The 144,179-nt window shown below is 40.5% G+C and overlaps 6 protein-coding genes across 13 annotated transcripts in view; 3 read left to right on the top strand and 3 right to left on the bottom strand.

The window, feature by feature from the left end:
• LOC133447015 (serine/threonine-protein phosphatase 2A 55 kDa regulatory subunit B gamma isoform) overlaps window positions 1-9,524 on the top strand; it is a 26,932-nt gene extending 17,408 nt beyond the window's left edge. For all 6 annotated transcript variants that reach the window (XM_061725390.1, XM_061725393.1, XM_061725389.1 and 3 more), the window contains 4 exons: window positions 325-489; window positions 1,722-1,891; window positions 6,121-6,212; window positions 7,618-9,524. In XM_061725390.1, coding sequence (XP_061581374.1) covers window positions 325-489; window positions 1,722-1,891; window positions 6,121-6,212; window positions 7,618-7,912 — 722 coding nt within the window. In that variant the 3' untranslated portion in view covers window positions 7,913-9,524. The remainder of the gene's footprint in view (window positions 1-324; window positions 490-1,721; window positions 1,892-6,120; window positions 6,213-7,617) is intronic.
• Window positions 9,525-10,031: 507 nt separating this feature from the next.
• Window positions 10,032-18,252, bottom strand: wfs1b (Wolfram syndrome 1b (wolframin)). Its single transcript, XM_061725388.1, has 10 exons — window positions 18,101-18,252; window positions 16,590-16,988; window positions 15,382-15,458; window positions 15,061-15,205; window positions 14,810-14,983; window positions 14,643-14,723; window positions 14,366-14,505; window positions 13,525-13,761; window positions 13,236-13,354; window positions 10,032-12,711 (listed from the first exon to the last, which is right to left on the bottom strand). Exons 2-10 carry the CDS (start codon window positions 16,984-16,986, stop codon window positions 11,163-11,165), a joined length of 2,919 nt encoding a protein of 972 aa, XP_061581372.1. The 5' UTR covers window positions 16,987-16,988; window positions 18,101-18,252; the 3' UTR covers window positions 10,032-11,162.
• A 9,335-nt stretch (window positions 18,253-27,587) lies between these two features.
• Window positions 27,588-52,119, top strand: jakmip1 (janus kinase and microtubule interacting protein 1). Its single transcript, XM_061725386.1, has 24 exons — window positions 27,588-27,919; window positions 34,885-35,182; window positions 36,768-37,100; window positions 37,562-37,723; window positions 39,461-39,673; window positions 40,260-40,373; window positions 40,582-40,728; window positions 40,978-41,148; window positions 41,538-41,597; window positions 42,693-42,821; window positions 43,015-43,143; window positions 43,227-43,310; window positions 44,215-44,277; window positions 44,851-44,949; window positions 47,618-47,719; window positions 47,810-47,863; window positions 47,956-48,021; window positions 48,142-48,210; window positions 48,417-48,494; window positions 49,337-49,546; window positions 50,479-50,544; window positions 50,722-50,798; window positions 50,901-51,457; window positions 51,947-52,119. The coding sequence occupies exons 2-22, from the start codon at window positions 35,027-35,029 to the stop codon at window positions 50,770-50,772; spliced, it is 2,556 nt and encodes an 851-aa protein (XP_061581370.1). The 5' UTR covers window positions 27,588-27,919; window positions 34,885-35,026; the 3' UTR covers window positions 50,773-50,798; window positions 50,901-51,457; window positions 51,947-52,119.
• Window positions 52,120-80,200: 28,081 nt separating this feature from the next.
• Window positions 80,201-122,015, top strand: LOC133447012 (Kv channel-interacting protein 1). Of its 3 annotated transcripts, none has more exons than XM_061725383.1 (8): window positions 80,201-80,448; window positions 116,127-116,251; window positions 119,206-119,275; window positions 119,358-119,428; window positions 119,538-119,645; window positions 119,750-119,854; window positions 120,066-120,128; window positions 120,537-122,015. In XM_061725383.1, exons 1-8 carry the CDS (start codon window positions 80,361-80,363, stop codon window positions 120,582-120,584), a joined length of 678 nt encoding a protein of 225 aa, XP_061581367.1. In that variant the 5' UTR covers window positions 80,201-80,360; the 3' UTR covers window positions 120,585-122,015. The 3 variants fall into 3 exon arrangements, with proteins under 3 accessions (XP_061581367.1, XP_061581368.1, XP_061581369.1); XM_061725384.1 differs by lacking the exon at window positions 80,201-80,448 and adding an exon at window positions 106,001-106,184; XM_061725385.1 differs by lacking the exon at window positions 80,201-80,448 and adding an exon at window positions 109,254-109,353.
• LOC133447010 (T-cell leukemia homeobox protein 3-like) lies at window positions 121,672-125,605 on the bottom strand. The gene is made up of 3 exons (XM_061725382.1): window positions 124,961-125,605; window positions 123,864-124,101; window positions 121,672-123,278 (listed from the first exon to the last, which is right to left on the bottom strand). The coding sequence occupies exons 1-3, from the start codon at window positions 125,382-125,384 to the stop codon at window positions 123,095-123,097; spliced, it is 846 nt and encodes a 281-aa protein (XP_061581366.1). The 5' UTR covers window positions 125,385-125,605; the 3' UTR covers window positions 121,672-123,094.
• On the bottom strand, window positions 125,535-141,529 carry hrh2a (histamine receptor H2a). The gene is made up of 5 exons (XM_061726033.1): window positions 140,930-141,529; window positions 140,625-140,887; window positions 140,539-140,579; window positions 140,284-140,438; window positions 125,535-125,759 (listed from the first exon to the last, which is right to left on the bottom strand). Exons 1-5 carry the CDS (start codon window positions 141,527-141,529, stop codon window positions 125,535-125,537), a joined length of 1,284 nt encoding a protein of 427 aa, XP_061582017.1.
• Between the last annotated feature and the right edge of the window lie 2,650 nt (window positions 141,530-144,179).

The following is a 144,179-nucleotide window of genomic DNA, read 5'->3' as shown; positions in this document are numbered from 1 at the left end:
TTATCTGAATATGGAATGACTTTTCTCACGCCAAAGCCCCTCAGATATATTTTTATTGGTTTGCTTTATCATGCTATAAATTATTTACACTGTGTTGCCTATGTTTATATTTGCATACACTATGTTTAGTCTTTCTGTGTGGTTTATAGGCTTGTGTGGGCTTTTACATCTAAACATATAGATGTTAAAACTGATGATATTTCTTATCTTTTCAGAGAGTTTCAATAAATTAATACATATGATAAAAATAGTATAGAAATAAACTTCTAGTCTTGTGAAACTGATTTTCTGCTACTTTTCCTGAGCAATGCCCCTTTCTATCAGACATTGTGGATATCAAACCAGCCAACATGGAGGATCTGACGGAGGTGATCACATCGGCCGAGTTTCACCCCCACCACTGTAACCTGTTTGTCTACAGCAGCAGCAAAGGCACCCTGCGCCTCTGTGACATGAGAGAAGCGGCGTTATGTGACAAGCACTCCAAACGTGAGTAAACCCGCTGAGACACAGGACACTGTATAAACCCACAGTCTTTAGTGGATAAAAATGTGGAAAGCATCATTTATTTTGATGCTTTCTGTTTTTTGAAGCATTTCTAAACATGTTATAATATTTTTTCCTATCTTCTGAACAAAATGTTACGTTGGTGAACTCTGACCTTTGGTGACAGCTCTCGGAGGGATTTGAAACATTCATTCATGTCCTTTCAGCACCAGTTGTAATCATTTTTTGTAATGTCCAGACCCTTTATTTACCATTTTTATTAAATTGAAATATCAGGTGCTCCGACATTAAGCTTTTCCACCTGAAAAATCATGAATAGTCTGATTCAGATATAAATGATTAGATCCACTGTTCCTTCTTGCCTATTTGTACCTTGTTTCATAGTGTGAGGATAACAAGAATGTGGAACATTATACCTGCTAAACCTGAGCGCATGTTAGTCCTCACTTTCAACCTCACGTGTTTTTAATTTGACCTGTTTATGCTCCATCACACTCGATCACTGGAATTAACTCGCCTTTCTGTGTGTGTAGTCTTGTATTTGGGAGCAGTATTTGTGCTGTGTATTCCATATAAACTTATTGAACTTAAACCTCATTAAGCTAATGTTGCTGGCTGAGTCATCTCAAATCTAAAATATAAGAGTTCCTCTCAGTGTAGGAGCATTACGTTCTCTATCTCTTTTGCATCTTTACTCTTTGTTGCATTCTTCTTCCTGCCCCGGGTTCTTTTTTTTCATCATTAATATAGAGCGGGGTTGGTTATTCAATAAATCTCTGTCACCTAAGCACCAAGAAATCAGTTCATGGTACATTTAGTCTCTAATCTAAGACCCATTGTATTCTTGCTTTTTTCTTTTCACCCTTCTTCTCATTTATTTCTTCCCCCCCATTCGATTTACAGCTCTATCCATGAGTCAGTAGTGCAATTTTCTAGCGTTAGTTGCGCTTAACAAGCAGCTAAAGCTTTCACTTGAGTTTTTCAATATCTGTTTTTATGTGCATTTTAATGAATCTCTGTGCATAAAGATAAAGGAGTTCTCTGGATTCTCTCCTTGTGTATCTTTTACAGTCATCACAGAGACATACTGGAGACATCCCTTTATCGCTGTTGTTGAAATAAAGACCATCCTCATGTGATTGCACCGTGTTTGCTCAGCATTTGCCTTAACGGCACTTGCCTACTTCTCGCTTCATCAATCTTCCCTTCTCTAGTGTTTGAAGAGCCGGAAGACCCCAGCGCTCGCTCCTTCTTCTCTGAGATTATCTCCTCCGTGTCAGACGTGAAGTTCAGTCACAGTGGTCGCTACCTGCTCACCAGAGACTACCTGACCGCTAAAGTGTGGGACCTCAACATGGAGAGCAAACCCCTGGAGACGTACCAGGTGAGCTCAGGCCGTACCTGACAAACACCAGGCACCGTTATGATGCTGTATGTAAAAAAAACACTAACAGTTAAAGGCAGGGTCCTTGATGTTGGAGAGCTAGCAAGATCTGAAAGTGGCACCTCCTCTAAGCCCTGCCCCCTCCTCCCCCTCCCGTCAGCGCTCCGTCCAAAGCTACGCCCCCACAAACTTAGGGGAACGCGCATTTGCAGGAGTCGAGTTTTCCAGGACATTTTGGACAGCACATTTTCAACAAATGTCTCATTCACCTGTAAGCGGGGCCGGTTTTAGGGGGGGGCAGGGGTGGGCTGTGCCCACCCAAACGTGCATCCTGCCCACCGGCGTCTCCATCCCGGCAAGAGTGGAGAGCAGAGAGCAGAGAGCGGGTGGCGGTGCGCTGCAGGCTCTAGAGCTACGGCGTAGGCTACGGTGTAGGCTACGGCGTAGCCGTGGCTCTAGAGCAGGGGTGCTCAATACGTCGATCGCGATCTACCAGTCGATCGCAAAGGTATTATTGGTAGATCGCGTGACATTAAAAAAATTGACGTCAACCTATCATCCATCCCGTCTTTTGATTGATATACAGGGCAGCCAATCAGATGACATTTGAATTTTGTCTGAGGTCATAGGTCGCTGCGCATGAGCAAACAACTGCGCTAAGTGCTAACTAACAACAAGCTTGTCAGCGAGTTACGGCCAGTTTTCAGCCTTTGGTTTTTTCTAGGGCTGAAACGATTCCTTGAATAATTCGAGTAATTCGATTACAAAAAAATGAGGAATTTTCTCTGCCTCGAGGAATCGTTTAATTTCTTTTTTTTTTTCGTTTAATTTCACCAGCTCAAATCCTCGTATTACGCCCGGACTACATTTAATGCGACACAACGCGCTGACGCTGCGCCATACATCCATGCGCTGCGCACGTTAAAGGGGGAAGAAAGAGGCGGGCGGATATGTTTGTTTTGTAACATGCCATGCTCAGGCAGTCTGCAATGGCCCAGACGGGAGACACATGTAGTTCAGTGCTTAACTTTTATTTTTAATCCACGCTATATTCTTCTGGTCCGTTCTCCTATGTTCCCCCTCTAAAGCCAAAATTAGAGGAGGTGCCACTTTCAAATCTTGCTAGCTCTCCAACATCAAGGACTATACCTTTAAATAGAGCCAGTTTGTTGTTAATATGGTGTTAATATTGGGTTTTCTACAAGTCTAGTCTGTATGCTGTGTTTGGTGTAATACAGATATGTTATTATTATAGCTTCACCACGTACTGCTCCCCAAATTGCAAAAGAACTGGAAATGATTTGGGTATTTCCAGAAGTAAGGAATTGTACAAAGGGCAGTTCTATGTTTACAGTGGACGCTGTTACGGTTTCATCCCGCAATGACTGAATGAAATGCCTTTTGAAAAACTGGCTGTATTGATAAATAAAAGGGAAACAGTTCCTATGCAAGCTCAACAGAGTATTTTCTGGAGTTGAAACAAGGCAGCAGGCTGGGCAGAGCTGCACAGAGCCTGCTGCGTCTGTGTCATTCTGACTGGAAATACACTTGTGGTGTCCATCCTGCTGCGTTGATAAAAGTCCCCCTTATGAAGGAGAATATGTAGAGTTGTAGAGAGAAATCATGGGCAGAACGTTGCCTTACAGAGTCACAGTACTCACTAATAGCTACATTCTTTCAAAATCTTTCAATGATTATTGAATTCATTACCAGCAAGAGAAAATACCTCTCATTTAAGTTGAATCAGTACAGACCCTCTCTATGCTCAAGTTTAAAATTTTGGACTAAAATAATGAGCATTATTGTAAACGGTGTCAAATATTGTAAATAGTAAAGTATATAAAGCGGTTTAGGGACAAGGTTTGACATACAGCTGCAAATGTGCACCTACAACATGAAGCACTAAGCTGAGAGAATGGCCTCTTCTTTGTCCCATTTGTGTCTCTGTGTCACTTTTGAGTGTGTTCATTCATTTATGGGTTGTTTACAAACCTTGTCTCACACTGTTTAGTATCATTGCCACAGGCGTGGTAGGTGAACATGTATGTTTATGAATGTGTAACATGTGAGGCAGCCAGGAGTGGGAGAAGACGCACCAGACCTATTTATAGGCTGCTGAGCCTCCACTCATAAAGTAAAGCGGGACGGAGGGATACCTTACACAGCGACTGGCACCTAGATCTGCAATGCAGCACAGAGATGGAGGAAGAGGGGGATAGAGGGAGAAGAGGGGTGTGGGGTTGAGAGGCTGGGAGTGGAGAAAGGAGGAGAGAAGAATAGGGAATAGATGATGGTGGCAGAGGCAGCTGCATGACGAGGAAAAAGGGAAAATAAAAGAGTTTCAGCTTATCTACATTAGTATAAGAAGCAGTAAGGACTAGAAGTAAGTCACCGTTTATTGTGCAACAGATTGGAGGTAATACTTAAACTTGCTGGCAACAATAACTATTTAAGCCAAAGAAATACAGTAAGGGTCTGTTGTTGTGCCTTCATTTACATTGGTATGAAAAAAAACACTTGAATAAAGTAGTTAGAACATCATGCAGTATGTACTACGGTATTATTACAATATTTCGGCCAGTCAATACCTTTAAAAATCTTTGTAAAACTTGACTATTTATTGTTTTTATATTAGAGAGAATTTCATTGTTAACTGATATCTTTTTTTTCTCAGCCTTCTAAAGTCGATAGTAGATAAACCTTTACAGTATGTTGAGTTAGAACCTTCAGTCTTTATTGTGACCCTCTATTTTCATGGATATTAAACCAGACTCTCAGGAAAGATGGAAAGATTAAGACCAGAGGACCAAGAACTGTCTAACTGTGCATTTATCAGAGCTATGACGTCTGACACAAAAAATTGTAAACATCCTAAGACATAAAAGACAAGAAATAACTGTTGTCAGCAAACTAGCTTGGACTGGAACGATACAGATGAACAGATCTTATGGTAGAAAGTCACCCTGGCACAATGAAGGACAATCCCTTTTGCACACATGTCGATCAGTGCAACCATTAATTACAATTCTTTACAAAAGCAACGTCGTTTATAAAGGGATTATGTGAGGCTTTCAGAAGTCCCCACCGCTCTGAGAGGAAAATGCAAAACTTGCAACTTTTTGTTGACCAGAATGGAAAATGTTGGCTGAACCTGAAAATCATACTGAAAGGTTTGAAGTGAGTAATTCATAAAGATATCACCAAGATATAACTTTATGAATTATGACTGAAAGAATGATTCATTATCAATGTTAATGTAATTCCGGCCTGGCCAGCAGCTAATGGAAACCAAGCTACTGGATCCATAGCAACCTTTATTTAATGCAGTCTTAGTCAATGCTCTGATTGTTTGTATCTTCTTAAAATGTGCACATGGCAAATGTCCTTTCTGACAGCATCAAATCCCATTTTAAGACAGGTTAATGCAGAGAAGCAGGTAAATCCACTTGGCTCATATACCAGTCTTACAGCTGGAAGCAGGTAGATGGATTGAATTGCAATAAAAGGGTGAAAAAGGATTTCAGGGCTAAGCTGCTCTCCTTATAAATTTACACTCTTATTCCTCCTGGAACATGGAATTCTGTGTCAGTTCTGAGGGGATGAAGCACTGTAAATCAGGGATCGGGATGACTGAAAAGAAGGACAGTATTTTTCTATTCCAGCTGACAGTGTCTTTTTTCACTCTGTCCAGAAAGACACATAAGGGAAAAACAAAAATGTCCTGGGGCTTGATATACAACCGTGAGTCGACCTCAGCTTGACCATTTATTGATTGAAAGGAGGCCGTTGACTGCTGACTTTATGCAGAAAGGGCGAGGTGGGGGTTCGATGCAGAGCACAATGGCAGTGGAAAGGTGTAGATTTCAAGCTCTTGCATCACTTAGCCGACACAGTGCTGACACAGACGGGTTGGATGGAAGGGCTAGGGAAAAAAGTTATTCAGTGAGTGTGCATGTGTTTGCATGTGTAGCTCTGTTATCACACTCTTGGAGGAGATGATAATACAGGGCTGGATGTTAATGGATTAAATGTAATGGAAGAATACTCAGACTAAAATGTGCTGCTTGCCCTGGTGTTGCTGTGGGCTTGTCTTTCTTAATAGTGTTACTATCGCGGAGGTTTGTGTTATAGCTTCCATTTTTAGTCATGCTATAGTAAACTGAAAGTCAACATCTGGGAGTGCAACTGTGTAGTAGATTCATTTTAAGTGTGTGTCTGTATTCTTTCAGGTTCATGATTACCTCCGCAGCAAGTTGTGTTCCCTGTATGAGAACGACTGCATCTTTGACAAGTTTGAGTGTGCCTGGAACGGCTCTGACAGGTACCTAATGTGATGTGTTTGTCTCTTTTTTGTATTTCTGAACCCAAAACTAAATGATGTAACTAAATGCTAAAGTGCTCAACAGCTTAAACCTCCTGATCCTTTATGAGAAAGGTAAAACATTTTTATATACGGTGCATTAAAGGGGTTTGCAGCGGGATTCCTTTCTTGATTCAAAATGATTCAATACATTTTTTCCCCCTCATAAATATATACGCAACTCTGATCTCTGGAGCGTGCAACCCGCATTCCAGCCAAGATGAAGTCAGACAAGTACCCTGATTGCTGCATTCAGGATCCCTTTGTAGAGCCGGGAGAACTTTACCAAAGGGAAGCCATTTGTGGAGCACTGAACCAATCAAGCCTTCATTATGGATTGTTTGTAAAACCGTCCTTCCATAAATTACTATGGGGATATCACCATCTGTGGGCTTGTGTTTCATCAACAAGAACTGGCAAAACAGGAAGCGCGACGGGTGCAGAAAAGTACACTGTGGAGCAGGTCTAGAAAGAAAACCTTATCTACTAGACAGATGCAGTGGAGGAAATGATAAGGAAATATAGAAGAAATTAATAACATAATATGTACAATATATTTTCAAAAAAGATTTACAATAAAAATAAAAGTAAAAATAATAGAAAATCATCAGTAAATGATAGTCACAGCTAACATAGTGAATTATAGACAGTATACACAGTATGAGATGATGCTGCTTATTTACATATTGATATGACAATATGCACAGTTTGTGCAGCTCAATGGTTGCTCGGGTGAGATGAAGGAGATAGTTTCAGTGACACACTGACTCAAACATCTCCAGATTCTGTTTTTCCCAACCTTATGAATGGGTCTATCGTCCCCGCTCACACCTCTGGGACTGATGCTGCTTCCCCAGTAAAGCCCAGCACAGGAGATGACACCCGAGATCACAGACAAAGATCTTCCGTATCTTACTACACACATTGAAGGATTGGCACGTCCTGAGAAAATGGAGTCAGCTCATCCCCTTCCTGTGTGCAGTGTCTGTGTTGGGCCTCCATCCCAGTTTCTTTTATAGGTGAACATCTAAATGCTAAAGTGCTCAACAACCTCGTAATCCTTTATGATGATGGCGTTGGTCATGAACCTTGATCTTCTGATGTCAACCAGTGTCCCCTTTGTCTTGGCGACATTTAGGACCAGATGATCTCTCTGGATTACTTTAAATAACGGCTCAATAGTTCTCTGTACCTTTCTCTGACTTGTACTGAAAAGGAAAACAAAAATGTTTAAATCTATGACTGTAATTTATCCAGAGTTTAACTTTATCAACTTATCCTGAACCACTTTTAAAAAAATTTGGAAGAAATGATGATAAATCTTTTTAAACTGTTGTGACCAAGTCCCCCCTCCTGTTCTGTCCAGCGTGATCATGACCGGAGCCTACAACAACTTCTTCCGCATGTTCGACCGCAACACCAAACGGGACGTGACCCTGGAGGCATCGAGGGAGAGCAGCAAACCCAGGGCTGTCCTGAAGCCGCGGAGGGTCTGTGCCGCCGGAGGCAAGCGCCGGAAGGATGACATCAGCGTGGACAGCCTGGACTTCACCAAGAAGATCCTCCACACAGCCTGGCACCCGAATGAGAACATCATTGCCATCGCCGCCACCAACAACCTGTACATCTTCCAGGACAAACTCAACTCTGAGATGCATTAATGAACAGATGTCAGCGGCGGATTCAACTGAGTTTACACACAAACACACAACTATGCTAGAATGTACATTATTATCATGCACACACACTCTCAACCACCCACGAAGTTGCCTAACACACACAACAGAATACATGCACACATCTACTCCTCCACCTCCTCCTCAGCCAACCAGAACTTAAAGGACATAGACAGGGCTAGAAAGGGAACCGTCTAATCACGCAGAGGATTATGGATTACATAACTGTGGATTTCTGAGTTGTTCACCTGTGGATTGTGTTTGACGGTTTGTCGATCGCTACAACTCGGCTTCTGAGGGGGATCAGCCCTCCCCAGACCAGAGACTTTTTTTTTTGTCTTGTCTTTTCTTTATCTCTACAGGCTCTTTTTCCTTTCTCCACCTCCTCTCCTCTCCTCTCGTCTATATTTGTGCACTCGAGCTAAGCCTATTCTTATCCCCTGCCCACTGTTTTGTGTAACAAAAACCTTTGTCTACCAGCAGCACTGATGAGAAATTGGGCATTTATATAACTTGGTGTTTTTTTGATTTCACATCAGATGCTGTTTTTTGTAACTTCTTGTTAAATGATGTCATTGATGGTGATAATGACGACGATGGCAACGTGAAATATGTGTGATGTGTAAGGATGAACTTGTGATCCTCCCCTTAACTCAAGTGCACCAGATGCCTCACTGATTCAGGAGGGTTGACCGACGCCTGGGGTGTCCTCGGTGAGCTTAAAATGTTCGCAGACCTGCAGGTAGAAGCAGAAGTTCATGGATTATCACAGCATGCGGTGCGTTTTAGGCGAGAAAGCTCTTCTCTGCTGAAACGGGCCCGTGCGTCTCCGTGTTTTCTGCTTCCGATCCTGGGCTGTGTTGTGTGCTGCTTCAACATACGATACGTTAAACTCAGATAATGGAGGAGGAAAAAAAACAGTTGATACTTTTAACAATCAAACAAAAACATGCTGCATGTCGAACGAATTTAGCCTAAGTATCAACAAAGTGACTTGGCTGCCTTTTTAACCCTCTAGAGCCTGCTGTACAAAGGCTTCAGGGGCCCCGGGGCTCCTCGCAGCACGAGTAACTGTAGATGGCCAGCCCCCCCCCCCCAAACTTTATTTTGTGTCCGTGGACACTGAAGCATGTTTACCCGTGTTCGGTTTATACACGCACATGTCCATTTTGAATGAAGCTGTCCACTTATCAGTTTCTACTCACTGAAACTGAGAACCAAGAAAAATGGGGAATGTTTCTGGTATTTGTTGTGCCCTACAAGTAAAAAGAAAAAAGAATAAACATTATTACAGGGCCTCAATTGTGTCTGCATATATCTGCTCTGTTTCTGACATGGTTTTTTTTTTTTAAATCAACTTGCAGACCAAATATTGTGTCTGTATTGATTGCCTCCAAAGCTACAGCAGAGAGATGGTTCTTTCCTCTCTTCAGCCTTCTTCACTGATTACCATTATGTTATTTAAAAAAATGCAGCTTTTTCCTTTATTTAGAACATCTGTGAGTTGTACATCACATCCTTATCAAACTAATGTTAAATCACATTTTTTCTTAATATATTTTGACATGATTGTTAAATGGACAGTTATAAATAATGTTAATATGCTTTTTTCTGAATAAATAATTCAACAAAATGGCATCCAATAGGATGCAGTTGTGACCCTTATTGGAAGTTGTCAGGTTAGAAACCAGGATTGTTACTCTGCGTCCTCTCTGATTCGTTAAGTAATCTCAGACGCCACCTAGTGTTCTTATGTGCACATTACACGTAAAGAGCATTATTACAACTTGAACAAATGCGTGATTGCAGGCATCAGGCTCCCCTTTTTGCGCAGTTTATCAGGTAATATTATTGGGAAATGTATCAGGTTTCCCAGAATTAGTTACCACGTACATGAACAGCCTTGCTCTTCACAAAGTATCCTGCCTTGTTCAGGGTCAAATCCCAGCTGTTCCTTCAGAGCTGCATGTTCTCCGTGTACCTGTGTGGAGCTCCTGTGGACCGTTAGGTTGAATTATCACTTTAAATTGTAATTTTGAGTTTATCTGTATGCATGGTTGTTCATTTGTCTCTGTTTGGCTTTAAAATTAACTCACACCATCATCCTCTCACACACTTAGTAATTAATATTAGTCTAGCATGTTTTCTGTCCAAGAACCAAGTTGTTGTTGTTTTTTCCAATTTTTTCAACTTTCTAACATCAGTCACACAATTGTACCATTTTCACAGCATTTTCTAACTAAATTATTTTCAGGGCAGTGACTCAGCATCCTCCGATGCCACCAGCTTTCAACTCAAACAGCTAAGTTCCATCATTTCATACTAGTTACATGCAGTTTGCATCAATTGTGTGTTTAAGATGAGTAAAATACAACTCACTTTTAATAAAAATAACAAAAAGCCAATGTTTTTTTCATATTCATAGGTCACAGTATAGAAAACAGTAGTGACATCCTAAAATTACACCACATCATCACTCAGGGACTTGAAATGGTCATTATTTTAAATCCCTGCACAGCAGAGATGGAGACAAAACTACAGGACACAAACAGCAGAGGAACTGGGAACAAAGACATAAGAAAACAGAGGACTGATATAAAGTCGTTCAGCTGTTTGAAACACATTTCAGTTGTAGTTGCAACTTTAAGGATAAAGTAGATTTAGGATATTCCTTCTCAAATTAAATATAACAGGTTTTTAAGGCACTTAAAACCAACCGCTTCAGCCATGAGTTTGAGGACAGATCCTATAAATTCAGCTCCACAGCAAAAACACTTGTTTTTAAAAAGGGAAGAGAATAAAAAAAAAAAGAGGGAGGTGGGGTAACTTTTGCAGCTAAATAGCAGCTGTTCACATGGGAAACAACTGAATCTTAATACTGATCATTTCTATCACAAAGTGTGTCATGTGATGGCAAATACATTGATTGCATTAACAGACTGGGTATGGGGAAAAGACATACAGCTTAAATTAATAATTAGGGCACATGTCTTTCTCAATGTAGTGTTAGTAAATCTCTGTTAATTTATGTTTCTACATTGTTTATCACATAACAGTATACATAATTTGGCTCAAAAGCTATAAAAACACATAAACACTTCAGATATCACAAATGCCTGAGGACCTGCTCGCTCACCTTCTGTCAGTATCTCAACAATATTGCAGTTAAAGATCATGTCGTACAATCATTAGCCTATCATCACTTAGAGGCATCTTTTCTTTGGCAGTGTTCTCTCTATTCGTCCTCTACCGTCACCGTTTCTGCTTCAGTCTCCGTCCCCGAGTGCTGCTCCAGCCGAGCGGTCAGGAAGGGATTAAAGAAGAAGTCGAAAGTGAACTGGAGGGCGTTCTGAGCCGTGCGCCTCCAGTCGTGTTCGATCTTGAACTGTTTGCGTCTGGGAACGCTGGCGTCGGCGCACGACAGGCAGTGAATGGCTTTCATTTCAAACACGGGCCACTTGGAGCCCAAGCGTCCCTCCAGGATGGTGCTGAACTCCACCAAGCTGCCGGTGTTTAAGTGTAAGAGCAGGGACTTGAACTCGTTACTCGCCCGCAGAACAATGTCCTTGGTGGTGTCCTCGTCCTCTATGATGGTACCGTTCTTGGCCTTCCTCTCCAGCGGCATGCCCAGCGTGACCTCAAACTTGTAGCGGTCAAAGCGTTTGACATGGCACTCGTGCTTGGCTAGTCTCTTAAGCTTACACAGTGGATCTTGCAGAGGAGGAGCAGGGGCCGGCTGTGGCTGGGACTCGGCCGTGGCGTTTTTCCCCTCGTCACATCGAGGATACGGTTCACCGTAAAGGCACCGCATCCAGTTCCCCAAAAATACAGGCAGCAAGTTGATCACCGACTGCGGCCCATTCTCGATGTCGGTCACGCGCACGTATTTAAAGCGGCCCGTCCAGGTGACACGGTGTCCTTCCAGATGAGAGCAGAGAATCTGAGTCTGGGCCATGTTGGACTCTTTCCAGGCCAGAGGGCCGCAGATGTTACTGTATTCAGGCCACGTCAAGGTGGAGTTGTACACCTTCATGCCCTCCGACCTGTAGACGTACATCCAACAGAAGAGCACCACCGCGCTGAGCCACACCAGGATGAGCTTGACGACGCTGCTCCGTGACAAAGATCGAAGCACCACGATGGGGTTGAGGCTGAACCGAGTCCAGAGTCTCAGCACCACCGGAACAAAGCAGACCGTCACTGTGACCAACATCTTAGTGAGCTCCAGGGTCAGGAACCACTTCAGCACCTGGATCATGAGCATAGCAGCCAGGCCCAGTGAGAGTACAGGTAGGGCGAACAGGAAGAGGATGTAGCCCACACCGGTCCGGATGAGTCCTATGACTGTGGAGTTATTTAGGAACACCAAGCAAAGCTCACACCAGGTGAAGCAAACCATGTAAGGCACCAGGCACAGGTAGATGCCCTTAAAGCCTCTCAGCTGCGCCATGCGGAAGAGGAGATAGAAGAGGTGTCCGTACAGCAGACACGGCATCCCCACATTCAACACCACTATATCTCCAAGGGGCACCGTGATAAATGTCATCCCGAGTACCCTGAGGAACCACATGGAGTCAGGCAGGAAGTGAGTGAGGGAGCACGCTCCAGAGAGGACCTCCGTCAGGAGGGCTTTACGAGCGAAGAGCTGGGCTGAGGCGTGGAGGCTGAGGAAGGCAGTGATGGTGAAGAAGAGAGCGATGGCCGTCAGCTCCGAGCAGGGGATCCAAGATTTATCAGCCACAGGGAACGACACGACCACAAAGACCACAGAAAGGAGGAAGTACCTGAGAAGAAGAAACAGAGTCCGATTATTCTGCTCCAGTGCATTCTTTCCCCCCCCTCCATTAATTACTAATAACTATACGTCATCTTTAATTCAGTAAGTGTCTTTTCTGGGCTTTACTGCTTCTTCTGAGAACAACATGGTACATTCCCACTTTTTTTTGATTATTTGAGTAAGTGCACATTGTTTTAAAAACTATTAAAACCAACGCAACAGCTAAAAAAAATGTCTTGAGCCATTACTGAAACATCTGTGTCATGCTTTAGTGTCATATCTAATTTTACGGTGCAGGGTCAGCCTCTTGACTCTCTTCCCTTCCCCTGCACGGTGTGTCTTTTTTTAGATCGGTGTACAGATTTGAGCGAATCCACTTCAGAAGTACCGGTACAGGAAATGCAAGACGAGTTGAAGAACAGATCTTCAGACCAAGATGTCCAGGGTTGGAATACAGTATGTCAGAGTTTTTGAGTTCCTAGTCACATTGGACACTTACAAACCACCAAGGTAAAACAGAAATAAACTTACAAATACGGTTCCAGGTGTGTCCATCCAAAGTTGGTCTCCGCCTGCTCCAGATCAAGACCAGGTTCAAAGTGGGCAAGTAGGTCTGTGAGTGCACGGAAATTTTCCCATGCCTTTGAATTCTGCAGAGAAAGTGTTTTTTTTTTCCTTTTATTCTTAAATTCCATCTACCCCCTGAGAAGGAACATCTATTGTACAGATATACAGATGCAAACCAACAAACGTTGGTTTGCACAGCCTGAATAGTGCCAAAAAACAACAGTAGAGCAACGTACAGTAACTCATCACCAACCTGAAACACACGCAGTGTGCAGATGACCATAGAGAAGAAGGAGAGGTAGAAAGCCAGCAGAGGGATGATGAAGATGAAGAAATCAATTGTGAGATTGGAGATGATAAAAAAGAAGATAAGCGCATTGACGTGGTGTGTGGGGATCAGGGCGCTGAGCCACTGCATCCCAGCTCGTGACGCCCAGTCGATGAGGTGTTCTTTAATCTCCAGCAGGGCGAACAGGGGGAACTTCAGCAGCTGGAGGGAAACACAGGAGACAACAGCGACTGAATGAGAACAGGAACCAGGTCCTGATGTGTGTGATACCATTTCTCAGGCAATGCTTCCTCTTCATTGTCCACACAAGAAAACCAGTCCTGATTTATCAAACTAAACTAACTAAAACCTGATAAATTCCTCCTTACAGTTAATATGTGTTTACTTGAAGGAGATCAATGGCTTTCTCTATAATCTTGTAAGGTTTTGACCTCCTCATGTAAATGGGTGTTGCAATTTGATACAATAAAAAAAAACTACATTCAGATTGATCACATTATTAGTCAATCCATAAGAAAATTAAAAAATAAATTAGAGATTATTTAAGAAAAGCCTGGATGACTATAAATATCAGAAGTGCAAAAAAATTTACAGATTGCAACAGCTGTGGAAATGCTGGTACAGGTGGGGGGAAAAAAGTAAAAACAAAAAAAATAAATAAATAAATAAAGATAGAACCTTATATGAATACAAATGGGAAACATTACAGAGGAGGTTTGGAGGTTTGTTCCACTTTTCCAGACATTAACTGAACATTTAGCAGGAAAAGAGAGCATGAGTCTAGAACAATAAAGAAATGTCCCACCTTCTGATTCAGAGGTAGTTCATCTGGATTCTTCACTGCGATCTCATCATCGTCGTCAGCCATAACTGGTGACGGTGCAATTCCTTGAGCGTACCTCTTCGTCATCTCAACAAAATCGTCAATACCCACATGGGAACTTCCTGCAAGGCAGGACAGAAAACAAACCTCCATCTCACTGCAGGTTTTGTTTTTGTAATTTTTGCTCCTTTGATGACCAGATCATGACACCCGATCACTCATGTTTGATATGAGTAGCCTCGTTGGAGGCTGCACATACCTTCACTGCTCACCATAGTCTCCAAGACTCGCCTTTGTTTCTTAGCAGAGCTGTTGAGAGGACCAGGGGAAACAGGTTTTCCTGCAGAAGGAAGACAGAAGATGTTTTGTTTTCTTTCTTTCTGACTGAGTACAATAAGGGCTGAAATAAAGGTGTCTCTCTTGTACCTGGCTCTGAGTGGACACGTTCCACATTCTCCAGCAACTCAGAAACAGCCACCGACTTCTTCTTCTCTGGGTTCAACTTTAAGTACATGAGCAGAGCCGCCTTCCTGACCCCCCTTTCAAATCGTGTCTCTGTGCACAACTTCTTCACCTCCTCGAAGTTCTCCAAAGTGATGCCTGAAGGACATGGAAAGACACGGTCCACAAGATTCCTAAATTCCAAGTAAAATTTTCACTGAAACAAGTTTTTCTACCTTTTCTGGATACTAAGCAGTGCTGCAGCAGTCTGACGGCGTCCTTGCGGCCCTGTTTAGCAGCTTGGACCAGCCATGTGACCGCTGTGCAGTTGTTCAGTTCCTCATCTTTTTCTTCTGCCAGTGCAAGGAAGTAACGGCCCATCTGGACACACACACAAATCTTAAACTTGCCACACAAGCATTGCTGTGACTCACTGACCTGTCCTTGCTTTTAATGCACAACTCTAGATAGTATTTTTCATGACTTTGCTGATTTGCTGCATCCATCATAAAGCCACAGCCTTCAACAGTATTTGCAATATGTTGGTTGCCACCGACCTTTGTTTGTGCTTTTGCATCCCCAGACTTTGCTTTTGCCTCCAAATCCTCCAAACTGCTCTCATCCTCTGGCTCCTCTGAAACAGTAAATAGCTAATTAAACACAGAGTAGTCGTTTTCACTGGTTTTAAGATAGTCTTAGTGAGGTTTGATAGAAAAGTGCTCTTCAAAATCCATGATAGGAATGATGATTGCAACAAAGGTTGCATTTCTGCTTAAAATTAGGAGACTATTATGCAAACATGTGTTTCTTTATTTGTTTTAAAACATTTTTTCAAAAAAAAAAAAAAAAAAAAAGACACCTGCCTTTAAATACCAGCACAGATAGTCCAGACAAACAAAAATAAGCAAATTGAAGCCAGCCAGTGTCGTAGTTGTCGCAGCCTGAATCAGACCCTTCCAGGGGCAGCATTAAAAGACGTTGGCCTTGATAAGACCAACGTCTTTTAATTATCCTTCTCTTTCAGCTAATGACTTCTGCTTCTCTCAAATCCCAGTCCGCTAGAAAACATCTGCTTCCTGTTGCATAAAAAAGTGAGAAGCGACATTTGTGGTACTTGGCACAAGTGAAGATGGATGGAAACTCTTCCAAGATGCAAAACTGTAATGGTAGGTAATAATGGCAAGTGATGTGGCTGTTTGTCTACGTCTCAGGGAGCCAAAGAAAATACTCCTGATATCAAGTGACATGCAGTAGACTCATGCTTTAACCCTCTGCCTGAGCCCTAAAATAACTGTTTGTTTAATGCAGCTGGGGCAGCTGCTGGTTTCTCTCATGTAACTCACAGACAGTGATTCAATTCCTCTCAACTTTATTGATACTTCTAGGTATATACTACAGGCAGTTCCTTTCAAAGAGAGCAAGTATGGCTCATATGAAATGCATTTGGTGTCAGATTTCAGACTTTCCAGGCAGTAATGCTCAATATGTATATGTCCTGATATCACTGCAAAGACATTTGACAGATTCGAGTGCATTGTTTCCAGCACAGCTAAGGGACATGAAGTCATCTCAAGCCTATATCCTAAATTCAGTCAGTTAAAGAAGAAAAATAAGTCAACAAAAACATGGAGGTTAGACAGGCTTTTCCCTGCAAGTCAGCGAAATGGGAGAGGCTGCTTTACATGTTGTGGTAAACGTCTACGGTTGTCATGGAGACGCCTCAATGTCGCATGGCTTTTCTCTTAATCTAAGTTTGGATTCTCACCTGGTTCAGGTGTGGTGGGAGTGGGAGGAGGTGGTTGAGACACTGTGGCAGCAGCTCCAGCAGCCGAGGATCCAGTTAGGAGGGTTCCCGTGGAGGCTGCATTGAGCTGAGATCTGCCCAACTGAGAGAAACTCCTCACAGGCTGACGGAACGGGGAGGATGACGGCGTGGATAGGGAGGAAGAGCGGGAAAGAACTCCTGGAGAAGTCCGGGGGGAGGCAGTGGAAGGAGAAGATGAGGGTGTGGTTGGAGGTGTTGGCATGTTGAGTTTAGGTTTATGAAAGTCTTGGGTTGACATGGTAGCAGACGAGGTAAAGGAAGAAGGGCCCGGCCTCATGGTGGTTGGTGAGTTTTGGAGTTTTGGGGCAGATGCCTCGCCATTGGGTGACGGTTCCATGGCTGAAAACACATCAAAAAAAACAAGTGAAGGTGTTTATCAGTGATTTGGACAAGAAAATTTGCATTAGATACACTATTTAAAAAAAATATGACAGTAATGTTGTTTGCACAGTATGGGTTGAGGGAGAAACATCAGAGTAACAGTTATCTAAGTCAACTATACTAAACTGGAGTGTGACACATTTTTAACAGGGCACTTTCACTTTTCTTTTGAACTGAAAATCAGAATTATAATCACAATCAGGTTTATTGGCCAAGTATGAACATGCCAGACAGGGAATTTGACCCCGGTAATTTCGCTCACTGTACAGTAAATAGACAAATGTTTCTCATTAACATATATACAATTTTTTTTAAAGTGAAAGGTACAGCAGTATGAGGACACAGTTATTGAAAGGTGTATTGTTACAGCATATTATTGTGTTGTTATTATCATTATTATTATTATTATTATTATTATTATTGAACAGTGGTTGATTCCTCTGAGACTGAGTGATGAGAGTTCATCAGAACAACAGCTTGGGGGAAGAAACTGTCTCTGTGTCTGGAGGTCTGGAGGTATAAATAACTTAAGTGCCAACATTTCCCACAGAACATTATGTTCGAATGGACAAATAATTTAAGTTGCCTTTTACTATATGTAGCAGACTCTAAAGAAAGGAATAAATCATGTGGCAACAGGCTTCTGAGATGAAAAACAGTAGTTAACTTTCATCTTAACTAACCAACTTTTCATCTTTCATCAGTCATTTTTTTTCTGAATCCCCCTTATCTCTACACTCAGTCCATGTTAAATATATCGTTTTGCTTATTCACGTGTAATGAGCATCAGCAGAGCCGTCATGTTGTCTTTATTCTATTTCTGACCCCACCATCATCTGAGCAGCAGCTGTAAACAGAAGGTGACATCTTTGGCTGGAAGTGTCCGATAACACTCACTTCCAGTGAGTGGGCTTCAGATTTAGCTAGTGGGGATTCTTCTTTCCCCTCCAAACTACGGCACAATGTAATATTTATGTGACTGACGTGTTTGTAAACACATGAATTATTAAAGATGGTAGCGTTAGCGGCGATTTCGTAACCAATGCTAACAATCATATCTATCTGCTCACCTTTCACACAAAACACCGGTTTAAAGTTCTGATCTTCTCCAAATGAAACGTGTTTCAGGTTTGTTGTTAATTAGTGTCCCAGGTCATTGTTCCAGGCTCGTTTAGAGAGATCAGCTTGTCCTCTGCAGTGGTCAAACTCCAAACACACAGGAACACCAGCCAGCTGCTCCAAGCCACGCCCACTCACTCCTGTGCGTATTCTGATTGGATAAGACTAATGACTCACTCTAAAAAGCGCAATATGATTGGCTAGAAAAGCAGGAAGTTCAAATAATTAGGTAGAGTCAAAAATAATCAAGCTTCGAGGATTCATGTGCTTCATTCAAAAAAATAATTTAACTGTGAGTAACTGTTTAAGATCATTTCATTCTATCAAGTTGAATATCGACATCTTGAAAAAAATCAATAAAACTGACGTCGAAGCTTCTGTCATCCTTTTGATTTTATATAATAATTTTCCATCTTTCTTCTTTTTGAGTGTAAAAACGTAATGTAAATGCTCCACCAGGAGATGGCAGTATATAACATGCTGTTTGTAACAAAAACAAAAAAAATATAGTTTTATATATTCAGTTTAAAAACCTAATCAAATTTTTTTCCAACTTCACAAAATCGTACATGAGTTATAACTGCGCATTCATCTTTTATAATGAATTACAATTATTTGGATAAATAGAGAACTATAAAGTAAATGTGTGGGTGAAACAAGGGCTGTATCCTGACATATTTGTGGGAATTTTCAAGTTTTGGCAAAGAGAAACAATTAAAATTATAAGGTGCTTACAAATAATAACAATCAGATTCAGTGTTTGTCCAATAATGTGTAATCACATGACCCAAACTCCACTGCCTGATTTCTGCAGAGAAGGACTACAGACAAGTATTGATTGTTAATGTTGAAAGAAAACAATAAATAAAAACTGGATATAAGATTTATGATTTAAATTCAATTTAGCATTTTATTCTGAGAATTCAAACCAGACCAGGATTTGAATTGAATCTTTTTGGTAACAGTTACAACAAAGTGCCATTATCCTGAAAGCATACAAGCAAAAAAACAAAACAAAACAACAACAAACAAACATTAAAGGACAGATAATGCTCAAAATAGGGACCCTGTAAAACAGGAAAGAGAACAGACTACTTAAGGACATTAAAGACAACAGGACTCGAAGCAAGGACAGAGATTAAAGTTCAAGTCTGGGAACGAGACTAGAAATCCCACTGAAAGGAAATGAGGGTCTTAATTGCCTAACTGCAGCAGCATTGACGTAGTTATGTAAATACCTCGCGATTAGTAGATTAACACAATCCAGTTTAGAGGATAAGTAGGACCCTTTTAATGGTTTGGGTTTTTCACATGTACACCTTCAACTGGGGGGAGGGAGCATATCTTTGGAGGTAGCACAGCTGTCTGCCAGTTGGAAGGTTTGATCCAAAGTCATTGGGCAAGATGCTGAACCCCACATTAACCCTGCATGAGTGTGTGTGTGACAGAGTAAAGAAAAAAATGTGAAAAGTGTTGTTTGAATGTGTTTCTGAATGCTTGTAGTGTAAGACCACTTTATAGGTCAACAAGCCTAGAAAAGCACTTCAGACATGCAGTCCGTATACCATAAAAGCAGTCCTTTCAGCTATAACAGGTTATATTCTGTTTCAATAGGCTTAGACACGTGAGCTCACAGATCCACATCAACTAATTTATGTAAAGCAGATCAACACAAATACTTGGTATAATGAGATTGTTATGAGTCCAAATCTTTAGATTATGCAAATCCTTTTGGAGGGTAGTCAGGCCCACACAGCTCCTGTGCGAGGTGGACACAGTCAAGGCTTGTGGCTTTTACCATGTGGTCATTACTAAAACTAAAAGAATCTGGTCTTGGTACTGTAGGCTGCTTGTTTTCCCTCTCCCTTCACCACTTAAAAAATAATGACTTAAAACTTAGACTCGGCATCTTTCTTTTTTTTTTTTTTTTTTTTTACAATTACTCTTCTCACTTAGTTGCATTGATTCTAATCTGCTCCATCAACTATATGTCAGAACACAATAAAAATTGTTCATCTGTCACGAGCTCCTCTTTGTTTCCTCTCTGTGTCTGTTCAACAGGTCTATATTTAAGATGCAGACCCCACCCACGGGCTTCCTCAGCAATTCTTTTGCCAAGAGGAGAGACCTGAGGAGGAGGACAGGAAAAATATCAGTAGCCATAGCAACTAAGGAGCTCATGTGAGAACCAACATCAACCGCAGTGAAGATGGACATTTTTCCTGTACAGATGCTGCTTACCTTTGAAGTGTCACTCTGTGCAACAATGAGCCACAAAATTGAAAGGACTGCAGCCTGCTCATGCTTGAGGGTTTTTTTTTTTTTTTTACATTACAAACCACAAGATTTTTTTATTTAACATCATTGATGTAAGAACAAAAGAACAGCCAACCGTTTCTGAAATACAGGTTTACACTGATGCCTAAAAGGAGCATTTCTCAAACAACATACAATAGGTAACATGTTATATGTGGCGAAAATGCACACTTTAAATAAATCAGGATTTTGTGTAAATCTATTAAAAAAATGTGAACCTTCTGAAAATTTCTACACTACTTACAAATTGAAAAAACTTGCCTCCTTCCTGTGGGTTATTTATGTCCTCATACACTGACAAATTGGTTTATTGATCTGTAGCTATGTTGTGGAACAGAAGAACAGAGGCAGAGAAAATAAAAAAATTAAAACAATTGAAGGGAAAACTATAGTTACAAACATGGACTCATTAAAGACTTCTGACAAATGTGTCAGAAGCTCAGTGTGTAAACTGTAAATTCATATTCTACGCTGTTTACATGTTCTCCAACTGAAAGTAATGCTCATACCAAACTGAACCGCTCCTAAATGTCATTGTTGACTCACTTCTTGTGCTGAGGCTACATAAATGTATAATTCTGGGTACAGGCATTAAACCACTGGACTGTATTTGTGGAGCATTCAAAAACCTATGTGTAATTGAGCATTTGTGTGAATTTTACAGCAACTTTGCCCCTAAAATACATCATTACTTGCCCAACTTTTATTAGGAGCACATTAACAAATGAAAGAAAATTGGAGACCAGTGAAGTCATGCGTTCATGTTATGAATGAATATTTTGGGCAAGGACATGGAACATCGGGCTCAGAGACTCAGTGGTGACTCATGCCCACCGGGAAGCGTAATTACCATCATATGAAAGTGTTACATCACCATGAGCACTTGGGTTTACATTGAGTAAAATAGGTCAGTTTGGTAGGTGGCTGCAGAAATGGCCCAAAAAGGTGAGTGCTGCCTCATTAAAAATATTTTAGCGTGAATGTGTGTCTGTGCGTTTCCATTATATCTTCTAAAGGTGGCAGGTTAGTATGATTTATTCTTAATTTGATTCTTTGGTTCCTTTGAATATTACAACCCTTTTCTGAAGGCTTTTAATGTGCTCACAGTCATGAATATGCTAAGCTTATTAGGATAGCTGGGAATCTGACATGATGATGTGAAGTTAGAACAGAAGACTATCTCCTCTACCACAATGTTCCCCATAAATGTGGAAAAAAAAAGATTAAAAAAAAAAGTTTCGTGTTTCATTTATACATTGCCTCAAAGCAACCCTTAAATTGCAACTAGTTCTCTTACCTTAAACACCTTCCTCTTTTATTTTAGGGAGATAAATCACAAAGTAAGTGTGACTTTAAAGGGAACAGTTTGGTGTATCCGGTTCCTGTTAAGTGGCCTGTTCTCTTAGAGAGTGCATGATAAAAAACCCAGATGGATAAAATTCCATGGTCCCCAAAACTGAGAGACTAAAATACCTCAGGCAAAACAATTAACTGGCAATCTGACACACATTTGGTCCTTGAGTCAATTATTCACCAAAAAAAGCAGAACCTACATTTCCCTCTCTTTATTGCTTTCTGCCTGTAACCACAAAGTGGCTTTTTTCACTTAATCACTCCATCTGTGTCTGCTGCTGACCTCAGCATGAACACAAGTGTAGGGACGCTTAAAACTCAAAAGTCAACCTCTTTTTTTGCCTTATGTCACTCTGAAATGTACACAATAATATAAATAATGCAGCTCTTAGAGACCTGGAAAATGCAACAAGGGAAACATGTACACCATCTGCCTTCAATTGCAGTCCTCGAGGGCTGGTGTCCTGCATGTTTTAGATGTCTCCCTGCTTCCCCACACCCTGATACAAATGACTATGTTGTTAGCAAACTTGTGCAGACTTTGATGGCATGCTGAGGATGACCATTAATTAAAATCAGGTGTGTTTGCGCTGGGAAACCTAAAACATGCCGGACACCGGCCCCTTGAGGACCTGAATGGATGGCCGCTGATGTACACCAGTGAAAATCATTCCTCACCATGCGTTTGCCTCTTATGACCCAGAGTGTGTTGCAGCAATGGACTGCATATGTTACAGCTACTGAGAGCTGCGAGCATGTGTTTGTTGGTGAATGGCAGGCTGGCGGAGTGAGGGGCAGAGACAGGCAGCTGTGCGTAAGTAATGCATCCTCTCAGAAACTAGGTCACACTCACACCACTTTCATATTGTCAGATTATTTCACATGCTTTTATACAACTCATTTTGTCTAACATCTAAAAAGGAAAAAGAAGAAAAGAATTCAGCTGCCTAGCTGATATGTTAAGCTTTTCAATACATAAAACAATGAAAACAGTAAAAAAAAAAAGTGGTGACGCTTTTGAGTTTGTATAATATTGATGACCATTTGAAATCTTCTTAAAACAAGAATTAGTTAATATTTCAATTGACACATCATAGTGCAGGTATACATTTCTTATATAAAATATTCTGGTAATGAGCATTTAAAAAATGTATGTCATCACCATGAAATGCAAAAATAGTGTAAATAGCATATCAGGTACAAAACAGTATAGGAGATACAGGAATGGTGCAATACACTGTATCTAACATTATAGATTTGTTCTTTAACAAATATGTCAAGAAATACAATAAATTAATGAAATGTTGGAGAACCATTGTTACTGAATTCCCAGCCAAGATGTCCATGTGACCCATTTGGATTAAAGGTTTACAGAGTGGGATTGTACTGGGCAAATGTCCTGTATCCCATATGGTTTCAATTGTAAACGGGAAGTCTATGAGGGCCAAGTATAGGGGGCCGGGGGCCTAGGGAATAGACTACAAATGGACTAAATGACTATAGGCTGAAATAGTTTTAATAACACAGGTTCCACACTGGAGGATTTGGCAGTTGGGCCCCACCTAAAAACCAGGTAGCTTCCACTCAGGTAGTCTATGGTCAGACACAATGATAATAAAATAACGTGTGTCCCATATTTACAGATCACCTCTAACACATAGGGGCCCATTATAAATGCTGTCTGGGGTCAATATTAGCCTGAAACATTAATTCAACTCAAGACATTTCTAGAGTACATCGTGCATAGTCTAATTTTTGTCCACCCACAATAATATTTCGTTTCCTCGCGTCTGTCTTTGCATTCCTTAAAGGGGACCTATTATGAAAAACATGTTTTTTCTTGCTTTAACATATATAAAGTGGTCTCCCCTCAGCCTGGCATCTCAGAGAAGGATGAAAGCAACCAAATTCTGCAGTGTCTGTACAGCCGCCCGGATGAGCCATCCAGTGTCATGTGACTTCTACGAGCCGTTCAGATTCGGCGCATTTTCGTTACGTAACCAAAATGCAAACCACGCCCACAGCTATAAAACCGTGTAACTGCATGCGAGCGTCTGAATATCGCATCGCACTGCGTGACATCGGACGCTCTCTGTCCATCTCCCTCCAGCCAGCTGCCACTTTATTGAGGTTTTTTGTAGTGAAATGAGGAGGTATCATAGAGATAACTTTTCATTTCAACCAACTGGATTAGCCCGGTTCCCATCCGTGACCGTTTCCTACAGCGCTTTCAACCGGCTTTCAACGCGAGCGACAGGAAGAAAATAGAAGCAGGGCGTCCGACAAATGTTCAGCTCAAAACGGCGCGCCGTGTCGTGCTGCGCAGCGCTGCGTCGCTGCGTCGCTGCGGCCAGTTAGGACAGTCCAATAGAAAATAAAGCAATGGAATTGATTCTGTCGTTGACGCTCGCTCGCATCGCATGCAATTATGACACGGTGAGGACACGGACACGGTGTAAAGGCTGATTTATGGTTCCGCGTTACACCAACACAGAGCCCACGGCGCATACCCTACGCCGTAGGCTACGCCGTACCCTACTGCGTAGACTCTGCTTCGATTTAACGCAGAACCATAATTCAGGCTTAACTCCGCCGGCCGGAGCTTCCGCCATTTTTTCATAGCGGTGTATCGCGTCATTCAAGCAGCCAATCAGCACAGTGCCTCATTATCATAGCCTCCCGCCCACTCAGAATCCCTCATAGAGAAGGAGGTTAGAAACGGTAAAGATAAAGACATGGCCCAGAGGCTGAATTTCTAATTTATATAGAAAAAACAATCAAAAGCTTGTTTTTAAGACATTCAAGGCCTGTTTAAAATAGACATTTAATGCCATAATAGGTCCCCTTTAACCACTTGAACAAACTTCTCCAGTATCGTTTGCTCACGGAAAATAGAGAGAAGCACATAAAAAACAATTTTTCTAGGATTCATTTATCTATCTTTTTTTTTTTAGTTGTCACACCCTCCCGTTTCAAAGTGACAAAATGACAAACTGTCATTTTCAGAACATGTGTCTCATCTGCTAAAGAAACGGAGGGCTTTGCTGGGGTTTTATTATAGAAACAAAACCTGTTTTATTGCCAAGAAAAACTGGTACAGGCAACTTTTTTAAGCACTCCGGACTACGGGGACATTATGCTGCCTCCTCAACACTTCATTGCCTTGACACAGTATATCACAGTGCTTTACATTTTATTACTAACTCAGCATTTAGGACACATCACTGTGTTCTCTATTCTCTGGTCTCCTGGCCCTCACTGGCCCCGAGGAGACAACACCATTGGATTATTTTTATTTACAAAGCCATCCTGAATAAACTCCCCTCATATCCGTCCAACTTGTCTCCAGCTCACAGTGTGTACAGCTCCCACTCTTCCACACGGAAGCTGTATAAAGTCCCCAGGATTCATACAGAACTTGGGAAAGCAGCTTTTGTCCTACGCTGCTCCCTGGTCCTGGAACCACATTCAGAACTCTCTTCAACTTTCTGGACTCATCTCCTTGGGTGAATTCAAGGTTCTTCTTAAACAGAAACTAACAGAAATGTGCACCTGCTATTTAAGGTATTGTAATGTTGTTTGCACTGTGTTGTTGTTGTTGGGCAGCACGGCGGCTTATTGGTTAGCACTGTTGCCTCACAGCAAGAAGGTCCCCGGTTCAACTCCCAGGCCCAACAGGGTCTTTCTGTGTGGAGTTTGCATGTTCTCCCCGTGCTTGCGTGGGTTTCCTCCGGTTACTCCAGCTTCCTCCCACAGTCCAAAAACATGCATGCTAGGTTAATTGATGATTCTAAATTGCCCGTAGGTGTGAGTGTGAGTGTGTCTGGTTGTTTGTCTGTATATGTGGCCCTGTGATGGACTGGTGACCTGTCCAGGGTGTAACCCCTGCCTCTCGCCTGAAAATAGCTGGGATAGGCTCCAGCAGACCCCCGTGATAAACCAGGTATAGAAAATGGATGGATGGATGGAGTCTCAGGCATGTGGACAATATTTAGTACCTCTTACTGGTTGTGAAAGATATGAGAAGGTAGATTGCAGTCAGGTCCTGCTGTTCATCAGCCTTTGGTGATCATCAATAGGTGTCAGCAATTTCCTCTTTCGGAGCGTTAAGGTGTGTGTTGCTGCAAACCAATCTGGAGAGGGCCATAAATGTATTTCTAATAATATGGAGGTAAATGTTGTACAATGAGAATGTTTATTCATGGGAGAAAACCATTCAAGGCCTTGGCCACGTTTGATATAGGATAAAAGGATAAAAGCGGGTATAGATTTTTATTTTTTTATTTTATTGGCTTTGTCTCGAACACAACAAAACCCAATCAAAGTAAAAGCATCAAAATATTAAAAAAAAGCAAAACAATTTAACATTCTCATTCAAAAAAATAAAAATAAAACACACAGCAAAACAATGTGTTCGAGAGGGAACAGGAGGAAGCGGAACGCTTATTTAGTCCTGTCCCTTCCTCACAATATCATATCATATATAACCTATAAAAATTAAAAGAAAAGAAAGAGAAGAAAAGAAAAGAAAAGAAAAGAAAGGAAAAAGACAAAATAACAAAAAATAAATAAATACAACACAAACAACCAATAAGCAATATCAGTAATTATAATCATAATTGAACCGGTCTCCTACAATATCCTAAATTCAAGAGTCCAATCTCCCAGTCACCTGTACAATGATCCACGAACAGCCTTGAATGCTGGCAGTTATATTTGTATCGTATATAATCCATCCACAATGAACAATAATCAAAGAAATACATATGTAAAGTAAATTACTTTCTTTAGAGGTCCCCATTGTTATACTTGTCAATAATTGCTTTCTTGTATGTGTTTTTAAACTGTATAGAGTTAGTGCTATGTTTGATTTCATCATCTAGAACATTCCACAAAGTTACCCCACAGACTGATATGCACATGGTTTTAAGAGTAGTGCGTACACATGGTTGTTTAAAATGTAATTTTCCTCTTAGACTATATTGTCCTTCTTTAGCTTGAAACATTTTTTGAATGTTTTCAGGCAGTGCATTATTTCTTGCTTTGAACATTATTATTGCTGTTCTAATTTTCACTAGGTCCACAAATTTCAAAGTCTGTAATTTAAGAAATAGAGGATTGGTGTGATCGAGATACCCAGCATGATTTATTATCCTTACTGCTCTTTTTTGCAATGTGCATATCCTTTGTAAGGTGCTCTTGTAAGTATTACCCCAGATTTCAACACAATATATCAGATATGGTAATATGAGTGCATATAATGGATGGATGTTGTTGTTGTTGTTAAATTGATTTTATTGTTGTTGCACCAGTTAAGCCTCTTGCAAAAGAGATTCAATCTAAAGGGATTTTCCTGGTAAAATAAAGGTTAATAAAAAAAAAAACAAATAAAAAAAAGACCGCATTACTGTTACAAGAATTCAGAAATAAATACCTGTGGCGTCTTTATACCTAAATGTCTGACATAAAGGTATAATGACAAAAACGAGACTAAGAACACAATATCTCTAGTTGTCTTTATGGGTCGGTTTCCCCACGCGTGGTGACGCACATCTACTCTCCCGCACCGGCTGCGTGTCCACGCTCCCGCCGGCGCGGTGTCATCCTTGAACACGCAGTCAGGTGTCGCGCTTCTATCACGCCGTAGCTGGCAACGCCCTCCCGGCTTTTTTTCTTCCTCTTTTTTTTTTTTATTCTCACGCTCACGTCGACACGGCCATAAAGCCTTTTATTTATTTATTTCACAACTGTGGGTGAAATGCATAGGAGCGGAAGACGTGTGTGTGTGTGTGGGCGTGAACAGGGGAGGAGAAGTAGTGGAGCTGCTGCTGTTGCTGCTTCAGCTGGAGGAGCATGTTAGAGCCGGGGACACTGCTGCTCCCGCCGGCGTGGGAACTCTGGGAAGACGTGTGACGGGACTGAAAGTGAAAATAATAATATTTTTTAAGAAAAAAGTTGTAGACATTCGTCTTGAAAAGCCCCTGAAGTGAATTAAACCCGCTCTCCTCCCCGGAGCGCAGCCTCCCTTCCTGGATGTGAAGCAGACACGGCCACCGCCTGGGAGACACTAGTGATAACCGGGCGAGGACCTCCTTTTTCAGGTGAGTTATACCTCTCTCTGTGTGTGTGTGCTTGGGCAACTTATGCAGACTTAATTTTCTTTTTTTTTTTTTTTACTGACACACGCTGTTAGCTATTTTGAAACACATCCGATGTCCGGGTTTCATCATCGGTGCGGTAATAATGGGCTTGATCATCGCTGCTACCCGAGCCTCTTGTGGACCCGCTGAATTATTTAAATCATGTGATTTCATGCTGAATCTCTGAGACATCTCTGGCCGACTCTGCCAGCCAGCTAGAGGCGAAGCATGAAGCCCGACGACAGCTTATTAACGAGGCTTCCTCCCTTTATCCTCCTGTCCGGTGCAAGACAGAGCGATGCTGGAATATTGCCTCGTTCCATTTACCTCGGAAATCGGAACTGGGAACTGGGAAGGGCAGCCTTCTTGGAATGGTAACTCGGGGGTGGTGAAGCTTCTCCCACTTTCCCAGTAGGAAATCCCACTTCGAGGGGCGTTCCAGTTGAAAATTCCGACTGGGAACTGGGAAATTCCGACTTCCGAGGACAAATGGAACGCAGCATATGAGCTGCTCCGTGTGAGTCGATACCGTATAGCCTGATTTATGGTTCTGCGTTAAATCGACGCAGAGTACGGTCCGCGTCGCCGCGTACCCTACGGCGTAGGCTCTGCGTCGTTGTAACGCAGCACCATAAATCAACCTTATGTCAGTGCCTTGCATCCAAACGTCAACTCTAAGATAGAGACTGTTGCTGGAGGATGCTGCAGCAGCAGCCTCACATGTCAACGCGGGGTGTGGTTGGCAAGCCGGACAAACAGGCTGCTCTCTCTCTCTAGCCCCCCCCCTACCATTTAATCAGCTATTTGACAACCCATTAGAGGGCTGGCCACATTGCATGAAGCCATTGCAGTATCCGCCGGCGTGTATTGCTTTAGCAGCCTCTCCGTGCACGATGTGTGTCCGTCTGTCCACTGTGTTTGTGCAGGGACACTGACATAACAGCTTTACTGTTGTATCAGGAGGATCCGGAGGCTTGTAAACCTGCCCCGGCGGACAGCCAACATGTGTTGCACACTTCAGTTTGATCAAAGGCTGGGCTGCATGCTGTGGTGATGATGGTGTGTGCTAACTGTTAACTGAGCCTAGGTCAGCCAGAGCTTTGATTAAAAAAACAAGAAGAAGTAACACACATGAGGGATCACAGTTTATTTATGATTATTTAATATTTCATGTCAGCTTGAAAACCTGTCTGCTCTGTGACCTATAATGCTGCAGGTTCTGCCCTGTTTTCTTCTCATCCTGCCTTTCTCCTGTCTGCATTGTCAAACATAATTTGCATGACTTATTCATTCATAATCCTACCTCCTCCTCCATATTCCTGCTATCCTCAGCTCCATGTTCTGAGGAACGGGCTGCATCAGAATAATCCAGTGAACTTTACCCCATATGACCATTTGGCCCCCTACTACACCTTTGTAATAACTGTTGCATGGCTATACTGCGTAGTTTATTATCAATGCACTGTCCTCTCTTTCTGAAAGGTTGTGGAGATTATTGCTCAGATGCACCCATGCATGCTAAAGCTACATGCACATAAACACACTCCAGCTTTGAATGGCAAAAATTACTATAACAATACAAAATAGGAGCCTGAACCATAAAACTAACTTTACATTGCAAGTGTGAAAGACTGAAATCTAGAGAGATACTTCTTGCTCATCTGTTTGGGTTGACTAGTTATTGGGGTCAGTTACTTGTAGTCACTCTGTTAGCATAGTAGTTTTTAGGTCACATGCTTCACTAGTGTTGCTCTTGGCTACATTAGCCAGCCTCAAAAAGCCATCCTTAGGGTGTCTTTAAGTCTCTAGACTGCTGATTGTGTTAAGGGTCTGCACTGTGGCCAGTTCTGTCCTGATACTCTGCTGATGTGAATGCAATAATAAGGCGTGTCTACATGGGAGCCTTAACATTACTACAAGTGTGCAATCAACAAGAGTATGGAAACATGCAGATATACACGTGTATTCCATTATTTACCTTTTAACCAGAGAAGTGAGGAATCTTTGAGCCATTTATTGGGCCCTGTGGTGTACTGATGAATAGTTAAAGTTTCTAAGATGGGTTTAAAGACACCAAATAATGTATTGCTGGAGATTTCTTTCTTAGAGTATACAGAGCACTGCTTGCAATCCCGGAAAGGTGATGCCAGACAACCTGTATGTTCCACGCAGAAAATACTAGCAGCCAATCCTAACTGCTTGTGGTTTACAGTTTAAGAGGTATTTGAGAGATTGCTGTGAGAAAGAGACAGAATGAGAAGCTTGATATATTCTGTTTATTGATTTAATGACACCAAACCAGATTGAGTTTGTCTTGGTATATTCCCCAAAGACAAGAAACTGCATCGGGAAAGAGTACCATTTTCTTTGGACTCTTCTGGTATTTTCGAAAAGCTGCTCTCTTTAAAAATACCAGAACTGACACAGGTCTCCAGTATTTATTTATTTTTGGACAGCTGCTTTGAAAACCTCCAAACTAATCATGCAAACTTACACTGTCACAAACATTTATAGGGACACTGAAGGAGGAGCAACTATCTTGTTTTATACTTAACAAAATGTATGTGCTTTTGAATCTGACCTTGCAAAGTTTTAGTTTTAGTTTAGTTTTAGTTTAGTTTAGTTTATTTCGGTCATGACATCACTAAAAAAAAGAATAAAAATGACAACAAGAAAACTAATACACTGTTCAAAGAAAACATTACCAAAAATCTCCAACATACAAATACCATCTAGACCGAAAAAGGTGTAGGCTGAAGCAAAGCTTATTATTTGCCTACCCTCAAAAAGATTAATCAAAGTAATGAAATGAAAGCAAGAAGTAAGAGAAAAGACTGACAGTAAAACAAATTGCCTCCATGAGGATAACAAAATTTCCTCAAGAAATAAAAAAAGATAAAAATAAAGGTGCATTCTACATGTTACCTTCATCCTTAAAAACTCTAATCAAATCACTAATTAAATAAATACCCAACTCAACATAGCAAGCATCACCACTCATTAATTTGATATAAAGAAATCATCCTTCTTTTCAATGTTTTTTTAAATAAGGTTAAGGTTCTACATAATTTCAAATCCCTATCTAATTTATTCCATACATCCACCGCTGCCACTGTAGTGCTTATGCATTTGTGTACCACTAGTCCACTGAAACATAAAGTGTAGTGAGGAGAGACTCGTCACTGACCTGCTAAATAGGCAGTGAGTTTATTAAAATGAGATGTGGGCAGAGAATGGAAGAGTGGAAGAGTTTGCAAGTAACCTTGTATTGAATTGTTGATTGCAGTTTGGGGAAAAAATTAGAGAGAGGAAACAAGCAGACAGTTTGATGAGACTGTTGGGACTGTGTTACAGTACTGTGCTGCAAACTTGCAGAAAAACAGAGTTATCTGTGTGATGGTCGGCAGACAGACTTGTTTTTTCTTGCAAGGACTAAAGGCTTTAAAGGATAAACAGTTTCCAGCTGTTGAAGCATGTTACTTTACTTGTTTTAAAAATATCAGAGATCTTTCTCTACATTACAAAATGTTACTGCTAAGAAATTAACTTTAAAACATCTAGTATTTGAACTCATGTCTTCAAAATTAAGGGTTGAACTCCCACATCTCAGTGCTGCTTTAACACGGAGCAAGTAGGGATTTCATTTGTGTCTGTCATAGCTTATTCATCCGGATTTTTGGATCATGATTTCATTTGAATTGGCCAGTTACAAGCTGAAGCTTTGATTATGTCTTACCTAAACTTTTCTTATTTGTATTTGTGTCCTACTTGTATTGATGTCAATCGATCATTTTATAGTGCTGACTCTTGAGTGATCTCAAGGTCAGAGTCTGTTTCTCAAGCAGTGGTTTTCATCATTCTGACACTCAGAAGCTGCAGAATTTCATCATTACTTCTTTCTTGGTGTTGCAATAAGCGTAGGATCCCAGTGCTATATTAAATGAATTTAACCAGTTCTTGAAGGGGCTTTTTAAAAAATCTTTAAAATCTTTTAAAAAAAATCTATGATTCCATTTATACAACCTGCAAACAAAGGACTTGATTGATTTCATGAGTCATAGTGATTGTTGTTCAGTTTGGAACGTGGGATTTTGTCAGCTATTTATGGGTGACAAGTGAAGATAAAACATGAACTGCACGTTTTGTCTGCTGTCAGGTTTACTTCCACTCTCCAGTACAATATAAGCATGACTGTACTTGAAGCACATGAGGTGGTTTGAAGTCGGTAACCTGTACTGACTTTTGTTGGTTCTTGAAGCATTAAAGGCGCTTGTTAGCTCCACAGTACCCCTATAAAAGTTTCCAGTCTCCCATATAACATTCCTGGTTTTCAATGAACTGCAAACCTTGAGATTTAGCACCTGGCTGCCATCTTGGAAACACGTGGCTCTGTGATAATATTGTTGGAACTGCTGATGTTATTTATTTATTTTTCTTATTTTCTCAAACCCATTTACACCACTGAGGGATTTGTGTAGCAGCACCAACAGTTTATTTCCAGAAAATCTGCATTTGTTTAGCTGGTGGAACCTCATACAAATAAAAATGATTGGCCAACATCCATCCGACCAGAAGAGCATAGTAGCATGGATGTTGTAAAGATAAGCATCCACTACTCCTTACACACAGATGAAAACATCTACAAAACCAGACGTCATGCCTTTCAGCCATTTCAGTCGGAGTACACCTGGTCTCTGGTAATGACAGACAAGCAAAAACATGCTAAAAATGGCATCATGGCTGAAAGTGTACACAAAATCATACAATTCACTTGCACATGCTTGCAAGTCAAGTCTGAGCTACTGTAAATGAAGACATGTTTGTTCATATTGTGAATGAGCGATGAGGGTTTCTGGTGCCTTTGTGAATATGTGCCAGCTGTGTCTGTCCCTGGTTGTTGAGTTTAAGGCTCAGAGAATGTGTGTTTGTGTCCGTCCTCTCAGTGTATGAATGATTTCTCTCTCTGCCTCTCTCTTCTGTCTCCGCAAATGAGCGATAGATTAGTAACATCTCCGGCAAGTGGGGGTGGAGAGACGAAGAGAGCTTTGGGAATGTAAGAGGAAAGAGGAGGAGATTGTTGGCGCTAGTAGAGATCTGCATTATTTTTTGACTTCAGTACTGCCTCTCTCATGATCTTGATTCTCCATCTTTTCCGTATTTTCACTGGTTCCCACACTGCACTGCACAAAGAGCTTCCTTGCTCACCAGTAAGAGTACATTTCTCAGCCAACCTCAGCATTGAGATGGGGCAAGTTCATAAAACGGTGTGTGCTTGTTTTTGAATTATTCAGATGTACATTATTGATACAATTCATTAACGGAGCATTTCGTTTCTACGGTTAGATTTTTCTTTCCCAGCGTCCTTTGCTTTGAGAAGATGAGTTTTTGCGAGCAAGGGTTGCCTTGGTAACACTTTCTGCCATCTGTATATGTTGTAAAAATGTGTGTGTAGAAAAAGATGCAAGTGTCTGTGGTCTGAAAGCTTTAGCTCTTTCATCGTTTCATCATTTATTTAACAGTTGGCAGGAAAAATGGAAGGTCACTGGGTTACGATATAGTCCTGGAAGAGATTACAAGAGTCCTCTTTCATGTGTGTTATTGCAGTAACACTTGTACAACAAAATGTGTAATAGGCGCTTCTGCCTTCAGCTGGTAAAAACAGCCAGAGATGTTTGCTAGTCATTGAATTAAATCATTCTCTAATTTCCTGTGTCTCTTGGTAACCAGTTTTAGTCAAAGCAAATAACAGCTAAATATTTAGATTTTTTTTCTTTCTAAAGACACCAAACATAATCTTGTTAGTCTCTCAGACTGAAGAGATATCATGATTCGCTTAGCCAGAAAAATAATACCAGTGGTTAATCTCTCAGTATGTGGTACTCTAAATGTTTAGAAAAGGATAAGGCGAGACAAATCAGGCAAAGACAAGGGGAATAAAAAACATTTAAAATGTCTTTTACTCAGATGTTTTGAGTCCATATTAGGGTATACTGAATTTTAATGCTATGTCATTGCTTTCAACACACCAAACATGAAAGAAGGTTTAATGAACTAGTTGATTCACTATCTCTCCAGGCGAAAGTCACTGATCTAACATTTTATGTTAGAGCTTTGTTTTTTCAATTTGAGTGATCAAACAGAATAGTCATGTTTCCTTGTGTTGTGGCACTGCCATTAAAGTACCCATTTTTAATTGAAATTTTGCTTTCAATGGTGAAAATCAACATCTATATGTTGTGGGAAATATATTCATTTTAAATCAAAAAAGCAGAACAAACAATACTGTGTATTTTACTAAACTGCATCAATTTGTAATATGTCTTCTGTGATGCTGCATGTACACACACATGCATTGTGCAAAACACAAGTGCATAAACAAAAAAGAGGCAATGGGAGGAAGTCTCAATGATGCAATGGATTTTAAAATAGTAAACATATTTCCCTGGGACTCCATCAGGCTGTCAGTGTTCAGGGAATTTCCACTAAAATTCTTAAGACGTGAAGAAGTAGATCATAAGTGTATTTTGAACAGGATTAAATTGCAGACGTTCTCTACAGAGGATTGTCAAAAGCTTTCAAACTGAAGGATTTATTGTCTACAGACGAAGATGCAGGGTTCACAGTTTCTACTGACAAGGGAACAAAACAATGGTGGCCAGACACATTTTCACGCTCTATGGACCTACTGAGTGCAGCACAGGGACTGGAATAGGATAATGATAAATGTCTCCTGTGTATATAAGGAGAATGGACTCAGAGCAGAGTGTAAATGTTCATCCTAAAATAGTCTCTTTTCACAGGCTGTGGTGCGTCATGTGGTTTAGGCCCAGAGTGTTTTACAGAGTAGTTTTGTGTAACCCAGTTTTCTAACACTGACTCACCCTGTTTCCATCTTTGTTTTCTGCTTGTCTGTCCCTCTCAAACAGAAAGTCTCAGCAACCTCTGGCAACGATGTAGACGTGATGGTGATGCAGAGCCTTGCAGGGAGGAGGAGCAGCAGCTGACTGTCTCCCCCAATTCACCACACCCTGCACTCTATGTCTGTCCTGATAGGGCAGCTGGAGTGCAATGTCATCAACCACACCCCTGTCGACCCAACCCTTTAAGAAGGGGAGGAAGCAGGAGAAATCCGAGGTGATGGCTGATACAGCACAGGCCACTAACGAAGAACTCCGAAGCAAAGTCATGGATGTTCAGATCGAGCTGCAGCAAGAACGTGGGAAGGTGAGAGGGAAGAAGAAGACGAAGAAGAGGTTGAAGGCTTCTGCCAGATACGATTATACCTGATTACAGGGACACGACCCATTAAATACAAAATACCATCACAACAGAGCACTTTTGTAGAAGTTTTACATCTGTTTTACATTTTCATCATTGCATAACACACCAATCAGACCAATCAGCATTTTTATTTATTCCTTTTCTATTAGGTGTAAGTACCCCTTTAGTTTTATTCACAGAAAATGTTGGATTCAGTTCATTTCTCCCTCGTCAGTCTGTGCACAGTTCCTTCCAGTGAGGAAAGCATCAAAAGGTTTTTGGAGTGCTTGTTAATTTATTTTCATTAAAAATAGGAAACTGGAAATACCTCATTTACATAAAGAAGTTGGTGCACCCTCCTTCTATCAGTAATTCTCGTTAACTTCACTGGAGTTTGTTTGTTCTTAATTAAATTCCTTTAACATAACTGCGAGCCAGGACAAGCTGTGGTGCAACATTCCCTGATTGGACCTTCACGCTAGATTGGCTAGAAACCATTCCACACAAAAAAGCGCGACAGCCGGCTGGGAGTTTTTCAACAGACGGATGGAAATGAATAAATATATGAATATATAAATATAAAATTGTCCCCAATCAAGAGCTTTTTCTTGGAGATCTCAGGCTTCTAGGCCAGTTTATATATTGACAAAACTGACATAACGCATCGATCAAGTATTGATACCCAGGTTATGATGTTTTAATATTCACATTCACCCAACCTCAAAAGATCCCTGGTAACAGACTGGCTTAAATCTATCTGCAGGATGCCCCACTAATAGTTGTAATAGGACTAATATCTACGCTAACAGATGTCCAATATCTATATTCACTTAAAGTCATAAAGTAACTTAGCCAAAATGTTTACCTGAAATCAGTAAAGGCTCTGAGAGAGCTGAACATGTGTGTGTACCAATGTTCTCCATCCAACTGGAATGTTTCTGACAAGAAGTTTACAAATGAAAGCTGCAAAGCTTGTAGGCTCATTCCTGGTAAGACTTCTGGCTGCCGAAAGGTCCTTTAACCCAGAACAGAGTGAAGTTTCTGCACACTTATGGAAAGTGTTTTCAACAAACATAAATAATGTGTTTTTACTGTGCAGTCATGGGACACTGCAAGGAGTGTTCTGTGGAAGGAAAATGAAGCAGGATGATTGTAATCGTACGCTCTTACGGACACACAATTTTGCTCTATTCTCATTCATCATTCGCAGTGACAGCAATGAAATGTAGTGCTTGATGGTGAAAACTACATTTAAAAAGGGATGAATTCTGCACGTCTATGAGAAACAGTTAATTTCCTCAGATTAAATTCAATTTTTTGTCTGATTGGAATATGATTTAAACACATCTGTGTGACATGTACTAAATCTGCTGCTTTCTGTGGGGAATAAACTGCCAGGACTTACAGTACAAGCGTTCAAAGAATAATTACTGCACAGCACATTATTCTGTCAAATGGATGGATGTACTTTTGATGTACTTTTGATGAGTACCGATGTACTAATACTTACTCACGAACAATGTTCTCTTCTTCCATGTTCTTTTCACAGGTCTGTAAGCTCCGTGAGCGCCTCCAGGAGCAGCGGCAGGCCCGAGAGCTTGAGCAACACAAACATGCCGTAGCGCTAACTGACCTGCGTGCTAAGCTCCATGAAGAAAAGCTGCGTGAGACAGCGACTGCCCGTGAGGCCCTGGCACGGCAGCATGAAGCCGAGTTGGCCAGGGCCATCAAGATCAAGGACACGGAGGTGCAGAGGCTCCAGGGTCTTGTAAATGCACTAAGAGACGGAGCAGCTGACAAACTCAAAAATGCTCTTCTTGGAGAAGCTCGAGAGGAGGCTAGGAAAGCTTTTGATGGAGAAAGACTGAAGTTACAACAGGAGGTACGTTGAACCTTCCATATGGCTGACAGAACGCCTATTTTGCATTTCTTTTTCATGTATTGTAACAGCTGTGAAATGTCATTTGTAATGGGTATCTTGTAAGATCAATAGATTGTGAAAACATTGTTGAGCACCAGATGTTTTCTGATAGAACTGTGGGTTGCTATTATTAAAACACTAGCGGAAAAAACCCAACCAAAAACCATATGTGAGTGTGCATGTGTGTGTCTAGATTCATATGGGACTGTATACAACTTTGTAAATTTGCTGCTGGAAAACAGGAAACAGGGTGGAAAAGCCTGTTGCCAAGCTATTGTTTCAGTGTAACCTCCCTAGACAAACAGAGCATTTACCATCAGGGCAGATTATTGACATGACCTGCTAATAAAATGATGAAACTCAGACTCTGCTCTTTTCCTGTAAATGAATATTGTCATGTTTGTGTGGGTTTGCTGTTTTAGATTCTAGAGCAGAAAACTGGCAGGAAGCAGGCTGAGGAGGCGCTGGCAACTGCCCTCCAAGCTGATAAAGCCAAAGCAGCTGACCTCCGATCAGCTTACCAACAGCACCAGGATGAGGTGCATCGCATTAAACGCGACTGTGAGAAAGACATTCGCCGTTTGGTAAGACCAGAAGACACTGGCTAGAAAACACCACAAAAACTGACATTATTACATGTGTCAAGTGTTAAGATAGTGATTAATAAATGGAAATAGTTTACAGCGTATTTAATAATGACTCCATGGTAAACCTTAGAAGTTGTGTACAGTTGTGTATCAGCTATACTGACTTTAAGAAGACTGCATGGGGATGGAGCTCATACTGTCTTTTATGTGGTGAGAAGCCCGGTACACTGGACAGACTATCAGTCTGTCACAAAGCTCGGAAATAGAGCCAGACAACCATTTATTCTCACACAACCATGCCCTGTTTAAATTCACCAGTTAAGCAAAGGTTCATGTCTTTGTGTCAGAGAAGACCCCAAACATATTCAGAGCATGCAAACTCCACCCTTAAAGGCCCAAACAGCTGAACACAATCTATTTAAACTGTATTTACTTTGGTGTGCCAGTTTGAAACTTAATATCAACACCCCTACACTAATATTTCTCAATGATGTGACATATTTCTGGTTAAAAGAAGCTATCATAGCATGTTTACTAACAATTTATTAACTATATAACTGGGAAATTGAAGTCACTTATCTAGCCCGAGAGTTCCTGAAAACAACTGTCATCACATTTAAGTCTGGTCAGTGCAAACACCCACAGACTAAACATATTCAATTCCAAAAGTTTACCGACTTTCTTAAAATAATAAAAAACTAATTTTGACTGTAGTTTTACATTGCTAAGAAGCTGCTTGAGAAAGAAAGTTCATTGTGCTCTGTTGTTCACATTACTATGAACTCTCATCACTGAAATCACAACATATGGACATGTTCTAAGAAATAAAGACTAATCTTACACTATAACTTAACCAATACATACAGACTCATGTGGGAGGTTAACTTGTCATACTCAGCAGCTGTTAATTTTACAGTTCACGTCTATCCTGACCACATTTGAATATCAGTCCTCGCACACAGACATCTGTTTTCCTCCAACGGTTTATCTCATTCCTGTTGTCTGGAGGTTAAAGGTTAATTGCTGTGGTGTCTGTTTATCTTCACTGTACAGTGCTTATCTGCAAAGAATAAAAACATGTCTACCTGTTTCAGTTAACTTTTAAACCTTTGTGTACATACAGCAAGGCCATAATAACAGGAACTATTGTTATTAAAGGAATGTTTGAGTGAGGAAACCTCAAGAATAGAGGGTAGTTGACAAATGAAGAGCAGATAGCACAGGAAATACCGGTGTTGCAGGACAAAAAACGGAGGGAAGTAAAAGTGGTAACAATGTCAGAGGGACTTTTGTGTATTCAGAGCAATAATATAGCCTCTAAAATGAATCACAGCTTCAGCACAATGTTTTAAATGTTAACTTCGAGCAGTCGCCTGTTCTGCCTTTGGCAACAATAACAAACCTCTTTTTAGACATGGAGTGCAAGGTCAACAGTGTGAAAAGTAATGTTGACAGAGAAATAATGTACTTGATGAACAGCTGTTATTCACATACACTGATGTTCAAAATGAGTAGAACAACCTGACTGTGAAAATACCTGTAATTAGTGATGTATTTGTTGGCAACGTGATCTCAGAAATATCTCCGCCCCATTTTATTATTCATAGGGAAAGATTAGTGGAAACTATCATTTATGTTGAACATGTTTTGTAATATTTAACTTGTGTTGAATGGAAAACAGCCGGTTCATTTAATTGACTCAGCTTACCCTTTTCCTGCCCGCTCCTCTTCCAGATGGATGAGTTGAAGGCAAAGGACCGGGTGGTGGGCGCTCTGGAGAGGGAGCTGGGGGCGCAGGCCGGCTACACCCAGAAGCTTCAGTTACAGAAGGAAGCTCTGGATGAGCAGCTGGGTCAGGTACGAGAGGCGGAGAGACACAACCATGGCAGCCCCAAACGAGAAGTGGTGCTTGGGATGGGAGAAAACCCGGACCTGCTCAACAACCAGGTACAACCACGTGCAAGCCTGAACAACGCACATCGCTTGGGTATAAATTAATGTTTCAATATTTATTTTGAAAGCAGGTCTTGTTTATGTTTTTATAGGATTCATTTTTTAAACACTTTATTTTGTCAGTTTTCGTAAAGAGAATGGAAACAGCAGAACTGTATTTATTTGAAGTTTAAGTATTATTATATAATACAGTGAATAAAAGAATATCTCTAGGTTGGATTGATAAAGTGGGATCCTCCAATTCTCTGAAATTTTGGAAAATCAGCAGTCACTATATTTACTTGTTTTTATTTTTTTTGCAGCTGTTATGGATACATCCCAGATGTTTAAGATTCATATTTTTTATAGATCAAGGGACGCTTAATCTGTACATTCCATTTCTATACCTTAAGACAAAGATTAACACCCTTCATTATTAAAACAAATGCTTACTGTTGTGCTCATAAACATTCATATTTGGAACTGCAAACTCATCTTTCATCCCATTTCTTCCTGTCCATGTCATTACCTGCCTGCCTGCATGAACTCCCTTTCTCAGTTTTTGTCTTCCTCCTCCTTCCCCCTTTCCCCTGCTCAACAGGAGGTGGAGGAGCGTGACATGAGGAGGTTCCAGCTGAAGATTGCAGAGCTCCATTCAGTCATTAGGAAATTGGAGGACAGAAATGCACTGCTGGCAGATGAAAGGAATGAACTAGTGAGGAAAACTCATGCTGCCATGCATATGTGTATTCATCACCGGCTCTCAACATGCATACTTTGTATAATTGTTAACTCTGTGAAATGTGTATTTAAACATCAAGCCATGGCATTGCCTCTTCTGCACAAACTGGAGATTGTGGGTCACCAAAGGTCAAGACTTAAGATTACAGTCTTTCCCCTCCCTGTTTCCTTCCTCTATTCAGCTGAAAAGGGTGCGCGAGGCAGAGAGCCAGATGAAGCCCATGTTTGAGAAAAATAAGCGTCTGTCTAAGAAAAATGATGACCTCCTGCAAACATTACAGCGCATGGAGGAAAAACTCAAGAACCTAAGTCGTGAGAATGCTGAAATGGTGAGATGAACCCTGCTTGCTCTCTGTCATGTGCAATTTGTCTTAGTGTTATGAACTAAATATAAAATCAAAGCTTAAATACTATTAGGCCATACTAAATATTTTATTTCTAGTTGGTATTTGAAAAAGGGTTTTGGTGTTTGTATTGTTTGAGTCTGTTCAAGGCTTCTATCATATAGGAAACAGGACCTCTACTGGCCATTTGAGGAAAAGCATTAAATACATATTTGTTTTTTGTCCTTTGCACAGAAGGAAAAGGCTTCCTCCTCTCGACCACCTTCTCAGCAGCAATCCACTCAGCCCCAGCTGAAGCGGCCCAGCTCCCTGACCGACCTTAGCCATGCCCACGAGGAGCAGGAGCTGGAGTTCCTTAAAATGCAGGTTGCTGAGCAACGTGGCATCATTGATGAGCTCATGCAGGTCCGGTTATTCACTCATTCTGATGGCACTTATTTTGGAGAAATTCTCCAGAAATATGGAGAAATGTATTGTTGGCCTTCTCAGTCTTTGGTTTAGAAAATAATTCACATTAAATGTCTGTTGTTCCTCTCACATACTATTTTTCTCTTAACCAGTTAACTCATCACAAGCTACTTTATTCCCAGTATGGAGGTTTATTGCCTATATTCATTTTACTACTCTAACATTTGAAGACTATTGACAAATAATAATTGATCAAATGTTGCTACAGTACATGAGCTATTACACACTGATGTCTGATCTGTCTAATTCTGTGCCCACTGAAACATGCAAACTTCTCAAATGTGGTCTTGCTCTGGGAAAATTGAAGACTGTATTCCTGTCTGTAGGAGCGTGATCGTTTGGTGCTGAGCAAGAAAACTAAAAGGAAACCCACCAAGATGCCAAAAGTAAGTATCTATGAATCAACAAATCAGCTGAGCCAGTAGTTGGCAACTAAGCAACTACCCTATCTGTGGTTGACAGAGACTTTAGTATTGCATTCAGTTGGCAGACTGTGTGTATTTGTCCCCTGAGCCCAATTAACTACAGCGGCAGCATCATGAGTATCCTCCCATTCCCAAGCTTGTTGAACACATATTTCGCTTCATTGTTGACTTATTGTCTGCATTTTTAAAAATCTGTGTTTCTTTTTATCTGAATAATTGCAGTAAACGGATAAAGATGTCTAATTAGGTGAACTGACGGTGCTGGAAAAAATAATTGCTGTGATGTGTGTACGCTAGAGTAGGCATGTTTGGGCTTATATATCATGGGACACTTTAGTGTCTGTGATGTTGCTAGGGGGAGGAGTTTGCAGTTTCATGACATATTTCCTCTCAGCTCTCCTCTTGGACTCAGTTTTTAGCTTGGACAGCAGGAACAGTTTGGCACAGTGACTTGACTTTTGGACCTGGACTTGGAAATTTGTCTGTCTTCTTGGGAATATAAAGCACATGCAGGATTCACGAGGAGGGAGATAAAACACATCTGACGGTCTTTTGCTTTTTCTTTTTTCTTCATAAGAGTAGTTTGATTCCCTACCAGAAGCTTTATTTTATGCGTTTCCAAACTGCAAATTTACAACTGTAGACCTCGATCTTTAGATTTGGGGACATTCCCTTTAAGTTAAATCTTGGTGGGTTTTTTTTTCCAAACATGAAGGAGTACATCCTCCTCATCCTCTATTTCTCCTCCTTCATCTGCCTGTGTGCTCTAGTCTGCCTATATTTCTCTGGTTGCCAGGAGATGACTTATAAACATGATGGTAAGGACTCTGGGGTTTGAACAAGATAATGATAAGAAAGGAGTAAACACATATGCAATGTCTTGATCTGGTTTGGATAAAATTAGATGGATGGATGTGAAAGTGTCTGGTTTTGACAGTTTTTTGAGAAAATGTTGATGGATAAACCACAACTGTAGTACATCACAGCGCTCTAGATTTACAGGGTAAATGTTTCTATGTGTGTAAATATTTCCTTCTGTTCTAATCCTCTCTGCAGAAGCATGTTGTGGAGACATATTTTGGATTTGATGAGGAGTCAATAGACTCTGAGACCTCTTCGCTGACCTCCTTTAACACTGACCTGACCGACCGCACACCTGCCACCCCTGAAGAAGATCTGGAAGAAGTAGGAAAGTCCTCTATCTACATTAAAAGAAACATTTATGTTCGACACTTATTACATCAGAAAAATTGCAGAATAAATTGCAAATTAAATGATGAAAAATTACATAGAAAGCTAATATTATTAGAAAGAGATGGCCTTATGATAAAGCATAAGTGAAGTGTGTTAGTGTAACTCTGTCCCTCTTGAATCACAGAGTGTTTCCCGTGAAGAGTCAGAGCTTCGTTTCCGTCAGCTGACCAGAGAGTATCAAGCTCTGCAGCGAGCCTACGCCCTCTTGCAGGAGCAGGCTGGGGGTTCTCTGGATGCTGAGAGGGAGGCCAGGGTTTGTATACACCTCATTTCCCCAAACCACATACTTTGAGCTATACAAATATACATAAAGTAATATAATGTTTCCTCCCACAGACACGTGAGCAGCTGCAAATGGAGCTGAGTAGCTCCCAGGCCAAGATTGGTGACCTGGAGAAGGTCCTGGCTGAGAGGGGGCAGGTAATAAAGACAGGGGAAGGGGAAAGGAGCTCACTGCTCCTGCTCTTGTTGGCCCTCCTGCATGTCTGTCTGGCTGTTCTGCTTCTGGGATGGCGCTATGCCGATCAAGTCTTCCGCAAAATCCTATGAGGTCACTTCATGCATGTGTGAACGCACAGCCCCGTGGCTGCATGCTTTGCTTCACCTTCTGTCCTGAGGTGGTTGGTGGTTTTTCTTTTCTTTTGTTATTTATCACAGGAAACATGTTGATTTTTGTCAGATCTGAATAGATGAAGAGTAAAGATGTCATTTTAGCTAATGAGATATTTAATGTAATTTTAAGTGGATTTGATAAGAGAAAATAAAAGCTTTGGCTGTCTTGGATAAACTAAGTAGAGGAAAACAGTAAGCGCCTAAATTATTTATATAATGAGATTTATATAATGAGTTACCCTGGGAAAACAAAGGAGAAAATCACACTGACTTCATATCAGCTGTCCGTCTTTAATTTGTTGGAACATGTTTGTTTCTTTGCATGTTGCATGTTCAACCATTGCTTGATCCTGCACTGTTATTCTGATTCTCTTTTCTCTGTGTTTCATATCAGATTGCCTTCTGGTCCTTTTGTTACTGTGAACTTGTGCATGAGTTCAACTCTTTTGCCTCTGTCAGTGTAATGGTCTTTATTTGCATGGATCAATAAACTTGCACTTATTGGCACTACTTTTTTCTGTGTTTTTTTTTTTTTTGTTTTTGTCTGTTATATTTGCATGTGACATTTAAAATTATTTGAGAGGTGTGATTTTGACTTGGCAAGCTGCTTTGTTGACAGCATTGCTTAGTACACCCTGTCACTGGGGATCCTTCCCCTCTGGCTGCTTCCATCATCACTTCTTGCTGATGTTGTGTTTGGTTGTTATGGCAGGATTCAAAGTGGGTGGAGGAGAAGCAATACTTGATCAGAACCAACCAGGAACTGCACGAGAAGGTAAATTGGATGGCCTTTATTCACTCACTCACGTATTCTGTGCCAGCTAGAGCTATTTTCTTCACTTGTGGTACACTTTTAATCATGATTCGACAGTTGTGCCTTTTTAGTTTGCTAATTTTGATAACCAGTTTTTCTCTCTTTTTGCTCAGTGTTTTTTTTTTTTTTTTTTTAAATCCAAACAATAATAAACTTTCAAACTTCACTGGCTGATATAGTAGCTAAAATTCTGCAAGTGTCTAAGCAAGAATATATATGCAGAAGTCTGTGATAATTTGCAATCGTTCATTCCAGTTTAAGGTGTGGCACTAATCGTGTCTATGGACAAAACTGTATTTAAATTGAGAATCCAATCTTAAGTTAAACCCTTTTTTAATATCTGACATACTATTTTGGTGCAGGCCATAATGCACTACCAGTAATTAAGCCTCTGTTAATGGACAGTGAAGTTAAGAAGCTCTTACACATCCATCTATTAATCTCTTCCTCTCTCAATAAACTTGGATGTGAAAGATCTTAACTTTTGGATACCATACCGATGAAGTAACATGTCTGGGGTGTTTGTGTGTGTAGATGTGTGCTTTCCAACAGGCGGAGTTGCGTCTGCAGGCCGAGGTTCAGGACGCTCGGGACCAGAATGAGCTGCTGGAATTTAGGGTGCTGGAGTTGGAAGTAAGGGACTGTACCAACACCAAACTGTCGCCAGGAAGCAACAACAACAACAGTCTCAGCTCCAGGCGCAAAACCTATATACAATGACGACCATTAAACAGACATGTGTTTTTCATATACACACATACAGTTCCTCCCTGTTCCTCAATATTTCCATCTGTTTGTGCTGGTCTTGCATGGCAGCTGTGTGCATATCCCTTCACTGAACTGGATAAAACATGTTTTTTTTTTTATAAACAAATGTGTGAAGATGAATATAATTTTTAAATAAACATATTTAAGTTCACCATCCATTTTTAAACTTTGTTCATTTTTGTCTGTCATTTTTTTGCATGCATCTCCCACGATTTGTTGTGTTTTTGATAGTATACAAAGGAAAATTGAAGAACATAATTATTAAAGTATTATAAGGCATGTAATTGAAGGAGTAGCATAATAGATTGAAGTAAATATAGTTACATCACCACATCAGTTGATACCCACTTTGTTTGTTTTTGTTGTTGTTTTTTTGTGTTCCAGTTGTATCTTTATGTAGGAAAATGGCAGCTCACATTCTTAGGTAGCATGAGTCCTTGCCTGTTTGTCCCTTTTGAAATATTTGGGTTCTCATCTCCCTCGTTTTGGCAGATCCTGACCACTATTTTCAGTTTCATGTAAGTACATCCTCACTCACTCCCATTTAATTTTGAGCACACATTTCCATTCACTGTCAATCATCTGAACTCTTACACTAGTCACCACCCCCATCCGTCCATCCATCTGCCAACTTTTGCTCATCCACGATTGATTCAAGTGGGCAACAGTCCAAACAAAGAGGCCCAGACCTCCCTCTTTACTCCCACCTCTTCTAGCTCCTCTGGGGGAATATCAAACCATTCCCAAGTAAACTAAGAGATATAATCCCACTGGTGTCTCCTGGGTTGGCCACAGGGCCTCCTGGTCAGACGTACCTGAAACACCTTGCTAGGCGTCCATGAGGCATCCCAAGCAGATGCTCAAACCAAACTCAACAAATCTCAGAACATAAATGGCTCAGTAAAGCTTTGCCTTTCCTCTCATCTTCCCCACAACAGACCAGTCTGCAGAACTGCAGATGCTGCTTTGGTCTGCATGTTGATCTACAGCACCATTCTTCCCTCACTCAGGTACAAACCTGAGATATTTAAATTCCTCCACTTGAAGGAGCATCTCATTCCAGACTCGTAGATGGCGTTCCACCCTTTTCTGAATAAGAGCTATGGTCTCAGATTCTCATCCCTTGCTGCTTCACACCAGATCGCTCCAGCGAGAGCTGAAGATCACAGCTTGATGATGCCAACAGGACTGCACCATCTACCAAAAGCAGTATTGCAATCCTGATGTCACCAAACTGGGCCCCCTTGTGCTCCTTGGCTGTGCCTAGAAAAAGTTATGATCAGAATTGGTGACAAAGTGCAGCCGTGATGAGTCAACTCTCACTGGGAAAGAACCTGACTTTCAACCGGCAAACCAAACTCTCACCCAGTACTCCATACTCCCAGGGCACCTTAACAAAACAAAAAAACAAAAAACCCATAGGGGCATAGTTAAATACCTTCTCCAAGTCCACAAAATACACGTGGACTGGTTGGGCAAATTGCCATGCCCCCTCTCTGACTAGCAAGGACATAGAGCTGGTCCATTGTTCCACAGCCTGGGAAGAGCCGTCCACTATCCAAAGACAGTGTAAAGAATACTTTAAATTGACCTCAACAGTGACCCACCCTCACTCACAGTGTCGGGGGAACACTGCTTTCGCTGCCTCAGCAGCCAGAATATTCCTGGGGCCGATAGAAAGTTGCTTTCTACAGCCTCACTGCTCCTCCCATACCTGGGATTTTGCCTCAGGGACTGCCAAGGCTGCAGCCCACTTGACCTGTGGGTATCTCTCGATAGGACCCCCCTCTAAATCCTGACAGCCTGTCTCACTCGAGTTTGAGAGAGACGACAGCCTTGTGGCTGCAGCTTTGGTTGGCTCCCTCAACAGTGAAGCGTGGAACATACTGTAGCCCGTTCAGACTCAGTGTCCTCCTCCTCCCCTGTACCAGCCAGATGCACCAAGCAAACCCTTACTATATGTTGGAGGTTACCTGTTCTGTTTGTACCATCTGATCCAACTTGCCAGTTGAGCTCTTTTCTTTACCAGAGTGGCCTGAACACATGGCTTTAAATCAAATGGCAAAATTATAAAAATGATCATCGAAATTTAACCAAGGATTTTCTGATCCTTACGTGTCCTTATGCACATACCAGGGTGTGCACAGAAGCACTGACGTTTCCCAGCAGAAAAACAGAGTTCCCGCTAGAAGGGTCTTCCAGCATGAACTCCAAGGATTTGGACTACAAGTCTGGGAACTGCCCATGCTTGCTGTATGTTGAGGTGAACCTGCTGTATCTGTCCATACCTCTCAACCTTACGCACAAGCTGAGGTTCCTTCCCCACCAGAGAGGTGACATTCCCATGATCCAGTTTCCGTAACTGGGGGTCAGCAGGCTGATGCCCATGTCCACAGCTGGTACCCATCCGACTCATATGGCCCCTCTTATAGGTGGCGGGCACAGGAAGGTCTCCACCTTTAGTGTTTCAGAGTGCATTACTGTAAGATTTATCTGGATATGTTCAGTATTAACATGATGTGTGTTCCTGTAGGAGAGGGAGCGCAGATCTCCTGCCTTCAGTCTCCACATGTCTACATTTGCTGAGAACAGTAGCTGTGCCCTGCAGAGCTACTGTCACCAGGAAGGTGTCAAGGTAAAAAGACCACAATAAAAATATGACTACTTACTTTAAGGAGCATTTACATAATACCAAGGTGATGTTCTGCTTTTCACATTCGTGCAGGATGTAATCATCCCAGAGCTGATGAAGAAACTGGACATTCTGGGTGATAATGGGGTGGGTTTGCTCACACTGTTGGATTAATATAGTTAATATATACGGTATTTAGTCAAACCATGTCTGATGACTGCACTTGATTCTTCCTGTAGAATCTCAGGAATGAGGAGCAGGTGGCAGTGATCCAGGCAGGGACAGTGATTTCACTCTGTGAAAAGGTAACCAAAAGGCCCTCTGGCACATTGCACAAAGACGTTCTTGTTACTACTATAACTAATTCATGAATATGAATTTGAGAAAGTTTGAATCAATCCTCTCATCTCTCTGTTCCTGCACAGTGGTTGAAGCAGATTGATAGTACCGAGGCTGCCCTCACGCAGAAAATGATTGACCTGGAAAATGACAAAGTGAGAAAAGAGTACAGAAGAACTTTCTTTGAGATTGTTCAGCTGTTACCACATTCAAAATAATTATCTGATAAATTATCCCAGCACCACAAATGAAGTGTGATTTTTGAGTTACGAACACAAAGAATCTTTTTTGGATTTTAGGCTTGCTATTTTGACTTTAAAACCTTTGTAATTTACTCCACTTTTATTGCATCTTTTTGTAGGAACTGTTCAGCAAGCAGAAGGGATTCCTTGAGGAGGAGTTGGATTACAGGAAGCAGGCCTTGGATCAGGCCTACATGGTATGAAGCTTGGAGCATTATTATAGAGTGTGGTTCTAACTGCAGTACTTTTCATATTAAAGATAGCTGAACTTGCATATGAGTTGAGGGCTGCGTGAGAGGCATAATGGCTCATGACAAATGATTTAAGGAATGCAGGGACACAACATTGTCATTCCAGCATGCCATACAAACCTTTCAGATGGCATTAATTATCATGAATGCACATGTTCCATCAGGGTAATCTTTTCTCACATTGTGTTGGGATACTGCATCTTTTACAATTCAAGTCAAAGTTATTGCCAGTGAGCTGAGCCACTGAGCTGGCAGGGATATTTGCCTGCGTGTTTATGACCAGATCCTCGGGAAGTTGAAGTTGAATTTCTTAAGAAAATGGATTTGATAAGATTTTAATTTCTATATGTATTAGCGTCAGAAAGTTATATCATAACTGAGAGCAGAATTTACAGTTAGGGTAATATCCATACAATTCTAACCAGTTTATTTGGTCAGTTTAGATGTTTGCCTGTGTTTTAAAGTTTCACTTGATATTGTCTTGGACAAATCTTGGCGTTTACATGGTATTTGCTCCATCACCATGACACGGTGAAGCATCCCGGTGTTGTCACTGATAAAACTGATAAAACGGCTGCCATGTAAAGTTCAAGCCTAACTAGTAGCCAATATTAAGTGAAACAGTGTTCACCATATTTGCCACGGTCACAGTAGTGTGTGTTTGTGTGCATTTGTGTATCTGTCTGTGTGCGTGCCTGTGCCTGCCTGTGTGTGTCTTTCTGCATGTGCATGTGCATGCCCGCGTGTGTGTCCTACCTGTGTGGGTGTAAATGTGGCTGGCTGTGCAGAGGATCGAGGAGCTGGAGGCCACGCTGTATAGCGCTCTGCAGCAGGAGCAGCCGGCATGCCAGGCGGTGGCCGAGTCGCTGACAGACAGGCAGAGGGAGGAGCTGAGGCTCGCTGTGGACAAGCTGCGGCGTCAGATTCTCCGGCAGAGCCGGCAGTTTGACACTCAGATCTTACAGGAGCGCATGGAGCTCCTACAGCAGGCCCAGCAGGTAAGGCTCAAGACAAACCCGTTCAGGTTGTTGAGTCCTGCCCGTCCTCAGTTTGACCCTTGGTAACTGCCCGACGCTTCTGACCCCCACCAGACATCTGGTGCTATGAAAAAGATGCAGTATCCCTTTGTGTGCTCCCTGTAACTCTGTTTGTAAGTGCAAATGTAGAGGAGGAGGGTGATGAGAAGGTGAGAAATGGCAGATGACATTTTGTGTGTGTGTGTGTGTGTGTGTGTGTGTGTGTGTGTGTGTGTGTGTGTGTGTGTGTGTGTGTGTGTGTGTGTGTGTGTGTGTGTGTGTGTGTGTGTGTGTGTGTGATTCACTTTTATCCGAGTACCCCTGCTCCTTCAGTATGTTTCCACACAAGCCGTACTCTTAGATGTATTACAACCATGCCTGTGCACTTGTTATTCATCGACTACATCAACAACCACAACTTCATGACTAACTTGTTAAACTCAGTAACATCTAACCTCAGAGCAATACAAACTCTTAATACATCATAAATCACAATACTAACTGTCAAATGATGTCCAAGCAAACTATTCACAGAGCTTCAACTACAGAGTAGCCCGTAAACCCACGATAAACATATGTGTATCTGAAATTATTTTAACATTTGACGAAAATACATTTGTAAACATAATTTCTGTCCCGTTGTGTAGAAGTAATGTGTAGTTTTTATAACTCAGTAAAGACAAAGCTTAGTCTTAAAGTCGCCAAGTCCCATCCTTTGTTAACAGTTAAGTTTGTTCTGTTGCCATGGTTGCATACTCCTCCAAATGGCTGTCATGGAGACAGAGGGCATAATGGGAGGACAGCAGATTAATGGAATACAGGACTAAAGTGGTTTTATAAACTGTTGATCAAACAAAAACTGCTCTGTTTTATAACATATTTTGACAACTCATCATTTGTGTTTTTTGTTGCAGAGAATTAGAGAGCTGGAGGACAGGATTGACTTGCAAAAGAGACAAATAAAGGAAATAGAAGAGAAGGTACAAACTCAAATTTTCTTTGATTCTTTCTTTCATGTCAGCATGAGCAAATGTATAAAGAATTTATAATTGTTTACATCTGCTGTGCTCATTTCTTGTGCTGTTGTACTAATTTAACAACTTATTTTCTTCTCTTTCCTTTGCCACCTGCCAATGAAACCCTTTGTATTCCTTTAGTTTTTGTTCCTCTTTTTGTTTTTCTCTTTAGCATTTATTCTTTGGCCTTAATGAAAAAGATTGCAGACCCAAATCAGGTAGAACTTGTTTTTGTTGTATTTAACACAATTACAGTGCTTATAATAACTTATTGATAACAAAATGAAGACAATAATATAGGAACCTTTTTGTTTTCTTAGGTGTTAAGGTGCTATGGAGACAAACGAGGATGAAACAAAACTTGTTTTTTTATGCATTTGTAGACAGTTCACAAAACCATATGGCCTTTTTTGATAATCACGCACTTTTGCAAATGACACTTACCTGGAATGCAAACATATTTGAAAATATAATAAATAACCCTATATACCTGAGATTAAAGTGAGATTTATTTATAATTACTATGTACTATAGTGGTCTTCGAACATGGAACGTAAAGCTACAATGTGAGAAGCAAACACAGATTTACTGAGGGAAAACTCTTAATCCGAAGATTTTACTAAAGAGGACAAAAGCTGCAGCCTCAGCTGAACGGAGGCCCAGTGGAAAAATCAAAAGCTGGAGGGAGAAGAGTGAAAGCAAAGGGCTGCACGAGGGGGTAAACAGGATGAGTGCCAACTGGATGTGGAGGATTCTGGCAAAGTCGAATGTCTGTGGTGTTTCTAAGGAAACCGCACTGCAATGAGTCCACAGGCCAGAGGCTGAACTTGTTGCACTGAGTGCACGAAACTACAATCAGTGGAAACTCAAAGGGCAGGTCAGTTTATAATTTTACCTTTTAGATTTAGTCATTTAACATTACAGCTTTCAAAATACAATAATCTGGTTTTCTGGAATGGAATTTGTTGTAAATCAAGACAAAATTTGGTTTTGTCCATAATTATGTATTAGTTAAACTGTCTTTTTGCCAGACTTAAAGTATAGGTTACATTTTTTTATGTTAACATTAACAGCATTGTTAAATGGAAATGAGTGAAGATTTATTTAAAAGCTGCCATGAAAACACTCTGGAAGGGATGCTTTATACAGAGTGGTTAAGGTTGGAGGAGGAGGATTAGGAGGTTGGGTAACCTGAGTGATACCTCTGTTCGACAACTTGCCTTCAAGCTGTTGACGTGGTGAATAATAGATGACTTCATTTTAAGTGTATTCTTTTTTTTCTGTATTTCTGTATCTGTTTGTTCAGTGTGACAGTACAGTCATTGGAAAATGTTTTCAGGTTTCCCTTTGCTCTTTTTTGTTTCAGTGGATACGGGCTGATCGGTGGAGAATGCCAACTCTTCAGCAGACACAACGGGTTACAAAAGCAGTTTGGTTACCATGGTAACAGACTCTACAGACACTGACCCGGGCCTGTGGGTTCTGTATAACAGAGTAAAGATCCTGGAGGAGAAAGCATAATCAGCCATCCAGTCCGACGGCCACCTGAGGAACCGGTGAGAGCATTAGTGAGGGGATCCAGTGACACACACATATACACACACCTGCTACTATATACTCACTTTTGGCCAAGGTGATATCAGGTATCACACACACACACACACACACACACACACACACACACACACACACACACACACACACACACACACACACACACACACACACACACACACACAACTGACTGCACTGTACACTTGCATGTGAGCACACTGTTTGCAGGAGAAACTACCATCCTCTTCAACTGAATTTCAAATCAGTGGAAGTACTTACATTTGCTGAGATCCAAATTTGTTGGAAGATATCAAGATGATCTGACGGGAGTTTGTTTTATTGCCCTCCTGCGCTAGGATCCGAGAGCTGGAGAGATCTGGACGAGGCCTGCTGGTACAGAGAGATCAGGAAGCCTCTGCCTCCCAGGTCCCCAGCATGCAGCATTCCCAGAGGCTGGACCAAAGACTCCACATGCTGAGGGATGAGGTCAGAACAATGGTGAGTGTCTCTAAAAACACCATGCCAAACAAAATCCCAGTTCTGAGAACATTGTTTCCGCTGTTTGAATTCACATAGGTCACAGATATAAACAAAATGTTTTTGTGGTATACAAGGAATGGAGACAGTAATGGAAAATTATTTTGTGAGCTTATTTCTTTCTCTAGTGAACTGTGTAACTTGATGAAAATTTTGTCTGTATAGCAAAGCATGAAAAACAAGAAACAAAATTCGGACTTTACCGACTAAATTGTTAATTTTGGTAATGATGTCACTGTATACAGATGGGAAAGCTGGACACTTTTACTGTGATGCAACATTGCTTTGGAAATGTGAAAAACCTATGCAGACCAACACAAAGTGACATGGTTGTGTTTTGTGAAAGACTGGTAGTCATATCAAACACAAAAGTATACACTCTTTAGTCAGGGCTTGATCCTTCCCTTTTCAGCATCTATAGACCCATCTCAAACTTGCCATTTATTTCTAAAATCTTAGAAAAGGTTGTTGTTAAGCAGCTTACAGTCACCTGAGATAGACATGGCATCCTTGATCATTTTCAGTCTGCTTTTTCCCTTAGAGTCATTAATGACATCCTGATACAAAGTGTTGCAGGACATTGTTCTGTCCTATTGTTATTGGTCCTTAGCTTTTCACGCCATCGATCCTCATGTCCTGCTCAACAGGTTGAAACACCGGGTTGTGGTATCAGGTTCCTGTTTTAAAATTGTCTCTTATCCATCTAGAAGATCATTTTCTGTGCCTGCTTCTAAATTTAAGTCATCTTCTTCATCACTTACCTTTGGTGTGCCACAAGCCTCTGTTAAGGGGCATTATTGTTTATTTTATATCTGTTCCCTTTGCAACATATTTTTGGCTCTTTTAAAGACATTTTTTATCTTTGCTATGCTGATGATATTGAGGCCTACATTTCTTTTTGATGACAGGATGTTTTTAACCCTTTAAACTCCTTTTTTCAGTGCCCATCTGCTTCTCTGCAGTAGGGACCCTGGAGTGGAACGGGTTAAGATACAGATCTTACTTAGGTGTTGGGATTCTGTCAGGAGTTGGATGAATGGCAATTTTCTTCAACTGAATTATGCAGAAACAGAAGTTCTTGTTTGTGACCTGGGCATGCTTTTCCCCAAGATAGCAGAGACTCTTGGCCCACTTGCTTCATTTATCAAGCCCTCAGTGAGGAACCTTGGTGTATCTCCTGACCCTGTTTTGAAATTGGATCCTAACCTGAAATCTCTTGTTTATTTTTTTTTTAGCATTTAAAAAATATTGCCAAGCTGAGTCCAATTGTGTCATGATCTGAGATGAAGATGATCATTCATGCCTTCATTTCACCATGTCTCGATTGTTGTAACTCTGTTTTTACATGTTTCAGTAAAATATAACTGAAACCTCTTCAGGTTGTCTAGAACGCTTCTACAAGGCTAGTAAAATCAAGTTTTCACTTGCCAATCCCTTACTGATCAAGCTGCGGTGACTCCCCATTCAGAGTGCATTTTAAAATTCTGGCATTAGCACATAGAACTTTAAATGATCAGGCACCAGTTTATATTAGAGACCTTTTGCAGCCTCACATCTCTAGCAGGTCCCTGAGATCACAAGACCAGGGTCTGCTTGTTATAGAGCAAACAAACGAGCTGAAAACTACAGATTGACAGAGTCTTTGGAGCCGTGGCTCCCTCCCTCTGGAACTCCCTTGCTCTCATTCTGAAATCTGTACACTCTGATCTCTTCTAAAAAGCAGCTATACATATATCTTTTTAAACTTGCTTTTGCCTAGCTGGTATTTTACATTTTGTTCTGTGTTATACTGTGAAGCACTTTGTGATTTTTAGCTTTAAAAGTTGCTGTATAAATACAATTTTACTCACTTACCTACTTTTGCATAATAAACGGATGGCAGTGCTTGGTTGTCAGGGGCAGTCAGAGCCAGGATTAACTTTTCATTGGTTGCAATTGGATATTGGTTAGGAAGGTCTTCTGTAGTGATGTGACTAATCAAACAGATTATTACAAAAGTATTATTATTTTTTCCATTTTTTTTTTATCAAACCGACCCCTGCAATGTTTATATCCGTCTTACATATCACGCCATGTTTTCTCATTTGTAGCAGAGGGAATACATCTTGAGTTGGATTTAAAGAATACAATACTAATATTACAATGAATGAATGAATGAATTGTTTTTTATTTATGTGTCATACACCTTTAAGGTGCCCAGCCTATAAGGGCTTACAAGACACAGATACCCAACGCCAGCAAACAAACATCAACTGCGTACAAACAAAAACACAAACACAAAATTATAATATCCACTTATCCACTTACTCAACCGGTAAGTTCTAAGTTTGGGTTTATGCCAGATGTCATTGGCCCATTTTTCTTTATACTCAGAGAATAACATACGCTTCACATACTGAATATTACACCGCTACCATTTATAAAAATATGTTGTAGATCAGTTTCACTAAAGATAGCATTTATTCCCTGACACCAAGGATAGTTATGTGCTTTGTCCCAATTAAAAACTTTTTTGGCTATTCTAGCCTCTGGCATAGAAGACAGATGATTCCAAAGTCTAAGCACTTCCCCCTTCTGCTTAATCAAACACGGCTCCCAACCCATATCACCTTGGAAAGCCAGCACAGGAGTAAATTTGTGCACACCTAAACAACATCGAATAGCCCGATTTTGAATAGCATTCACTCTGGACAACTCCTTACCCACCCATACCCCCGCTGCATACAAAAGAATTGGAGAAACACAGGCCTCATAAAGCTTTGAAAAGGTGGTATAACTAAGATGTTTACAATTCTTCATTTTACTTACAATTGTGATCTCTGAATTAAATGACTACCGTACTTTTACTTAGACAGATTTATATATCTATGCTCAGAAACTCATGTTTGAGATGATGACAGCAAGAACCAATATTAAAAAGAGATGTACATCAATTAAGGCTAGAGAAATTTGGAATAGTTGTAATAACAAACTAAAAATGTGTAGTTCTATCTTCAAGTTTCAGGAAATGTTTAAAGAAAATACTGTAAATAAATATAAAACACTATGAATATAGAGTATACTATCGGGAACATTCTAGAATGTGAAACGTCAATTTTGTGTTTTGTCTTACTTATTTTTGTCTTTTTATGTATTGTTTGTTTCAACGGCGTAATGCTGATGTCTTACATTTAAGCTGATCATAAGAAAAAAAGGGTAGGCACTATAAGCTATGGCTTCAGCCTACACCTTTTCGGCAAAGGAAATGTTTTTTTTTTTACCTTTTCATCTTATTTTGTAAAAAGTGTGCACAAGCCGAAATAAAGATAAAGATTCAGATTCAGGAAAGATGAAAAGATGGACCATCTGGCTTTTTTCATCATACAGTACAAAAGTCAGCATACATGATTTCATGGGGGAGGGACATTAATGCACAAGGCAATTTTACTAACCCATCAGTGAATTATTATTGTTACTATTATTACTGAACGATAGATTCAGGTTTTAAGCAACATATTCTACTATCCAGAGTCTGGGTGACAGGCTGAATGGACCAATGCTAAACCTTTTGAAACATAAACATCCTGCTGCCATGAAATTCAAAATCAACATAGCTTTGAGTAATAACATCGGAGTAAACTGCATCTCTTCTTCCTTCTTCTCAGACTCAGGAAAAAGAGCACAGGGAACAAGTATGGAGGGAGCGACTGCAACGCTACCAGAGGCAGTTGAAGGCCAAAGAGGATGAGATGGGTCGTCAGTCCCAGTATTTTGAGAACTTTAAAACCCAACTCCATCGCAAGCTCAGTTTGGCCTGGGACAGGGAGCACAGCCTGCAGAATCGCATTTACGCTTTGGAAAAGCAGCTGCTTGACATGACTGTGAGTGCTGCCACTGGCACGGTGGCGATCACAGCGGTCAGGATCACTGCTGGATACGGGAGACGTTTGGAACAACAAGACAGGCTGCCTTCCATGAGAGGAGAAGGTGAAGGAGAAGAGGAGAAAAAGGAAGAGAGACTGAAACAGTGGCAGTCGAGTAGGTCAACTGAGAGAGAAGAAAGTCAAGCGGGAGATGTGGGGAAAATAGAGGCCGGAGTAGAGGCAGTTCAAAACAAAGACACTAAAGACACCCGTAACGAGGCCAGGCTGCGAGGCTTCATTATCAGTCTGCAGGAGGATCTCAGGGTGCTGCTGGAGAGAGAGGAGGATGGGATGACTGAGCGCAGGGGACTGACAGAGCAGCTCCAGGAGGCCCAGGAGAAGAACCACTTCCTGGAGAGCAAAGTCGAGGAGGCGAAAGCAGAGATGCATCAGCTAAGACTGTCAGAAAGCTCCCTGATGGAAGAGGTTGAAGAACTGAGAGAAGAGAACCACACACTCCAGAAACTTGCCAGAAATGCATCCATCCAAACACCTCCTCAGTCGCGGACAAAACAAGAGTCCACGTGTTGGAGTCCTGGGACCAGCTTGCCTACCTGTACGTTTGCCTTTTGCCGTGTGCCCTCCAACACCACTGCCATGGAAGAAGCATCAGCCGGGAGCGCGGTGGAGGTGTGTAAGATCAACTAACTTTATTATGAGCATAAAAAAACACTTAATCTGACAGTCTCACAGGTCAACATTTCTCTTGAGAGAGAGGCTTGACAAATAAAAAAAAACGACAAAAAAAAGACCCCACAAAGGTGCTCACCGACATCTATTAAAAGGTCTAAATGAGAACTTTAAATTAGTAATTCTAGGTTAGTTTTCTTCTTTCTGCATTATTTATTTTGTTTTATGTTTCCAGATTGCCATTCATGTAGTCTAAGAAATACAGAAAAAGATATAGATGTGTATAGTATTAAAAAACAGTAATTTACTGTCTTATACTTGTTAAGACCTGCCTATTCACTCAGATCAATTAGTACAATTTAGCTTACTTTGATAAAAAAGTAGGACTCTAGAACAAACTATTTAAAATTAATTGTGTAGCATCGTAGTACAAAACCTTTAATACGTCCTGAACTGATACCATGGAGGTATAGTACTTTAATAAAAGCATATATTGATTTGAGATAGTTAATCAGTGTTTTCCACACTCTGATATAGTATTGCTCTTCCTCATAACTCTGCCCTCCTGCACAAAAAGTCCCTGCTTACTTGTAAACATGTTCTGCTTCTCTTCAGACTTGTAACTGAGATCTACTGTTGCTCTCTCAAGTGTCTGCTGTGGTTTGAGCTCTTCTCCTCCAATCAAGCTTTTCCTGAGTGTCCTTGAATCTCATGCATGTGTATTGTTGCACGACAGACTTCCCCCTGTTGAAAGATGCTGAAGTCACTTCATTCTGAAGATTTAAATAGTAATGCCGTGCTCTTGATGAAAGATAGTAAATTCCTTTTTTTGTGGGTGGCCAAGGACAGTTTTCCAGGGCCTCAGCTGTTGCTGTGTCTCAATTAGCAGGAACAGTGCTGCTGTGAGAATGTTTTGGGGAACTTGTACAGGGGAAAGGCTAGTCCCTACCTTAATTTATGTACTTAAATGCAGCTGGAGGGGGGGGTGCTAATTGGTTATGCTAAAGTCAGGAGATTATATATAGAGCTAATGTCCCTGTATGCAAATACAGCAAACTTCTCATATTTCTCATATTTCCATGTTGATTTTTTCTTCTTGTTTTTTCACTGGTATTTGAGGAAAAGTTAAAGTAGTGCTTTACTGGATTGATCATTTGAAAAGTCTTTGGATGCTGCGAGGTCTAGCACTGTAACGGAGCCATGAAGACAGTCAGAACTGCAAACGAGATCGGCCTTTTACAGCTCAGGCCTCAACCACTTTTCCTGTCCCAGAAAAGTATGGTATAATAATGTTAGAAATGCATATATCAAGCTGAAAATATCCATGTGTATGGATGTCAGAACTTTTAGCTATCTAGTTTTTAGCAACCCCCCCTTCAAAAAAAAAACCAAACAAACAAAAGCTGTCCCTTTATTTCTACTATTATGCTTGAAAAGTTCCAAAAGTTCAAGAAATTACTGCAATTCTCTTAAAAAACAGTTTTTGCAATAGCTCTGGCAAAATCGGATCAGCTGATCAATCTAAATATAAATCAGAATTATGCTATATAATGATAAGGTATAATTATCACATAATATCCAGCTATTTTCAGCTTCAGATCCACATCGATGGCACATTCTTGTCTTCCTACAGATACAGCCGACTGCAGATGAAGCACATGTTCAGCCTAATTCGCTGGCAGTTCCGCCTGCTGACCACCAGAGTGCAGCAGAGCACACAGAGACGGAAGCAGGGGATTGTTCTTCATCAGCCAAGCCAAAAATTCCACCAAAACATGATCCTCTTAACCTCTTTAAGCACTTTGTCTCCAAACCCAGTGGGAATTTCCAGTCACTTTACTTCACCACTGAGTCCTTAAATGAGTTTAAACTGGGGAGCTTGGAGGAAAGTCCCAGTGAGGAATCTGATGCTCTGAGTAATGCATTTCAATGCTTAGGGTTAGGGAAAGATCTTCAAGTTCTGAAAGAGCAAGATGAGCACCTGGAAGTCACCCTGCAACACACACGGGAGCAGTTGAGGGTGATGGCTCTGGAAAATGCCCAACTGAAATCAGAGCTCAGGAAACAGGAACAGCAGACAGTGCCAAAGCACAGAGAAAAGGTATGTCACACAGGTTGTAACTCTCAAATGTTCATTAAGTTGAGGAAAGTTTGTTTTATATCTGTTATACCAGCGATCAAATTCTACCTCTCTGTACAGATTGTTACAAAATTCTCCTGTAATGGACCTGATCATCCCCAGTATTTTCCTCCCCGAGACGAGAACATTCTTGCACTTGCTGAAGACGATCTCACCCAAGCCTTGAATGATGAAAACCGGGCTTTGGCCGATCGGATACAGGACCTTCTGGCTCACACGGAACTCAAAGACAAGGACATCAAAATGAAACAAACACAACTCCAGGAGGACATTTCCAGGCTAGAGGAGGAGAAGCAAGAACAAAGCTGTTTGATCTCAGAACTCACCAAGAAGACTGAGGATGATCTTAATACTATTATGGAGCTTCAGCAAAAATTAATCGAGATTCAAGAGCCAAAAAAGGAATCACAGAGTCCTGAACCTCAGTGTGAAGCTACAACATCAGGACGTTTTTTTCAGAATAAGCTAGAAGAATATGCAGATAGTTTTATTACTAGTATGCTAAAAGGAGAAGAAGCAGATCAAACAGGCCAACTCACAAACTCAATACACCTCAAAACAGAACATGAAGAGCTAGTTGGCAACATAAAGTCTCTCAAAGAACAGCAAAGAGAAGCCACACTGTCAGTTCAAACACAGACGGAGGAAAAACAGCAGTTAACTCGCAAAATATGGGCACTGAAGGAAGAAAAAGATTGCATCTCTCAGGCTCTGATTGGTCTTAAACAAGAGAAAGAGCGGCTGGGTAGGGTAGTCTGCAGGCTGAAGGATGACAGAGATCAGTTTAAAAGGTCCACAAGTGGCTTAGAAGAGGAGAAACAGCAACTAACTAAGACTTTATTGGCTCTTCAAAGAGATAAAGAGGCAATAATAGAAACTCTCTCAAGTGGAAAGGAAGAAAGAGATCAGATAATGCAGTCACTGCAAGATTTAAAGACAGAGAGTGACCAGTTAAAGCAGGCAGTGTTTCATTTAAAACAACAGAGAGATACACTAACCAATTCCCTCAAGTGTCTCGCAGAGCAGAGAGACCAGGGACAATTAACTCATGGTGTAAAAGAAGACCATGACGGATTAAAAATGTCAGTTAGCAATTTGAAAGAAGAAATAGGAAAACATGAACACATCAGCTGCTTTAAACTAAGGGAAACGCAGAAAATACAATTTATTCTGGGTGTCGAAGAGGAAAGACACAATCCTGAGACTCTCCCTATCCAAACTCACACACAAGAGAAGAATCACAAGCAGGAGATGTTGAATCCAGCAACAGCCGATAAAACGAACATGACTGTTGTCGGCGTGGGAGATCTGGCTGCATCAAGATATGAGACCTGTATCCACGGAGACACTTTTATTCAGGTATCCAGTTCATGTCAGTTCATGTTTTGTCGATTTATCCAGTATCCTATCAGAGTTCTGACACGGCATGCAACCTGGGACTGATTACTGTGTTTTCATGTTAAATGGTTTGGAAAACAGGATCAAAGTGACCTGATGAGGGAGAATAAAGCATTGGGAGCAGAATTAAAGAAATCACAAGAGGACCTGGAGAAAAATCATCTCGAGGTCAGTGTTGGCAACTTCAGTTGAATTTAGTTATTATTTTTCTTTCTTTGACCGTTTTACACAGTATGAACTCAAAAGATGTCATGTTTTTGGCTTTTTTTCCTAACTTCATTTAATTTGTCAATAACCCTCACATTTCAGGGTTGCAACGGTCCGAACATTATGGATACCAAACAATTAAGCTTTTCAGTTGTTATATTCTCCCATTCTTCATGCAAACATGTTTTTCAGTTTGTGAAGAGAACAGCTCTTTTTCACCTTTTTTTTTAAGGTTGAGGTCAAGGTCAAATTTATGTATATGGCACATTTAAAAACAACAAGGTTGACCAAAGTGCTTTCCAATTAGATAACAATCAAACAGAAGCCATATTTTTAAAAGCAAAAAATATAGTAAAAAGCATTTAAGAAACAATGAGATCAAAATATCAGTACAGTCTTATATCTGTCTGGGTGTCATACTCTACTCAGAATTGGAAGCCAAAGAGAAGAAATATGTTTTTAACACTGACTTGAACAGAGATGAGGTCTGAGCAGGGCGGATATGAAAAGGCAAGCCGTTCCAAAGCTTTGGGGCTGACACTGCAAAAGCTCGATCACATATGCTTTAATCATGAACGGCTAGATGAAACTGGCTGGTTGACCACGATGCTCTTATGGGGTGTATGGATGTGCAGGAGTTCTGACAGCAAGACGGTACCATTCCATTAAAATTTTTAAAAGTTAACAATAAAACCTTAAAATTAATTTGGAATTGGATGGGGGGACAATTTTTCATGTCTTGAATTCAAAATATTGTGATCCACTGCATAAAATCCTGCAGACAGGTCAAAAAGCAGGGAAACAGAAGATTTACCAGTCGACAGTTAAAAAAAAAGGTTAATTGACAACTCTCAAAAGAGCAGTTTCTGTGCTATGATGTGATTTAAAATGAGAAATCTTCTGATTCTCCACACATTCTGTGTTTGGTACAGGTGGTTCTGCAGGTGGGTCTCTCCGGTGACCATGGCCTCTTCTTATACAGCTATGCCTACATAATAACATGTGACTTTGAATGTGCATTGCATTGTTTTCTTGAAAAATGCATGGATGTTCATGGAAAGACAGACTTGAGGGCAGCAGATGCTGCTCTAAAATTTCAACCTTCTTTTCTGCATTAGTGATGCCATTAAATTGTAAACGAGCTTTGCTAACTCACATTGAAACCACCTCATACCACCCTGATGAAACCCTGATGAAAATCCCCACCCTGTACTGTTGCACACCGTCACAAATGTTTGATTACTAAATGGGACAAAGTCATACCTGAAATGGATTGATATCATTGGGAGCACAATCCCATTATTCCTGAAGTCCAAAATACTCAAATTTATGGATATTGTGGGCTATCAAACAGCGCAAATAATGTTCAAAGCAAAAAATGATCTGTTACCAACAAATATACAGAAATTATTTAGTATTCATGAGGGAAGATATGGTTTAAGGGGCAAAAGTAATTTTAATGTCACATTAATACGCACAAACAGGAAAGGTTTTTGTGTTTCAGTCAGCGGGGTGAGGCTATGGAACAAGTTTTCAATGGAATTAAAGCAATGTCCAAATATTAAACCGTTTAAAATAAAATACAAAGATATTATTTTTCAGAGGTACAGGGATGAGCAAAATGCTTGGGTGCAATGATACAGTGTTTATTTTTTATTTATCTATTTTTATCCTTATTTTCTTACACTAGTCAGTAGCTTATGTTGCTACAATGTTTTTATTGTCTTGTTTTGATTGTTTTTGTTTTTTTATTTTTATTATTATTATTTTTTTTTAATTATGTTTGCATAATGTTATGTTCGCATGTGTTAGCTAGTCATATTTAAGGAGAGGGGGTGAGAGTTTATAAGTTTTACTTCTTCTCACTCCCTTTCAAATATGTACTTGTTATGTCTCATGTTAAGACGATTGTCTTATTTTCTTTCTTTTTTTTATATATGATTCATTCATATTCGAAATATCCTTCATGGCAGAATGTGTTTTCATATAGTCTGCAAAACGAATAAAATTTGTATTGTATTTGATTTTCTATATTGGCCCAATGTTTTCTTATTCATGTGTTGTATCGTTTAAAGTTTTCCTAACTTTACTCTTCTGTGTGTACTTTCAGGCTAAGAGGTTGCACAGTGAGCTGTCTGAGTCTGAAGCCAGACGGGTAGAGATGGAGAGAGAATCAGCCCAAGCAGCAGCTGTGCAGGTGATGACACTGACGAATGCAGCCAAGAAGGTGACAGACACCAGAAAGGAAAATGACAGACTGGCAATCCAGGTATTTAACCAGATTTAGGGTTACAATCAAACAGATCACCTCACCCTCACATCATGGGCACTGATGCATCATGGGCAATGGTTTCACCACAGACTGCAGTATCTGGACACCATTTTTTTGTCAATCTGAGATGAGCTTGTGCTCAGAGTACGGTGGCATTTCTGTGTAAAGTTGATATATAGCCACCTACTTGTGAAATGCAATTTCATGTTATATTTTTGGATGTGGTTGTGGACGATGTTGAGCGACCGTGTCTTCCCATGGTGCTTCTGAGCCCATGTGGATGTATTGATTGCTGTGTAATGACAGTTTCTCATGCACTGCTGTGCGAGAACTCGGAGGTCATAAAAAGTGATTTCTGTTCTGGATCTTAATGCAGTGAGATCTGCACAATTCTGTGTACTGGTAGTGTTGGAAGATATCTGCAGCGCAACAATTGCAATGTTTTTTTTTAACTGATCAATCATTCTTTAAGAGTTTTGCACAAAGTGGCAGACAAAAATCAATCTTTACTCGGAAAGATTAAATATTTTGTGGGTGCTCCTTGTGCACTTAATTCTGACTCCCTTTAAGATCTTTATTGTGTACCTAATCCAGTAGTTGAGATCTACACTCAGAGATTTACCAGGAGAAACCACCGAACCAAGCTTTGCTTTAATGGAAATTATTTAAATGAGTCTACTTTGCATAAACTTAGAAGAAAATCTATCAACTGGGAGTCTGAGATAGTTTTGGATCCAAAACACAGCAACCATCCATAGCGCACTTTTTTGTTGATTTCTATTTTTTAGATCAACTATCTATGTTCATCAATCATATAGTCTTTCCTTACACCAAAAACACTCATGAGTCACGAATCCAGACAATTTGTTTTTGATATTATTAGCCAACAGACATGCAGACTTTCAAAGGCCTCTTCTTTTATTTTCCTTCTGTCTCAGTTAGAGTCTGTGATGAAACTTTTGCCCCTGTTGTCAGAGGTTTTTCCTCATCTGGTGTTTTCTCCTTCTAAAGTGACTTTTAAACTTACCATTAAATATCTCTCTTAGAGCTCAAAATTATTTAAAAATCTCTCGTTTAAATCAGCACCTTTTGTTGTAAAGATTTTCATCTGTAGTATAATTAAGACACTGAACGTATGCATATATACTCTGGAAGAGACTGGATCATCATCATTTAAATTTTGTTTTTGAATTACTTTCCCTTCAGGTGCACTGTTAAATAGAAGCACACATTTATCTGTTAGACCTAATAACTTTGTCTGCTTCAGGTGAAGGAGCTGCAGAAGAAGGTGGCCGGTCTGCTCAAGGAGAAGACTGATGCTCTCTCTCTGAATGCACAAATAGAGGAGCAATACAACATCCTCACTGCTCAGCTCAAAGCCAAAGTAAGAATTGCATAACGAGTCTGTTTCTTAAAACAGTGAACATGAGTTCTGACTATATCTATTAAACTAACAGGCTTTAACCATCTTTCTGCATATTCCCGTTCGCCCTTGGTATGATTTGATATGGTGTGTGTATATGTATGTGTGTGGTGTGTGTCTGTGTGTGTAAAACCCTACAGACCGTTGCTCTAGAGGAGCTGAACTCCGAGTATATAGCTCTGAAACGAGGTCAGAGCAGCAGGGAAGATTCAAGTACTGTTCTTGTCTCAGTCAGGGCACGTTACAATGACATCAGAGCGAAGGTCAGTACCTACTCAGCTTTGGTTTTGCAGCCTCTTTTCAGCTATGCCTTTATTTATATATTCATATTTTTCTTGGGGTTACTTTTATTTTGTTCGTAGTATGATGCACTCCTTAAAAAGAAAAACCTGACAGATCTGGATGTTGCACCTTTAAAGGTGAGGAAACATACTGTATAGTTTTTTTTACGTACGGTAAATGTGTTGTTCTGTGTCACTGTTGTGCAAGAGTTTGTGCAGTTAAACGGCTCTTAGTGTTTGATTGAGTCTGAGATGCATTTTTTCCAATTACAGGCCAAAGTGTCTTCGCTGGTGGTGAAGTGTCAGGAGAGGAACACCCTGTTATTGCAAATGATGAAGGCCATGCGCAGACATGGTTGCGTGGCCCCCGAAATCTTTCAGCAGGTTGAACAGCTGCTCAGCGACGTGGCTCTGCAGGACTACTCTGCAGCATTCGCACCAGGAAACACCGCACAAACTCAGGATTGCTGTATTGGGTTCACGCGAGACTTTATTTCCAAATTTCAAGACTACGCTGATGGATGCATACCTGATAAAACCAACCCTGTTGTATCCACCTCACCGAGCAAACAAGAAAACAGAGGCTCACCTGTATTTGAACTACGGTGTAATAGGAATGAGAAAAACAGGTTGATATTTGCCAGTGAATCAGTGACAAATTCTCAAGACTGCTGTGAAGTTAAACCAGCTGGAGCAGGAAGACTAAAGATAACCTCACCTGGGCCCACCTCACCCGTGCAAACACAGGCAGTTGTACAGATGTCACCGGCTGCTTCACTGAAAGAGATGATCATCAGTACTTCAAAGGTGAGATCACATAATCGGTGTTGAAAACATCTTAGCCTACGGATATAGCTTTCCTTCTAGTTAATATAACACGGAAAGATTCATTTATTCAGGTGACTTTTACATGACTTCCCTAGTCTCGGAGGCATCTGATGGACCATTGTACAATGGAAATGTCAGTATTCCAGATCTGTATTGAAAGAAATGGGTACTTTGTGCAACAAAGCAAAAAGAAAAAGGACCATTCAAACAAGTATTAAAGCCAGGCTCTCTGATGGGATGGGGGTGTTTCAGTCTTGTTAGCAAAGGTCATGTCAATCAATCAATCAATATTTATTGTCACATCGTATTACTCAGTAACATGGGTAAAAAACTTGTTTGTGCAGGCTCATCATTTGCAGTTAAAAGATAAACATAAAAACAAAGTGCATGAATAATCTACATAAAAAAAGATAAAAACAGTATGTGGAATAAAAGGATAGAAAAACGATAAATAGTCTTGGGCTTGTATGTATGATATAAAAATCTCTATTTGCAAGAGACATGCTCAGTTCAGTCTTTCACAAGAACTAGGTCTTTGTCAGCAATCTATTTGCTGACAGATAAAAACTGTTCAGGAATCTGGTGGTGCTGCTCTTTATGCACCGGTACCGTTTGCCCGGCCGTGGGTGCGGCAGTGGCTGGAACAGGCTATGGCTGGGGTGAGGATGTCCCGGATAATGTTATGGGCCTTAGCCACACAGCGTCTCTCATGAAGTTCCTGGAGAGGTGGAAGCTCCCCTCCCACGATGCGCTGTGCTGTTCGCACCACCCTCTGCAGTGCTTTCTGTTCTGCAGCGGTGCAGTTTCTGAACCAGGCCGTGGTGCAGCTCATCAGGACGCTCTCCATGGTGCTGGTATAGAAAGCCCTGAGGATGCGGGGGCTCACTTTGAACCTCTTCAGACGCCTCAGGCAGTACAGCCGTTGTTGGGCCTTTTTCACCACTTTTGTGGTGTGTGTAGCGACTTCAGGTCCCTCGAAATGTGAATTCCGAGGAACTTGAAGTCTTTGACCTGCTCCACAGCAGCACCATTGATGATTACAGGTGCGTACTCTCTCTCTGATCTCCTAAAGTCCACGATCAGCTCCTTGGTCTTGCTGACGTTTAAAGCCAGGCTGTTCTCTCGACACCACTGTGTCAGTGACCCGACCTCTGCCCTGTAGGCCGACTCGTCATCGCCGTCCATCAAGCCTATGACTGTCATGTCGTCCGCATATTTAATTACGACGTTGGAGCTGTGCGTGGATGTGCACTTCTGTTATGGCATCAATTAATGCGGGAACGTATTTTGAGATTTTATTGCAACATATGTTGCCTTCAGGGCTACATCTTTTCCTATGATATTCAAACGTTTTGCAAGAAGATGGTGCAAACCCACAATCTGCTCACATTACATAGATGTGGCTGAGGAAGAAGAGATCATGGGTGTGGGAGTGGCCTGCCAGTCCCAAAGAGAGAATGTGTGGAGAATCCATGCATTGTGCAAGGATCCATGTAAAACATCCTACTGTGCATATTACATAGGCATAGCTGAGAAAGAACAGGGTAGAAGATACAATCCAGAACACTGGTCTGACCATCCTCTGTAAAGGAAATATCAAGAAAACATCCCTAACTGTTGCACACTGTCAAATGTTTTAACTTGAAGAATGGGACACAACAATGCCTGTCATGGTTTGGTATCATTTATGCCAGAATGTGTTTTAATTGCTGTGAACAGGTGGAAATTGTAAAAATCCCTTGTTTATTTATTTATTTATTTTTTTGGTAATGTGCCTAAGATACAGGATTGGAAGTTTATTAACTAATTAAATTAAGTTTATTAAATACACAATAAATATCTTTGGCTAATATTCTGCAATTAAATTGAAGTAACATTTTTTTCTGTCTGTATTTTCTGTTCTATCCTGTTCCATCTTTTAACAACTTATTCTTAATCTCACCACAGCCCTCTCCTGCCAGCGGGCAAGTCCAGTCAACCAGTCGACAACAGGAATTTGGATTGCATCATTTGGACAAGAAAGAAAAGTCCTCCTCTGATCTGGCCAACTTAAAGGAACCATCACAGAGTCCCAGCCCTCCCTTCTCCAGTACACGAGTCGGTCTGAGCAGAAGGCTGAGTAGCCCTGAGAAGATCCTTAACTTGCATGAGCAACTGCAGAAAACTCTGATGAGCAGCTTTCAGGTTCATTGATGCTTCTCCAAAGGTAAATTAACATTGAATCTTCTGCTATTTTATGTTGAATAATTTTTTTTCTCTTTATTTCAAGGCACCAGCGAGCAGAGGAAGAGAACAGCAACCAAAAAGGAGTCTGTCACTTTCAGAGAACCCCCCTTTTTTGAATTTTCCACATACCCAATCTCCCCCAAGTGTTTCAGGCCCACCTCAACACACTCCAACAGTAACAACTAAAGCTGCCACCTCTACTCTTACAGTAACACTTTTTGATGCTATTGCCTCTAGATCTGCGAATGTAACCTTGAATCCTAGCGTGTTTACCAAACGTCGCCTTAAAGAGGGTGTATCCAAAACACGTGCTCTTTCTACGTTGTCTAACTCTCCCCTTACTACCGTGGCACCCAGCAGATCTGTCTCCGTTTCTGATTCCACTTTAACTCTATCCTCCAACCAGACAAAGAGAGTCCCTGCTGTCCAAGACATACTTGATTCTACATGTACCACTTTTGTCAACTCTGATGTCACTACTCCCAGAACGGCTCACACAGATATAACTGCCCCCAAGTTGAGCACTTTTTACATGACCGCTAAGATGGATGGTGCAGCCCCCACATGTAATAGTTCTATGTTGACAACGTCCGGCACTCAGACTGCTCATTCATCACCTGAGAGACCCAACAAGGCTGCCAGACAGTCTGCCTCTGTTCTGGAAAAGACTTCGAGACCCAAACCAGGTAACATGCATTAATCAAGACTGTTCACACGAAACAGCTTCTGGATATTTACATGTTTCTTTGATTTGATTTGATTTGATCTTTATTCATCTTGAACAAAACAATTTAAAAAAAAAACACACCATGCATCAACAATAATAATAAAGCACAACCAGTTTTGTTCAAGAAGGGACAGGAAGAAGCAAATGCTTATCTAGTCCGGCCCCTTCTTGCAATATAAGAGTATCCGATGTATAAAAGAATAATAGTAGCAATAACAATAATAATAATAATAACAACAATAATATATATATACAGTATATACCCTTCTTCTTGACATATAAAAGTATGTCAATATAAAAGTAATTAAAAGACATGTGAATCAATAAAAAAAGTAGCTAAAACGAAAGGCATCAAGCACAGTAGAGAAGAAAAAAAAGTCAATGAAAAAAAACAAAAACAATCACCATAATAAAAGTAGCTAAAAAAGAAAGAAAAGCATCATGCACAGAAGAAAAAAAGACACTGAAAAAATAATAAAATAAAAAATCATGGTCATTATAACATCAATTGTTGGTAGTTCAGTATGAGAATCTGCTTATAGCAGCGTTTGAATAGCCTGATGTTCTTGCAGACCTTCACACTTTCATCAAGATTGTTCCAGAGTGTTATACCATACACTGAAATGCACATCTTTTTCAATGTAGTATGAGCCATTGTCTGTTTAAAATTGTGTTTATTCCGTAAATCATGAATACCATCTGTTTTCCTAAATAACGTTTGGATGTTTCCAGGTAAACTATTACGGTATTCCAGGCTTTAAACATGGTCTGTGCCGTTTTGAATTTCACCAAATCTGGAAACTTGAGCAAATAAGAATTTAAAAACAAATTATTCGTATGATCTAGGTATCCCGCTCCCGTATCCCGCTTCTTGTGATAAAGGATGTTAAGGAGGCTTCATTTGAACTTATAGTAAACATTTAAAATCATTCCAGCTATTTGTCATCAGATGGCGCAGGTTATACACTGGAGTTGAATTTTCTGGTTTAAGAATTGTTAAGATTCCTTTTGTTCTTAAATCTAAAATGTTGCAGCACATTCCAGTGCAGACTATGTTTGCTGATTCCCTTTTTATTGCTCATATAACACACAGCCGTATGGGAATTTTAAGTTTTAATATATTATCTGAGCCTGGTGTCAAGTTTTGAATGTTGTCCTTTTGCATTTACTGGCAAAATGTTAAAAAACGGTTAATAATGAAAGCGAAATATCATTACACCATGAAAGAAATACATAAATAGGATATCCTTATGTAAACAGTTTTGTCATGTGTAATTCCATCCAGAAGCTCCAGCTGAGGTTCGCTCTGTTGAGGTCATCAAAACAGTGGGGCAAAGCAGCCTGCTGATTGGCTGGGAGCGGCCACCTCTGGACGCGCTGGGCTGCAGTAATGGCACGTTTGTATATGGATACAGGGTAGGCAAAACATGCATCGCTTTTCATTTTGTGACATTTACTTGAACTTTACTGTTTTTTCAAATCTCATTCTTATTATTCCTTGTCACCCATTCAGGTGTTTGTAGATGGAGACTTCCACAAATCTGTCATGAGCTCAGCGTGCACAAAGGTATCAGACTTCTTTATAATCGGGAACTCCAGATGTGTGTGCAAAGACAAGACTATGACATCATTTGACAACGTGAATAAAAGAAGGAGACACTTCACACAAATCACACTTATCTTAGATGTCGGCAGTCTCCAAGTTGGTAGCAAAAACTCTGGTGCATTTGTATCAACTGTAACAATCATGCTGTTACCAGAAAAAACAATCTAAAAAAAAGTCTTATAGTTTTGTTTACTTTGTTTCACTCATTTTGACTTGTAGCTTTGGACCCTAGATATTTAAAGAAGTATACTTTTGAAAACGTGCATTATCGATGCAAAAATATACAGACAATATAAATACACAAAAAATAAGAGACAATAAGTTCATGTAAGAGACAAGTAAAAAAAAACAGACTAAATAATTTGATGTCAATGTTATAGCTACATCAGTGATGGTGTAATTTACCTTGATATTGTGCTGAAACCACCGACGTCCTGATAACTGACAGATACGACACATGCGTGAGTTGAGTCCTGGAGAGCTTCTGAGTTGTCTCTTGTAAAGTTTTGCCTTCTATTCCCACTAACAACTATACATATTTTGTACCTGTCTCCAGTGTGTCCTGGAAAACATTGATCTGAGTGTCCCGGTGCACATCAGCGTCCAGACTCTGGGCTTGAATGGTCTCCGCTCAGATAGCGTCCACACCACGTACACGACCTCAGGCTGACTCTGTTCTGATTTCAACCTTCATGGTGGAAAAGATCAGCAGGTATGTCCAGTGTTGTCAGATACACTTTTATCTGTGTTTCATGTGTCTAAAAATACATTTTGTGCATATTTGTCTGTTTGTTTGCACTATTAATGATTCATTGATTGTTTATACAGCAGCTGCTGATAACATCCTGTTTTTGTGTCAACCCGTCCCAAACACCCTTCAGACATTTAGGTTAGATTTATTTTAAATCTAGTTTAATTAGTAATCAGTTGGATACATTTTATTTGGTTTTCTGTGGATGATACAGAAATGTAAAAAAACAAACCGTAACGAATGTCATAAAGTTTCATCTGTCAGCTTTTTCAGTAGTAAGAGCATCTCATACATGGAACAGTCTGCCAACATATATCAGAAACAATGACACATATCATTCATTTAAAATTGAGTTAAAATCATGGTTAAAAGACAATCAAGTGTGTGACCATACTCTGTGACCCGCTCAAATAACATGAAGCAGGTTTTATTTGTTTAATGTTTTACGTATTTATTGTTTTTATTCATTTGTTTATATTTATATGTGTTTTATGTGCTATTCTGTGTTCTTATGTGCCCTTATGAAGTGTACAGTGTTGTTGTCCTTGTTTTAATGTATTGTTGTAGTTGCCATCACACCTGCCCAGGGACTGTAGTTGAAAATTAGCCAGGATGGCTAAACTGGCACATTTACAGAAATGTTTATTAATGTGCACTCTCCCTGTAATCTTAAACTAAATAAAAAAAATTAAAAAAAATGTAGCATATTAGATGTTGAAATCATGCAATAACTATTTTTTTCCTTTTATCCTGTGTGTCCTGTGTGTGTTTTTGCCCTTCAGTGCACAGCCATCTATAGCGGTGGCCCTCTGAGGGCCTGTCCTGCAGTAACCTCCATCTCAGCTGAGACACACAGTAACACTGCAGGAATAACCATGCCACATGAGGCTCCAGTCAACCAATCAGAAAAACTCATCTCACATGGTTATTACCTGCCTGTGAGCATTCAGCGACCTGCCACCGGCCACTTAACCTCAAAATGATTAACTGAAGATGTCAGGCAAAATACTGTGCAAGATTTCTGCAACCTCTTTCTGTGTTGGAAGAAGATTTCCACGTTGTGCCACCTGGAGGACCTCTTGAACGAGCAAGATGTTGATGCGCCTTTCAGGTGAAAGGCAACAGAGAGGCTGCCAATCAGGCGAGTCCTGAAGAACTGCAAGGAAAAACAAAACCAAGGGCGGTCATGTTTTAAATAGCTAACCCATGAGGCCAACATTTACTGACTGTGTTCATGCAGGACATGAAAATACTGGAATGTTTGCATCTGCTGCACACCCTCACACTGTGGTAAGATCATGTCTCACCAGGCTTCATCAAAGAGTCCCGCTTCGCCTCTCTGGATGCCATGAACATTCAGCTAAAGGGACACTGAAGCCTTCTTGTCACTAAAACACGCTGACTAATGTGCTGGGACAACATTACACATGAAGATAATAGTATTTTGATTTTTACACATGAAGCCAAATATGTGAAAGGATGACTCAGTCCAAAGACTTGTTTCCCTCTACTCACAGAACTACAGGATTCATTTAATCACAGAAGCCAGTTATTGTTTAAGTTGTAGAATTTGCACACAATCAAAGACACCTAGCAGAAGAAATAAAAAAGGAGAGATTATGACAGATATTTTTTGTAGAAAATGTTATAAAAACATGCCAATGTCACATGCTCTATATCTTTTTGAGAATGACACGTTGTTTCTCATACTTATTAGGTGTCACATTTGCACAGCCGTTGTGTTTTTTGTTTAGCAGACACATAATTTTCTCTTACAACTTACTGTACATACGGTTCTGGAATGATCATGGTGCAGCAAATGTATTTTTCTATCAGTAATAGATATTATTGATTTCCCACTGATTCCTTATAACTATACAGAGAATACATGTTTATATGATATTAAATATCAAATCATTGCCCGCCTGTCTGTGTTTATGTGAACATCAATGTCTTTTCACATATTCGTGAAGGAAAATGCTCATTTTTTTTCCCCCTAGGAGAGCAATAAAAAAAAAATCCTCTGAATTGCTGGTTTTGAAACTCTTTGTGGTTTAATTCCTTCTTCCAAAGCAGATTGCGATCAATTTAAAAAAATAAACCCTTCCACTCACAAACACTAGATGGCAACCAGTGAGGCCGAAACCAGAGATCATTGTGTGTGATGGTGTATGAGTTTGACAAGTGCTTTCAACAAAGATTTATTGGAGTGGGTGGTGTGGATACACATACAAACCTCCAAAAACTGTTGAAAGATCAAGAAGCATAAGCAGCAGAAAGGAATCATTAATCACCTGCTGTGCCCGGCAGCTATGAGAGCTCCTCTGAGAATGTCATCGTTCATGCTCAGCAGAAAGATATGGCCCCATGGGTGGAAGATGAAGAGTGTGTGTGTAGGTGGGCTTAGGTATATGAGATACAAGTTCATGATGCAGCTGCTCAGTGCATTGTGTGAGTTTTTTTTATTCCATCTGGAAAAGTATAGGTGGATTCAACTTCTATCCTTTTATCAGTCGTTCACAACATGCTTTTCTAGCTTAACTGGTCTCCCCTTACAGTATGGCCAAATAAACTAAAATCAAAAACTTTAATTTGAGAAACGTAAAGTTTGAAACCACCAAAGGACTTTGCAGGTCTGACTGCTAGTCAAACTGACAAATCAAGAATCTGTAATGAGATACAGACTGAAGTGAGAGAAGAGTCGTACACCTTTACAGTTATGTTTAGACTGAAGCATCACACTGAAACGCACACAACCTGCAGACCATAAAAAAAATCAATAAAAAAAAATCCTATGATCTTATTAAACGAAGAACTAAGTATCTGGTCACAAAGGCCAGCCATGTAAAGTGGCTAGACAGCAGAAACATTTTTAAATGAGGTGTCTTCAGTACCATCCATCAAAAACCCACGAGACAGCACTGACTCTCCTCCCGGGCCTCTTTATAATTCCCTACTTGAGTCATGTGACCACAACCTTTGACATGCTGGCATCAAGGTAAGCAACTCAGAGGTGACAACGATAAGACAGATCCACAGGAAAGTTGTGAATATCAACAACCTGTGGCTTTAATAGCTTGCAAAGTGAGAATGGCCCAATGGGAGCTTTAATACCTGGAGTCTGGCACCAATTAGACTCAGAATTGACAAGGACTTCTGCAGGAATCAAAACATCTGCAGGAATCAGCTGAAAAATGAGCAGAAAACACAGTTAACGAGCGTGGAGCTGAGGCCAGATGGGGAGACGAGAAACTGGCTGAGTATACTGGCATTCCTCATCCAGCGTGGTTTAACTTGAACATTTGTGCCAAAAAAGAAAAAATCACTCAAAAAGAAAAAAAAGTGTGCCAAGCTTGCAGATGAAATGAATTAAACTAAATTAACAAAATATTTTCAGGTTGTTCTTTTGGCTTTGATGAAACTTTGATGTTAGTCTGTCTGTGAAATCTATTTAGCTCTATTTATTATGTTAATTATAGAAAAATTATAGAACATTTCATGATAAAATCATCATCATCATCATCATCATCATCATCATCATCATCATCATCATCATCATCATCATCATCATCATCATCATCATCACTACCACCAAACCAGATGTAAAAAAAACAGTGTGAAAAAACTGAAACTCAACCCTGCTTCATTAATGTATGAATCCTCCAGGCCCCCCCACGTAGAAGTGGCCCCTCAAGTGCAGTGTAGGTTTGCAGAGTGAAGAGGTTTAGTTGCCACCCAAGAGGCTTCCTCTATTTTTGATGACTAGTGATGAGAACTCAGCACTGATGAAGCTCCTTGGAATTGAAGCGAAATGTCATCGAGGACAAACAACAAGAAATCCTGTTTTGTCATTTTGAAGTTTTTATGCTGACCGTGTATTTAATTTCCATGAAAATTAAAGGAAAAAAAAATATGATTTGTCTTTGTGGCAGTAGGGTTCATTATTACTCCATTGCCCGCTGGGTACGTTAAAAACCTGCGTGACAGTTGTTAGTATTCGACTGTACTTCTAAATAAGTGTTTGTTAACCAACAAAAGAGGCTTTGATGAAAACTGCAGTGCAGAGGCTTTTGTTCATGAATCAGCCCAAAGAAGCTCAGCTGGACCCGCAGGACTCCTCTTACCCTGTCTAGAAGGACTCATCCTCATTATTTACACACAACAAAACACATGATGCACAGAATCAGTGCTCAGTGCATTAGTATGTACTTAAAGTCTTGTTTATGTGAATAAATGGTCTCTTTGTTAATTATATTTTCCATGCTGGATGTTAATGATCCCAAGCTCACTTCTGATTCTTCCCCATTTAAGGTGGTTATAGTGATGGAAAAGGGATGAGATGAAGCAGGAGATAAAAGCTGTAGATAAATGATGTGTCACGGTGGGGTCAGTAGTTCATGCTTTCTGTTATTCTGTCATGATGCCCGAGACTACATCTGCTACTGTGTGTCTGTGAGAGAAAACAGATCCACAGGGGAACTTTGTGTCCCACAGGAGAGTGTGTCTGTGTTCATACGCTGTGTTTGTGACAGACCATTGCCATCAGCTGTGGGGGGGATTCTGGAAAAGGAGCATCAGATGAGGAAAAAGAGAGAGGACGGATAGTGTGCTGAGGTTGTAATTTCACCCAGAGGCGATGTTGTCACTCCATCACTGCCACTGATGCATCGAGTGTCCCCGGCCTTGAGCGGCGGCAGACGTGGAGTCCAGACCTGAAGGGCAGCGTTTCCTTCTGTGTAAGTGGGTTTCTCCTGCTGCTGTTTCTCGGCAGATGGGTCTTCATGCTAGAAAGTTGTCGTGTTTTGTAGAACCACACTTTATCCCTGCTGTGTGAGTGTGTTACTGCAAGCGTTTTTAGTGCTGCAACACCTTCATATGCTAAAACTGTCATCGCAAACAATAACTAACTGGTGAGAAGTGTCTTTGTATGTGTGCAAACTGTATGTGTGACAGTTTGCTTTTCATCTTCATTTAGTCATGGGCTGTGAAACCTTTATTATCAGCGTGTCTGCATGTTGTTGTGGGCCTATCAGTCCATCTCAGTGCCGTTTATATTTAGAGGCAAAGCACTATCAGAGCTTACAGCCGGCCGCCTCTGATTCAATTCTGACAGCATTCAAAGCAATCTCCTCTTTTTTTTGTCCTGCTTGTTTATCTGCCTTCTCTCTCATCTTCCTGACCATCATTTTTTCACTTGAGCCTTTCCAGTGTTTTTCTTTTTTTTTTTTCCTTATCCTAGTTTTTACTTTAGCTTCATAATTGAGGCCAATCACTGCTTTGCTGCCACACTTTTGTGTTTATAGTATTATTGTTGCTTTTGCTTAATAGGCCGTCTTTCAAAGAGTTTTCATTTTCTCACATAAGCGCTGTATCACTTTTTGACGCCCTTCTCAGTGCTTTATACAGAACATAATAACATTTCATTTTTTCCAGACAGTTTTGTTTCACTTCTCCTCCATTCTTGTTTATCAATCAATTGTCTCTGCATATTTATTTTCTACATTGCATATCAGCAAGTCTCTCCTCCCTACCAGGCAGAGAAAGGAAGGCTTTATCACTTTTAACAAATCCATGCTGAAACAAACATCAAACAGCGCAACTTCTAATTTAGGGAGAGACATGCAATTAGCTGCTATTACATCCTTGAATCTGCATGCAAAAGGCAACCGTAATCTCATTAATCATGAACAATGGGGGCGGTAATCGAGAAGCATGTTTATGCAAATTCTCCCGCGCGGTAATCGCCTTCATGCTTAATGGCCAAAACAGTGGTGGTGTGTGAGAACACAATTCTCTCCCTTCTTTTCCTCAGCTCAACCATCGACTGGCTTTTATTTCTTCCCTCATCCTCCTGTTTTGTTTTTCATTCTCTTTCCATTCTTTCATGTTTTAAGTCTGATCATCCCACCTTTCAGGACATGTAGCCCAGAATGTTCAGATCCCCTAGAAATGTATGGATCCCTGTCCCTTCTGCACCTTTTCTGTTTGATGGCGAATCACCCTGAGAATGTATGGCACATTGAGTTTTACATTGCATCTTAGCAGCCGCACCTCTGTCCTCCTCCTTCCCCTCCTCCTCCTCTTCTTTTTTTCTCCTCTCCTCCTGGCAAACTTCCCACTTCATTTCCCTTCTCCTCTGTCAATCCTCTCTATTTTCCCTGTTTTATGTCTTTCATTTGCATGTTTATTGTTTCACTGCTTGCATCTCTCTCTTCTCTCCAATACTGTCTGTTTTGATGCATTTCTTAATTTCTCCTCCTCTTAATTTTCCCATCATTGAGGTGTTCTTTTTTCCTAATATTTTTCATTGTAGCCGTTGGTCCAGTAGCCAGATGTGATTCACCACTAAATATATCCTAGAAAACATTATGAGATTACCCCCTAGCATCCTGTTTCTCCTTCCTTCTCTCACATGAGCTTCTCCTTTTACTATCACGTCTCCTCTGTTTGAGTCTTCATCTCTTTTGAGTTATATACCAGCATTAAATACGGATTTTAATGGCACAGTGTAAAGCTTGGATGGATCAGGGGTCTCATAAATGTCAAACACATTCAATGAAAGTTTCACTGTCAGGCTCAAGATGCAATGTATTGATTTATTTACATAAAGGAACCAAAGAAGGTAATGACATAAGTAATAAAATCATTAAATAAGCAAAACATAGGCCACTTAAAAAAAAAGAAACATCTCAGAAAGTGCAATTTTGGGGTTCAGTTTAAAGATAAAACATTAAAAGTTTTAGCTATAACAGCTGATAAGATGCTCTGTTAGATATCAATACAATAATGAAGACAAGTATGTGAACCCCTCAGAACGTACTGGTTTTCTGCTCTAATTTCCAGTGAAATGTAATCTGATCTTGATCTAAGTCACAATAATAGCCAGACATAAGGTGTTCCAGCTGATAACAACCAATCAATCATAGTTTCTTGCATGTTTACTGAGCATACATATTCATAAGTCATGGTGGTATTGAAAAAAGTAAGTAAACCCATAACTACTTAAATGAAAGCTAATGGGATTCAGCAGTTTCCACACTTGGAGTTCACTCAATGAAATGTTTTTGAGGTTTTGTTTAGAGCTACTTGGGTTCATGGTTGATCTGCATATAGCTGGCAAACGATACAAAGTAATCTGACAGTGGTTCGGCATCACCTAGGCCACAGGAGAAAGTGTCTATGAATAGGGACATATTAGTAGTCTGGCTATGCTTCTAATCCAGCCAAGATGTCTTCAGAGGCACAACGCAGAATCCTCAAATAAGGAACCATGAGTAACAGCTAAAGGCTCAAAGTCATCACTGGAAGTGACAATGTTCATAAGTCTGCCATAAGTCCTTTAAGAGACGATAGAGCACAGTAGAGGAACATGCTGGAGAAAAAGAAAAAGAAAACATATCCACAATGCTACTGGGAAAATATTTTGTGGACAGATAAAATAAAAGCTAAAATGGTTGAAAATATTACCCAGCACCGTGCACGGTACAAATGGGGCAAAGCCTGCCGATATTCAAACATCATCCCTTGCCTAAACCACTTGGCATTATCCCTGGTTAAAATGACTTCCAAGATTTACCAAAATATTGTACAAGGTGATATCAGGATAGGCATCCACCATCTAAAGCTCAGTAGAAGTAGAATGATACAACAGGTTAAATTAACAACAACATAAATGTGTCTGAGCTGAAGCATTTATCCCAAAAGGATAAATAAATAAATCAAAACAAAATAAATGAATAAAATAAAAGGATTGGTCAAAATCTCCCTCCTGAATGTTAAGCAGGTGTGAGCCAGAGCTACAGAAAGAAGTTTACTTACTTTTTTCCACCAGCACTGTGAATGTTTACCAGGTGTGCTCAATAAAGACACAATAAATCATAATGGCAGGTTAATAGAGTAAGTACATAGTGTTTGTTTACTTAGATGAAGATCTGACAACATTTAACAGAAAATTGATGTAGACATCCATTTAATTTTAAGGGGTTCACAATTTTTTCTTATCACTGCATAGCTATCAGTCACAGTACTGTAAAATAACATCAAATCACAAATACTGCTCTGGTATGACAGAGGAATGCAACAAAGAGCATAATACAATGGCACAGCCTTCCAATTAACCAGATTTTTTCCTTTATTGACCATCTGTGGAGATGATCCAGAACTACAGACGTACCTTCAACCCCCCAAGAGATAACGACAGTCTCAGACTAAACAAGAACTCTGCAAACACCCTTTGTTCTCATAGGCCGGAACTGTTTTAACTGCACAAAGGGAATCTGCAAAGTAAGATGCTGGTGGGTTTTATGTTGTGGCAGTATATAGCTTTATTTAGCACGTGAAAAAGGTTAATTTTGCAAAATTGTGACTTTTGATTTCACAGCTTTAATTATATTTTACAACACTCTTATGTTTAACTCACATAATTTTATTTCAGAATGCTTTTAAACATGCATTTTTAAATTCCTTTCTTGTCACAGAGTACAGTTATTACACTGCAGCATTAATTAAGTCATATTACAGTGTAACATGCATTCATTAGTAATTACTAATCATGGTAATCCCTTTAAAAATGCAGAATTTAATTAAACTACATTTTACAAAGCGCCTTTTTCATTAAATGATAAACAGCAAATGTCTATATGTGCTATTGGGGTTGTGGAGAGTGTGTGTTTGTCTCTCTCTCTGTGTGCATGTAGTCACTGTGCTTGTGGGAGCTGTCCAATGTCACTGGTGCTGGAAGTGGATTACTGCTTTCTTTCTAAGAGGGGGGTGAAATTGATAAGTAGGAGGGGAAAAGAAAAGGAAAGAAGATAAAGAGAAGAGAGAAAGGCACGAGGAATCCATAAGATTGCTTCATTACTTCCTTCCCACAGGCTGGCTGCACACTGAGAGGGAAGTTTCTTGGAAACTTGGAACATAAGAGCCCCGCTGACAACCCGCAGCTGAGTCTGTTTCCTTCACACACCTCCTCCATCTCTCTCATCCTCACTCTCCATTCATACACATCTCACTCGCTAGTTTGGACTCATTCCGAGGTGGGATGGAGAAAGCGGAGGAGGAGTGGGGGCAGGGAATGCAGGGAAGTAGCGGGAGATCACAGTTTCTTTTTCTCCCCTCCAGCTTCACGGGACGGAAGGCGACACAGTGAAAGGAAAAGACTATACTCTCCTGTGCCAGCGTTGATTCACTCACTGCACCGGAGGAAGTTGTGTAATCTGCCACTTTCATCTGAGAGGGTTATTTCAGCTCCTGGTGGTCTTGACTCGCACTTGGAAGCCCCTGCCCTGCTGTGTCCAGGATGGCAGGGTGTGCCAGGCGCTGCAAACAGGGACTTGTCAAGTTTGCCTTGACCCTCCACAAATTGGTTACCGGGAGTCTCATAAAAGGTATGCAACGACTTGATTGTGATTGTAGTAATATTTGGACAAGTTCAAGGGAATATATTCCCAGCTTTCTCAAGTTGCAAACGCTGGATGTCTTGAAGCAGTGAAATTAAAGTTTAGTCAACTTTAGTTTTTTATTTTTAGCTGGCACAACTCTCTACTTTACTCCCTTAGATCTCCACTTTAGTTTGCAGAGAATCTTGTTATGTTCAGCATCTTCTCCGGAGGGCTGGAGTAAAGTAGACAGCAATAAAGGGAGTAAAGCAGCTAATAGAGAGGAAAGATGATGATTTGGAACAGGATGTGTGTCTGCGTGATTGTGCTACTGTGATGAATAACAGTAATAAAACATGTTCCTGTGGAAGCAAGGATGATAATTCTCAGAGGAAGAGGAGGGTTTTAATATTGTGATGCCTTAATTTTAGGTCTGGCATGCGTAACTATTTGTGTGAGAGTGTGCAACATTAAAATGGTAAATTTTAAATCTTATTCTGTGGATTTTACTTTTGGAGCATGGAAACAGTGTAGGGAGGCAGACACAAAGCCTCAGAAAGAGTTTGCAGCACAGCAGCTCCCTGAAGGCATGCATGCAACACACAGAACATACAAACAACCAATGCTCTTTGAACCCGTTGACAATATATGGAAAGGGATGCAAAACATCAAAGAACTCTGTCACGCACATGCAGTACATGCAGTACATGCACATATCCTATTGAGAGGCGCACACATCCTCACACACATGTTTTTGGATGTCTCAAGCATGCAGCCACAGTGGGGAGAATTGGCCTCAAGGTCTTGCACGCCAGTAAAATCATGCTGCCGAGGTTTGTTGGGTTATATAACGAACAAATGGGTCTTTAGAGGATCAACTTAGACACATAAAGAGTCTCTTTGTATTGTTTACATGAAATACACAGTCATGAAGCTTTCAACAACACAGTCCACATGCGTGCAATTGTATGTAAAACAAATACACAAGGGATGAATATACTGCTATTAAAACACCCACACAGGCTATAAGAACATGAGCTGCAGGACAAAGAGATTCACTTCTGAAAATATAAGACACAACACACTTGCACACATGCACAGGTCTACTTCTGTTCTTGTTCAGGGCTCTGGTGGGAGATACGTCTGATTAAACAGTGGTCACGAAGCCAAGGAATTTTTTACAAATACAAAAATACAATCACCTTAAAGAACTGTTGCAATTCTCTGGTGTTGTGGACTGTATTTAATTGCTCAGTGTGGTGCAATGTAAGAAATGGGCATGAACAAAAGCAGCCTTTTCGTTGTTACCTTAGATTTGGTCTATCTTGTCAGTACAAATGTGTATTATTGAACTTTATTCAATTCTCTATTTTGTTTGCATAGTTTTGTTTTGTGTTGAGTGTCTGCCGGGTGCTTCGGCCCAGTTTTTGGTCACTTTTAGCAAATGTCAGCATTGATGGTTGTAAACAGTTTATGAAACTATTTGAAGTAAATGGTAAAAGAGATTCATCTAAAGTGGCCTCATCTGGTTTTATGATTGTCTAATGGTGCTTAATGGTGCATAATACTCTGATCATTCTTTTTCTCTGAGAATCCCTTTTCCAGATAACTTGTGCTAGTGAGATGAATAGTGTTTCTTTACTCAGGAGTGTGGAGCGCCTCAAAGAGCCTGGGGAGGCTAGTTTAAATGCAATATCTTTAAAGGAATACTCCAGCATTTTTTATAGCACTCCCAGAATTGAGGGACTGTGTAAAAGTGTTCTCTGAATAACGACAAACATACACTTTCTTTCAATGTCCATACAGATTTCTCATATGCCGCATCAATCTTTTTATTCATATAATCTTTTAATAACGGCTGGACTGTGGTTACATCTGCTGTCATCTATACTTTGAAGAAAATAACATTTGTTTCCTTGTATGTTTGCTCCCAATATCCTATTTGACCCTTCCCCTCAGAATGAATGCTTACTATGTAATTACAACCACATTTCTGACAGGCGGGTTTTAAATACTGATTTGATCAACCTTCTTTGCATCTAACTGTCCTTTTTTTGTCTTATTGTAGGATTCTGAAAACAGATTATGTTTTTTCTCTCCTGTTGCAAAAAGGCTGGCCACATGTCTGACACATCATTTTCAAAAGGTTTAAATGTTTGTACTAATAAAGTGGATGAAGGATACTTTCACATCTCATCTTTCAGCAGCAACAGGATCTTCATATAAGTGTCGGCCTGGCCGGTCAGGGAGAAATAAAACAAGATTTCTATTTAATTCCGTGATAACTGTCATGGTGACACTGACCTCTGCTGGCAGTTACGACAAACTGCAAGCCGACTGTGGGTGGGGGAACGAATTTCTGCGTGTGATCTTTACTCACGCTCTTTGAAATTCAGGAGAAAATCGTGACATGAAAGAAGGATGAAAGACTGAGATAACATAGAATGTAGCTGTAACTCTGTCCTTTATATCTCAGTGGGACTCCATGCTAATTAGTTGAACAGAATCCACACTTCATAAAAACACAGTAAATTGTTTTGGCAAATTCAGACTGGAGCTAAATATCAAACGTAGTCAGTTCCTAGATAAATAGAAGTGTCACAACAGTATTTTCTGTGGCTGTATGAAAAGCACAAAGGCAGTTAAGTCATGTGAATTCTCACAAAGCACAAAAAAGAAAAAAAAAGGCTTAAAGTATCTCTTTTCAAATTTGAGATAGGTTTGGGGGGACTGGTGTGTACGGCTGTGGGAGGGAGGTGGATGGGCTCCAGCAGATCCCTGTGATCCTGAACTCGTACACATAATGTAGTTATGATATTAATAGTATAATATAAAATCATGGGTATAGATAATAGATGGGAAAAGACTGGGACTGTTTAAGAAACAAAATGTTGGCTGTAATTTATAAAAAAAATGCTACAGTCCACAGAAAATATAGGGAATGTACACATAATATAACATGTACATAGATTGCAATTATGAAATATATTAATGAATAAATTAAACTTCATATCTGTAAGAGAAAAATGGAAAACACTAAAACACAATAATACATCAGTGATGCTCTTAATTAAATGTGGCATTGTTTTAAACTCTGAAAGAAGTTTCAGAATCAGAATCAGAATCAGAATCAATCAACTCTTATGTTGTTACCTGTATGTCCTTTCTATTTTTCCTAAATTTCTACCACTATATTTATAAGCCAAAATAAAAGGATAATTCCCCAGGTCTGAACAACTTTTCTTAGGTTATCTGCATTATGACCTTTATAACCACATGCATGTTTGAAGCTCTTGGCATCACCATCAACTCTCATTATAAGTTTAGCTTTCATGTGTCCCGTCAATCACTAATAGCGCTGTATTATTAATACACCATTTTTGAGTAAATAATTAAAAGAAAAAAGAAAAGAAACAACAATAACAACAGTGCACCCACTACACTCTGTACTTCACAGAGATTTCAGGTCTCTCTAGAGCTCTGTTCTCCTCTTTTAGCTGCAGGCTGATTACACTGAATCCCTTTCATCCTCTTGAATTTACACTTACTTCATCTCTGCCTGTCTGTCAGTTTCTGCACTGCCTCAGCCTTAAACTTTCTCCTCAGCTTCTTGCTGTCTCTGAAAACTCTGTAAACACCCTGTTGAGCAGCTGCTGTTTGTATCCAGCCTGCATGAGTTCAGTTATCCTTAACAAGCAGCCTCTCTTTTGTTGCTTCTTGAGCTCGGGCCACATTTGATGGCACCTGGTGCCAGCCGTAGGCTGACTAATCTCTATTTAACTGAAAATCCACAGCATCCCTTCCTCTCCTTGCCAGGGGACGCTTCTCATCTTAGTTTGAGTCTAAATCTTGACATGTCTCGTATCCTCTTTGCCCTCCTTTTTATACTTTGAACTTTTTCCCTCTACTAAAAAAATGAAAGAAGGAGCTCTATCTTTTCTATTTGTGCTCTTTGATGCTCTCTGAACAGAACCGAATAGCCTTGAGAGAAACTCTTAGACAAAAACAAGAAAATGTAACTCTGCGGACTCCTCTTCGGCTTCAAAGTGCTATTCTGTTGGGAAAAGGAGGGATCTTTTTTTCCTTCCTGTTTGTTTACTACCAAGACAGGAAGACATTGTTTTGATATAGGAAAACCAAATGTTGCTTTTTTTCACTAAAAAATGGCTGATGATACATCAACTTTTCAAGCAGAAATGATTATTTAACCTATGCATGGATTTGTTCTGTGATGTATCTCTATAAACCAGTGTTCAATGTTTTCTCTTCGGATTTGTGTTTCTCGCAGTCACACAGCAGAGGGCATCAGATTACTCTTCCTGTTTTCTCAAGAGACTGTGACCACATGTTCCTACATTGTAAGAGGAGATTAAAGCAAAAGTGGAGTGTTAACCAAATGAAGCTTTAAATATTTATCGTGTCTGTCTGAGCGCTTTGCTGACGAGGCAGCTCATCCTCTGATGTTTGATAAAGGACAGACAGCAAGGTGAATTTTCATGGTTCGCTGTCATCAGGCACGGCAAATCTATTCCCCGTGGTTGCTTAATGAAATATTTAGTAGTTTCAGTTGAAATACTCTGTAAAATATTTGATTCCGCCTCCACCTCCCCTGCTTGTTGGGGATTTGGCAGCACATTTGTGTTAAGAGAATGAAAGAAAAATGGCAACGTGAGAACAGAAGGGTATGAACAGGGAAAGACAAGTTTGCACCCGCAGTTGCTTTCTTTTGTCATGTGTTTGTGCATGCATGCTCTGAGGTTGGATTCATTTGCTATCTTTTTCCATATTTGTCCCCTCATTTTGTCTGCTCGTTAGCTTCAAAATGCTGCCATGCCACTTTTCTAATGCCCCGACGGGCACACAGGAAACATTCAATCCAGAATATGGTGCTGAGATGTTTATATGGAAAAGACTCACTTGGGAAAAGATGCTGTCCTCCGTCTTGCAAAGCCATCATTCACCACTCTGCATACTCTCTATCCCTTTAATCTACTGAAGAGGGAGAAGAAGGGAATAACAACAGAGGGACAGAACCACAGGAGGTGTTTGTTTGTGGTTCAGACAAATCACTTGGGTGCTAGTTGAAGAAAAAACTGCAGTTAAAATGCAAACTGCATGTTCACCTGCCCTCTCCAGGGAGCAGATACACTGGTGTTTCCCGACTCTGTGTATCTCTGAATAGTAGCTGGAGGATGGGGAAGTTGGAGAACAGTGAGGCTGACAAGGAAAGTGATGCTGTCTGTAAAACAGTTATAGTAAATGAAGCAGTAAATAGTTCAGCCATGTTGGAGATTGGATGGATAAACAGCTTTGTGTGTTGCATGCTGCTTTCACCTCGAGCTGACCGGAGTTGAACTCTATGAAATGTGTCATCTGCTTTTGGACTTGAGCGTGTTGGATACGGGGTGGCCGCAAAGTGCTGTTTTTCACATCCTGACGGGCGACATAAAACTTGTAGGTGGCAGAGAGGCAGTGGTGAATCTTTTTGAGAGATTTACTGTGGGACAGAAAATCCGGCGGCACGGCCTTGAGGAGAGAAGCCCGTTGTCATGGAGAGAGACTCAGGACTGCAGACACACACTAACACGCACTGTTGTTAATTCGGATGCTGCACTGTCGTCGACATCAGACAGACTGATGACAGAGGAGTTACCTGCCATCTTGTTTGGATTTTTCTTAATGACTGGCACCTCCAGAGCCAGAAACATCATCCGCGTGTCATCGTCACTCAAATTCTCTGATTCATCTTAGATTTTATCAAGGTCCTTAGAAGTAGGAGGAGATGGTATATCTCAAATTGGTACCTGCATCTGCATCCAGGAGACTGGGGTCATTAATTGTGTGATTCAGTGTTTCATTGGGCTTAATGTGTGAAAACCACATGCAATTCGGCATTTACAGTAATGATAAATAATAAAATGTGGGCAATATACACTGAACAACTTACCTCTCGTTCCGAAAAGTTTTATTTTATTGCCTCAGTTAATATTTTGTTAATAGCTAATGTGAAGTGCAGGATGCTCACTCTGAATACCGGCTGCAAGATTCTAGTTGGTTAATTTATGATTTCTACAGTATTAGTCCAGACGGGCACTTGGGGCAGCTTGAGAGGCCATGAAGGGGAAAAAAGGATGTGCATGTGTGGTTCAGAAGATCTCCACAGCTTGCCGTGTAAAGTCACGTTGTTCCAATGTCTTTGTGTTTCTGTGTTTCAACAACAAAAGAGTTAAAATTAAAAGAATCTCTTTCAGACTCAAATATGCTACTCTTGTGCTGCTTGTAGGCTTCTTGTTTTAGTCTGTTTATTGAAGGGATATGTTGCACACACTGTTTGAATCTCTCTCTCTTTCTCTCTTACTACAGTCACCAGTCCAGAGGACACCTAATGTTAGTGGCTTGTCTCTCTATGGGCATCTTAAGGTCTGAACCAACCAAAAACATCTCTATCTGCTGGGTGCAGTTCTGACAGAAGTCCTTTATTTTCGGTAATGGGTGTGAATAAATGATCCTTAGAGAAAAGGTAGTGTTTTTTTTCTTCTTAAATGCTGATAACAACAGACTGACTCAAGAGGCAAAATGGCTCTGTTTGCACTTGCTGACTTGCTGCACATTGACTGCAGTCTGGCCCTGCAGGACAGCTTGGTTTGTTGTCTGGTGTTGGAACTACTGACACATGTTTGGCTTTGTTAGTGGAAAACACCCACGGCCATCGCCTGATGTCAGTGGCATTTCACCTCCGTCCCATACTGTATGTGGCAGGAGTTGAGTTTGCTGTTCCAATCAGTAAATCAGTCTGTTTGGTCTGATGTCTCAAATGTCAGTGAACCTGTTGGAGACAAGGAGCCAAGTCCACTCCTCTCTCACTGTACTCCACTTCTTTTCAAACCTCTTCATCTGTTTTTCCTTTCCTAGTCTCTGCTCTCTTCTCCTCTAGTCTTTCTGTTTCTCAGTTTCCAATCTCTCTTCTAGTAGCTTTTGTCTTCCTCTCCTATTTTTATTCACTCACTCCATCTTTCTTTCCCTTTTGGTTTCTGTGCCATCATTTCCTTTCTCTTCTCTGAGGTCATCACTTTGACAGATTCCATCCAGGCTTTATCTAATCACACCGGAGCGCGACTAACCAGTCAATTCTTTATTCAACACCTGTTCACCACTTTCTGTGCTTGTCAAAACATTTTAAAAGTCTTTCCACCTTTCACAGCCAAACCTCATCTTTTTTCACTTTCCCCTCTGTTCGTTCACCCAGACTGCCACCATGATCCTGTAAAAGGTCTGTTGTGTGATGGTGAATAAATAATGAGGAGGAGTCTGGCTGGCACTCGCAGTGATCCACAGCATCAGACAGAGCTGCAGCCCAAGCGCTGTCAAGCTTAATGTCTTGGAAGACTTTATTTTTTTGGCCTAATGTGATGAATTCAATCCTATGCGCAGCTATTCATAAAAACACTTATGTAATATGAATTTGTTAGTTGTGTTAGTGTTCTGTAAACAGGATAAAACAAAAAGTCATTTTCACAAACACTGGGATGTCTTTTAAGTTTATTATGTTGGCACCAGCAGGAATGTTAAGTTTGTTTATGTAACTGTTTTCTTGACTTTCAGTGGAGCTGGACTCCATCAACCTGTCGCTGTCGTTGCTCAACAGAGCTCGAGTTTCCTTGTTAAACAGTTGAGAAGATAATTCCTTAATTACTTTGTGGATTCTGAATTCAGTTTCTTTGAAAATGATTGATGATGGTTTATTTCATATTTCTGTTAAACTGCAATAATAGATGACAATGAATGATTATTTATCAGTGCTGCAAAAACAGAACTGAAATTCACTGAAAATACCAATTTTATACCAAAGAACTGTATAAAATCTACTTTTGCAATTTTTGCAATTGGTCAATAATTTTAGTCAGCAATATTCCCAGTGTGTGTTAAACTCCTACAGCACTACGTTTGGGTTTTTTCAGACAATGTTATCAGTTATGCTCTTCAAGTAAAGCCCTTCAGCAGTCATTGAGTTGATATCCAGCTGAGATGAGGATCTGCACCTCCATGGCCATAACCCTCCTTCATAAATAGACCCACTCTGAGTTGAGTGTAAGATTTTGCTTCAAGTCAAAAGATCTGAACATAAAAACACCTTTCTCGATTCACCAGTTGATCTCCTTCCCAACCCTTACTTATTGTCAGAAAAAAATGGCTTGTGACATGAAAGAATGAGGTTGCAAAGAGAAGCGGCTGAAATGAGCTTTTTTAAAGAGGAACTGGGCTACTCCTGAGTGGGAGTGGGGAGTCAGTCGTATGGCAGAGGCTCACATTATACTCACTGGTTGTTTAATCATCCATCCACCCATTCTCCACACCTGCTTATTCCAATGTCCACTGGATCATATCAGCTATCTTGAGGTGAAAGGTACATTCACTTTGGACAGATAGCCAGTCCATCACAGGGTCACATCTAGACCACCAACCACACATGCTCACACTCCTGTGGACAGTTTAGACTCATCCATTAATCCAACATACATGTTTTTGGAGTGTGAGAGGAGGTGGCCCCAGTCTCCACGGGGGGCTGTGGTCTCCGGACGGAAACGTGCAAACTCCACACAGAACCAGGAGCCTTCTTTCTGCGAGGCTCAGTATTAACCACAAAACCCACCACCATGACCTCCTCCACATCGGTTAGGATACCTGCTGAACAGTTTCTATTGGGATGGATGGATGGATGGATGGATGGATGGATGGATGGATGGATGGATGGATAGATGGATGGATGGATGGATGGATGGACACATTATGTACAACCACTAACAACACACATGGATGCAAGGTAAAAACATTAAAGGAGCATGAGGCTCCTTTTAAGAAATGAGACTCTCTAGCGCCACCCTTCGCCACGACGGCCGTTGGGGGTACTGCAGCCAACAGTGAAGCCGGCATGGGAGAACGGAGAGAACGCACATGCAGCGTCATATGACGTCACATCCGCAGGACAGCGCGGGAAATTTGGCCCCACAATTGCAGCACATTTTACAGCACACAGCCTGTTCAAGGCAACGGAGAGATACACTAGAGGGCTCATTCTTTTGGGTTTGGAACGCTTCATCTGACATTATTACTAGAAAACTTAAAACGTAGATGAATTTTTTTCATAAATCCTGCCTCAATCCTGCCTCATGCTCCTTTAAATGAAGTTGACAAGAGCAAACATGAAATCCTCCATACTGCCACAACTTTTCTGATTTCAGGAGATAATTCTACTGATGTGGTCAAACATAGAATTTGTTTTGTTTCATTTTGCATCATATCCTTGTCTTCTCCAGTTAATGGAATTCATATTTCTTTGAACTGTTCATTCAAAGAACAATAAATGGCCTCTGTTTATCTGAGAGGTTCTGGTCGACGTCTCTGAAATAATTCATGCCAGCTGATGTGGCTCCCTGTATTATTTATTATAGTTTATTTATTTATTTTAACTCTAAACTCATTTGCCTTAATTGAGTACAGATAGAAACTCTACAGGTCATTAAGTCCCCCGAAGCTACCTACTAAAGTCAGAAACAAATGAGAGTGAATGTTGTGTTTAAAATTTTTTTACTCTTAACTTTACAACTTGTGTATGAAAGTCATGGTTTCCTTGGTGAAAGTCATTCATATATCAGCAGCATCAGTCCTTTCCCACAAAGTCTGCAGTGTTGCTCTCCCATGTTTCTATAGTAACCAAGAAAGGACCAACCAAACACTAGCTCTGGAGGGCCATTGGCGGCATCATAGACACTGCTCGTTTGAAGAACGAGAAGCTGATCAAAACTGCCGGTGTTGCAGCTTTTCCCACGGTGGGCTTTTTCAGTTCATCCTGCGGGTTTTTAAAGTGTTTGCTCAAACAAACGTGTTCTCTCCCCTGATAGATCTGCATGCAACCCCTCCACTGAAGTTAAACATTGTCGTTACAGCAAGCTGTGCTCACTTATCTCGTCTATTCAGGCAGCCTCTCTGTGTTTAATCAGCATATCTGCGTGTCACCCCTTTGGTGTGCATTCAAATACCTGCTTCATTTAGTGTATTTATTGCCACTCTTGCTTGCTGCAACTGGAGGATGTTTGTGCATGTTTGTATATGCTCCTGCATTCGTAGCCGGGTGGAAATACTTTTGTTAGTGACACAAAAAGAAGCTGTTGTTGGATTTTTATCCTGCAGATTTAAAAAAAAAGGTAAGATAAGAAACATGTGTGTTTAGTTGGGATCTTGCATATCTTTAACACATTACTACACACTCCTGCCCTGCACTGCTCATTTTTCTCACTTTGTTTCACGGCCTATATTTTTCTCTCCTGTTCATCTTCTTTTTCCTACACCTTCTTCTTACTCTTGTTTTTTTTTATTCTGTATTCATGCCCAGCTAGTGGCTACTGCAGGCAGAGATTTTTAATGAATGCCATGGCCTAATGGTTTTATCATTGGCCTCGACGGCCTTGGCTCAACCACAGCAATCGCTTTGCTGTAAATTGTTTTCTTAACTACAGCCATGGGAGTGAATATCAATAGGGACTGCCATCAATAATCTCAACAGGGTGATGTACAGCTGGCTGGAGGGGGTTAAAGGGTGACTGACAGAAGAGTTCACGGGAGCTTTTCCCTGTTTGTTTTCTTGTTGGTGTGTTTGCACAGTGTGTTACTGTGTGAAGAGCAGATTGTCAAGTTTAGCCTTGGATATTTAATTCCACTAGGTGTGACTTCAACCTGGTTTGACTGTTGAATTTGAGTTTTGAAATGATTAGACGTTAGTGATGTTAAAATGTATGCTATTTAATGTTGTTCAAAAAATGTCTTTGAATAGTTTTCAAGCCACGCTTCTTAGAAATATCGTCATATTTTTTGCGGCCGCTGCAGAATGACACCGTGTCGGATGACGTCACAGCAGGTCAGATGCTGCGGTGAATTTCCTCCAGGTGCGACGGCTGGGAGTCACTTCTGTGACAGCACGCTTGTGCCGGGATCTGCTTAAAGCTTCGCTGACACAGATGAATTGTGATATGTTTTTATTCTCACATCCTCGGATCCATTATCTACTCTCTCCCAAGGGGAATCTGATCTCTTCTGGTGTGCTCATTGTTGATTCATACTGACACCAAACACTATAATTTTCAATTCCTGCTGGAAAGCTGTAAAAACAACTTCATTCAAGAGTTACCGTGCTGTTATTGGAAAATAAGTAATGCTGCAGGATAATATATTCAGTATCTTCAATTTACTGTCCTTTCACCATCCTCGTAAAATGATTTGATGTTTAAAATAAAGGACATAAAAATGAAGTTATATGAGCCACTTATATGAGTGTTCACACACACTACAGAGTTTCAGATCTGACTGCAGTTCCTTTAATTTCCAACTCTAACATATCTAGTCAGTTTTCAACCATCAACCCAACCCAATTCACAGTTGAATTTACCTCCAGTGTGTTCAGATAACCCAAACTAATGCATTTGATGCTTAACTTTGCCCAAGTTTTATTTTAAAACCAGTTAATTCACCGTTTAAATATGAGACGTGCCTCATTCATCGGGCTGCAACCAGAAATACTCAACTTGTTCTCATTCCCAGGGTGTCTCAGGGCAGCTCAGGTATTGGCAAGACATTCTTTGACGTGTCCCCATTAGTAGACTGAGTGGTGGTGGAATAAGTTGCAAGGGTTTTTTATTTATTTCCCCGTCAAGCTATTGTTTTTAAATGTTATCTTCTGATTGATTTAGTTTAGGCTGTAATCTCCATCTCCAGTTCCATATGAGTCTGACGATGGATGATGGTTTCGATACGGACATGAATTATTAACATGTTTAAGAGGGGGAAAAAAATGACCTGAATAATTGTGGAAAAAGGTCAAATTTTGACAAAAATTAGCCCTTGTGTTTCTTAAACCCTGCATATTTGAATGTGGACCCAATGTGTCTTCATTTTATGGCAAAGAGTCATAGCAAAGCTACAGTTTGTGATTACTGAAGAAATTAGCGGAGGAGCGGGCTCAAATACCTGCAAGTAAAAACATGTGTCTGGTGTGTTGTGGACACTGGCATGAGCGAGGAGACGTGTCTGCAAATGTAGCAGTTTTGAATGAACAGGGTTTTGTCAGCGATCCACCCTCTGTCAGAATAATTACACATGCACTAGCACATACACACACCACCTGTCAGACTTGTGCATGTGCAGATAAAGCAGCAAATCCACTCTCCACAGTCAGACTGTTTGCCTGCTGAATAGTAAAAGGCTACAGATCAGTCGAGCTCTCCCTTATCTCTTCTCACCTCTTGCTCTCTTCATCTCAGTCCATCTTTGTTTCACCCTGTTCAGTCCTACCCAGCTCTCCTCTTTTCTCCTATAAATTTCATCTCATCACTCTATTCTCCTGTCTCACTCCTCTTCTTTATTCTAATTATCTCATTCCTATTCTGTCTTGTTGTTTCTTAGGTTTTCTTCTTCTTCCTCCTCCCCCTTCTTCCTTCTCCTCTCCCTTCCCTTTCTCTGTCTCTTTTTCTGTGCAACAGTGTGCAACCCCTCGATCCCCACCAGACACAGAGACAGAGCGACTGAGATGAACAGCAGAAGAAGAGGGAGCAACAAAAAGAGAGAAGCAAATATATAAAGAGGCACAAAGGAATTGATGGAATGACAGTCTAGTCTAGAGATGGGGAGGGGGCGCACTCAGCGCGAGGGAGGATGTGAGGGCGGGGGTGCAAAGTGGAGAAAGAGATAGAAGGCATGTAAAATAAGCAGCTTCAGTGACAGCGTAGACAAAGGTAGCTTCAGAGTGCATGCGTGCCGTCCATTTCTTTCTCTCTCTCACACACAGACACACACACACACTCTCGCTCTTTCTCACTCACACACCCTCCAGCAGAAGCACCAGAGCTGTGTGGGTGTGAGGCAGCATGAGAAGTGATATCTGTACTTCCACACATACAACCGGCTGATGGACTAACTTCATCACAAATTACGCACACCTACCTTGCACGCTCTTCAAGTGCACTTGATTACAGGATACAATCAATCAATCAATTACACACACACACACACACATCCTTCCTGCTGCCAGAAGTCAACATGGGTCTTGTGATGGGAACGTTTTCCTTGCAGTCCAAGCCGCTGAGCTACCTCAAAGGTAAGAAATAAGACCTTTAATTGATCAAATATCTCCAAACTTACTCAGGGTGAGTGTGTGTTTTTGTTTTCACGGGAGTCACAAACATGTGGTTGTCATGTATGTTCACTGTCAATATCATGAATGTTACACAAGAAGTTTATTTATGTGACTGAGTTGAAACAATGAAAACAAAAACCAATTGATAGAAGGTTTATGATGCAATCTTGAGGCCACCTGTCCTCTGTTTGAACTGTGGATTTAGCGTGTGTGTGTGTGTGTGTGTGTGTGTGTGTGTGTGTGTGTGTGTGTGTGTGTGTGTGTGTGTGTGTAGCTGTGCCATCAGGCATGTCTATAATAGGTGATGGTATTTCCCCCTGCCTGTTATCCATACCAGCCTGCTTTCCCTCAACTCTGCTGTTCAACAGACACTGACACTTGACATGTGTCCGCATGTGTTTGTGTGTGCACTTAGATGTACTTAGGCGTGAACAACTACGCATCATTCACAGGCTAAATTGTGCTGTAAAAGCCTCACATTCTCTGTGTGTTTTCTGGCATTTGAAGCGCCGTGTGTTTGTGCTGTAAATCGGAGTGGTGTAATCCGTCAGCCTTTGGGCTGCGGCGTGTCCTGCATCTGTTGACCTTAAGACCGATGCTTATGAGCGGCGCACAAAGAGATGGCTCACTTGCAAAAAGTGCAGAAGGACAAAAAAAAAAAAAATAGAATCCAGGCAATTTTTCATCTCCTGTATAGAGAGAGTATAAAATTGGGCTGAGTATAATTGAACCATTAACTCCACTCAGATCATGTAAAACTGGCTGAATTTGCTGCTGGTAAAACAGTGGAGGCGATGTAATTGATGTAGATTGTATGCCACGAATGCTGAGCAAGTCCCAGAGGAAAAGTCTCTCAGCTGTCGGTGTTTTCTGTGTTATAGCTGTCAGACGGTACATGAGACCAAATAGGTGTAAAAAACACTTTAGAGACCCTGATATATAAACACATATAGCGTCCTGCGTGGGCTGTTTATTTTATCATCTGACCTGCCTGGCAGCAGCTCCTGTCAGGTACTTTAGGTCTGGGATCTGAGTCAAGGCATATTTTTAAGACAGATATTTTCTGCCTAAACTACACACGTGTCATAGAATCAAGAGTATTATATTTTGTCATTTCAGGAACAAGATATTTACAAGCTATGGGAAGCGACAATGTTTCCCACAGTTAGAAATAAAAATGGATTTTGAGCCAAGTTTTGATAAAAACCCCTCCCTTACTGTAACGTCTAAATAGACACCTCTTTGATGTTTGCACGGCTAGGGTGTGAGGAGGGGGAGGGTTGATGAGTAAAAATGGCAGAGAAAAAATGGAGAAAAGTTGAGAGAGGAGGTGAGGTTGCTTCTCGGGGAGGGGGGGGGGTGCCTGTCAACGAGTGTGAGTGTGTTTCACCATCTGCTGCAGTCTTTGAAAAAGTGGCCTAATGAAAGCAGGGGAGCATTTATTTTACATGGGGCCTGGCTCACCCTTAATCACAGCTCGACGTGAGGCGACGGCCAACTGAGAAGGACCTGAAGTTAACTTGCTCCGGCTCAGAATTTAGGGGAAATAATTATAGAATATCATAAAATTTTAGCTGCTCAACACTTAATCTGATGACAAGCGTGCGACTTGACAGAATCTGAAACTCATGACTGTGTTTGGGGTTCGGTTTGGGTGACTGACTCTCACAAAACTGATATCACAAATGGAACAAAGTCACACAGCCACCAAGCTGAAAGATTTTTATTCACATTTGTATTTAATTTAGACTCAGTATGTGTCTGTTTAAAATCATGCAGAGCTCTTGCATCGTCGTTTTCGCAACTCGGTCTCACATCAAAACCTGAAATAACCTTGAAAATGAATATATTGATCTGTGACCACAGATTCCTGCTGTTTTTCATGATAATGGACATGAACTTAACTGCAAAGAGAAGCACACTCTCACCACGTTTCTTGAAATGCTCAAGCAAAGACGTTAGTATCACATTTTATTTGTGGTAAAAGACCACATTAGGTGGAGGGGCTGGTGGTACCACTGTCCAGTATAATCAAGTTCCCATACTAACCCAAATACATCTCTGTTTTTTTTCTATTTTAAGCAACTTTACTCTGAAATGTCATTTTCATATTACAAACTTAAATGTAGTTGATGTTGGAGGTTAGAGATGATGTTGGGAAAACATTGACACTTCTGTGAAGTCATACATTGTCATACTGTAATGCAGCAAAATATCAATTTCCTGGATTACTGGCTGAGGAAACTCACTTCCTTTAGCTGTGTATATATAGTTTAAGTTAATCAGCACAAAAGCTAAGTGTTCTGTTTCCTGACTATACCTTTGGCACACCACATCTCCTCAAATAAACACTAAGGCCTTATTTACTTCAACTGCTAACTGCAATACACGGTTCAGACATAATGCTATATATGTCTTTTTACAAACTGTTTTCACCAGGCAGAACAACCTCATATCTTGCTTTCTGTTTGTTCTTTTAAATATCATTTTGTAGTTCTGTCCAGTAGATCCATGAAAACTGCAGAAATGCCGCCATTGCTGTTGTGAAATGTTCATCCATCTAAAGAGCAGCTCATTTTGCTAAATTGATCACTAAAGAAAAAAAACGTCTATAATATGCATGTAAAGTCACCACGCTGAGCTTTTACTGCACATTGCCTTTGGATTAAAACCCTCCTTTTCTTAGCAGGGCTAATGTTGGCTAAGATGTGCATGCAGCAGCAGAAGGGATATAAAGGGGTTCAAAATAAATAAAGCAAACAAATTACTTAAATATTTGTTGGAACAGTTATTGATTATGATGATTTTACCTTTTAGATAAGACATTTTGCCTTTAAAGAAATGTAGGAGGGGGAGGCTGCTGTGGTTCAACGGAAAGATAAACGGGTGTACAAAAAATCCAGTTAAACGTATGGTGTCCTATTTTACACAGTTGAGGTAAAGTAACATGTGTGATGTGTGATTGTTAATAGCAAAGCAAGAAAAAAACAACAAAAACAGGAAACTGGAAGCACCCTTTCTTGACTTTGGCTCTTGAAAATTACAAGTTTCCATTACCATAATTTTATTCAGCTTCTTTGTGTTTGTCATAAGCACATTTCCTTTCTTATGCATATTGTTTGATTTTAAAGTATGTATTTAGTTAACAGTTATGTTTCAATGGGAAAATTCTCATAAGAAGAAAATCCCTCATTCACCCCTGTCTGTTTCATATCATGCTTTTCTTTTCTTTTTTTAATGTAAAATCGTCCATAAATATATTAATTTTTTCTCTGTTTCTCTTCTTACATTTTTGGGTGTTGCTGGCATTAGATTTGTTTCGATTTTCAAAGAACCACACAAGAGAGCAGATCGCCTGATGTGTAGCTCACTAACTTGACATTTGATCAAAACCAGTTTCTCAGCAATAACTACAACACAAGCCACAACAAGCATCTAACATTACTTAACAGTCAATAGTAAAATGCACGGCGGCATCTGACAGCCTTTTAAAACTCTCTTTTTTATCCTCCTCTGTGGTATAAAGAGCCCATGGGCCAGAATGAAACCCCTTGCTCCCTATGTCCAGCCGTGTGATGCACATGAAAAATGTCCAACTGTCGAGCACTTTGGGCTGCCAGATAAATACGCTCTAGTTACAGTCCAATACACAAGCAATTTAAAGTGACGAACTAAACAGAAAACAGTTGATAAACTATAAGTAAAGTTGGTGTTTGTGTGTTTTCTTTTTTGTTATGTGTGAAAGTCTAAATGAAGACGAACTGTCGGCATGGCCTACATACGCTCGTATCCAGAGCAAGATGGCAGAGTCATTAACCCACCAGTTCATGTGCTCATAGTTTGGAGATAAGGCATTTATCTGTGTCTCTCTTCACCTGGGGTGACAAAAGTACATTTGACCTCTGTCTTTGCACAAACTACTCTGCTTCCATGAGATATTTCCCAGCAGTCATAAACTACAAAAACTGCCCCTTGCAGACATGTTCATCTCCCATTTTTATTCGCTCCATTTATTTCTTTCTCTGCCTTTTGTTTCTCGATTCTCTCTCATTCTGTCAAGTGAATTTTTCACATTCTTTCTCTTTGTTTTGCTCGCTTTCACCTCATTTTCCTTATTTTGTCCTTTATGTGTTGTGCGCTTCAAGTTTTTTTGCTTCTACTGGCAGAGCTCTCTTGATCTATACGCCGTTTCTTCTGCCTTTGCTGTTTATCTTTACATGTCTCTCTTTTCCACTTCCTTCAACCCTCAAATGTTGAGGGTGAGTGTTGGCACAGTCTTGGCCAACTTTAAGATCACTCCAGCGGTTTGAAGTTTCACTAATCAAGTAGAGCTTCAGACTGGGCTCAGCAGAGAAGGAGTAAGTGGCTTTGTGCATGTGTAACTACTTGCGGATCTTCTGGAGAACAAGTGAACGTGGCTCAGTGTTTCCATCTCCTGCAGGGCACAAGAGCGGAGAAAACAAGATCCCTGTTTCTTTAATAGGCTTCAGTTTCCACTCCTCTCTCTCATCCTTCCACATCAAAAGAAGTGCACCAAATGGGCCAATTAGGACAGCAAAGGGGCTTTATTAGGCAATTGCCAACATGAAACGATTTCCTGGTTAATCCTGTGCCAGAAGCATGTGCATAATGCTCATGAGCGTTTAATGCCAAGGTTTGGATGCTACAACATCAAATCTTATGTCTTCTCACTGTAGCTTGCTTTGTATATATATACATAGCAGGGAGCATTTTTCTTTAAAAATCAGCCTGTCGGCGTTTGATCAAGAACTGTTGCAAATTACACCCACGTTAAAGCATTTTATCAAATAAAAGAATCAATACACTGTAACGGTAAAAATACTTTATTTGCATAATATTAGGAGGGAAACGCTTCGCTCAGTTCTTCAAAGATAAACAACATTTTCCTTGCAATTTATCTGTGGAGACAGTTGAGCCCTGTACGCACCCTCAGGCCTTTGTAGCACTGGAGCTGATGTGAGAAATGCACATGATGAATATAGATAGCTACTTAGCTCTGCCTATATGCTTCACCCTGTATGCACATCTATGACAGCAGCACATCACCAGAGCATAATTAACGTGGCTGTTGAAATCACACCCATGCAAAGGGAATGCAGCACGTTACGTCTCATAAAACAACTTGTTTTCAGGTCAAAATTGATCTTTTTTTCAAACAATGTATTCGTTTGTTGTTTCTGTTTATGAACGCTCTGGTAACTGCCTGCACAGGATGTCCATTAAGTGATTCTCATTTATGGAGAGCAAACATTTTGCTATTCAACTTCAAATTACAAATGAATAACATATATTGAGCAGCAATGTGCCGTTAGGTATTTGGCCCACAGAAACTTAAAAAAAAAGAAAAAGGATACCAGTGACTTGTTGAACGAGTATGCATAGTGAAACCGTTGACTATGATATATGTTGATACATATGTTGTTATACATATATACTTTTCTAAATGTAATTTTAAATAACATTTTTATCTTATGTTACCACCACAAAGCAGTCTCAAGTTTCAACATTCGTGTACAACAGGTTCTCGTTACACCAAATTAAGTATTTTGGTGCAGACAACCAAAACTATGATGTCAACATATGTGGATGCCAGGTCTTAGGAGGTTAATTTAGGGTTATTTCTCCCTTTTCGGGAGAAATAAGTGCCATGTGCACCACATCATAGACGGAAAAGAGCATCTAGACTTTTTCCAGCAACAGGGTGTGACAGTATGGAGTTATATCTTTGCAGACAATTTACCATTTACGTACAATAAAAGCTGTTTGAGGGAGCTACCTGGCACCACATATATCTACACCCTTTTGTTAGGCTTTTTTTTTAAAGATCTCAACTGTACTGAAGTGTGAAGGAAAGACAAAGGCAAGATGAACAACTTCAATTATTTTCTAAGAATAAAAGGTGAATGTGTAAGGAAACAAGAAAAGGAGGACATTTATCATTGCTGTCACTGACATATACATGCGTGTTTCTGTGTGCCTGTACTATACTTTATGTTACAGCAATAGACCTGATGTCGCGATTAAATTAATGTCATCAGTTTAATGTGACATTTTCACAAAGTTAGATTAACATGATAAGCTAATTTTATTGATCACAACTTTCTACCTTGGTGAAGAAGGTCCATGTGATTCAGAGTTATACTTTTTTGACTTATCTCTGTCTCCCTTGCATTACACTTTCCTATCATCAACTTATTCTACATATGAAATAATATGAAACAAATGAAACATATGAACAGTCTGGGTTGATATTAGATACTGAGTTTACATTTGACAGCTGTTTGACTGGAGGAACTATTATGAAGTCTCCAAAAACTATTGAGGACCAAAACTGACATAATTAAAAATAAAAGCAGAAATATTTATTTTTTGTTTTTCCTTTTCCTTATATATGCATTTGTTGTTTTTACATTTCCTTGTCTCCTGTTTTTACTTTACCATATGCATTTCCGCTTCATTATGCAAACGAGGAGGATTGCCTTCTTGGTCCTCTACTATTGGTCAATAAACAGAAAGAAGCAGGATCGGGCCAAAATTAAGACTATTCCGCAACCAGATGAAACCAAGATAAACATATCAGAATGATGGTGGGAGAAAAATATAGAGAGTCAGCACAACCAGCTCATGATCCAGAGAATGCTGCATCATGTATCAAACATGGTGGAGACAGTGTTATGGTATGGACACGTATGACTGTCACTGGAACAGGCTCACTGATGTTTGTTGATGATGTGACTGTTGACGGAAATAGCAGGATGATTTCTGAGATGTATAAAGCTATCCTCCGCTCACATTCAGTAACTGCAACAAAACTGACAAGACAATAATGCAGAAAAAGCATTATTAAAGCTGAAAGCAGAAAGGCCCACTAACAAGCAGCAAAGGAAAGAGGCAGCAGTGAAGGTCTGGCTAAGCATCTCCAGGGAAGAAAACTTTTGTGACACCCGTGACATCCAGGCTTTCATCCAAGTGTACAAAAACTATTGTCATGCATATAAAATTATGTCACTTTGTCGAAATACTTTCAGCCCCTGAAACTAGAGATGATTTCCTCACTTTGATCACATCTTAGCTCTTTCAAATGCATTGTGATATGTGTGTATATACATGCAAGTCACTCCCTCATGACAACAGCATAACTGTCAGATGTTTTATATAATTAATACAATACCCCAAAACAACAGAAATCCAGAGGAAAAAAAAAAATATTTATTTCATAGTAATTGTCACATCCCTTCCTTTTTCTCATTACTTTTCATTTCCATTTGATGTTTTATCCTTTTGTTTATCTCACATAAAATTCTCCCTTTGTCTCTTTCATCTCCGCAGATGCACTCTAATCCTCCTTTTGCCTTTTATTTATTTTTTCTCCCCAGCTGGATTGTCTTTTTTTCTTTTTTTTTTTTGGGAATCTCTTTTCCTGTTTAATAATAGATCAATTGCTGAGGCTCTTTTAATTATTCCCCATTTCATCAGTGGGAGCAAGCAGAAAGCTTGGCATGCATTCCAAAATAAAGATACAGAGAAGCATCCGCGTGAAAGGTCATTTGAACAGTGACAGATATTAGTATTGATTTTTCTAATAGACATGCTCCCTGTCAGCCATGTTGCCCCGATGAGTAATTGCCAAACCCTCGCGTGCAGACAGGATGCTGCCATACAGCGACCTGATAAATTCATAATCTATAGCTGTTGGAATTAATTTCTTTAAGGTGAAAAACAGCGAGTGTTGATGCTGCTGGCATGCAGGTTCGTTCTAAGGTTGGTCTGAAAGTGCAGCTTTGACTTCCCAGAGCTGATATTTGAAAGCTTCAACCCAGTGTTTTAATCTTAATCAAGATCTTCAGAGTTTAATTTTCTTCCCTCATTTGGCTCATTCACTTTGTTCTTCCATCCTGTTCACTGGAAATTAAGTGTTTGCTTGTGCTGCTCACTCTCCTCTTCATTTTCCTTCATATAGTCCCACTCGCCCACTCTCCTTCCTTTTACCCACTTCTGTTTCTTTCATTTTCTCTCTGCATTGCACTCTAATCTTCTGCTGGAAGATTTTATGGTGTATATTCTTCTCCTTCTTTTTCACTCTTCATTGCCAAACATTTTCTAGCATTTTTCTCCCTCCTCAAATGCATAAAAGGAAAGAAGCATATGTACCCACTATGCCACATCCTACCTCTTACTGTTTTTTTTCTTTTCCTCTGTGTTGTCTCATCTCTCCTCATTTCTTTGAAATTGTGTCAGTGGTCTCGTAAAACAGTGTGCTGCCATTCAGTCACATCCCTGTAGGGAAACACCGAGCCAGTCAGTTACAATATTCTACTCACCAGCACTAAAACAGGCACTGACACTCACTCCAACGTCTTGCTCTTTCTCTGTGCTCTACAAACTTGGAAATGATTACTAGATGGAGAAGCATTCTGTCAGTGTGTGGAAGCAGGTCTGTCAAAGACTTGACAGAGATTTGAGATTGGAACAAGCAAGAAAGAATGCTTGAAATGACAGGAACATAACACGGATACAAGTGCAGAGATTTATAGGAACAGCGCGTTAGATAAAAGTGTATTTGTGTAGGCTTTATGCTTGAAGACAGATTCCCAGATAAGGGGGTGAAAAGAGATGGATAGACATGGTTTGGGGCTAAAGATGAAGGGTGCAGGGAAACGATGGTCATGCTCCGTGGTGCAGCATGTCGTTAGGATGCTGAATCTACAGAGATCTCATCCCATGATCAATCACTCTTTTTCTCCCCACAGCCTGTGAACGTGCTTCCATTCATGTGCTTGTGTGTGTGTTAGTATATGAATGTGTGTGTGTGTAGGCAGGGTGATAAGATTACTCCCCACTGGTGCCCATCCTGTCTCTCTTGCTGTTGTGAGAAAACATACTCACGCACACACACGCATGCACGCACACACACACACGCACACATCTGAGCACTCATGAGCACATTTTCACAGAAACAGATTGCAGATTTTTAACTCGCTGAATCTTTTTGGGTATTTCTGCGCGTATGGTGTCCTCACAATTACACGTCCTTCATTATTCACCATCAGCTGATGAAAAGTGTCCCATTTTTGGACGAGCTGCGTATTTGCAGAGGCACTGTTACCAACAGATGGCTTGATATGGAGAGACAATGTGTCTACAATCCAAAACGATGACATATGCTTAATTTGCATCAGAAATTCTCTTCTAGAAACTCTCCTAACCATTTTTTGTCTGTTTTCTGTGAAAAGGACATTTAGGACCATCAACTTGTGATGAAAGGATGAAGGCATCCACATACTGAGAGTCACTATTTTGTATACATGCAGCATCTCTAGCCATCGGTATGTGCAGTAATCAGCCAACTGCAAGTCGAAATGACAAGTATTAAAGATTGCAGCACCCCTCCTCCGTGCTGTTGCAGACCGTAAACTGCCCTTCCTGGCAGATGCCTCACCCAGTAGGACAGCGTTCCCCACCACATGGAGTAAGCAGCTCAGGAGTGGTTCAGGACATGACAAAGTGCCAAAGATGCTCATCTGGCTCTCAAAACCCTTGGATGCTGTTCAGCATCTGTAAGGCGTATCTATGTAAAAGGACACTCAGACAGAGAAAGAGAAATTAACTAGTAATCACACCAAATGGGCTGCATGTTGTGATGGCCAAAACCACTAATTATGAAGCTTGATCTGAAAATCTCTTATGACAATAACAGATATAAACTATGTGGTCATTGCTTTGTAAAATTACATACTTTGTAGCACATCACACACCTGCCAGCCAAGAACAATGAAGAATGAGCCAACCAGCTCACTCTTCTTGACACCTGTAGAGGTGACAAAGGAACCAGTGAGGACCAGGTTGGAGGTAATGAGGAAGAAACAACAAGGCATTTAGCAATGGCTTTTACTTATTGATGAGAGCTACAGGATGAACTGGATGAGGAGAATATATGCTTCTTCTTCTTCTTTAAGCTTTTTCCTTTAGGGGTTACCATAGCTGATCATATTCAGTGTTCATCATCACCCTTCTTCGTTCATCCACCCTTCATCACCCCGTCTGACACTCTCTTCACCTCCAGAACCTTCGGCACATGCTCCTCCTTTACAGAGGTGTCAAGTAACAAAGTACAAATACTTTGTTACCTTACTTAAGTAGAAATTTTGGTTATCTATACTTCACTGGAGTAATTATTTTTCAGACGACTTTTTACTTTTACTCCTTACATTTCCACGCAATTATCTGTACTTTTTACTCCTTACATTTTAAAAACAGCCTTGTTACTCTATTTCATTTTGGCCTTTAAAAAATAACTATCCAGGTAAATTGCGCCGTCCAGATAGAGTGAATTTGGTTGTGGTTGTTTCAGATGTTCTTGTCCAGTTTTGTTCTTACATCCGTTCCCTCAGATTCCTGCAACTAAACTTGGATGTACATTCCAATAAACATTAGGATAAATGATAACATGCCTCTGAAGTTTGACTTTTTGCACCATTACAATACTTATAGGCAACTAGTCATCATATCTTCTGCTCTCTGAAACACATGTTAATGCTCAATAGTACACATAGATGGTTCTTTAATATATTTGCATTATACTAAGATGCATTCATTTTCAATGGCTTTTGTCCTTAATGGCTTTTTCCCCCCTTACATTACTTTTACTTTTATACTTTAAGTAGTTTTGAAACCAGTACTTTTATACTTTTACTTGAATAAAAAACTTGAGTTGATACTTCAACTTCTACAGGAGTATTTTTAAATTCTAGTATCTATACTTCTACCTGAGTAATGAATGTGAATACTTTTGACACCTCTGCTCCTTTACAATCAACCTGTCATTTCTCCTACCATCCACTCCATGGTGTCCTAGTTTGCATCTTCCTCCTGTGTTTATAGCCCTGCTGTCTTTCTCCCTTGTTTCCTGGAAACACATTATATTCACCTGAATTTATTGCAACATATCAGCAAGTTCCTTCCCTTTCATTGCATTCACATTTAAAGTTCCAGCTCACTCCAACACTGATGCCTTTCTCCTAACACACCTCCCACTCTCTTTTCGGCATTTTAATGTGACCAACAGTAGCCATTTTCATACCCTGGACTCTGATCTGTTTTTACATCAGATGCCCACCCTGATGCAGCTCGTCCCACTATAAGAAAAGATAATGTTGGAGGCCTGACATGCAAACAAAGAACCCTTGTTATGACGTTATGTTATAGCAGCTACCAAAGTCCGAAATACATGTATAAATGTGTTAATTGCTCAATAAATGCTATAAATAATTCTTTAGATGTTTGTTTAGCCAGTAACTGTAATACAAATATGAATGCGTGGCTTTTTGTGAAGTGAAAACGCAATTTAATATTTGAAGAGTCGCGTGGCATTTCTCCACCTTTACTTTCCTGTAATAATGTTTAGTATGTGCAGTTCTCCCACTTGAAGCTGCCCTCAATTACTTTTTTTTTTCCTTCAACATGAGTAATGGTATACTATGTTTTTATGGATTACTCTGTAAACTTGGGTGTGTGTTCAGCTGTTAAAGGCAAGAACACACTACTGCAAATGTATCTGACGCGTGTCTTGATTCCTCTATTTCTGCCATATTAGATGTCTCAACAGCCTTTAATCCCCTCTCCCCATATCATTTGCTCTAAACCCATCTCTCTTTCATACTTGGGAGTCAGTCTACACACATCCTCACGCTCTCCATCCCTTCATCCATTTCGCTGGTGTGCACGAGAACATTTTAGACATTATGGACGGCTTAACGGCACTGATGGATGGTGGAGGGACTGATGGATTGAAGTGGCCTTTTCACGCAGCATTCAGGAAAGGCTAGGGCCCTTTCCAAATTCCGTCACAATCTCATATTTTCCCTCAACCCCATAATTCATGTTTACTTTTCTAGTCATTTTTCAAGCCCCCATCTGTGTGTATATTTGTTTTCCCATCAGAGGGAATCAGGTGATTTCAGGAAGTGAAATCAAACCAGGCATGTTTGTTGTTTTGTTCATTGTGATTCACATGGTTTTATCATATCAGTGTTTGTTATTTTTAATGTATAATTCAGTGAATCAACATGTTGCTAGTTGCAAACTGAATCACTGATGCTCTGCTTGGAGCTCTGGGGTTTCAGTGAGGATGGGAGGGTGATGGATATATAGAAAGCTGGGGAAAGGGAAAGAGGGAGGGAGGGAGGGTACAACCCTTGACAAAAAACAAAGAACAGGGAGGGAGGGAGGGTGGGAGGGTGAGTGTGGGGAGAAAAATGTGGAGAGAGAGAAAGCAAGGAGGAGCGCTGTGAGAGAGTCTGAAAGGAGGGATGATGGTGAGAGGGTTTCTGCCGAGAGGAGCCACTGAGAGAAGGGAGAAGAGGATGAGAGGAGGGAAGAGGGCGAGGGGACTGTGTGCGTGTGTTCTAGCCGTCTGAGCACGTGACAAAGAGATACAGACTTCAGCATCCAGACGAACTTGTTTCCACGACGACAGCGGCAAACATGGGGGCTGTGGTGGGCACGCTGACCTTGCAGACCAAGGAGAGGAGGCCGTCCAGGGGTGAGGCATGACACACACAAACAGAAACAAGCCATCCTTTCCCTCTCTGTTTAACCAGCAGACGTGAGTGGAGAAACACATAGGTGAAGACATAACTTCTGCGTGTTTTTCACTGAAGATGGCGTACGCACTCACTCAAGAATTTTAAAAAATACAGCGCGCGCATACAAGCTCCAGAGAAAAGACTGATGACTGCTGGTGTTTCTAAGACAAAGCCATCAACAGGTGTCCACAGGGGAGGACGAGCATCTGTTTATTCCACTACAAAGTTTTCCTGTACCAGTACGTCTGTGGGCCTGCTATGTTGATGAAAACAAGACATGGCAGCACACACAGACACCACACCCCCCCTATAGATAACTGTTTATGTGAAGGTTAGGACGGCTTTTAGTTTTAGGGCAAAGGCATTGAACTGTGGTGGTTGACAAACATTAACCCAACAAGAGTCCCCAGAAACCTACTGAAACAACGATGTGCTTGTACGTGTCCATGTCTGAGGATGTGTGTCACTCTGTCTGCTGGCTGTGTGTGCAAACGTGAGCGTGGACGCTGGTAAACTCACACACATGTCGAATGTATTTGTCACTCTGCTCACACTCTGCTTTCCTGTCTTGCTGTTACCTTGGAAGCATGGTAGCCATGGCAACAAAAGATGTCGGTTTTTGGGCGGGAGGGGATGGTGGGAGTTTTGATGAGATTGGGGTATTCCTAAGTAAGTCGAGATCTTGTCAAAGAGGTGAGCAGAGTGCGAGATGGATGAGGTGAGGAGTAGGAATTTGTCCTGAAGACCTGTTGCTTGTAAGAAGTGCATTTAACACAGTATTAGTCATTTTGATAAAACCCTGTTAGACCTCATTTATACGAATTGAACAAAGACAAACTGGCTGCTCCAGTGAATGGGTAAACCGAGCTGAAGATCAGTGCCAGTGTGAAAATATCCTCTATTAGTAGTTATTTACACTTCTGTCTTGCGGCAGGCTGTTATCAGCTTTGAGTGCAAATTAGACCACACAGGATGTTTTCCAAGTGAGCACATATGACTGGTTTGATCTTTTGAATAAGCCTTTTTTTCCCCCTCCACAAGCCCAAACAAACACCTCCCCCAAGGGTGTTGAGTAGGCAAGGCATAAATGTGTTGCTATTTTAAAAAATGAGATGGTTGTAAAAGACCTCAGAGTGTGGAAACTGAAATCTGACTCTTCCAGCTAATGAAGACTTAGCTATTTGTTTATTTATGTATTCTACAAATACCCCGTGACAAATAATTGGGAGTTATAAGTTATATAGAGCTATTTGGGGGTTGTTTGTAATTCTGGTATGTTTTTTTTATTGTGGTGTGTTTCTATTGCTTGAGTTGTATGTATAGGATTATTGCAGCAGTGAGTGTAAGCAGTATTTCTGTGATGTGGAAGAAACTTGTTAAGGATTTCAACTAATATAGCCATAGAAGCAGTCCACCGCTGTAATATTTCAAAATCAGATCCCTGCGTGATTGATCCCTCGAGTTTGAGCTCATCATCGTGCTCAGAAACTTTACTGCGTCAACGTCCATGTTTACATGCCTTTTCTCTCAGATAGTTTTCTCTTCTTGCAGGTGTTCTTGACTTATTTCTTACCAGTTGTCTTTGGTTATTGCATTTCTTCTTTTTTTCATCTTCTGTGATGGCCTCCTCTCCAAATGTTTCTCCTAGTGTTCTCCACTGGTGCACCCTGGTGAATACTCTGTTTCTTTATCTGCCTTTCTTCTGCACTATAACTCCCTGCAAAAGCGTTGTTTCCTCACTTTCTTTTCCCTTCCTCGTCTGTCACTCTGCTCTTCCTCTTGTCTTTCCTTGTTTTTGCGCTCTCTCCCACCTCCTTCAGCTGCTTTCTGTGTCGCTTTTCACAGTTCCACATCTCCTCCACTTTTCTCGCTGCTTTCTTCTCTCCCTATGGCTTCTTGTCTTTTCTCCCTCCTACTCCTTCTTTTTAATGCTTGTTTCCCTTCATTGTACTCACACTCCACTCTTCCCCTCCCATGCCACCACCACAATCTGCTCCAGAAGCCCTCCTCGTCACTTCATCTCCTCTCTTTTCATGATTGCTTCATTCTTCCTGATCTACTCCCTCTTTCTCCCACATTGACCAACATTTCTGTGAGTGTGTGTGTGCTCATGCTGATTTGGAGTCTGGACGTGTATTTACACGGAATTGACTGTTGGCGTGCTGCTCTGTGTGTTTAAATAAGATGCACTTCACTCACACTTGTATAATCAGCAGCGGCACTAATTTATGAGGAAGTGGTTTTGTGCAGGTTTTCTGCAGTATTTGCCATGTTATATTGCACTTCATAGATTTTGGATGCAGATGTGCACAAACATTGGAGCATAGGTTTTTTATACATATGATGCTTTTATATTTTGGCTCCTGAAATGAGGCATTTTCTATTTGTACGCGTAAGCGTTTCATTGGACTTTCAGTGAACCACCCAAAGCGTCCACTGACTGAGATCCTGACTGTGAAAAACAATGGGCGATCACAGTGTGGATGACGATTACAAGTGGAGCTTTTAGATGGCTTTCACCAAATAAGGCTGTTACAACATACACCTAGTTTTAAAATGCTGCCTCTGCATCTCCCATGGCTCACTGCCATTGCAGTTCTTACTTTCTTGGAGAGTCTGGTGGGAGTGACCCTTCTCCGTTGCCGCTAGGATGGCAGATTAGGATAATTCAGATTATGCAAATTAGACAGTCTCTGGCGAAGATTACAGGACACAGTATGAGAAGGAAGGGAGCGTGTAGAATGTGGGCATTTGATAGAAGGAAAAATATAAAGATAAGAAATTTAGAAAAAAAAATTGTTTCAAAGGGAAATAGGAGATATAAAAAGATGGAGAGGGAAAAGGAGCTAACATTGCATATGAGTGCTGTATGAGGGAGGAGAAAGCATGGAGTTAAAGCCCGTTCTGCAGCTTTGTAAAGTGTGTGAGTGTGCGCACTGATGCAAGACAGACGGTGCTGGCTGGGGAGAGTGAAAGGCAGCCCCTCTTGGCAACACATTTTAGGCCACCGCTTAATACTCCAAACAAGCTTCACAAGTGAAAGTTTCATGCTTTTGGTCACTGTCAGGCTCCACGGCTTATAATAGCTCTCGTGACAGATGGAAGTGGAGCTCTCGAGGTGACTTTGTAAGTTGGCTTTATTTAACTTTTCTTTACCTCTTCAGTTTGTGGATTCTGTTTTAGATCAAGAACAATTCAAGTTTTTTGATCTGACCTGTTCAGTGAATTATTTTCATATTTGTAGGACACAAAAACATTCATTTGATTGAGAGAGCGGTTACACAGTACTCATTTAAAATCAAACTCACCTTCTTTTTAGATGCAGAAGATGTTGCAAAAGTCTGCGAAAGTTTTTAACTCTGTAGCCTAAATAAAATGTATCACCGAATTCAAAACTGATGGAAATAAAAGCAGGAAGCTTTTTAATTCCTTTTCATAACCTTTTCATTACTCTGTCACCATAATGCTGAATTGATGTTAGTGTAAATGAAATAATGTACCACAAGCAAGTTTATAATGGTTCAAATTCAATAAATACAAAATTAATAAAAACTTGGTTGTATCAGAAACTTGAGTCAGACAAGGTCAGAGTGAATTAACAAAAATGGCCAATCTTTTTGATTACCTATTAGAGTAGCCACATTTATTCTTTTTTTATGATTTTGACAGTCCTTAATAATGAATAAAATCTGGTTTGTGAGCAAAATAACAAAAGGAAAAAGAAAAATCTTCCACGACTTGATTTAACATTTTTTTTCTTTTTATTTTCCGGACAGCACAGTGCCTTTAGTGGTCAGCACTGTTACCTCACAGCAAGAGGGTTCCTTGTTCGACTCTGTGGGGTTTGCGTGTTCTCCTCATGCTTGTATGGGTTTTCTCCAGGACCTCCAGCTTTCTCCCACAGTCCAAAAACACTGATAGGTTGATTGATCATTCTAAATTGGCTCTGTCACCATAATGTGAGCATGTGTGTTTGTGTGTCCATATGTGGCCCTGTGATAATAGTGACCCGTCCAGGGTGGACCCCTGCCTTTCAACATTATATGAAGCATCGACAAAAGAATTTTATAATTCAGTAACAAGCCAATCCACACTGTTTCCTGTTTGCTACGGACCCTGCAGTTTCATCTTGTGGTCAAATAAATCAGACCACTCAATGAAAACAAACTAAAAACTAATTTAATTGTATCAAACTAAATAACTGTTATCAGTTTAATCCATGCCAAATGTAATATTTGAAATATGTTACATTTTAAAAGGAGACCTTGCTTTTCAAACTGCATGTGCCTTTATTGACTTCTTGAAAACTTTTAGTTTGAATTTACTGTGTTAGACAATGAACAGTGCTTATCAAACCAAATTGCCTCAGCAGATGGAGCAGAAAACAAGTCAACAGTGAAGTCTTCAGTCTGAAACGTCTCCAGGCAGAGACGGTGTTCGACATTCTGCAATCACTTTTCCTGAGATGCAGATGTTTAATTGTTGCTCCGCTCGCAGTCCCATGGCTTTTCTTTCTCATCAGCTCTCTCTTGTTTGCATTAATGACTGTTTCTTCAGCTTGTCTGTCCCTGTAGCTGTTTTACATATCCTTCTTTCATTCATAGTTGGGTTATAACACTTATAGCTCCTAGATGCCATCTAGGTATAAATAAATTGGATTCATTTAAATTCAGTGAGGCAAAGATTCAGTGACAAAGTAAACACTCAGTGTTGTACTTATGTTTTACTTACTTGTACTCCTATAATTTACACACTGCTGCTGAACCTTAATGAGATCAGCTGTTACAGGAAGTTTCTTAATTCACTGTGTTTGTGCATTACATATGTAAGAAATGAAATTACTCTAAATGAATATTCACACTGGATGACTTGAATAAATGCAATCTGCAACAAGGCTAATCAGCCTCATCAGATGGCATTCACACAAATGAGCATCTTTTAAACATACAGGAAATGAGATGAAGTGCTACTCTTTCTCCCAAATTAAACTGTCCTCAACTCTGCTGCTGTAATTACACAACAGTAAATAAAGCAGACTTGCTATTGACATCTCAGTGGGAAGCCTCGTGATGCAGCAGAGCCCCCTGGAGTCTGCAAGTCAACAGATGCACTTGGTTTGCATTTGCAAATCATAGCTCCTCCATTTGTTCAAATTAATTCAGCACACAAATGCCAGCTCATAACAGCACGATTAAACAAAGACATTATGAACTAATATTATTATTATTGCATTACAGATCTTACATCTCCAAACTCTATAAATTTGAAAGCTCATGGGATTTAATCAGATGGTTTGCTATTGATGGACTGTGCCAACATTATTGTGGTATGCATAAAATTAAAGAAAAAAAAACCAAAGTAGACATTTATCTAAGTGTAAAATGCATTTAACTCTTGAAATAGCCAAAGTATTAATGTTTGACTACCAGTCAATTGTTTAGGTGTACAATAGCTGCATGGAAAAGAAAAACAGCAAATAAAATCTAAGAAAAGATAAAGCTTTATGCTGCAGGACTGTGATATTTCATAAGTGCTACCTGCCTGGCCCATCCAGAAGTACCAGGTATCAGGTGCTTAAAGACAGGACAAAGTAGAGTTTGGATGTAAGAAGGTTGTAAGGGTTTCACATGTTGAAGCAAAATCGGGGCAAGAAATATCAAAGTCAGATTCTTCTTGGAGGTTGACTCTTCTTGAGCAGACAGATGGATCTCTGCTGAATCACATTTAGTCCCAGGACACATCTTCACACATTACGCTCCACCAGAGTGGAGGAGGGTGGGCCTAAGGGGGGGATGAGTTTGGGTTGAAGACGGACAATGAATAAACTTCACAATGCACTGCTTGGCTTTGGGATATGATTTCTGTAAATAATGGCAGAAGAGGAAATGTACTGGACTGAAGAAGACCACAACTTCGGTGCTGCACCACATGGCATTGATTTCCCCCCACTATTTGTCTAGGCACTAAAGTGGATCGACCAGTGACTTGGTCCGTCTTGAATGTGGGATCTGTTGTGAGGGACGACAAGACACCTGTGTGAAGTGCAAGGGGGAGACAGTGGCTGCTGTTGCAGCTGGAAGTGGTAATGACCAGATCAAAGAACACTGAAATTATGGATGGCTGGTATCAGTTGAAATCATGTTCAAATAATCAAATTTGTCATTTGAAAGTATTTTTGATTTTTTTTTTAAACCTGCATTATAATAATAATAAACATTAACATTGATTTTTTTATCATATTCATTAACTGATATTGCTTTACATTTGTTTCGTATTTGAAGTAATCTTGACCAATATAGTTTAAACACCAAATGATAATTTATTTGAAGTAAAAAAGATAATTAGTCCGGAGTGTTTATCAGAAAGGTAAACCGTCAGCTGAATATTAAATATACATAGATCTTTTATTAACAGCGTTGGTGCGCTGGTGTTCAGTGTGTTGTTTTCTATCTCCCTCTGCTGGCACTTAAAGGTTACAGCTGTTTGCTTCTGTTGTCCATCTGGGTGAAAAAGCTTTGTTTTACTGCAGTCCAGATTTGTGTCTGTTTTTACATGTATTGTTTAAAAATTAAAAAAGAAGTTCAGTTAATATTGAAGTCATATAAAAGGACATGAGCATGTTTAATAAGAGAAGTAAAGCCTTTTGCTGAATGGAGAGGGATGTGAAATGGAAACTGTTAATCAAGTGTGGATCTGCTCATGAACACAGAAGCTCCTATGGTCATGTGGTTGAAGGTGAGGTTAACATGGTTACACTCTGCCCCGGGCGGATCCTCTCGGAGGGGATGGGGGGGGCAGAGGGGAAGGGAGTTAGTGGGACAGGAATAGGGTCAGGGCACGAGAGAGAGATGCCCCAGGGAGTGGAGAGATGGAGGGGATAAAAAGACTGAGATGAAGAGAGGCAGACAAGTGTAGATCTCACCGCTGGAGGAAGTAGGAGGTAGAGAAGGTTTATGATCATGACAGCTCTGTAGAGACATTATATGCAAGGTTTTTTAAAGGTAGTTGGTGGAAAGCTGTAGTTGGAAAAGGTTCAAGAGTAGTTTGTTGAGACATTTTATTCAGTTGTGAATTTAAGAAAAAAAACACAGGACTAAAGCAAAGAAAAAAAAGTTTAAGGTAGGAAGTGCCCAACAAAGAAGGGAAAAAGTAATCGAAATGGAAATAGAAGAGCAGAGCGAGAACACTTTACACACTATAGTCATCGTCCTGCTGTGCTGCTGTGGAGTCAAATTCCTGCACCTACTGGGAGTCATCGCTGTGGAGGGTGAGTCCTTAACCAGCGGCAACCAGCTCCGAGGTCTGAGCTCTTCACTGCTGAACAGCAGTGATTAAAGGGAAAAAAGTTCAGAAAAGAGGACAAGAAAGAAAAATGAAACACTGAACAGATGTTAAATGTTACAAGCTGCTTTGATCAGGTTTGTGCTCGTTGTTGCTTCATCTGTCAAATGTATTTTCTCCAACTTTTCTTTTTAATTGTTATTTATTTACATTTCTTTTCAAAATTTAAGCTTTATTGAATATTTCAATCAATCTAATAATGTGTTATTATTCCCTTCAATATTTTTGTTTCCTTTTGAGGATTAAAAATGTAATTTAATTTTTGTTGTTCATTTAATTTAAAGTATTTGTAGAACCTTTTGTATGTACAGTATATTATTAAAAGTGCTATTATTTCATGGTTGCTGCAGTGAATACTTAGTAATACCAGTACCAGTGCTGGCAAATGCAATTAATTAAAAAGAAAGAAAGTGAGTTTTTTAATTAATTGCATGCGCTTTGTAAGTTTAAAAAATAACATAAAACATTAGTTTATTCGCTGGGGAAAATCAATAAAATGTGTAGAAAAAAAATCTGAATATTAGTTAATGCCAACTCGATTGCACCTTTTGTCCTCACATATCAATACAGTGATGTGAGATTTGTGCACGTTTGTCAATAATCATCATAAATGCAGTCATGTCAGATTCTTTACAATATGCTTTTAAATATCAGGTTATTGTTGTGGCGTCTCTAGAGGTTATTCACATCAACACAGGTCATTCTGATGAGTGGTGAGTAACTGCTGGTGTCCAATGGAAAACCAAAAAACAGAAAACAAAACAAGCACCAGTCCTGTAACTCTGGATGCACAGATATCATGTTGTAAAAGTATACCCTGACTTTTGTTCACAAGCATATGAAATGTTTAGGATTGCTGTTGCAGTTGCATTTCATCTTGAATTGGAGCCTGAACCTCTGCCCTAATGTGATGCTGACAAAGTCTGGTCTGCCGCTTTGATGAAGCACATGACCTTCAGTAGTAGGATGAGGGAGGAGGTGTTATATTAGGGGAAGTACAAAGAGAAACTGCTGAGCAACTCAATATTCCAAGCATCACATTGAGTTATACACACTCATCAATGTTTCCACATTTAATGAAATCATTTGATTCGAGGAGCTCTTGCTGGATAATGAGACACATTATTGTCCTACGTCAGTTTTGTTTTGTGATATTATTGCATTGACATGTACAATAACACTGTCCGGCTCACTTCAGAGCATCTGCAAGGCCAAAACTGGGTGTCAATTCCAAATCTAGTGCAATTTCATGTATCAATTGAAAATGCTGTGTACAGAATTTGAACAAGGTTAGACTGAAGACTGGGGTTTGATTTAGCAGGCGGAATAAAGCAGCACAGTTAAGTGCCAACCTTGTACCTGTGATTCATTGAGAGGACAAAACTAGAGAGGCGCTGGAGTAATGAGGCTTCACAGACCACTAATGGTTTTGCCACACAGATAAAAATGTCTCTATCTGAAAATTGCCAATGTTTCAAAGTTGCAATTGCAGCGGACAGAGAGGAACTAACACGGTGCGACATTCAGCTGAACGTGACGCTTTAAAAAAGCTGTCTGGTGACTGCGGCGATTCAGACTATTACGTTCCAAAATTGTGTGATAGATTCAATCATGTAATCAGGACTTTAACGTAAGTTGAGATATACAACACCTTGACGGTTCCTCAAACTAAAATGAAGAATAACAATAGTGTTATGAAACAGAGGAAGTTCTCCTTGACTATCATTCAAACTCATGAACATGAACACACGCACTGACCTGTTTGTACAATAATGCAGAATACAGCTTCACAGCTTCTAAAAATTACAAGAATTTTGACGTCATAAGCAGGAACATTTTCTAGCAGAACATTTAAACTAATAATCACATGCATTATTTTCAAAAGCCGTTCATTCAGGAAAACATTTTCTTATTACAAAACATCCCCTACAAAATGTTCCTTTTTTCTTTTTTACATTCACCCTTTTCTACTACTTCCCATTATGACCACTTTATCATATTCTGAAATTTTATTAAGATATCAATTAAATTATGCACAGTCAAAACAGCATGCATAATGATGACACTGGACATGGCTTGAGGGAACATTTGAGCCGCGCAGCTGATGGTCTATGAGGGGGACAGAGAAAGTGGGGGGGTTTGATTTCATACTCTAATGTTCTACTATAGGTGTGTGTGTGTGTGTGTGTGTGTGTGTGTGTGTGTGTGTGTGTGTGTGTGTGTGTGTGTGTGTGTGTGTGTGTGTGTGTGTGTGTGTGTGTGTGTGTGTGTGTGTGTGTGTGTGTGTGTGTGTGTGTGTAAGACTCAATTCTGTGCCCTTTTCCCCTCCCCTGCAGCGAGGAGAGTGATGACTTGTTAATGATAGGTCTGGAGAGAGCTGCTGATCTGACCTCTACCTGTGTCCTCTCCTCTTGCCTGTTGTCTATTTTCCTCTCCTCTTTTTTTCTGTCCTTGTTTTTTCCTTTCCTCTACTCTTGCTTGAACCTTATGCATGTGCCTACGCTTTCTGCATACTTATTCATAGCATTATTTTTTCTTTTCTTACTCTGCCCCTTCAGATAAAGTAGATGATGACTTTGAGATGACCATCGTGTGCCATCGTCCGGAGGGCCTCGACCAGCTGGAAGCTCAAACCAACTTCAGTAAAAGAGAACTCCAGGTGCTCTACAGGGGCTTCAAAAATGTAAGAGACTGTGCAAGCACGCTGATAGTTAGGAACACAACCCATAAAACTGTACTTGTGTGTGTGTTTGTCATTTTACCTGTATCAAAATCCACTTTCTTTGAATGTTTTTTTCTTTTTATTCTATTTTATTTTAATCTGCTGAATTTGTTAACTTGAAATGCAGGATGGATTTCTTAAGAACAGCTAATAATTCACTAATAGGTACCATAAAGTGATGTGGGAATAATTATGTCTACTTTTCATTATATTTATTTATTTTGAAAACAAAATGAGTTTTATTTCAGCACAATGGTGCAACCAGTCTATGTTACGAGTCAACAACCCAGCTCACAGAACTACAGCGGACATCACATCGTCGCTAGGAGACTCAAGAAAGTGATGATGGAGGAGAAAATGAGAGTGTGACTAAGCAAGAAACCTAACAGAATTAAATCACAGTATCGTGGTAGCAGATTAACCCCGACGCCTGCAGGGGGACCCTCTGAGCATACACTTCCTCCACGGATCCTCCAGCATAGGGGGAGTATCAACCAGGATAAGAGGGAAAGTGGGATTGCTGGAAAATAAAATGGTCAAGGGTGCTGAAGGGGAGTGCATTTTATGTACTTTATCGAGACATAGCAACAGGAACATTGAAATCCCACACCTACCCACCCAGGTAGTTTCAAAATGTACGAGCAGAGAGGGATTTAAGAAGGAAGGGTGTTTGTTAACATGTGTCATGTAGTGGTATACCAGGTCAATACTCAAACTACTCAAACACGTGGATCAGAGGAGGCACAAAAATCAGGCTTATTGGCAGAGCAAAGGTCAAAATCTGACAGACGGTCATTGTGGCAAACTTCCCAGGGGCTTAGTGAAAGTGGGGTCCTGGAAAAACTAGAGGCCAAAACACCAAAGAAGAAAACAGTCAAAGAGACAAGGTGAAATGGGGGGAAATAAAATTAAAGTCAGGAAAAAAGTCAGGTCCAAAATTGACAGGAGAACTCATGGGGAGAGTAAGAATCAAGAACTACTCAAAAGGAACAAACAATCCGGCAATAGTTAAATCAAACATAAATAATGACTAGCAACAAACGGAGAGAGGAAAGATGGTAGTAATTTGACACGGATAAGAAAAAAACAGGATTTTCAAAATTCAACAGGAAATAACAAGAGTCCACGAGTACATGATGTAATACTGAACATAATACTGTAAAGGAACAGATGTCTAACTTCAATCACAGGCGTGTTGCCGTTATCCCTGTAACTGAATGAATTAGAAATGTGAGTAAAATATATGAATAATAATAGAAACACAAAACTGCTATACATCACAACAAATCACAATTTGAAAAAACTTCAATGGAAACAGCTTTTTTGCATCTGCAGGTCACATGATGTACTCACTGAGTCACATTTGCTTTTCTTTATATATATATATATATATATATATATATATATATATATATATATATATATATATATATATATATATATATATATATATATATATATATTCAGCATATTTGATGTTTAGAGCAAGATGCTGCATCTGCACTTTGATCTGCAGTCAACCGTTTGGGAAGCAGGAAGTAGTTTTCTGCAGGAACTGAAAGAAGCTGAATAGAGTGATTAAAAGAGGTTGGCTCGATGCTGGGATTGTGGAAAATAAAGAAAAAAACATTTGAAAATTAAACAAAATAGTATCTTGAATCTCCTACAACTCCACTGCAGTAATGACCACAGGAGGTCATTCCTAGTCTCCTTCACAATTAAATGCATGAACTACCTTTGTGTATATTTCTTCTCATTTACTGTTTTTACAAGTTATTTTGTTGAGCCCGTTACACATACATTATTTGTGGTTATTAAAGGGCTTTTTTGTTTCCTTTCAAATTCAGTTTTGAATGTGATACCAGTGATGTGTGTTAGAAATGTTAGACGGGTGCAAGTTTGCTCTGTTGCATCAACCGTCCATTTGACAACAGAGCAAACGATTCTTGTTTGCTGCTGGATTTCAGCTTCTCAACTGCTCTTGCTGCTCTCATCTGCTCCGTCTGACCCGCTGCAGAATCGGAGGTCTCTTATGTCTGAGTCATGCTTTTGTGTGTTTTCTCAATTGTTGTTTGGAATTGTTTTTCTCGAAAGGCAAACAGAGTAACAGCTGAATGAAAAACAAGTCATCTGGACGGCAGCATCTGTTGTGATAACCTTGTATTTCATATAAAGTTAATGGTGCCTTCACAGACATGCGAGTGAGCCGTGTGTTAACCTATGAAAGACTGAAAGCTCCTCCAGTCTACTGATTTTATGCAGACTCAGTGCAGATTTGTTGCTAAATAACTAATTAGCAGATGGAAAACATTGCATCTTGGTTTTGTTTACGTTCCCCATATGACAACTTTTTTGTGTTGTTGTTGGAAATGGAAGTTGACCTGTATGTACATTTTCATCACTTATACTTACATCATCTTACAAGTATATTTTGTAGAATAGTGAAACCTTCTGTAATTTTTTTGTTGTCTCCAAATATGCATTTTATAAACATTTCGCAGGCAAAAAATAATCTGTGGACAGAAAGACCCTGACTTAAAAGTTACTCCCTTTACTAAGTGCATTATGCATTTGCCAGCCTTTTATGACTATGATTAGACATTTATCTTTATTTTTTAACAACATAGATATACTTTTAAAATGTTTTAAATATTGTTCATATAGAATCAGGAAAACAGATCCCTTTAGATTCAATTTCTCTACAAAGATCTAGGCTCAGCAATGAACATTTCAATCAGTCTTTTGTTGTATTTGTTAATACTTCATATGAACTACCAACTTAAATTTCACTCCTTAACTACTTAAAGGACACATTAAGCTTTTTTGAAATCTTTCAGTCAGACCTGAGGTGGAGCCACCTATGTATTATCACTGTTTCCTCCCCCCCTCTTGTTTATGCTCCTCTGTCTTTCCAGGAGTGTCCAAGTGGTGTTGTAAATGAGGATACGTTCAAGCAAATATACTCCCAGTTCTTCCCACATGGAGGTAAAGATTGTTTGTGTGTCGTCTTTGTCTATTTATTGAGCCGGTAAACTGTAAAACTGGCCCTCTTCCTCTGCCACTGCAGATGCCAGCACCTATGCGCACTACCTGTTCAATGCGTTTGACGCAGGACACACGGGATCCATAAAGTTCGAGGTTTGATTTGATTTATCCCATTTCCCCGTCTCGGGCCACTGATGTTCACCTTTTAAAGATGTTATTTTTTTTCAGTTTGACATCCTCGCTCCAATTCTCTTATCCTCAGGATTTTGTGACAGCGCTGTCCATCCTGCTGAGGGGTTCCATCACCGAGAAGCTGCAGTGGACCTTTAACCTGTACGACATCAACAGAGACGGATACATCAACAAGGAGGTTTGTGTTTACTTCATTACCCGGAACCCCCCCCCCCCCTTTACCTGTTTCGGTTTTACTTCTCAGGTCTAATAGTGTCTGTGTGTGTACATTCTGTTTCACAGGAGATGACGGACATCGTCAGAGCAATATATGACATGATGGGGAAATATACTTATCCTGTCTTGAAAACCGATGCTCCCAAACAGCATGTGGACGCCTTCTTTCAGGTACCAACACCTGATTCCTTTGCCCCCCCCATCCCCTCAAAAACAAAGGAATGCTAGTGAGTGTCCAAACAAGGACGTACCAGTTAGTTAAATGCGCTTTCTTTTCATGTTTGGAGTCTGCAGCAGTGGGATAATGTTTTGGAAGCGTCCATATATTTTATGTTTGCAAAACACAAGCATATCTTTAACATTTGACAACATCTGTCCACAGAAAATGGACAAAAACAGAGATGGTGTCGTTACTCTTGATGAATTCATCCTTTCTTGCCAAGAGGTATAGTTTTTTTTCTTTATCCCATTAACACCACAGGATCTATATAACTTTCCAAATTAGATGGGGGGACAACCGAGTAGAATCACTGTCAATGTTATGAGCACCACCTAAAAAGGTTTTTCGTACTTTAACAAGTGGAAAAATGTATACAAAGAAACAAAAAAACGTCACAATTAAAGACATTTTATTAACAACCTATTAAATGCCCTTTATCTTTCTACGTTTCATTACAGAGGCTATTAATTATGGTATTGACAATATTTTTTATCAGTGTGTCTGTCTTTCGAGATTATTATTGAGATTGTATTGCATTATACTGCCCCCTAGTGGTGAGTAGAATGAATTAAAAGATGATTATCGGCAGATTCTTTTGCTCATATTCAGCCTCTTAATTTCTTCTGTACACAGGATGAAAACATCATGAGGTCCCTACAGCTCTTCGAAAATGTCATCTAGACTATAAACATGAGAGAGATGGAGCCACTGATGAAAGCACAGCAGGAAGGGAGAGGAATGAAGAAAGATGAGAAGGAGAACAAGAGATGAGAAGAATCTGAGGGGAAAAAATGGAAAAGCTAGTCATGTGAGGGAAGAAAGACAAGGAATTTTAACTGCCACACTGGGTTTGACATTTTGCAACACAACTGTTTGGATAGCGTCTTGCTTGAGAAATGTATGTTGAAAAAGCCCTCACTGGTTTCAGAAAATGTCCTTTAGGCTTCATTTAATCTTTTCGTGACTGTCTACCTCGTCTCCATCTCCTTTGTTTGTTGAAGTTGTGAAGGTCGTTGCCGTCCAGGACCATGAGTACTTCATGCCACATGTGTAAATATACTCCCTCTTCTCAGTTTAGGCCTGGTGTTTTACGGTAACTGTTATCAGGCAGGATTGAAACTTCCAAAAGCAGCTTACAGGTGAAACAGCACTGTTTTCTCATTCGTGACTTAAATGATAGCTGGTTTCATCACAAATATGAGTGTCAATAGCTACAACAAACATAGGCAATATTGTGAAGCATGCAGGACAGCAGCCCACAGCATATTCAAAGCCATTTATATGCCAAACTTGGTCACAGTATACTCTTGTTAAATGCTTGAATTGGAGAATCCAGGTCTGTGTGCAGCATCTCACCTGTTTCAGATTCAACTCAAGCCTGTGGATTTGCAGCACTGAGCTCTGACAACTAGTGTGTACATGTTTCGTCGAAATGTTTGAATGTTCTAACCATTCGGCTGTAGATAATACTGTTTTTGTGGCTTCTTCTTTTGTGTCTGTCTGTTTATGGTTCTGATACCTGTCGGTCCTTCTGTCTGCCTGACACTGTTCAATTAAGAGCCCCTTTACTGGCCTGCAGATATACAGTAAGGCACAATGATGGAATTTGCATGTGTTTGTGTGTGTGTGTGTTTGTCCTCATGTAAAGATCCACGCCTCAAAATATATTTTTTGGGCATGCAGTTTCGTCTCGTTGGGCACAGTGAGTCAATGTGGAGTGACAGTGTTTTTGCTGGAGAAGAGAGTTTCGTCTTCAGCTCTGTCTGCTTAGAAATGTTGACTGAGAGCAACCGACGTTTCACTGTGAAAGAATATGCAGGGAGGAAGACAAAGATCGGACAACAGCAAAGGAGATGGGACCTAATCACTGACTGGAGGGACGGAAGCCATGATTCAACAAGAGCCATTGTTCTGAAGATAATAAATAATTTTGCTTTCTCTCACTGTGCTACCAATAATGCCATGAAAATATGTTGCGGCTTTTCTTAAATGTACCCAGACAAGAATGACAGACAGAAAGGCAGACTGATAGTCAGGCATACAGACAGACACAGAATGAAAATTATGTGTGTATTGAAATATTGTATAAAGTCATTATATTTATCAATAAACTTTTCAAGAAATAAACTCATGTCATTTGTCATCATGTTACTCCATATGGTTCAATATAAAGTCCCTCAGAAAAGGCTAAAAACCTTATAATTATGTTTCATCGTGGATCAGAAAAAGCATGAGCAAAAAGGGGTCACAACAACATTTTATACTGTTATTTACACATGTACAGTGAAAGTACAAAAAAGAGGTTGTCCCTCGATTTAAAACCCACAAATGAAGCAATGTGCATATGAAAAGACTTCACCACCATCACTGAACATGCATCACTTCCTTTATTACCCACTTTACAGCCTTTTCTAGATTTAGTTTTACCACCTTCCTGATGCCTGTTTTTCTTTCATTACTACCCAAAATAGTATTCTTCCCACACAACCAAGCATTTGTGCTTCATTTTGCATGAGCCAAATGTTGCACAATATATGTGCAGGTGATTTGTCTGGTTCTTTATGAATATAGACATCTGATTCAAGCACTAGTAAAAAACAAAAATAATAAAAGGTACAGCTATTTTCTTTTTTATTAATGTTGTTTAAGAAATTGTGTATTTTCCAGAGTATCATTTATTTAAAAGTGGATGCTTGCATTTTGCTGTATTGATGGTTAAATCGCAGCCCACTGTCAAATAATCTGCTTCAGAATAAAGACATGGTTGGGATAAGAGAGGACACCTACACAAACGATTTAATCTGGAGTTTTTTTCTGGGGAGAATTATTAACATCCCCGTGTAGACTCTATAACCCACAATATTCCCGTCTTATTCTATTAATTAGAATAATTACAAGCATAAGAGGACAATTACAGGCTGGACTGGAAAATTTAAGAACAGGTCTGGGTCAGCTCACATTTTAATTTGAAAAGTTTTGCTGGTTGCAAATGGATCTACAGAAATGGTCCATCTCGTTTTGTGCTTGTACACGCGCATGACTCACCAACATTTCATGTCCTTTTCCAAAATCCTCTCAAAAGGGTGTCGTTTTTTTTTTTTTTTTTTACTAGTCATTCTTTTTTTTCACCACGTACAAACGATCAACATAAGTCCCACAGTCGTGATTTGCGCGTGGTGACCGCATGGTCCCTATTCCCTTTCCTCGGCCCACGGCTGCAGGTTCTGCAGGGCGTACAGGGAGGAGTTGTGGGCGCACAGGGGATCCGACACCGCGGATTCGCTCAGGGACTTCTGGAGGGCGGACTGCTGCAGCTGCAGGATGAGCCGGTTGGCCTGCTGACGCTCCGCCTCCCGCTCCTCGGCTGTCTGTCTCCTGAAAGACGGCAGGAGAAATAAAACATTTAGAAATCAATAAAATGCGAGGTCACATTTTAAAGACAAGACACAAAAAGTTTGGACATTTAACATTTCTGGAGACAACGTAAAAAACAGTTCCATGGTCCCTGGGATTAAAAGGTACCAGATTTGAAATCAGATGGGTCATGAATAGACATAGCCTATTCATAAAATAAAAATGATCTTTGATGGTCGTCTGCAATGTTTACTATGGGCTACATATTACATTTTGAAAACTGAGTTTGAGGAGAAATTACGCATATTGTAGAGCTGAGACCCAAAATAAAATGTTATCAGGAATGTATTTATTTATTAAACTGTAGTTAAGATGATTGTTGTTTAGTTCATGTGATTAGATTTAAGATTGATGCATTCACCACCTTTTACGTCGTGTCTGGTGCAAACAGTGTGGATTAAAAGGAAATTGTGTGCTACTAAAGAGAAAAGTTTGGCTTTCAAAAAGTATGTATGCAGATGAAAATATATACAGACTTATTTTTTTGGGTTGAGTTAAATAAAATCCAAGAGTAGGCTAATTCGAAACACGATTTTTCCCACCAACCTCCACTTGGTCCTTCGATTCTGAAACCAGGTTTTGACCTGCGCGTCCGTCATCTTCAGGCTCTTGGCCAGAGCTGCGCGCTCGGCGCTGGCCAGGTACTTCTGCCGGTGGAAGCGCTTCTCCAGCTCGCAGATCTGGACTCTGGAGAATGAGGTCCGAGGCTTTTTCCGCTTCGGTGGTGTCCGGTTCTGATACGGGTGTCCTATCCGCCGTGTGACAGCGAACGGCACGAGAGCTGCTGCAGGAAGGAGAGACAAGGAGACCCCGGAGGTTTTAACAGCATGAATCACACTCACTCACTGCTCCGTCTCTATGGAAAGTCAAGGCCGTATATCACCAATTACTGCCCTGTTCGACACGGTTTCCTGATTTCTTCTGTGTAAAACAGATGAAATACCTAGATTATTGGAGATAAGCCTGACTAAACTAGTTGAGACAATGAATTAGTAAAAATAATTAATCTTCTCAAGTTGTTGGGACTTTTTTAAATTATTTTTGCACAGTAAATGATCAGCAGGCCTTTTGGACCACTTGATGCAATCACTCGTAACAACTATTGATTTATGCACTGCATTTTCGAATTTGAAAATAAAGTGTCTATTAATGTTTATTGGGGTCGAGAATTGTCTGTGGGATAAAATCTTAAAAAAAACTAAACTCCATCTATATCTCTAGTTTAAACACTGCGGAATTCAACACTTTTCTTGGTAAATTATCATATACATAATTTTACAGCCTCTTAATCTTACTTTTGACTTAGTCTGTTAAGTTTGTTTCGTTTTATTTTATTTTAATTTACACTCTAACAGTAATTGTGACAGTATCATGTTAATAGTATAATATCCGTGGTGTATAATTTTCACTTATAGGCTACACAATATAACTCCTGAAACATCTGCATAGATACTATCTTATTTTAGAAATAAATTAGCCTTTATGTTTTACCTTTTGTGCCGTTTAGAAACAGCTATATAATTAACGAGAAAGCGCTTGACTTTGTTTTTTTCTGTTTGTTATTTGAATTATTAAGTTATTATGGTTTCAAAGATGATCTAATATTAATGAGGGGAACTTGTGTGATCCACCAACTGGCCTACCTGATATTCTGTCCTTGGCGAAGCGGTTTCCTATCCAGGGGAAGCACAGCCCTCCGAACCCGGGCACAGTGCCCTGCGCGGGCCCGGCGGGCCCGGCCGTGACGGGTCTGTGCGCCGGGACTCTGATCACCCCCCGGCTGCCCGCACTCCTGCTCTCCCCGTACGAGTCTGCCGCCTCCACCGGGGGCATGATCCCGGAGAGGGAGATGGACAGCGCGGTGTAGGAGGGCGCGTTGGTCCCAGCTGGACTTCCCAGGCTGTAATACACGTCCCCGGTGCTTAAATCGGATCCGCTTTGTCTCCCCGGCGTGCGCCCGTTTTCCGTTTCCGTACCAGCTCCCAAAATCTGGTCGATTCCGAAGCTGATCGGCTCGTGGTGGGCCGGCTTTGGGGGAGGGCTGGGCGCGCTGGGTGCCTGCTCCATCCCTCGCTCTGGAGGAGGAGGAGGAGGAGGAGAAAGGATGAGGAAAAAACCGAGGAAGTTGATTTCAGTGCTATTCACGGGAGAGTCAAACTGCACCAAAAGTCAACATCGGAAGTGTCTCCATCGCTGCGTCCACCTATATGTCCAGAATCAGCGCGTCCCCGTGGTCTCTAACAGGCCTCTTTCAGAGGACTGGGTCCTCTCTACAGCCTGTGCTGAAAGTTTGATGGGCGTTTGGAGAGATGTGACGCTCTGTCCTCCTCTCAGCGCGTCAAAACGCTCAGAAGCAGCTCCGTCCTCCTCCATCCCTCTCCACCTTTCATTGGCTGGCACCACGATGACTGATTGAATGTCAGAGGGGGGAGGCCCCGAGATCTGGCACAATAATCAAGATTTCCCACATCCACGGGTGTCACAGTGTTATATATATGGTAAGATAGGACATCTTTAGGTCGTCTGAGTGAGTTAGTGTTTCATTTAACATTTTTGTAACTTTAATAAAGAATAAAGAGCACCGTTTAACTCCAGAAACATTAATACATCGACAGAAATCGTTTGCAGAAAAAAATGTTCTCTGGTACTTACTGATTAATTAAACCAAATTAAACTAAATTACGCTTTGTCATTAAGTCTGTGTTCGTTGAATTTATAAACATTAAATGATACAAGGACAAACTTTACGGCTCTTAAAGCTTAAATTCATGCTCATCTCATTCCCACTTTTTGGCAAGGCACAAAGTGCTCCTCATTTGTTCCCTCAGTGTCTCCGACATCTCTTCAGACTGCATTATGTTACACATTTAAAATACAACTAATGGAAACTGTAGGCAGTGCGCTATAACACGAAGAGTATTTGTGGATGTCGCCTCCTGCGAAAGGTGCAGAGAAAGAGGCAAACGTCTCACTGTTTCTGGCCTATTCCGTTAAAATAGCTCCCCATTTCGTCTAGACCTTTATCATAAATATGAAGATGGTTTTTTTTTCTTGCCCCTCATATTCATTTAGACAGAGTTATTTAATATTCAAACATAAAATGTCGGGTGTCAGAATAAGAATGACAATAAATAATTTTAAATGTACATCATATATATAATAACGCTCATGATGACGTTTAAGACATATTTAACACTGCTATTACAGAATAATACAACGTCAGAACTTATGCTGTAGTTCTATTTTTCATTTGCCTATAAAATAAAACATGGAGTTGTTGTTTTTTGTTTTGTTTTCTGAAAAACAGTATTAACGGTATAAATCCAATTTAACGAGCCAGTGCGTAATTACGCACATCAAATCCATGACATGACACCCATTACGTCGGTCTTTAAAATAAAAGGACAGCAGCCGTATTGAGCTCTGGCAGAACCACCAGCACCTATTGAGCTTGGCAAAGCCTTGCGTATGGCCTTATTTGTTCCTGGTAGCCAGTGCCACATTAAATGACCTGACAAGGGAAAGCCACGGGCTACTTCAGATAAAGTGTCCGGGCTCTGGAAGCTGCTAAGCGCTCAGATTCATTGTAACAGGCGCCCAAAGTGACCGGGTAATTTCATTTTCACTAACTTGTCTCATGGACAGACAAATGCGCGTCGCCTTTGGATGCGGCAGGTGGCTTTTTGGGCTATCACATTACAGTACTTTAACAAACTAGTACCCGACGTATTCATTTATTGACGGGGGGAAGGAGGAGGTGCATATGTTGACTCTTATTCGTCCTTTTGAGTCAAACAGGACGATTTTTTAATCTATAGGAACCAAATTATGGTAATATTATTTTATCCTCTAAACTATTTTGTACTCTTTTAAACTTGTGGCTATTGCCAGCCTTTAAGTTTTCAACCACGATCAAAAAATGTTAATAATCTAGTTTATATTAATTTGATATTCACTGCTATATAAATCATTTAGAAATATATTTTAACAGTCGAAATGCAAAATGTTAGATCACAGTATACACATTGAAATGGGAATGCAAAAATGCAGACGGAGAAGTTAATATATAGCCTATATATATTTTTTATTTTATTTTATTTTTTTTTTAAATATCCACATTTCACCCCTCACAATAAAGTGTTATGAAGCAATATGAGATGGGACAAGGCCCGAGGTGTTTGTTTGGCAATATGGACAGACTCAGTGTTGGCTGCTTCACCCTGCCATCTGTGAGCTCACCGGTGGCTTTTGATGGGGGAGAATTGGTCTGTTATAGCTGTCATCATTTCAGACATTTTTATGTTTCTCTTGTTGACATTTGCAAAAAAACAATTCCTCATGGCAGAGTTGCATGCTCATCTTAATTTAATTGGAAAGGCCCCTTTTATCTATGGCGCATCCACGAAGACCTGAACAACTGCTGAATACGTGCTTCATTAAAACCAATAATTGTTGTATTTGTCTGACTCTGCTTCGGAGTGACCCTAAAGTCTGCTGGTAATCTGGTGTAATCCAGTGATTATGAGTGATTATGACACATTAACTCTGACCTACCCCGAGGAGAGAACCCGCCTCCAGAGTTTAGTTTTTTTGAAGGCATGCTCGTTGGTGACAGCGTCGGACCTGTTCGGTCAAAGGTAGAAACACAAATACGTATTGACACCTAGATCCTTGAGGTCATCTCGTTAAATGCAAAATATTTCGTTTTTGAAAAACCTGCGTGAACAATAAAAGACGCACATCAATCCTTTCTGTCTCCACAGGCAATATAAAAGCTGGCACCCTGATTCCAAAAGTCCAAAAAGAAACGACAACAAAAGAGTGAAAGAGTGCGATTTGTTTGAGAAATTACCACTTGATCTGCATAATCGGGGGGTTCTGGGCTGCAGCTCGGTACCCGGGGGCTGCGTTTTTATTGCGCGTCTCTTCGCTGTTATCAATTTCAGCAGCGCGCCTGACTTTTTAAAAGGGGGACGAGGCCGGCTGCCTCTGAATAATGAATGACACGCTTTTATATTGTCGCTAAAGTGCCCGTGATGTTACAATATGAAAAGGCAGCGGTAAGTAATAGTGCATTTAAAGGGGATGTAGTGTATTATTATGATGTAAAAGAGAAGGAGGGGGAGGCAGATGAGCGGAGAGCAGCGCCCAGAGAAAGACAGAGATTGTTTTATTACAATAAGAAGAGATGAGTTTGCCTCGCAGCGAAATGGGGACCAGTTAATGAAACTTTACCGCAGCTAACGATTTCCCCTCCCTCGCTCTAAAAACCTACCCTTATGAAATATTTAAACTATTTAATATAGGTGGTATTAAGCTGAAAGACACTTGCATTGGCTATATGACAGCATTTACAAGGCTGCGGATTTTTTTTTCTTTCGAAAGTTGGGTAAACAAAGGCTTACATCCCGCTCTCCCCGCAACACATACTACTAAAGACTCGTAGTAAATCCCGCTTACATCGAGCGCAATATAGTGAAAACGTGTTTTGCTGTTGGGAGACTTGATTTAGTCTCATTTGCACTTCCCCTCGCCTTCTTTCATCTTTTCGCAGGGAGATGCATCAGTTTTCAGAGGCTCCTCTTATCAATATAAGTCAGTCTTTAACAGGAGGAATTGCCTATTGCATGGGCCCAGAGTGGGGGTGGTGTTTGTGCGTGTGTGTGTGTGTGTGTGTGTGTGGGTGTCAGTGTGCGTGGATCGTGTTTCATATTGACATGCTCAGAGGGATTGTTGGATGAGAAGAGAGCAATGGGATCCCCCCGTCTGGGACCCGGTAGAGGACCATCATCATATGGCCTATCACTGGAGCATTTCTCTGTAGGTCGGTGTGGAAATAATTCATCTGACAGACAGTTAAAAAGCAGATAAACCCTATAAAATGTCACTGTAACGTCTCACATGATAGTAAATTATTTTAATTAGCAGACTAGAAAGTTGTAATCCCTAAAGATTATTTTTCTTTGAGGAGAGATGTTTCATTTCCCACTAATGTTAGCAGATGACTTCAAAATCACTCGCTGATAGTTTGTCAAACAGCAACCAAAACTCAACTTTCTGTATGAAAATAAGCCACAATCATTTTTTCTGACTTAATCTTGCAAACCATTCCAAACCATTTAAAGCATTTAAGTTATACTGATGAACAGTGCATTCTTGCAGCACTTGAGGAAGAATCTGCTTCGGCTGAGCATGTGTGATGGGAGCCCATGTCAGCCTGTCTGATGGTTGAACGCATGGCTGCCTCTTCACGCTGGTTAAAAGTCTGGGAGGAAGGGAGAAAGGGAAGAGAGAGAAAAAGGGAAGTGAGTAACCACACAGACGTGAATTACAGGGGTGGACGAGAGCAGAACCTGGTCGGACTGAGACGTAAAAAGAAAGAGTTAAAGCATTAATGGAGATCATTGGGGGATGATGATGAGCGAACACATGGGTTGAATTTGGACAAGAGGGTTCCAGTAACACTGTCTTATCTTTGTGAATGAGAGATGCCATCTGTTTGATCCCTTCTGAGTGCTAAGTAAAAGTTTTCCAAGGTTCTTAGGCGCTGATCATACAGATCCTGTTTTCAAAGAGGTCCCATTGACAAAATGACTGATGTAATGAATTAGTTTCTTATTGTTTCAGTGACTTGTGACTGATTTATGTGTGCAGGCCTGGGAGAGGGTGCTGGGTAGGATTTGTATTTAAGAGCAGCTGAGTGCTCTTGAACGCCTCTCATCGAGGCACTAATGTGTTAATTCATTACTGCTTGTAGTCAGCTGCATTGTGTCAGAGCTGCCTTTCCTGTCTCCCTCTGTCTGTGTCCTCTCCACTTCATAAAAGCCAATTATGCTGCATGTCGTCCATGCTCTCATGCCTCTTGACCTCCTCACCCCTCCTGTTGCCTGCCTGCAGGGCGCCCATGCAGGGGAGCGAGGGAGGGAGGGACAGAGGACCAGCTGCCACCAGCCACAGCGCTCTGGTGGCTGGCAGAGAGGGCTACTCCAGCCCCCTGCTTTGCTGGGCCTTCTGGCCCCTCAGGCTGCAGGGGGGGTCACCAGCCTCATGCCACCAGCTCCACCTGTCTTGCCCCGGGCCCAGTGTGAGCGATTAGACACAGAGATACAAAGCCATGCATGCATTTCAAAACCTCAAATATCTTGGTAAAGTTTTTGTCTCCGAAATTGTTCAGAAGCTTCAGAGTTCATGCAGAAATGCAACAAAATTATATTTGCAAGGCAGCAGGCCTGTATGTAAACAGATTTTCTCTGTGCACACACACACACACGCTACGCTCTTCATCATACACACACGGACACACAGAGGCACTTTGCAGAGAGGCGTGAAACAGCGAGAGCTAAGTGAGGCCACTCCAGAGCGCTATTCTCTATATTGATTTCCCATTATCAGACTCTTAGTCCCCGTGGAGTCATTAGTGCTGGGATCAAACAGACAGACAGAGAAGGAGACTAATACCAGTCACTTACACCAGCACGGTGAGATCACCTTACCTCCCTCCGGGTATGTAGGCAAGAGAGGAGCAGAGGAGGAGAGGAAACGAGTAAGGGAGGGAGGGGGTTAGTGGACGGACGAGTGCAATGGGCTAACAGATGGAGACGGCAACATGTAGAAAGAGAGGAAGAGGAAAGATCTGGGGTTTTGTAGTGGAACAATCACAGGCAAACGGAAGAAACTCTTTGATCATTTTATTTGGCCATTCTGGTTTCTGCTCTGTTTCCCATTACGAGTCTAAAACATAATTTGTGTTGCTATCTGTTAAAATTTTAATCCAATGTTCAACTTTTTGAAATTTCTTTCACTTGTGATTTTTCTTTCTGTCCAACCTTGTACAGTGGAGGCAATATACCTCCCCATCCTCCTCTCTGTCAATAATTTTACAGTAAAGATGCAATGATGAATGGTTTTCATGTCACCAGCAGCTGTCCCCACGCCAGGGAGACACACACACTCGCACAGAGCAAAGGAGTGAATATGAAATGTGAGATACTCATTTCGGTCCCTTCCTTCATAATTTCTGTGGATGTATTTATCCTCTGTGGATTCTGGTGGAACAATGAATTCGTAGTATGAATCAACACCATCAATCTTATTCACTTCTGCCTGCCTGTGAGCCCTGGAAGTGATGGTCAGACTTCTCTCCATACACACACACACACACACACACACACACACACACACACACACACACACACACACACACACACACACACACACACACACACACACACACACACACACACACACACACATACATTGCTCAGACGGGGGTGACCCTGGCCTGACCCCCCTGCTGACCCCCAATCTGTTCCCGAACCTCACACCATGAGAGACCTGGGGCACACTGGGACAGGTCTCAAAGACACACACATACACACAGTGGCATACTCTGGGGTGTGTGATCTGATGGATATCTCCTCAGACAGTGCCATGTGTGTGGGCAGTGTGTGCTCGGATGGCGTGTTTATGTGCGCGTACGTCTAAGAGAGTGTGCTGCTGTAGCCTCTGCCCCCTCCCACTGGTGTTAATTGATTCTTGGTGTGCTTTGCTGATTGGTGTGAGGACCCCTAGAGGCGGGTTCAGTCGCCACCAGTGCCTCCTCCCCATTTTTGTAGCACCTCTGATACACAAACACACACAGCACAGTACACACCACACAGATACAATATGGTATATCTGTAAACATACAGTATATGCTGCACGTCCAAGTGCTGTTCAGAGCACATGTGATGACTGCACACACACACACATACACACACACACATAAGCACACACACACACACACACGCTCCCATGTCTTTCAGGGGGTTTTCACACCCTGGTAAAGAGGAAGCTGGCCGGCTAGCACGAGCAGATTGTGGATCATATGATACAATCCACGTAGAAAAAATGGATGTCTTAGAGGTGATTCATGAATAATATAGGTGGGTGAAGGTGTGCCTGTGTGTGTGTGTGCGTGTGTGTGTGTGTGTGTGTGTGTGTGTGTTGAGAGAGGGAGAAAGCCAGGAAGACAGTAAGAGAGATGAATCTCCGGTTATTAATTTCCAGCCGCGGCCCCTGGGTGAGATGTTAATATAGGGCTGATTGTGACTAATTTCTTATTAATTGCCATCAGCGATTACACAGTGGCCAGTAATGTGGCTAATTTGTTGAAATGAATTTGGTTTTCGGAGGCATTTTAATTGCTGCAGGTGGGCAACGTCCTCCGCACAGTGTCACGTATTTTATTCAGCAGGAAACTTTCAAAGTTGTGCAGCTGGTGCTCAGCGAAAAGCATTACTGTTAATGTGTGATTTATACCACATTATTATTATTATGCAATGGCAGTTTCAAATTAAATTTTACATACACTGATTGTGGATATGACTGCCATGGGATAATCACTGGGCTTTCAATCATGCCTTTGAACTCAATAATTGTACAACATACATATAAAAGAATGAGATTGGGAACAGTAAATGGTCTGTGTATATTTAACCTAAGGAAAATTCTACAAGAGTTTCAAAATGTGTTTCTCATTCATACAACCACTCATACGGATCTCCCTATTAGTATACAGTGTAGTTAAAGTACAGAGGGTCTTTCTCTGCACAATAATGAGAACCCCAGGGGCAACGTTTAGCATTTTGCTGAACATTTCAAGAGAACAATGTTTAGCGAAGGGAAACAGGTTTCACTTCCCCACCATGATGCTGTACATGTAATAGCCAGTCTTCTGTTCAGACTTTTGTTCTTTTTTGAAAAATAATATATGCAGGTTCAATCATTTCCACTGATACATTAATTGTTTAATGGGGCATCATGTTCCAAAAGTTGTTTAAACTGATCAACTACAATCAGCAGGTTTTCTTAGATATGTCTCAAGCTACGTGACACAAAACAAGTCTGTTTCATCTGATCCATTCTTTTTGAAGTGGCAGACATTTAATGTGAACAGACCATGGTTTGAAGAACACCAGTGAGGACCCGCAGCTTGGATATGATAACTTACAATATTGTAAACATAATTTAAATAATCATAATGTAAATAATGTGAACAGTCAGTTAAGAAGATTAGATTCTGATAAAAATTGGATCTAAGTAAAGCCTTATTTTCCCTGTTGCAGTCAAGTAGAAGTCACCTTTAAGCTCAGCTGAGATTTGCAGAAGCCCCCACGGACAAAAAGACAATTTTCTAGAGGAAGGATCTAGTTTAGATGAGACAATAACTAAGTTGCTTTGTCCACAGTAACCAGAACTAAATTTATACCCCACTAACTTCTAAGCATGGTGGTGGTAACATCATGCTCTGGGACTATTTCACTGCCAATAGAGGCAAAAGATTTCCAAAAGGAAATTATTGCAAAATAATGAAGAAAATCGTCTTCAGAATTCACAGCATAACCCCGAAGGATGAGAATGACAGTTGAAATGTCATGAACTTTAGATTTAACCATATGAAAAAGATAAAACAGGCCAACGTCAAGCTTTTGTCACATTCCTCAAAAGGTCTGGACTTCAGCTCAATTGAAAATATTAAACTCTGCTTAAAAGTCAGGTTTGTTTTAGGAAACCAACACTTTTGAGGGAACTTTTCCAAACATCCAACCATACTTCTCCAAGACGCTTGTAGATGGCTGCAAAAGGTATCCTTCTTTTTACAATTATGTGTCATAAACATTCACTTTATGAAAAATATCACTTTTATCCAGCGTTGATTTCAGAGAACACACCGTCAGTGAATTCCACTGAATTGTCCTCTAAAGTCCTTTTTATTTTATTTTAAAGTGTTATAGAATTATACAGCCCTGGAAAAAAAAACTAAACAAAAAAACCCAACAATATCTGTCTGACATTTATGTCCATGATGACTGTATGTAAGCTTCCATGTCTGTGCACGTGTAATCTTTTCTCCCTCGCTGTCTGGAAACATGCACGCAGACAAATCCTCGCAGCATCATTTTAAATGCCTCTGATATCTTATTCATCAGGCTTATTCATCCTCCTACTTCCATATTTCTCTACACGTTCACGATCATTACTGTGGGGATGGAGGGGCATTTAAGTTGTTGCCTTTGTTTGTTGAATGTTTATAGCTTCCGTTCACATTCTCTCAACGGCCACTGAGGAACCAGTAGATACAAAATCCAAATCCTCCCATAAAAGAGGAGATGCCCTCTGGGCAGCCATAGCTCATAGTTGGCCTGATTTAGTGGCAGCCAGGAATCTGGGCTTGAATAAAGACAGAGAGAGTGAGGGCAGAGTGGGAGAGATAGAGGAAAAGATGGCTCCCTGCGTGATAAATAGCCCTGGCTCTCTCTATTGCATTAGCCGTCCGGGCCGATAGATTGCGAGCCCAATAGACCCAGACGTATGCGATTGGTTTCTCATATAAAAGTTGCATATTAAATTCCTTCACAGGACTGTGGCCCCCGAGCATGAAGGAGGGATGGAAGAAATGGGAGTTAAAAAAGCAGAAAGTGGAGAAAGCAATGGAAGAGCAAGAAAAAGGCTTTTTATGAGAGATGAAACGAAGGCAGAGTTGAGGAAGCCTGAGAAGAAGGGGGAAAGATAATGGCAGGAGAAAAGTAGCTAGATGGTACAAAAGACAAATGGTGATGTCATGTATTTAATAAGGCAGTGGATATTGGGCGATGAGTGCGACCGTACGTCCATTTAATCAGTATTGCTTCCCAATGAAGATTTCTCTCTTGTTTTGTGCACGCCCTCCCTTCTTCTGTTCTCAGCCGTTCTCCACATGCTAACGACCCCTCTAATTGTTTCCAAGCTCATTATGGTGCTGCTGTTTTAATAGTAATTAATCAGTCATTTGCCTACATGCAAACGTGGGCCACTGAGGTTTGTTCACTGCTGTTTCAATACACTGATAATGCAGTAGCTGAGTCAAAGGAGACAATATCCTGCTAATTTAGCTCATCACTGTTAATTGGTTGTTAAGTACCTTTAATTACCAAGCAGGCTTTGGGATTTAGATCGGCAGAAAGAGAGGACTCGTCGTGATTGTCCCTGTCTGACTAATGAATGTTGAGTGAACTTTGAAAAGTGGAATAAGTGACCGAAAGAAAAAGGAGACACACACTGACCCTGTTCTCGTTTCTATGTGCTGTTTTCTCCTCCTCGTTTCCTTTCTTCTTTTCCTCCCTCTCCTCCATCCTCCTGTCCCTTCCTCCATTTCAGTCTCACTCCCTATCTCTTTCTCCAGATATTATTAACTCATTAAGTTTTTTTCATTATTTTTAATAAAAGATGAGTTATGGCTTTAGCCTCACTGTGGCAGCATCCCCCATCCCCTCCTCTTCCCCCTCCTCCTCCCTCCCTCCTTTTTCCTTTTCCTCTCCAACCACTTACTCCCTCTCTTCCTTCTCCTCACCCCTTACCACATTTTATCCATCTCTCTTTGCCACATTGTGCACTGATGCCCTGATGCGTTTGACCTCTGAACCTGCAGTTTCCGACCTCGCTGTTGCTGGTAACAGCCTTCTGTCCATCTTCTTTGCTTTCGCCAAAGTCACTCTCATCTATCAATCATCTCTCTTTCTCATAGCACTGAGCAGTCTTTAGATGGCATTCATAAGATTTATGATTCATGATTCTGCCTGTCTTTGACCGTGCGTGTGTGTGCACAAGAGAGAGAATCAAGAGAAAGAAAAAGGGATAAAGAGAAAGACAGACTATGGAGAGAAGAAAAGGGTCTTGTCGATGACACAGAATAATGACAATATCCATGATTGATAGCTTATACAGAGCTACTTGGGTGTCTGTGCGCCATCGCTGTCTGTGTGTGCATGCGTGCATGTGTGCATGTGTGCATGTGTGTGTCGCTTTCCCCACGTTAATCTATTGTTAAAGAAGCAATGATGAATGGTTTTTATGTGATTTGAGCTGTCAACGGTCACTTTAAAAATACATAAAAGAGGAGCTGCAGAAAGGTATACAAGTGACCAGCATCACCAAGGCACATTATTTTCTCTCCCTTTTAAAAAAATGTAGCGATGGCTTCAAGAGGGAGGAGGATAAAGCTTAATCAGTTTGAGTTAAACAGGACAGAGTGCACGCAAAACTAATTAACCAACTTTAGCATTTACTCCAACTTTTTGTCTTGCCCTCCAAACTCCCGGCATAATTAGATTAAAGATGGTGTTAAAGATGGTGTTATTACATTTACATTTGCCTTTTTTGTGATGAATAAAATCACAAAAACACTCGTGTGATGTGAGCATTCCTCCTGTGCAAATTTGTAAATGTTTAGTCTGTTTTAAAAATAAGCAAATGAATAAATAGATAAATGAAGGCACGATGTGGGCGACACAGTGGCTTTGTGGTTAGCGCTGTTGCCTCAGTACCTCATTTGAAACCCAGCATGTTTACCCTGTACTTTGGTTGGATTTTCTCCTACAGTCCAGAAACATTTATGGTTAATTAGTGAATCGAAATAGCTCATAGGACTCGGAGTGAGGTGTGTGGTTGTTTTTCTGTATGCGACGCTGTGATGGACTGACGACCTGTCCAGGCTGAACCATTGCCTGTTACCTGAAAAGAGCTGGGATACAAGTAAGTATGTATAGATAATGAATTAATCGGTTGTGTAGCCTGTTGTTTCATATGTCCTTGAACACATCATCTCCTCCTCCATGGGAACCAACTCTTTCATAGAGCTACTACTTCAGCTGAAATAAAGGATGGCTGCTGCTGTTTCACAGCCTTACATGTGGTATTACCACTTCCATGATATGAGACTTGTCCCCAGTATTGTTCACCTTAAACTTGCCTTTCCACACAAGTAGAGTCCATAAGAGGTGACACTCAAATGTCCCCACTTCAGCATGCACACATATCAATTTAGCTGTTGTTTTGGGTCTAATGTTTATATTCTTAGATTCTCCACCAGCATTGGGAGAAAATGCAGCAGAACCTTCAGATACTTTGACAGCTGCCTTGAAGAGCTGAAACTTACATTTTGTAGGCTGTTATTAACATGAGTACTGCATGCATTATAATAAAGCTAAATATCATCAGGTTACAACATCAAAACCATCAAAGGTTTATGTCACTTTGCCACAAGCCACCTACCTGAATGTTTCAACTAAGCTCACTCTCACTTGACAATAGTCTGCATTGCGACAGTCTCCCACGGAACAACTATGAACCTCATCGTGTTGTAACACGGACTCAAGAACACTTGATTAATGGGTTACTGTGTTAACCAAACCGTCAAATGCCTGGTATCTAATTCTGGTTGAGGATATACAGTAAAAGGAGGAAAAAGTTTAGATAATTTCTTCGTCATCATAAATGGACAAGCTTGAAGCTCACAAAGATACATCGGAAATACACTATGATGATATTTCATTAAGATCACTAAGATAATGTCTCCAATGCCTTAATATGCACATTTCCTGCTACAAGACAGGTGCTCAGAGAGATCAGAGCTGTTTTTGGTTGTATGAGGGGAACTAGTAAAGCATTAGGTGGTGGATTTAGCAAAGTGGCTGAATGGTGTGAATTTCACGAATTACATTGGTAGAAGGCTTTGTGAGTGAGGATCATATTTTGTTCCACATATTCTGCTTTGCAGTCATATTATTACAAAGGAATCATGCAGGCAATCAGGCAGTCAGGAAGAACAAATTACATCCAGCGTGTGAGTACTGAGTAAAGTAAGATAGACTTGGAAAACCTTAACTTATTGTGTCGCCATTAACTGTATTATTGGATTATTCACCCGTGTTTAAATATAAGAAAATCTATAGAGTGGAAGTGAAGAAATGACAGTCCTAGTTATTATCACCAAATGAATGTTTCGATGAGGCTGAATTGTAAAATCAGTAAATGTGTATATATAAGTGCTCTTCTAAATCATTCCTCAAAGGACGTACCTTTAAATATGGAAAAGGTGAAATGTTAATGTGGGAATAGTTTGAAGCGATTTGTCTGCTGACAGCTGTGACAAATTGTTTCGACTACCAATGCATTGTCCCAGAACATATTGGAGCTCAACAGCATGAATTGCCAAAAAAATGTGAAGTATTTATCAAAAGTATATATATATATATATATATATATATATATATATATATATATATATATATATATATATATATATATATATATATATATATATATATATATATATATATATATATATATATATATGACCAAATTCTTTAAGCTGTTCTTTATTGGTTTGATTGTATTTTTTGTGGTTATATTTGGAAGATGATTCAATACAAATGTTTTATTTCTTTACACCACAGAATGAGGCAGTATCTGGAAGATAGATGAATTTTTCAGGATCAACACAAAACAATAGAACATCTCTTTGCATGCTACACAATTTCCCACAATAATCACCTGGAACAGCTCACAGCACATGTTTGCTGAGTTTGCTTTATGGCTCGCTCCCTTTCATTTGTTGATTCTTAATGAAATGACCATTGTCCTTATCTCAGCAGAACATGTGGTATTTTATGTTTCCACTGGAGGGCACTCTTGAGTCAACATAAAAATGTCCAGTAATTCATGACAATGGTCATTAAAAAGTCAATTAATTTGTGTCTTCAGTCTACCAGCGCTTCAAAACCGTCATTGTTTGCTGTATCGTATGGATAACTGTATGGATACATTTGTTTTTACTGAAGAGGTGAGTATCTGCTGAAATCTGTATTTCTTCTTTTTATGTTGACACTTGGATAAACATAGAAACACAAATGAAGAGAATCAGAAGTTTTCTTTAATTTGTTAAAAGTGAATTCACGATCACATAAAGTACAATTTTGTAACAGGACTGTTACAAGTTGAGACAACCCTGGTGTAGACATATAAAAATATTCTAGCTCTTGAAACTTACACTCTACATTAACAACAACAATAATAATAATAATAATAATAATACATGTGTGTGTTTGTCTGTGTATGTGTGTGTGTATTTACTATTACAATGTAAGTCCGAGCTTATGCTGCATCCAATCTTAAAAGGAGATTATTGCAATTATATTTATATTTGGTTAAATTCAGTAATTACAGCAAATAAAAATTACATCTGTCAATTAATTTTACCTTCCGGGATTAATAATGTATTTTATATTGAACTGAATTGAAATCTGGATAACATAAATACAAATATACAGTACAAGCACAGACAATTAAGTCAGACAATCTTTAATTTAACAGTTTTAGCATCTACAATGCTAGATCATGAAGAAAAAAAACTGAAGCAATGTTGCTTTAACCAATTCATAATTTTCAAATTCAATAAAATATGTTTTTAATGAAATTCAATCAGATAGATGAGAGCTGGCTGTGAAGCTGGATAACGTTTCTCCTCATGGCCTAATAAGCAAATTGCCATATGGCTCATGGCACTGTTGATGATGGCTGCTAGATCACAGTTCATTTGTTCTGGGCAAGACACTTGGCCTTTGGGCACAGTGAGGGTGTCAGTATGTGCAGTATATCTACTTACATGTTGTCTTGTTGGTTTTTCTGCTGTGGCAATGAACATGTGTTTGTGTACGTGTGTGTGTGTGTGTGTGTGTGGGAGGGGGGGGCTCTCATATCTATATGTCCATCTTTTGTCCGCTCTGTTGCTTTATCCTCAAGTGGATGAATTGTGGCTCACAACATCCTTTGGCTCACAGCCCTGGTTTAACTCTGGGCTCATTGAAAAAAGGACTGGAGAAGAAAAAAAAGGTGCCTAAGTGAGTTAGTAGATCTTATATTTTAGATAGTAACAAGAGTAGAATGCACTGTGTAAGTCAATGTGATGGCTGGTAATCATCTCACGATGGGCAGTGAGGGTTATAGCATCTCATAAGAATGAGATGTTTCTGTTTTACATCTGAGGTTATTTGTGTCGTAAAAGAACAACATTGATGTCTCAAACCCCTCTGAAACATTTGCAATTTGTGTTCATGAAATGTAATAAAAATACACACTGAACAGTAATTTACCCTTTATTACCACTGACATTTGTGACAGCAGTGCCATTTGCAAAGCGGATGGTCGATTTGGCTGTCGTGCAGTTTATTTCTTGAAGCATGACGTTTTGATCGACTATAGCAGCCCTGGAGGTGGCAGGGGCGTGGTTGTGCCGCAGTGTTGCCCCTGTAAGCTGTCCTCCTGCTGCGATGCGAAAAAGGAGAGAAAATATGAAAACTGTTGGTGTTTTTGCTCAGAAATAAAGAAATGTGGAACTTGTGTGGTTAAAAAAAATGTCCTTCACCTGTGGTTATAGTGGGAGATGGCTGTCGGCGCACCGACACGCTGCAAATAGGGAACCCAGACCTCAGTAGATGAGTATAGGCTGACCTGAAGTCCCTGTTGAGGGCTCCGTAGAGGATTGGGTTGAGAGCTGAGTTAGCATATCCCAACCACAATACCACAGGAAACTCTGGTACTACGCCAGGGTCAGGATGCTCTTCTAAACCCAACACTGTGAACAAGATGAAATAAGGTAACCAACACACGACAAACGCACCGATTACTGCTGCTAGTGTCACTGTGGCTTTGTGCTCGCGCAGTACCACAGCTGTCGCACTGGAAACCAAAGTGGTGCAGGTGGAGGGATTGTTCTTGCAGTTGTAAGTGGTTATCCAAGAGGGCTGGGGACCGACATTGCGCTTGGCCTGTGCCCTGGCAATCTGAAGTATTCTAAGGTAGGTCCAGCACATAGCCACCAGAGGCAAGTAGAAGGTGACGAGAGAGTCGGTGAGAACATAAGGCCTGTTCAGCTCGAAACGACAACTCCTCTCTGAAGCCCAGGGCCCCTGGTTCTGCACGGTCCCATTAACAGTGTTCCAACCCATTTGAATGGGCAGGAATGACACGGCCACAGACACTGTCCAGACACCCGCCATGGCTACAGCAACTCTCCAAGGCAGCACGAGTGAGGTGTATCTCAGAGGCAAGGTCACTGCCAGGTAACGGTCCACACTGATGGCCAGGAGCGTGAGAATGGAGGCAGTGCATAACATAACATCCATGGAGATGTAGAAGTTGCAGAAGACTGGTCCAAGAGGCCAGTCGTCATTGAGCTGAAGGAGGGCGGAGAATGGGAGGACCAAGAGGCCGAGCAGCAGGTCTGTCACAGCCAGTGACACAATGAAACAGTTAGTGAGGCAGCGGAGGCGGCGAGAGGCACAGACAGCCAGGCACACCAGCACATTTCCACCCACAGTCATTAGGATGAGGAGGGACAGAATGACACCCAGCATCACTTTTGAAAACATTATTATGGGGATTCACTGGAGACAACCTGCTGGCATCATGACTGGAGCTGTATGTCAACTGTTGCTATGTTTTCTTTTTTTTTTTATCAATTTTTCAAAAACTTAAAAGGTGCTTACTTATCATTAATTAACCACATATTGTGTAGTAAGCCTCAGACTCACATATCATTTCTCAAAATATACTTTTATTTGGCGAGCTGAGGGGCTTAATAATAATAATAATAATATCTCATTTGGCTCCAGCTTTTCCAGGATTTCCTGTTGTTAAATGTCTGAACGGTTTCATCTCACCGGTTTCTTGACCACAGCACTCTTCGCATCACATTTGTGACAGCATTCATTCCAAAGTCAAATTTGCGATTCAACATTTTTTTCTTGACAAATGTTGCTACTGAGAGGCATAACTCCGGATAGCTGAACAACTTAAGTGGTTTGTTTAAAGCAGTTCATGGCATGCTGGTGGCTCCGGCTTCATTTTGCTGAGGCTGCTGTGACACCTAGTGGACCAAAAGGAGAACTGCATTAGTCAGTGACAAAAGTCAAGTTAATTTTAATTTTAATTTTGTTTTACTGTGCATACGCCATATTGTATATACAACTCACCGTACACGTTAAACCATATGTGGCATTTTAAAAATATATACATTTGATATATGTGTATACAGTATTCTAACTCGGACACTAGAAAAAGAAAGTACTACATTTTGAGTTTAAAACAATTGTAAAAAGACGTTTGCGTGTCTTGATTACGGTACTCGAATAGCTATGGTTGGATCATGATGCTCATGGTAGGGTCACCCTACCAGACAGGTTGAGGGGCAGAGACCTGACGAAGAGTTGGTCACTGGTGGTCCTCCAGGTTGGGGGTTGGGTCATGGGCTGACAACCCATTCCTGTAAAAACAACAACAACAAAAACGTTATAAAAACCTAAGCACCCAATCCGAAAATTGACTTGGGTGGGAGTTATTCCTCTGGAGAATAGCTTATGATGTGTGCCAGTGAAAGCCTTTCGGAAGCCAGTGAGCAGACAAATCTCAGAGAAAAAATCAGACCCTGGAACGTCTGCCCCCAGGCAGAGATGGAGAAGATGTACACATGCTGAAATAAATACAGCCCAGTGGACATGAGCCCAGCTGAAGAGAGTCACCCCCACCCGAGTCCAATGGAAGAGTGTTGCAGAGGCCTTTATGCTCACCAGCGGAGCAAGAGGATTAGAAGTAATAGTTCTATCAACATGATTCATTCAACTTTTCATTTTTCTTTTTAACTATTTATAAAAAAATAAAAGTAAAAAGAAAGAAAACAGTATTCATTTCTGGGGGTTAGCAACTTTACTCACTAATGTTCTACTAAAAGGCCACAAGGAGCTTTCTCTTAATACAAGAGAGGATAATTTAAAATCTATATTTAAAATATATCTAACATTTTTTATTCCATCTCCATTTAAGTCCTGGTCTGGCATTGTGCAGTAAAAGATTCAAATATGCAAAATGTTATTGTTAGATTTTTTGGTATTTCTGCTATTGATATCTCGGAGTAAAACCTTATAATGTATGTCCGAAACAAATGAGCATGAGCAGATGTTTGAATGACAAAGGCAAAGTCATGAATTGTAGAAGAATATGTAAATTAGCACAATTGTTAACTGTTTAATGTAGAGGGAATATCACCTGAGTTGACTAGACATATCAGCTGTTCTGAAAGTGAAAATTCTGCAGGAAGCTAATCAAATGAGTGTTTGTATTGTAAGGGTTTCCCTCTCTGCATGGCTGATTGTGGAGACATGTGGATTTCTTCCCGAGGTAGAACCTGCTCTGGAGGGATGTCATGTGTAGCTCTTAGTTTCAGCCTGACTTGTCTTTTTTTTTTGCACTGTCCTAGGCGCAAGAGCAGTGGTGGTAATGTTTTAGCTAATTTTGCTTCTTAGCAAGAAAAAAAAGCGTTAACTGCTCTTAACCCATACTCTACAGTCCTTATGTAGGCACCACTACGCTGGTCCAAGTACTTGTGCAAGATTCAACTCTCCTCAAGCTGTTGTTCAGGGGGGTTATGTGGGTTCTTCTTCTGCTGTGTCTGCTCCTCTGGGATGTGTGTACTTTGCACAGCTTGGTGCTGCTCAGTCTGGCCTTCCAGGTAGACTTCAGATATATGGTTTCTCCAGACGTAACCCCCTCCTCCACTAGCTGGGCCTATCTTTCAGATGAGGAGACTTCCAGTTTAGTAAAGGAACCAGAACTTGTCAACAACCAGCAGCAGATGGAAGACACTGGCAATCTGGCTGATTTGCTGCGCTCTGGACAGTTTGGCCTAAGCCTAAACCATGAAGTGCAGAATCCTGTATGTCCAGTGTCCTCCTGGCACCTACAGTAACTTCAGCCAGCATCATGAGAAGGGCAAAGACTATCAAGCCATCTCCCATTTGAAGGAGCATGCTTTTATAGAGCCAAGGTCCTATGCAGCAGAACAAGCTCTTCCGAGGTGGTCTCTGGAGCTCTGCATGCACAAGCCTGATATGCCAAGGGGATGTGGAGGAAACTGCCTCTGCCAGTGACTACTGTATCTTAAATCATGCATTACAACACTCTTTAGGTTGGATTCAAGGTGACGACCCTAACATATGGTGTAGATGAGTC

Source organism: Cololabis saira, chromosome 7 (genome assembly GCF_033807715.1).
Source record: "Cololabis saira isolate AMF1-May2022 chromosome 7, fColSai1.1, whole genome shotgun sequence".
NCBI classification, from domain to species: Eukaryota; Metazoa; Chordata; class Actinopteri; order Beloniformes; family Belonidae; genus Cololabis; species Cololabis saira.
Note: the sequence above shows the minus strand (reverse complement) of the source record. Positions and strands in the feature narration are given on the sequence as shown.

What these genes read in the sequence shown, in the direction of transcription:
- wfs1b (XM_061725388.1), bottom strand. Translation starts at nt 16,986, where the DNA reads ATGGAACCGTCACCCAATGGCGAGGCATCTGCCCCAAAACTCCAAAAC. An exon ending in ACGTGTCCACTCAGAGCCAG is followed by an intron (nt 14,724 to 14,809) that starts GTACAAGAGAGA and finishes TTCCTTCTGCAG; the next exon opens with GAAAACCTGTTTCCCCTGGT. An exon ending in GACTATGGTGAGCAGTGAAG is followed by an intron (nt 14,506 to 14,642) that starts GTATGTGCAGCC and finishes CCTGCCTTGCAG; the next exon opens with GAAGTTCCCATGTGGGTATT.
- jakmip1 (XM_061725386.1), top strand. Translation starts at nt 35,027, where the DNA reads ATGTCATCAACCACACCCCTGTCGACCCAACCCTTTAAGAAGGGGAGG. An exon ending in GACTGAAGTTACAACAGGAG is followed by an intron (nt 37,101 to 37,561) that starts GTACGTTGAACC and finishes TTGCTGTTTTAG; the next exon opens with ATTCTAGAGCAGAAAACTGG. An exon ending in TCCTGGCTGAGAGGGGGCAG is followed by an intron (nt 43,311 to 44,214) that starts GTAATAAAGACA and finishes TTGTTATGGCAG; the next exon opens with GATTCAAAGTGGGTGGAGGA.
- hrh2a (XM_061726033.1), bottom strand. Translation starts at nt 141,529, where the DNA reads ATGCTGGGTGTCATTCTGTCCCTCCTCATCCTAATGACTGTGGGTGGA. An exon ending in GCCCTCAACAGGGACTTCAG is followed by an intron (nt 140,580 to 140,624) that starts GTCAGCCTATAC and finishes CCCTATTTGCAG; the next exon opens with CGTGTCGGTGCGCCGACAGC. An exon ending in ATCTCCCACTATAACCACAG is followed by an intron (nt 140,439 to 140,538) that starts GTGAAGGACATT and finishes TTCGCATCGCAG; the next exon opens with CAGGAGGACAGCTTACAGGG.
- LOC133447012 (XM_061725383.1), top strand. Translation starts at nt 80,361, where the DNA reads ATGGCAGGGTGTGCCAGGCGCTGCAAACAGGGACTTGTCAAGTTTGCC. An exon ending in TACCGGGAGTCTCATAAAAG is followed by an intron (nt 80,449 to 116,126) that starts GTATGCAACGAC and finishes CTGCCCCTTCAG; the next exon opens with ATAAAGTAGATGATGACTTT. An exon ending in TCTACAGGGGCTTCAAAAAT is followed by an intron (nt 116,252 to 119,205) that starts GTAAGAGACTGT and finishes CTGTCTTTCCAG; the next exon opens with GAGTGTCCAAGTGGTGTTGT.
- LOC133447010 (XM_061725382.1), bottom strand. Translation starts at nt 125,384, where the DNA reads ATGGAGCAGGCACCCAGCGCGCCCAGCCCTCCCCCAAAGCCGGCCCAC. An exon ending in CGCCAAGGACAGAATATCAG is followed by an intron (nt 124,102 to 124,960) that starts GTAGGCCAGTTG and finishes TCCTTCCTGCAG; the next exon opens with CAGCTCTCGTGCCGTTCGCT. An exon ending in AATCGAAGGACCAAGTGGAG is followed by an intron (nt 123,279 to 123,863) that starts GTTGGTGGGAAA and finishes GCCGTCTTTCAG; the next exon opens with GAGACAGACAGCCGAGGAGC.